Source organism: Monodelphis domestica, chromosome 5, assembly GCF_027887165.1.
Source record: "Monodelphis domestica isolate mMonDom1 chromosome 5, mMonDom1.pri, whole genome shotgun sequence".
In the NCBI taxonomy this organism is placed as follows: Eukaryota; Metazoa; Chordata; class Mammalia; order Didelphimorphia; family Didelphidae; genus Monodelphis; species Monodelphis domestica.
The window spans coordinates 31,660,453-31,802,288 of NC_077231.1; the positions used below are offsets into that span (position 1 = coordinate 31,660,453).

Below are 141,836 nucleotides of genomic sequence, written 5' to 3' on the forward strand. Positions count from 1 at the left end.
AGGACCTCCTGTCTCCAGGCCAGGCTCTATCCACTGAACCACTTAGCTGCCCTTTACTGGTTAGTTTTGATGAATTGGTTTTTTTTCTTTCTCTTTTAAATTCTTTATCAGGGATGACTTTAGGTAGGGGAAGGGAGGAATGTATTTGGAAATAAAGGTGATATGAAAACAAAAGACATCAACAAATGTAAAGGAATAAAATTTCCCAGTGGGAATTCTCTCATATCAATTCATTGTATTTCATAGAATGTGCTTGTGACAGTTAATGATGCCTAATACATAAACTACAGGCTTTTTATAGTTTCTACTCATTTGGATGTGGTACAGGCTTATTGGATGTGTCCTACCTATTCAAATGCTAATTGTTGGTACCTGTTATCTCTGGTTGGGTGTCTCAGTATGTTGCTTTGTAGTAACATTACTCATTAATTGTACTGATATAATTTTTTATTTATTCACTTATTCAGTCACAAGCATATATTAACCATCTACTATATGCCAGGTACTGAGCCAAACACTGAAGATACAAAGGAAGGTAAAAGTTAGTCCCAGCTCCAGCTCTCAAGGAGCTCTCAGTTAAATGGGAGTGACAATATGCAAACAATTATGTATAAACAAGATAGAGGCCTCCCCTCCCCTGCAGCTAGGTGGCTCTGTGGATTGAGAGCCACGCCTAAAAAATGGAACATCTTGGATTCAAATCTAACCTCAGACACTTCTTAGCTATGTGACCCTGGGCACATCTCTTAAACTCCACTGCCTAACACTTACTGCTCTTCTGCCTTGGAACCAAAACACAGTATTATTTCTAACAGAAGGTAAGGGTTTTGAAAAATAAATAAAAAAGATCCTGACAGGATAAAAAGAAGCCAACAGAGGGGACTAGCATTCTTACAGAAGGTGGGATTTTAGCTGAGACTTGAAGGAAGCCAGGGAACTTGGAAGGTAGAGAAGAGGAAGGAAAGAATTTTAAAGATGGGAGTGGAAATGGGGGAAGGGGACCACAAGTTTAAAAAGCATGGATCCAAAAATGCTGTATCTAATGTGAAGAAAAGCAAGGAAGCCAGTATCAATGGAGCATGCTTTGTGGCAATCTTTAAGGAATAAGGCTAGAAAGACAGAAAGGGGCAAGGATATAGAAGGCTTTGAAAGTCAAACAGGATTTTGTATTTAATCCTGGAGGTAATAGGGAGCCAGTAGACAGTAGACACTCAGTGGATAGAGTGCCAGGCCTAAAGTCAGAAAAACATGAGTTCAAATAGAGTCTTAAATGCTTATTAGCTGTGTCTAGGTATGTCACTTAATCTGTTTGCCTTAATTCTTCAGCTGTAAAATGGGGTTAAAAATAGCACCAACATAACTGGGTTGTTGTGAGGATCAAAAAAGATAATATTTGTTAAAAAGCACTTAGCTCAGAGAGTAATTGGGTAGCTCAGTGGATTGGGAGCCAGATTTAGAGATGGGAGGTGCTAGGTTCAAATCTGGTCTCAGATACTTCCTAGCTGTGTGACTGGACAAGTCACTTAACACTTAATCCTCACTGACCATCTCTTAACACTCTTCTGCCTTGGAACCAATACACAGTATTGCTTCTAAGATGGAAGGTGAGGGGTTAAAAAAAAAAAAAGGACTTAGCTTCCCAAGGAGATCAGGAAAAAAGAAAAAGAACACATATGTTACAAAATATTCATACCAGCTCTCTTTTGTGGCAAAGAACTGGAAATTGAGGGGGTGAGAGGTCCATCAATTGAAGAATGGCTAAAGGAATTGTAGTATATGATTGTGATGGAATTCTACTGTGCCATAAGAAACTAGGAACAAATAATTTTTTTAACTTGATATAATGGCATGAGATGAGTAGAACCTAGAGAATATTATATACAACTACAGATTTATTATCTGAAGAATAACTTGTGAATGATTGCATCTAAGAATGAACTGAGAAGTGGAAGCATGAAAGGCACAATCTATACACACACACACATACACACACACACATATTTGCTAGATGATGCTCTCTATGGTATGAGAAGGGGAGGGAGAAGCTTAGATTCATGGAAATAAATTCTATTAATTAAAAAAAGAAGGAAAAAAACCCACTAAGCAAGCACAGTGTTTGACACATAGTAGTTACGATATAAGTGCTTCTTTCCTTTTCCCATTCCTTTGGAGTTTATTGATGTAAATCTTGAAATTTCTCAGACTTGTGAATGTTAAAAATTTCCACACTGAGGAATCTTCCATTGGAACAAATTCCCTACTGGGAACATTCCCCATTTTGATGTGAGAACTCGCCATGATCAGAAATGGGAGGACCTCTACTCCACCGTATTTAAGACTGCTTTAGGGGAGAAAAATCCTTGCTATGGGAGGACCTCTACTCCACCTGTACTTAAGACTGCTTTAGGGGAGAAAACTCCTTGCTAAACAAAGAAAGTACTTGGATCCATGCTTATGGTGGGGCAAGGAGTTCTTTGAGCCAGGCCTATTTTTAGAATTGATACAATGGGATGCTAGGTACCTAAAAGGGTTGGGCAAGTTTTCTCTTGATGAGATTAGTTGACTCAGCTGTGTTTTCACTGGTTCAGAATTACTGAGGAGATTAGTCGACTTAGCAGGAATTCAGATGGACAGTCCTTTGGAAAACATCTACAGTGATTGGTAGATGTAAGGACTTGGGGGGAGGTGACATGGGAGAAAAACCCCTATATAAGAAAAAGCAGAATCTCTTGAGGAAAAAATCCTTTTGGAGGATCGCTTGGGAAGAATCTCTTGAGAGAAGCTCTGGAGAAGGGAAGCTCTTGGAGGACAATCTCTAAGGAGGTCTCGCTGGAGCTCCACTGAGGGGACTCTGTCCCTCTGGAGGCTCTGGAGAGAGGCCCTTTGGAACAGTCTCTGGCTGGAAGGCTCTTTAAGGAGGACTCTGCTGGAACTCTCTCTGGTGAAGTCAGCTGAGATGGAGCTGGCCTGGTGTCACTAGAATCCTTGCTTAGACAGACCTTGTGGTGAGTGTTAAAAGACTGACTGACTGATCTCTCTTAAGACTCAGGTCTAGGCCATGTTGGCTTAAGGCCCTATATACTTATTTCCTTTTTCTCTCTTTCTCTCTTTTCTTTAATTCCACATTTGTATTAATTAAAATCTCTATAAAACCCAGTTGACTTGGGTATTTGAATAATTGGGAATATTTCCCTGATGACCACCTTATATTTGATTTAAAAACCAAGACACTGTAGTGAAACATTTTCTGTGGTCAAATTTACTCACCCTCTCTTATATCTATCACAATTTATATCTTCCACCATTTTAACTCACTACAGTTTACAACATGACTCTTTTAACTGTTACAGTGTAAGGCCTTCAACCATTTTAATCTAACATTGAGTAGGAAGACAGGGCAGTAAGATGCCAAACTTGTGTCAGGGAGATCAATTTAGTTGAGGGTAAAGGCTTAAAGCAGAAAAGACCAACCCATGGTTCACTGCAGTTGTTCAGGTTTGTTTGAGGTGCTGAATGCCTAGACCAGGATGGTAGCAGTGTCAAAAGAAAGAAAGGGAGTGTATGTGAGAGATGCTGTCAAAGGCAGAAATGACAGAACTTGGCAATTTATTAGATATAGGGGGTCTGAGAGAGGGGGTACTAACTGGGAGGATAATGATGTCCTCTATGTAAATAGTGAGGTTAGAAAGAAGGAAGGTTTTTTGGGAAAAGATAAGGAGTTCAGTTTTAGACATGTTGAGTTTCAGATGTCTGTGAGGCATCCATTTAGAAATGTTTAATAGGCAGTGAAGATGAGAGACCTGGAGTCAGCAGAGAGCTTAGAGCTGGATAAGGAGATGTAAGAATCATCAGCACAGAAATGAGAATAAAACCATATGAGCTGATGAGATCACCAAGAGAAATAATGTAGACGGAGAAGACCAACATAGTAAATACTGGTTTCTAAAAAGATGAGGACAGAATGGTAAAGTTAGATTTTACTGGCCCCAAAATAATAGATGTCAATTCACCAAGTCATCAGACTTTTGGAGCTTGACTGTCTCTGGAAGAAGATAGTAAGACCATAAACAAAGATGTGGGTAGGCAAGTCGGAGTCAGAAAGCTAAATATTTCTTAGGGTATGGCTTCCCTGCAAGAATTCACTCTGCCAAGGTAGGGACTCTGGAAGCAAACAATTTCCAACTGCCATGAGGAACTGACTATTCAAGACCTTTGTATGCCTCTCACTCTTCCTAAACTGGGGTTTCAGTCTACCTTCTGGCTGAAGAAAGATCTGGGCTAAGTGTTAGCTAGAAATGCCACCTTGAGAAGCAGGGAGTCCTCTGTGCCTAGAATAATATCTTAAAATTTTATAGTCTCAAGTTTTGCAAAGGACTTATTTTATCTCTTTAATCCTCAGGACAACACTGTGAGAAACAATTCATTGGAACTTCTGGCCAACCTGGACACCTAAACTGTATTCTTGTGTCTAGCTTCTACATACCTACACCAGCAGAACCTTGAAGTTCACAGCAGAACTGAATAATGATCAAGAAATCCAATGAGAAATTATAATAAGTGACATCATCAATCCCAAAACTTCACAAAAAGTAAGTCAGCAGACAATAGGAAAGGACTTACCATCCACACTAACAAAGCCAAAACAGCACCCAAGAAAATCAGAGAAGGAAAGAAGTAGCCTGCAAGGGGTGGGCTTCCCTAGGAAAACCCCCAAGATAGTTGGAATTGCACAGTGAGAGGAATTCAGAAGCTCCAAGGAGTAGCAGCTGACAGGCCATAGGGATGCCAGTCATCATGGTGCTCCAGTGCTCAGACCAGGACAGCCCAGGTCCAGGAACTCTTGGGTCTCTAATACTCTATGCTGAGATCTAAGAAAGGGTCCTAAAGATCCAAGTTCTGAATCTCAAAGAACCACAATAGGGTCATACCTCAGGATGCGGAGGTTCACAGAACTCAGGGGAACCACAATATGATCAAGTAAGGTGAACCAACCCACTAAAAATTTCTCTCTTTACAAAAAAGGCCCAGAAGTGCCATACCAATGAAACTACCAAAAGATTATTGTGCTAAAAACAAATAACAAAATTCACGTGGAAGCACTCACTGTTTGCCAAAAAAAACTATTGGGAAAACTGGAAAGCAGACTGGGTAAGTATAGAGGAACATTTCACACAGTATACTAAGAAGCACCAAATGGTTACATGACAGCATAAAGGATGACACTGTAAACAAATTAGAAGCAGAGGAAAGCAATTATCTATCAGATCTATGGATAAGGGAAAGAGTCTATGACCAAAGAAGGGCTAGAAAACATCATAGAAGGTAAAATGGACAATTTGGAAAACATAAAATTAAAAAGGTTTTGCATAAACAAAACCAATAAAACTGAAAGTAGAAGAGAAACAATTAAATGAGATAAAAAAATCTTTGCAGCAAGTTTCTCTGCTGATGGTCTCAGTTCTAAGATATATATGGATATATATATATATATATATATATATATATATTCTCTATCTGATACCAAGAGAGAAGGTAAAGGAAAGAAAGGAAGAAAGGAAGAAAGAGTATCCCAAAGAGATAATAAGGAAAAAGGCATTTACAAGAATATTCATAGCTGTGCTCTTTGTGGTGGACAAAAATTGGAAAATGAGGGGATGCCCTTCAATTGGGAAATGGCTGAACAAATTGTGGTATATGTTGGTGGTGGAATACTATTGTGCTAAAAGGAATAATAAAGTGGAGGAATTCCATGGAGACTGGAAGGACCTCCAGGAATTGATGTAGAGCAGAACCAAGAGAACATTGTACACAGAGACTGATACACTGTGGTACAATCGAACGTAATAGACTTCTTCATTAGTGTCAATGCAATGTCCCTGAACAATCTGCAGGGATCTAAAGAACACTATCCACAAGCAGAGGACAAACTGTGGGAGTAAAAACACCGATGAAAAGCAACTGCTTGACTACAGGGATTGAGGGGATATGACTGAGGAGAGACTCTAAATGAACACTCTAATGCAAATACCAACAACATGGAAATGGGTTCGAATCAAGGACACATGTAATACCCAGTGGAATCCCACGTCGGCTATAGGAGAGGTGGGGGAGGGGAGGGAAAAGAAAATGATCTTTGTTTCCAATGAATAATGTTTGGAAATGACCAAACAAAATAATGTTAAAAAAAAAAGAGGAAGGAAGGAAGGAAGGAAGGAAGGAAGGAAGGAAGGAAGGAAGGAAGGAAGGAAGGAAAAAAAAAGAATTGGAAATTGAAGAGTTCTCCATCAGTTGGGGAGTGGCTGAACAAGTTGTGGTTTAAGGTTGTAATGGGAGTGCTATTGCACCATAAAAACAGGATGAGTTTAGAAAACCTGGAAAGACTTATATGAAGTGATGTAAAGTGAAGTAAGCAGAACCACGGCAACACTGTATAAAGGATCAGAAATACCATGCAATGATCAACTGTGAAGGACTAAGCTATTATCAGCAATGCAAAGTTCCAAGATGACCCCAGGGGACCAATTGTGAAAAATGCTATCCACAGCTAAAGAAGAGACTGTTGGAATCCGAGGGCAGATCAAAGCATTTCATTTTTCTCTTCACTTGCTTCATGAGTTTTTTCTTGTATGTTTGATATGTATCTTCTTTCATGGCATGAAGAATATGAAAGTATGTATTTCATGACAGCACTGGTATAACCCATATCAGACTATCACCTCAGGGAAGAAGAGAGTGACCCTGATTCACAAAATGCCAGACTAAAATTGTTAAAAATTGTTTCTACATGTAATTGAAAAAAATTTCAAGTTAAAAAAAAAGAAAGAAAAATGATAAGTCAGATCTCAAAAAAACCTGGAAAGATCTATATGAATTGATACAAAGTGAAGTGAGCAGAACAAGGAGAACATTGTACACAGTAACAGCAATATTATATGATGATCAATTGTGAATGAGTTAGCTATCAAATTCCAAGGGACTTCTGATTTTTTTAAAATGCTATCTACCTTTAGAGAAAGAACTGATAGATTCTGAATGCAGATTGAAATATACGGTATTTTCATTTTATTTATGTGTATGTATTTTTGTTTTATGAGTCTTCTTTCATAACATAACCAATATGGAAATATGTTTTCCACTGATCACACACATATAACTTAGATCAAATTGCTTATTATATGGAGGGGAGAGGGAGAGAGAGGATTTGGAACTCAAAACTTTGGAAAACTAATGTTAAAAATTATTACATGTAATTGGGAAAAATGTATATTTTAAAAAATAAGGTTTAATTTTTAAAAAGTTACCAGGGAAATTATCAAAGCATAAACACAATGCATCAAAATGAATTGGCCAGATTTCTCAAAAAGTCAGGGGAATTTAGTGATAAATCCTCAGTTAAATAGACATCAAGAAAAAGATTCTGTTTTCCTGTTGTAGATTGATTGCCAGAGCTGGATAAAAACTCAAATGATGACACTTCCATTGATAATTTATAACTACCAGAGTTAGTGAACTCAAGCAAAGTGTCTTAAGTCACAGGGGAACCTCAGTGCAGATAACAGGGACAGCTGAAGTGGGAGGCAGCTCCTATCTATCTGGTAGCTGTAGAGGCTCTTAGGGAACAGAGAGTACCCATACAAGACTGGGATCCAGCTTAAATCATATACATGTTTTGGAATAGGCATGCAGATTAGCAGGTCTCTGAAAGTTAACAGTCATTCAAAAGTATAAGAGTTCATGGTAGATATGTAGGGGAAAAAATGTAGGAATAAGCATAGGCAAAGAAGAAACAAATGATTGCTTTTTTTTTCCTTCAGATAATATGATGGTTTAGAGTATCATGAAGATTCAGCTAAAATTAATTAAAACAATAATTTCAGAAAATTATGAAAGAAATCCAAATAAAGTATCAGCCTCTTTCTATATCACTTATTGTAATGGATGGGTGGATTGATTAAAATGACTAAGGAATCAAAGTTTCAAGGTTCTAAGCATATTGATTTATTAGCAATGTATGCCAATTGCCTAATAAATTAGGTCAATGCCCCTGAGCTCAAAATAATTACAGAATATATAAAAATCTGGAAGACTTTCTGTCAAGGAAAACTGGGAAAAACTATGGAAGAAACTATTTATAGATCAACACTTCATGCCATATACTAAGATAAAGCTTAAAAAGATACATGATCTAGAAATAAAAGGTGATACCATAAAGACTACCTACCAAGACACATATAGGAATTACGTAACTAAAATGACAAAATATTCTTAATAGAAATATAGACAAATAATTGGAGAGATATTATTTATGGGCAGACTGTCCATATGATAAAAAAAAGCTACTCAAATTAAGTTATAAATCTAATGATATACCAATCAAGTTATTAAAAGAATACTTTACAGAACTAGAAAAATTTTAACATAATTTATCTGGAGGAACTAAAGGTCAAGAATCTCATAGGATATAATGAAAAAATGTGTGAATGAAGGAGACCTAGCAGTATCATATCTCAAATTATATTATAAAATAATAACACTTAAAATTATCTGGTACTGGTTAAAAATAGAAAAATTGATCATTTGTACAAACTAGGTACCTCACATGCAAAAGTGAACACTGTGGCATAGTGTTTGTCCCAAAGACCTTGGTTTGTGGAATAGGGACTCACTATTAGATAACTGGTAGAAAAACTGGAAAGCAATCTGGGAGAAATTCGGTTTAAACCAACATCTCACACTATATACAATAAGTTCCAAATGGATACATAACCTATATATAAAATATAATATTACTAAGTTAGAGAAGAGAATGAAATACTTTTAATGAAGAGAAGGAAGAGTCCTTGATCAAAAAAAAAAGATGTAGAAAAGATTATAGCAGATGTATTTGGATTATATAGGTAAATAACTATTACGCTTTAAAGCCACAAATGATTAATAAGAGAAATGTACACTGAAACATCTTTAAGGTTCCATCTCATACCCCTCAGATTATCAAAGATAAAAGAGAAGGGAAAAAAGGGGGAAAATGAAAAATAGTATTGGGGGGTGGGGAGAATATGTACAGGAAGACTACTGCTCTTCTGGTGTATCTTTGAAATGATCCAATAATTCCAGAAAGCGATTTGGAACAATATCCCCAAAGTTACTAAACTGCATACCCTTTGATCCAATGTTATCACTACAAGGCATATACCTTAAAGAAATCAGAAAAGAAAAAAAAAGACACATCTTCACAAAACCATTTTAAGAAGCTTTTTTTTGTTATATTTAAGAACTGGAAACAAAATTGCTGAGAAGTCAAGGAATGATTAAACAGATGATACATGAATATAATGACATATTTTTCCTAGTCCCTACTAATTCTCAAAAATCCCCTTAAAAGAAGGATTATTTGCCACATCTAGAGAAATTGCAACTGCATCCACAGAACAAAAAAGAGAATCCCCAAAGATAACAGATATCCCTTTAATTTCCACTGGAAAATATTCACCTCCTAAATTCTCTTCTCAGTTTGCACACTCCTTACAGGGATGTATAATCCAACACAAACCAACCCACAGGCTTAATCCTGTATCTACACTGGATTCTAGTCCTGTTGCAAAGATCTTGCTGGCACACTTTCCCTGATTTCCTTTTCCCTCCACTCCTCTCCAAGTGACAGATATGCTGTCTGTCCAGCCACACATGGAGAAGAGGAAAGTATACTACCTTCTGCCTCAGGTAGTTCCCATTTAGGGATTCCAGAAGTTGCAGACTCAGTCTTTAACACAATGTTGCTAAAGTAATTGTCCTTAAGTGCTGATCTGACCATATTGCTCCCCTACTCAATTAAATCCAATGGCTTCCTATTGCCACTTGGATAAAATACAAATTCCTCTGTTTAGCTTTAAAGTCTTATACAAGTACCAAACTCTTCTTAAGAAATCAATCCATCCCTGATGCCTAATCCAGGGAAGGATAAAGAAAATACAGAGAACCTTAGCAGAATATGATTATTGAATATCAACTCAAAAAAAGTTTAAATAAAATTCTGACAAAAAGATTTTCCACGAAACATTACACTCTATTATTAAGTTGGATTTATACTAGCGATGCAAGGATAGTGCAATCGTATTAAAACAAAAGAATTACTCATATCAAAACAAAAACATTGAACATCACATGATTATAATAAATGTGGAGAGAGTCATTGACAAAGTACAATATTAATTTATGCTCCTCTAAAACTCCACAAAGTACGAGCTTAGAAGAGAACTTTAACTTTTTTTGTGTCATGAACTACTTTGACAGTATGATGGATCCTACGTACTCTTCAGAATAGTGTACCAAATGCATAGAATACAGAGGATTACAAAGGAAACCAATTATATGGAAATCATTACCAAAATATATTTTCCATTCATAGACCCCAAGTTAACTTCTGACATAGACAGATCTTTCAAAAGAAACTCCATTTAAAATCACTCTAGACAATATGAAATATTTGGGAATCTATGTGCCAAGTCAAACACAAGAATTATATGAACAAAACTACAAAACAGTTTTCATGCAAATAAAACTAGATCTAAACAATAGGGAAAGCATTAATTGCTCATGGGTAAGATGAGCTAATATAATAAAAATGACAATCCTACCTAAACTAATTTACTTATTCATAATAGTTAAGCACATAACGTAATATTCATAACTATCAAACTATCAAAAAACTATTTTATAGAATTAGAAAAAATAATAACAAAATTAATCTGGAAGGACAGAAAATCAAGAATATCCAGGGAACTAATGAAAAAAAAAAGTGAAGGACAGTGGCCTAGCAGTACCAGATCTTAAAGCAGTGGTCATCAAAATAACATGGTACTTGCTGATTATAAAAATTACTAAAATGGAACATAACATAAAAACAAATTCTACTCTGAAGATAAAAAACAAAAACAATATGGTACTAGCTAAGAGATAAGTGGATCAAAGGGGGAAATGACCTCAGCAATCTAGTGTTCAAGAAACCCAAAGATCCCAGCTTTTGAAATAAGAACTCACTATTTGATAAAAACTGCTGGGAAAATTGGAAAACAGTATGGGAAAAATTAAGTTAGGTTAATATCTCATACCCTATATCCAAATAAGTTCAAAATGGGTATATGACTTAAACATAAAGAGTGAAATTATAAATAAATTAGGTGAACATAGATCAGTATGCCTGTCAGATCTATAGGAAAGGAAGGAATTTAAGACTGACTTATATCAAGACCAAAGAATAACAGGGAACTTTTTTTGTATCATAATTTTTTATTATAAAATATTTTTCATGGCTTCATGATTCATATTGTCTCCCTTGCCTCTTCCTTCCCCACTCCTGGAGCTAGCAAGCAATTCCACTGAATTATACATGTGTTATCACTTGATATTTATTTCCACCATTATCCATTTTTATAATATAATAGGGGTGTATACATACACTTTATATATATATACATATATATATATATATACATTTTATAATATAGTAGGGGTGTATGGGGTGCTCAGGGAGGGATAATATCTCTGGTATGGAGGGCTTGTCGTGCCCTCCTAGGGCAGCTCTCTAGCCACTGACCCTCACCTGACACCCAGCTCTCACTTGTGGCTCCCAGTAGCTGCTAGCAGGCGGCAGCGGCCACACCCCGGGCAACGGCTTCAACAGGCTGGCTAAACCTTATGAGGGTAGCCATCGGGTCGTCAATCCCTGGTGAACCAGGGCTTTGCTCACCCAGCATGTGAAGACTGCTTCGGCGGAACAGACAGAAGAAACCAACAAGAAGGTTCAACGACTGAGAGGGCGATGCAGCAAAGCACTGTGGAGTGCTTGGGGTGTGTTGGAGCACAAAGGACAACACGGCCATCCAATGCAGCTGAGGAAGTCTCCAGGGGTAATGACTTTTCGTGCCACTGGACCCAGGCTTCCAACACCTAGAGAGTGAGACTATCTCTGTGCATCGACTTTTCCACTTAAATCTTCATGCACAGGTGTCTTTGTGCACAAAAATGCACAAAGACAATCGTTATCCTCGGTTCGAGAGACAACCAACAACAATCTTTAAAAAAAAAAACCCATATTATGTATCCATATAAAGAAGTGATGAATCCTAAATGCTTTTCTTATGCGTTTCTACTCCTACAGTTCTTTCCCTCAATGTGGATAGCATTCTTTAGGAGGCAGAGAACATTACAAAATATAAAATGAATAATTTTGATTATATTAAAATAAAAAAATCAATGCAACCAAAATTAGAAGGGAAACAATAAACTGGGAAAACAATTTATAACAAAATTTTCTGATAAAGGTTTAATTTCTCAAATATACAAAGAATAAAGTAAAAAAAAATTTTTTTAATCCTTACCTTTCATCTTAGAATCAACATGATGTATTGGTTCTAAGGCAGAAGAATACTAAGGGCTAGGCAATGGGGGTTAAGTGACTTGCCCAAGGTCACACATTGTAAACCTTAAAATTTCTTAGACTTGTGAATGTTGGAAATTTCACCATTGGAAGGTTTCATGCTTGTAGGGAATTTCATACTGATAGTGGGAACTCTATTGGAATGTGAACCCCATTGGCAAGGGAGGTTCCTCCTCCTCCCTTCTTAAGATTACTTTAGGACAGAAACCTTTTGCTGAACAATGGAAAGGGCTGCAGCATAGATCAAAATTTAATTATTCCAATCTCCACCCTACTCAGGGTAACAGGATTTAGGAAGGGCTGCAGCATAGATCAAAATTTAATTATTCCAATCTCCACCCTACTCAGGGTAACAGGATTTAGGAAGGGCTGTAGCAAAGGATCAAGATTTAATTATTTGAGAATATGACCTTCAACAGACATGTGCAAAGCCACAGACCTCTGGGCGGTCCTGGGTTAAGCTAGAGCCACCATTGGCACAGGGAAGACATGGACAGTGATTGGTAGATGTGAGAACTGAGGGGAGGGAACTTGGATGTTTTCCTTAAAGATAGCAGGGTCTGAGGACTGGGGGGTGGTTGGAGAGGTTTTGTTCTGAGAGGTTGTGCTCTGAGAAGCTTGCTCTGAAGGAAGCTGGAGGTGGAGGCCCCTGAGACTGTTTCTCCATTTGGTCACATGAGTGATAGGGACTGATCTCTTTTCTTTGCCTCAGCTATCTAAGGACTTGGGCCTTTTGGCCCAGCCTAAACAGAAGGGGTATTTAAGCCCTATTCCCTTCTCTCCCCTTTCTCTCTCTCTCTCTCTCTCTAATACCTTTCTTCCTCCTGTTTGTAATTAAAAACTCCATAAAAGGTTGACTGCTGACTTGAGTTTCATTTAGGAATTACATAGCTGAATTCCTTGGCAACCTTAAATTAATATATATCAGTCTTTTAAGTGATTTCCTTGTCACAACAGGTAGGAAGTGTCTGAGGCCAGATTTGAACCTACGACCTCCCATCTCTAGATCTGACTCTCAATCCACTGAGCCACCCAGCTGCCCCCACTAAGTCAATTTTGTAAGAAATTAAATCACTCCCTAGTTGACAAATGGTCAAGGGATATGAATAGGCAGTTTTCTGATGAAGAAATCAAAACTATCAATAATAATATGTAAAAATGTTCTAAATCTCTCCTGATTAGAGAAATGCAAATTGAAACAACTCTGGGGTACCACCTTATACCTAGCAATGACAGTAAAGGAAAATTATAAATTTTGAAGGGGATGTGGCAAAGTTGGGACACTAATTCGTTGCTGGTGGAGTTGTGAATTGATCTAATTACTAGAAAGCAATTAGGAATTATGCCCAAAGGACTTTAAAAGAATACATGTCCTTTGATCCAGCCATACCACTACTGGGTTTGTACCCCAAAGAGATTTTTTTAAAATGGGAAAGGATCTGTTTGTACAAAAATATTTATAGCTGCGCTTTTTGTGGTAGCAAAAAATTGGAAATTCGGGGGGGGGGCTGTCCCTCAATTGGGGAATGGTTGAACAAATTGTGGTATATGATTGAGATAGGATACTATTGTGTGATAAGGAATCATGAATTGATGGATTTCTATAAGAAATGGAAAGACCTCCATGAAGAGATGAACAGTGAAATAAGCAGAACCAGAAGAACATTGTACACAAAAACTGAAACACTGTGGGACAATCAAATATGATAGACTTTGCTACTAATAGCAATGCAGTGATCCAGAACAATCACAAGGGACTTAGGAGAAAGATGCTATCCACATCTAAAGAAAGAACTATGGGAGTAGAAACACAGAAGAAAACATATGATTTATCACTTGTATATATGGGTATATGATTTGGGGTTTTGCTTTTAAAAATGAATAATATGGAAATGAGTTTTGAGTGCTAAAACATGTATAACCCAGGGGAATTGTTTGTCAACTCCAGGATGGGGGAGGGAAGAGGAGAGGGAGAGAACATGAATCATGTAACCATGGGAAAAATGATAAAATAAAATTTAAAAAATATGACTAAAATCTAAAAGAAAGTTAATCTTACATATAATAGGGATTTCTAGAAGTTTTCCCATTAAAGGCAGGAATAAATAAAGGATGGCCCCTTTCTCTGCTATTAAACACAGTTCGATAAATGCTAGCATTTGCAATAAGAAAGAAATTTAGGCACAAAGCAAAAGGGAGCACACCAATGATTTATTTAGAAAATCTAAAGGTAGATGGAACAGTGGACCAAGTGCTGGCCTCCAAATCCAGCTTCATATACTTACTAGCTGTGTGACTGACTCAGTTTCCTCAACTGCAAAATGAGGATCCTAGAACTTACCTCAGAGGATTATTATGAGATGAGGTTTTTGTCTTTCCCCTCCTACCTAAGGAATCAGCAAGGAAACTAATTGAGATAATAATTTCAGTAAAGGTGTAACCTTAAAATGAGATCCACAAAAATCAATTGTATATTTAAATAATTCTATCAAAATCAAGGATGCAATAAAAGAAAGGGAAGTGCCATCCAAAATAACTATTAAATGTGCAAAACATTTGTGTAAAATGCCAAAGCACATTGAATACCTGTATAGACATTTTTTAAAAACCCTTACCTTCCCTCTTAGAATCAACTGGTTCTAAAGCAGAAGAATGGTAAAGGCTAAACAATATATGTTAAGTGACTTGCCTAAAGTCACACAGCTAGGCAGTGTTTGAGGCCAGACCATAGATACATTTTCAAAAGATTATTGAAAGAGAGCATAATTCAAATAATTGGAGGTATACTCAGGGCTCATGCATATGATATGTTGATGTAAGAAAAATGGCAATACTACCAAACTTAATTTCTACATTTAGTGTTATTTAACTCAGACTGCCAAAGGAATACTTTACAGAACTACATCAAATAATAACAAAATTAATTTGGAGGAACAAATGATCTAGAACATCAAGAATAATGATAAATTAGGAAAGAATAAAAGGAATATAATACTTCAATACCTCAAGATAAATTATAAAATAGCTATCATCAAAAGCATTGGTTATAAAATAAAAAAAAATAGATGAATGCAGCAAATTAGAAAAGGAAAAATCAGAAATAATTTAACTAAATAACTCAATGTTTGATAAATTTTAAAAAATTACTTTCAGATCTAACTCCCTATTGAACAAGAATGATTAGAAAACATTCTACAGGAAATAAGGTTAGAACAAGATCTTACACTATATCCCACAATAAATTCTACTTGACATGAAAAATAATGATCATATAACAAAATTACAAGAGAACTAGATGAGGTATCTTTCACAGAAATGAACAAACAAGAATTAGAGACAGTTACAAAAAATAAAAAACATAAATTTGATTACATGAAATTTAAAAGCTTTTATACAAACAAAATTAATGCAAGTAGGATGAGAAGGGAAACAGGTACAAAAATATGTTTTGAATATCTCTAAGATGAATGTATGTAGGTATACATATATATATATATATGTGTGCTTATATATATATATATATATACATATATATATATATATATGTATCTGATATATAGAGACATGAGGTAGACAAAGTGATTTGCAGTGGAAAGAGGATTTGGATCCCAGATTTAGACCGGGAAAGGATGTGTAAGAGGTCATCGAATCCAAACCCTTCATTTTAAAGTCTTGAGAGGTTAATCAACTTGCCCAGTGTCAGTTACTAAATATCTAAAGCAGAATCAATCACTGACTCACACAAGGGAGCTCCAACAAGACATAAGAGAGAAGTTACAGAAGGGTATACTTAGGTTAGATATAAAGAAAATTTTCCCAACAGCTAAAGCTATCTGCTAAGTCTGGTTAGAAGATTCTTAAAGAAACAAGATAGAGGTGGTCACAAAAGATAAAAGATCATTTTCAGTACTTAAACTTTTTACACTTTTGTGAATCTTAAAATTGCTCAGACTATAACTTAGAAGATTTGGTTAAGTTATTCCCCTATTGTAACAATGGAGGTACTTGGTCAGGAATGTATTGAGAACTTTTAAAATTACTCCACCTTACTCAGACATCGCCTTAAGGGAAGATAAAGTTGCAAACTCCTGACTGAACAATGAAAAGTCCCCAACTTATAGTGAATCAAAAACCTTAAGCTAGGTGGTCTATTTTTAGATCTAATACAAAAGGGTGCTAAGTACCTATAAAGGTTAAATTAATCACTAAAAAGTCAAGCAAGTTACAAAAGGCAAGCTTAGCAAAAGAGATGTGAAATACTCAGAAGATATAATATACCCAGAGAAGGTGAGAACTAAAGAGTGATGAGAACTAAGAATGGGCAGTCCTGGGAAAAAGAGTCTACTATGATTGGTAGATGTGAAAATTTATGGGAGGTGACATAAGAGAAAATTCTCTTTAAAAGGAGCTCTCTGAACTCAGTTCAGGAGTCAGGAGTTCAGAGGAGGGTCTCTAAACTTAGTTCAGGAATTGAGGATTTCAGTGAAGGACTGGAACTTGCTTGGGACGATCTTGTGGTGAGTGATAAAAACTGACTCACTCTCCCTTAGGCTTTCTACTATTTTCTCTTTCTCTCTCTCCTTCCCTTAATTCCTTCATTTATATTAATTAAAATCTCCATAAAACCCAGCTGACTTGGGTATTTTCATATTTGGGAATTTTCCCATGGAGACCAGTTAATTTTAGATTTTTAAGTCAAGACACTAAAAATTATCTTTACAGTTTGGCCAAAACCTTTACAGAGTTTGGCATTACAGTTTTTAACATTCACAGTCTTGGCAAACCACATTTTCTCAGTTACACTTTGACCAAACAAATCAAAGTAAATAGGAAGATAAGGGAAACTGTTGATTGGGAGAAATAAAATCTTTGTGTAAAATATTTTAGAGAAGAGTATGATATGAAGAACTAACTCAAATATGTAAGATTAAGAGTCACCTTTTCAGTCTAAAGGGGTTAAAAGATAGGACCAAACAGTTCTCAAAGGATCATAGATCTGTATCTGGAAGAGCCCATAAAATTCAATCCCCTCATTTCACGTCTGAGGAAACTGCTTGACCACAAAGCTTAAATGACTTGTATAGCATCACACATTGTCATTGTTAGAGCTAAATTTGAACCTAAGTCTTCCTAACTCCAAGTCCAACACATCTGTGTTGCCTCCCTATCATACTGAACCAGAAGAACTGCAAACCATTAACAAGCACATGGAAGTCTGTTCCAAATCACTAATAAAAAAAAAAGGAAGTGTAAATGAAATATATTCCAAGATTTTACCTCAACTATTTGGCAAAGAGAATGAAGGATGGAAGTAGCAAACATTAGATGTGTGGTGGAAAGACAGGTACATAATAGAATATGCTCTTGGTGGAGCTAGGAATTGATTCAACCATTCTGGAAAGCAATTTGAAATGATGATTTTAAAAGATATTTCTAAAGTGTTTATATTCTTTGACTTAAAATCAACAATTATGTCCCAAAGTAGAATAGACTTCTTCCAGCGTCATTTTTTTTCTCCTTTGGTGGGATTGTTCAAACAGAATCTGGATAACCATTTGTTGGAGATATGGATTCTAGTTCAGGTATGGGTCTGGGCTAAATGGCCTCCAAGATTCATTCTAACTCAGAAATGATATAACTGACTTGAAAGAGCACAGAGTGTACAGTTATAATGATCATTATTGAAATTTATAAGGTAGAAACTTAGCATATATTAGAAAGAGTTTACATATTCTGTGGGCCTGACCTGTGTCAATTTCCAAAGAAATAGAATAAGAAGAATAATCTTAGTTTTTCTAACCTCCTGGAATAGCTGTGAAGACCAAATGAGATTATAGGATTTAGTGCTGAAAAGGGGCTTAAACATCATCTAGTCCTAGCCCATCATTTGATAGGTAAAGAAAATGAGGCCCAGAATGGTTAGGTGATTTTCCCCAGAGTCACACAGATAAAAAATTGGAAATTTGTAACTTGATAGCCTTAAAATTCAATGGTTTTTAAAGTTTTGGAAATACTATAAAGTTCCATAGTTATATGAAATACTCGTAACATAAAAATGACATAGATCTGATCTCAAGTATAACAAGTTTAGATTACATTACATTTCTCTTGATCTCTTCAGCCTATTCTAGTCGGATGAAGCACATATGTGAGGTGAAGAGAAAAACCAGGTCATAAGGAAAAAAGTATCAGAAGCTGAAAAGACTCAGAAAAAGAAATGTGTTCATTGGCCTATGATCAACCCTCTGTACTCCCTGGGCTGGGTGGAAATTAAAAAAAAACAAAAACACCTGGGCTTGGTTATTTAAATAAAGATGAATTTTAATAACAAGTTTGGATTGGGAAGGTGTCAGGGAAGAGGGAATCAGGATTTTCTTTTTGACTGAAATCAGGATGGGGAACAATGTATATTATTGTATTATATGTAAAGAATCTATATAAATAATGTATATACTATAATTAGGTTAATAACATAGTGATCAAGTCTATAACTATTTAGCATAGTATGTATATGTGTTGTACATAAAATTAGGTTATAGATTAGAGTAGGGATTTAGAGAATAGTTATAATAAGTAGGGAATAGATTAGGATTAAGTAAAGCATAGCATACATAGACAGTTAATTATACTTATGAATAGACTTAAGCTGCATTTGCAGATAATTAGTAAACTTTTAATTGTTTATTGTAAAGGTGATGCTGAAGTTGCATTTAATGGAAATTATATAGATATAATAGTTTGCAAATAATTATTGATATATAAACTAGGAGAATGTTTGCATTAGTTTAATTTCGCAAGAGTAAGTAGTATTAGCATTAAGATTCAAATTTCTTTGTAATGGTTTTGTTAAAACATTTATTGTACTGAATTTATTGTAAAACTCCAAAACTACCCTTACCCAAAACGTTCCTGCAAAGAATTCCTTAGAGTAGATAAAGTTGGCATAGAATAGTGATAGAGTAATTGAGGGAAGTTTATTATTTTGGGGGGAGTAGTTAGAAATTAGATTTAGTAGACTGGTAAGTATAATAAATCTAAGTGACCTTGAGAAGGTCACAACAAAAAAAAGGGAAACGATTGTGGAAAGGAAAACTGAAGCAAGTTCTGGACTTTCTGCCACTGAGTTGCAGCAAACAGCAGTTGGAAGGTTAGAGTGAAATTGATGGACATCAATGACAGTTTGTGGGGGGAAGAGCAACTTAGAGTGACAGTTGGTCTTGGGATGGACTCTCTCTTTCTGGCCCTAGGACTGGAAGGAGCCTCTCTCCCTGTCTCTGGATAGAAGTTTCTCTATTCCTGGACTTTTCTCAATTGTGTGCTCTACCTGGATTCCTGTGATCAAGTCATTGAAGAAAAGGATTTAAGGAGAGCAATCTGAATTGTAAGGCTGGTTTTGAGGGGCGTCAGCACGAAGAGACAGGCCCAACCAGTTCTGAAGGTCAGAACCTTTATTCCTCTTGCTGTCTACTGCTAAGGCTTTTAACTTAAGAAAGCTAGCATAGATATAGCATAGACAGGAATAAAAGAAATCCTCCACCAGCCTGAGAGGCCTGGCCTTAGCTCAAAAGCTGAGAGAGTCTCAAATACAATCTAGGGAAATCCTGATTCTCTCTTCCCTGATACCTCCCCAATCCAAACTTGTTATTAAAATTCATCTTTAGAGATAATAAGGAAAAAGTCATGTACAAAAATATTCATAGCTGCTCTCTTTGTGGTGGCAAAAATTTGGAAAATGAGGGGATGCCCTTCAATTGGGGAATGGCTGAACAAATTGTGGTATATGTTGGTGATGGAATACTATTGTGCTCAAAGGAATAATAAAGTGGAGGAATTCCATGGGAACTGGAACAACCTCCAGTAAGGGATGCAGAGTGAGAGGAGCAGAACCAGGAAAACATTGTACACAGAGACTGATGATAACACTGTGGTACAATCAAATGTAATGGACTTCTCCATTAATGACAATGCAATGACCCTGAACAACTCAGAGGAATCTATGAGAAAAACCACTATTCACATCCAGAGGAAACACTGTGGGAGTAAAAACACCGAATAAAAACAACTGCTTGAATACATGGATCAAAGGGATATGGTTGGGGATGTAGACTCTAAATGAACATCCTAGTGCAAACAACAACATGGAAATAGGTTCTGATCAAGGACACAAGTAATACCCAATGAAATTGTGTGTTGGCTGCGGGAAGGGTGGGAGGGATAGGAGGGAGGAAAATAATGTGCTTATTGTAACCAAGCAATAATGTTCTAAATTGACTAAATAAACTAATTCAAATGGAAAAAAATTCATCTTTGTTTAGATATCCGCAGTCAGATAAGAGAACTATCACTTCAGGGGACATAGAGGGAGCTGAACCTAAGGACAGCCATCCAACCATAAACAGTACTTATTGAACCCCTGCTGGGTGACCATGGTTCCAGGGAGGCTTGTTCCTCAGAGGGGTCCCTGCTTACCTGCTCAGGGGTATCTTCAACATCAATCAATAGAGAAGACATTTCCTTAGGCTACCATAGGTGGCCCATTTCTCAGGAACCCCAATTTTTAAAGATAGCCTCTCAAAAGGGGTACCTCTTCCCTTTTACCTCACAGGCAGCCATATTCCCTCTCTCCCTTCAACCCCTCCATTTCCTTGTTTCAAAATCTTCCTTATACCCTGTCCTCTCTTCATTTCTCAACAAACCCTATAAATATTACAGCTTGAAAATATACTTGTAGATAAGTAGTAAAGTATATGAATCTTTTTTTGGAGGAGGAGACCCAAATGATCAACAACCATATGGAAAATGACTCTAAATCACTAATAATAAATTGGATGAAAATTAAAGTAATTATGAAGTATCATCTCATATCTGGCAAATTGACAAAAATAATTTTTAAAAATTGAGTTAAAGAACATGATAAATGTATTAATATGTTATTGGTAGAATCATGAATTGGTTCAATCTTTATTTTTGAGAAAAGTTACTAAACTGTTCATACTCAACAACCCAGAAATCCAATTTCTGGGTATATATCCCCAGGAGATCAATTAATCCAAGAACAATATAATATTAATTATACCACTCATTGTGGTAGCAAAAAAACAGAAATAAAATGGGAATGCATCAATTGTGCCATAGCTTATCAAATTATGGAATATGAATTGAATGGGATATTATGACATCATAAGAAATGAGAAACATGAGAAATTTAGAGAATGATAAACAATGACTAAGAATTTACTATATGTATTTTTGGTTTTATTTGGGGGTTTTGGTTATGTATGACTTTGCTCTTACAACAATGATCAATATGGAAGTATGTTTTGCATGACAAAAATAAAACTATTTTTTACTCAAAAACAAATTTAAAAAAAGTTTACTATAGAGGGGCAGATGGAGGCTCAGTGGATGGAGAGCTAACCCTAGAGGGGGCAGGTCTTGCATTCAAATATGGTCTCAGATACTCTCTATCTGTGTGACCCTGGGAAAGTCACTTAACCCCCATTGCCCAGCCCTCTCTTCTGTCCTATAACTGATACTTAGTATCAATTCTAAGACAGAAAGTTAGGGTTTTTTAAAAAATTAAAGAGTTTACTATGTGCCATTTATTGTATTAAATGCAAGGAATACAAATACAAAAATCAATACAACCTCTGCTCTCAAAGAGCTTACATTCTAAAAGGAAAAGACAATATACATAGGGGAGCATTGGTCAAAAAAACAGTGATTTGGTCAGGATAACCACAAGGATAGGGATTGGAATTATAGGGCAATTGGTTGACAGATCCTTTCTAAGAATTGTTTTGTTAATTTTATTATTATTCCTAGGGCTAGAAATTGGGGTTGGGAGGAAGAGGGGACATGCATTGTATATGTCAGGAAGATGTCCTAGGAAAAGTCAGATTTCTCTATCCAGGAACTAGTTGTGTTGAACACTCATTAATCAGGTCAGAAGCTGAGTCCGAGGGACAGGATCTGGGTTGTAGATCAAACATGCAAGGCTGAATGAAGATTGATGGGGGGCAGGCTTATATGAAATGATACAGACTTCTAAAGTCTGAAAACCAAAAAAATAATAATACACAGTGAAAAATAATGTAACAAAATCAGCACTAAAAGGCAAATGATTTCAGATTAATTCAGTAAATAATCTGGTTCTAGGGAACAAAGGAAGTGGAAAAAAAAAACACTTCATCTCTGTAGAGAGGCGGAGGGCTACAGGTGCAGAAAGTCACCCATGCTGTCAGCTATAATTACTTTTGTTATTTGATTTTCTTTGACTCTAAATTTGTTCATAAAAGAGTTCAGGACATTAATGCATTGCTGGTAAAGCTGTGAACTGATACAACTATTTGGGAGGGCAATTTGGAATTATGACTATAGGGCATATACCCTCTGATCCAGTAATATCACCATTAAGTTTGTATCTCAAAGAGAGCAAAAAAAAAAAAGGAGAGGATTTTCTTGTACAAAAATATTTATAGCTGCTCTTTTTGTGGTGGCAAAGAATTGGAAAATGGAAGGGATGTCCCTCAATTGGGGAATGGCTGAACAAATTGTGGTACAGGATGGTGGTGGGATACTCCTATTGTGCTGTAAAGAATAAAGAACAGAGCTATTTCAGAAAATGCTGGAAAGACATTCATGAACTGATACAGAGTGAAATAAGCAGAACCAGAACATTATACACAGAATTAGAAATATTGTAGAATGATCAAATGTGTTAGATTTTGCTACTCTCAGCAATACAATGATCCAGAACAATTCTTAGGACTAAGAATGCTACCTTTAGAGAAAGAACTATTGGAATTAGAATTCAGATGAAAGCATATGATTCTTCATTTGTTTATTTGGTCTTATGTTTTGGGGTTTTGGTTTTCTAAGACTATAAACTTACAAAAACGAACAAGATGGAATGTTTTGCATGATAATATATGTATATAACCCAGATCGAATTATCTGCCAGCACCAGGAGGGGGAAAGGGAAGGAAGGGAAGGCGATAAGTTCAATCATATAACAAGAAAGCTTGTGTGGAAATTTGTTATTACATGTAATTGATAAAAACAAAAATGTAATAAAGAGTTCAATATGTGAGGAAGGAAGAAATGGAGGGGCCCTAAGTTAACAAAGGAGTGAGATCTGAAATAGATTTTTTTTTAAACCCTTACCTTCTGTCTTGGAATCAATTGATTCCAAGGTGGAAGAGTGGTAAGGGTTATGTAATGGGGGTTAAGTGACTTGCCCAGGACAATGAATAGTTTCTGGAGGTCCCAATTTACTTTTTCTACAGTCTTCTTTCTGGGACAGATGATGTTTCTGCCAGGATGGCTGAAAGTCCCAAGTCAGATGATTGTCTTCAAGCTATATTTTCTAGACAAACGTAAGCATTTCCAGCCAATGTGTTGATCTGGTTTATTTAGCCATCTTTATTACAAGGGAGTAAATAGTACTTTGAGTAGTGAGAGAAATGTTTAAAAAAAAAAGGAAAGAGTACCAGTAAAACTAACAGAAAAATAAAGCAGCACTCACTCATAAAAGAAAATTAAAAGAAGGATGTAAACATTCCAGTAGACTACAAGCTCCTTAAGGGCATGAACTGTTCTGTTTTGCTCTTTTTACATCACCAAGCGTCTAGGATATTTTTCAATAGATGTCCTGATGGTATCTCAAACTCACTTTATCAACTTTCTGAGCTTCTGAATGTCCAAGTTACTGTTGAGAGCAGAACTATCTTTGTAGGAACTCAGATTCACATCCCATGAGTCATGAACTCTTCACTTTCCCTCAATCCACATGTCTGATCAGTTGCCAAATCTTGTCATTTCTATCTTCACATCTCTTGGGTACCTTTCTCCTTCTCTCCACTCACAGAGGCACAATCCTGGTCTAGTTCCTCATTACTTCTCACCTGGATAATTGAAATAGATCTCTAATTGGCCTCTCTGCTCACACAAGACAGAGAGAAGATAACCTTGGGGAAGAAGGCATTATCAGCTAGGGACACCAGGAAATATTTTAAGCAGAAGGTAGCACTTGAGCTGTCTTTTTATGGTGGTTGTTTGTTTTTTTAAACCCTTACCTTAGAATTGATCCTTAGTATTGGTTCCAAGACAGAAGAGAGATAGGCTAGAAAATTGATCAATAGTTAAGTGACTTGTCCAGGGTCACATAGCTAGGAAGTATGGGAGGTCACATTTGAAGCCAGGTCCTTCAGTCTCCAGGCCTGGTTCTCTATCTACTGAACCATCTAACTGCCTCTTAAGCTAAGTCTTTAAGGGGAAAAAAAAATCTTCATCTCTTAATCTCTTTGTCTCTTGTCATCTGTTTTCATGGGATATTTTATCTATATCTATGTATATGTATATATTGTCTCTTCTGTTGGGATGTGAATTCAAAGGCAGGAACTCCTTTTCACCTATATTTATACTATCATTGCCTATTGTATTGTTCTAAGGCAGAAGGGTGGTAAGGGCTAGGCAATGGGAGTTAAGTGACTTGCCCAGGGTCACAAGAAGAGGAAGTGTCTGAAGCCATATTTGAACCCAGGACCTCCCTTCTCTAGGTGTGGCTCTCAATACACTGAGCTACCCAGCTGCCCCCAGAATCTACTCTTGGAAGAAAACTGAGAGGTCATCTAGTCTGATCTGTTCACTTTATAGATGAGGAAATAGGCCCAGATTGGTTATGTGACTTGCCCAAGATGATACAGATTATGAACAGAATTTGAATTCTGTGATTCCAAAGTCAGACTCTTTCTGTACCTTCTAGTAGAAACAATATTTGATGAAGTAAGGAAATAAGTACAAGTAAGTGTATTTAACATCCTTATTTGAAATGTTTCTCAAGAAGCTTAGAGAGACCAATCAAAACCTATAAGGTGCAACTGAGCATCAACTGAACCCCCTGGGAAGTTAGTAAAACACTCCTTCCCATCTCAGACTCTCAAAATTCTGATAAATTAAATTAGATAGCACTATGTAGACAATTTGCTCTGGTAAATAACACACTCAAGGGTCAGCTAGGTGGCTCAGTGGATAGAAAGTCAGGCCCAGAAATGGGAGGTCCTAGGTTAAAATCTGGCCTCAGACATTTCTACCTATATGACCCTGGACAGGTCATTTAACCCCCATTGCCTAGCCCTTACCAATCTTCTGCCTTGGAACCAATACACAGTATGGACTCCAAGATGGAAGGTCAGGGTTTTAAAAAAAGAAAAAGAAATGTATTACAATATCAATTCCAGAGATGTCATTAATTAAAATGAATGTAGAACTTAGGCTCAATTCTATTAGGGTAATCCTCCTAAATCAATATAATAGGTTTGAAGAGTCAGGGGCCTTCCAGCCTCTCATTGGAGAAAAAAAAGAAAAGGTGCCCACTCTGGTATAGTACACTCTGACTTAGCCACAGGGAGAATCACTGGTTTTTTGGCCATCTCTGCAGCTTGTGGGGTCGGGGGCAATAGTTCCCTCTGGCTCTAAGGGGAGGGGACCATTCCCCTCTAGCCCCACCCTCTGGAAGTCCTACATTCCTTTGGCACCAGCTGATGCTATCTCCATTCACAGGCCAGGACTTGTAGGACTGGAAGCCTGGAATGCCAAGGATCTTCTTGTCTAGGCAGTAGCCTGGTACCTAGAGAAGGTCTAGACTTCCTTTTCCAGGACATTTAGCTCTCTTCTCCACCCCTCAGACTTGAGAGCACATTGCCTGCCTGGAGACTCTCCAGATTCTTCCCCTCCTAGGTTAGGAGGTTGGCTTTAAGCCCCACCCCAGGCTTTGGTGGGAGAGTGTTGGGAGTAGATAAGATCACAGGTGGGGCAGGGAGTGCCTCCAAAGGGACTAGAAAAGCTGGCATTCCCACTACTGCCTTCCTGGTGGCTCACCCAGGATGGGTGGGGAAGAGTCAGGTACAGACAAGAGGACACCAGAGTCCCCAGTCTCTCAGCCTCCATTCAGTGTTCTTTCATTCTGATCTCAAGTCATGGGGATGAAGCAAGAAAACAAGTTGCTAGGGAACTGGGGCAACTCCTTAAAGGAGGTAACAAAGGGTCAAACAACCAATCATTAAACCTTTATTAATCACTTGCTGATGTGCCAGACTCTGTGCTAGGCACAGTGGATGCTAAACCAAGCAAAAGACAGTCCCTGCCCTCAAGGAGCTTATAAACTAATGAAGGAGACTACATGTAAACAAATATACAAAGCAAGCTATATACAGGATAAATAGAAAATAATTAAAAGAAGGAAAGCACTAGAATTAACAGGGTTTGTAGAAAGCTTCTTATAGAAGATGAATTTTAGCTGGAACTTTAAGGAAGCCCAGGAGGTCAGTGGTCAAAATGAAGGAGAGGTGCTTCCTGGATGTGGGAGAGGATGGTTTCACCTCAGAGGGCAGTTTGTGACAGTATCCTCTGGGTAAAACAGTTGCCCCAACTTCCTCTCCATTCTATCTCTTTCAAAGCCTCTATAATCCACCTTCACTCAACTGAAATTATTCTTTAGTTATTAAAGATCTTAGTTGACAAATCTAAATGGCCTCTTCTCAAATCTTATTTCTTGATTTGTGTAGCCTTTAAGAGGGACTATCTTCTTCTCCAGTATATTCCTTGTGTTTCTTTTCTAGTTTATAGTTCCCACTGCTACCTTACCATCCACTGTCCATTTTTATCACATTTGCCAATCTACCCAGTGAGATCAAACTTTAGTGATTTGAATTTGCATTCGTCATTTTTCACTTGAACTATTGTATGACTCCTGATTAGACTCTCTCTGCCTCAAATCTTCAACTCCAATCCATTCTCCATACAAATGAAAAATTGATTTCCCTAAATTGAAGGCCTGTCACACCTTTCCCTTACTCAATAAACTGCAATGGGTCCCTGTTACCTCTAGGATAAAATAGAAACTGTGTGACAGTGGGAGGATCACTTTACAACTGGATTCCTTCCTACCTTTTCAGTCTCCTTACACATTATTCTCCTTTACAAGGACTACAGTTTGATCATACTTGCCTACCCAGGACACTCTTAACTTTTAATTCTGTGTCATTCTTTGTGCCAAGCTATCCCCCATCCCTGAAATGCTCTCTCCCTCTTCTCCTTTGACTCTTGGAATTCCTCATTTCCTTCAAGTCAGCTCTAATACCACCTTCTACAGGCAGCCTTTCCTGATCCCCCTCCCCAGTGACCTCCCTTCCAAAACTACCTTGTATTCAATTTGTATGTGCTTTATAAATAGAAATTGTCTTCCCAGGAAGAATGGAAGCCCTTTCTTGCACTTTTATCTTTTCAGCTCTCATATATAAGACAATGTCTGGCACATAGTGGGTATTTAACAAATACTTTACTGATTGACTTTCCAGATTGTTGAGAACAACCCAACAGAGTTCAAGTCCCTGAGAAACATCACCTAGTCAGTGGTCTGGCATCCTGGGAATTTATCTAGACTGTCTTGTTTCTCTAACTTTGGTGACAGGGCATGGGATTGACTTGACAGTTAAGGAAGTGATTAAATTCAAGCCGATTGGAGACTTCAATGATTTGTTCCTTTCTGATCATTAAGCAGTTTTTCTTCTCCCCTTCAGGACCTTAGTTGACTTCTACCTCTCCCCTCGATGTAGTCTAACCATAGCCAGGCATCTTACTAGAAAATCCGTACTTACCAATCACTTTTAGGGTTGGAGCAACTAGAGGGGAGAGTAAGAAAAATCAAATCAACATTAAGCTCAAAGAGTTTATTTTAAAACAGGTTTTTTGCCTTGATGAAAAGTAACACAGGGGCCCTTTTCAGCCACCTCTTTTCAAGTCCATTTCATCCCTCTCTTCTCCCCTACCCAGAGCATATGGCAGGAAAGGTAGTTCCAAGACAACCAGTGTGGCTGAAAAGATGGCAATCCAGGGGGAAAAGGGAGATATGTACACCCCCTGGGGGTGGGATTCAAGAGTTCACGCTGTCCCTAGGTCTAGTTCAGAGTTCTGGGGTACAGGGCTCCCCAGCAGGTGGTGGCACCCTCAATTCAGCATCATGTCTCACAACAGTGAAGAGCCCCACCACAGCAAGTAGGGCCATGACCATGACAGCTGAGCAGATACTAAACATGTTCCGAGTACCTGTTTTTCGATCACTATCATGGAGAACAAGGAGTCCCAAACAGGCTAGTAGGTGCAAGGGGACTCGGAACCAGTTAAGCACTCCAGCCTGTTCCATCTCAGGGATTACTTTTCTTCGTAGGAAGCTCATACTGGGAAAGTACAAACCACAGGCCAGCTCTATGAGCAGGAAGGCAACAAATGACTCCACTGGGCTCTCTTGGCCTGGACTAGTGGAGAAAGTCAACATGAAGAGGGAGAAGACAACGATGAGAACAGCAAGAGATAACAAGTGCATGGGTTGGAGGTGATACCTCTTGGAGGTTGCTATTCGATACAGGGAAGAGCCCAACAGGCTGGCTGCCATAAAACTGGAGAAGACGATACCTAGTGGTGCTCCATGGGGATCTAGGACAGGTGTCCAGAGGAAGATAAAGATGAATACAACACTTTCAAACAGAGCTTGAATGGTACCAAGCAGCAGCACCCGTCGGTCTGATAGAAGGCAGCGAAGACCCCCTCCGCAGGTCCTCAAGAATGCTCGCTGCCGGTCATAGTTCTCTCCCCAGTTACACAGGGCCAAGATGCCAGCCAGAGCTAGGAGGGGGATAGCAGCCACAAAAGGAGCCACAGGTCCAAGGCCTAGCCAGCTGGCTACAACCTCAGCTGCTACACCAGCTGCTACGGCCAGTACATGGTTCCAAAAAGCAGCTCGGGCAAAGGTGGCAGGGATCCACTCGGGTGGGAAATCATGACGTGCAACATGTTCATGGATATACCACGATTCAAAAGCTGAAAAGAGCAGGGCTGTGGACAGTCCACCTAGAGCCCGACCCACAAGGAGTATGAAGTAGTCCTGGGAGAGCTTGGTCATGCAGCAAAGGGAATAAGTGAGGGAAAAGAGGACGCAGGACTTCTTTCTGCCCAGCCAGTCCACCAGGGAGGAGGCCACGAGGCCAAAGAGAACAGTGGAGGCCAAGCCACAGACATAAAGGATGGCAATCTGGCCCTCTAAGAAGTGATAATGCTGGTAGAGCTTATAGAGGTATGGAGCCTGCAGCCAGTCCGCTGCCAGGGCCAGGAAGTAGACCTGGTAGAAGTCTAGTTGGAATCTAAGGAAAGAAGGGTTGCAGCAGGCCCTGCTCATAGGTTTGGCCCGGCATCCCGACAGCTCCAGCCCTAGGCAGGCAGCCAGGAGCAGGGCGAAGGCGAGGTAGGCCGGCACCAGCATGGCGGGCCCCGGGCTGACCTAGGGAAGACAGAGAAGAGGGGCTGGGGTCACACCCAGGGCCCGGCTGGCAATGCCAAGGGCCTGGGTGGGTAGGCAGGCAGGAAGCGGCTCCACGCCCTCTCTTGACAAGCCTCCCCGTAGGTCCCCGAGCCCCAACCGGAGGGACCAGTCAGGTAGGCGTCCTGTCTCCAGTGACTCCTGGGGAAGGGGTTCGGGGGCTTCTGGAGACCCAGAGTGCCCCTCAAGGACGCCCCCACTGCAGCCCCTCTCCTGGGGCAGCTCCGTCTCCCCCGGCATCTCCCCCACCCCAATCCCGGATGCAGACCCTATACTGGGTCAGCTCCCGGAATCCCCATCCCCGGCTCCCCTCCCCCACGCCCCCCACTTGCCCCGCGCGCGCATCTCCCATACCGGACCCGCTCTTCCAGCGCCTCCCCGGCCCCTTCTGCTCGCTGCCCGGCTCTCACCTGCTGCCCCGGTTTGCGGGGACGCTCCGGTCGCGTCCGGCTCCCGCCCGCCCCACTCCGGTTCCAGCTGAAGCCCCCGCCCCTTGCTCCGCTTCCGGGAGCCCGGCTGGCCTGAGGCCGCCGTGGGCCCCGCCATGACAGCACTATCACGTGATGAGGCCCCAGCTCCTCGCCTGGGGCGGAGCCTATGGCCCGAGAAAGAGGCAGGGCTTCACGTTGCTCCTCCTTCCTCCCCCTCCCTTCTGAGCTACTGGACCCCACCCCTGGCACGCACTCGGTAGCGGGGGAGTGGGAAGGCAAAGAGCGACCCAAGCTCACCTCTGCCTGGCGGGGAAACTCACTCTGCTTCCCGAGAGCACCATGGTGACATGGTCCAAACGCTGCATCCTCGAGTACGGAGATCTGGGTTAGAGGGAGCCCCGGCTTTGCCACCATCTCCTCCTCCCTTCTCCTCCAGCCCTTCTCTCTCCCGCTTTCCCTTCTGCCTCCTCTTTCCCCTTCTCCTCCCCCTTTCCCCCTTCTCTCCTCGAGGTCTCCCTGCCCCTCCCTTTCCCCCCACTCCCCCACCATCGCTCCCTCCCCTTCCCCATCATCCCCTCTTTTCCCTCCTTCTCTTCCCCCTTAGCTTCTTCACGCTCTCTCCCTCCTTTTTTCCGTTTTCTCCCTTCTCTCCTTCCTCCTCTCCTTCCTCTTTCTCTTCTTTCTCCCCTTCTCCTCCCACTAATCAGCCTGCAGATAACTTTAAGGTTTACCAAGCGTTTTTTCCTGGGGCTCCTGGACGTGATGCTGGAGCCAGGCTGCTGCTGCTGCTGGGCTTGAAGACAGAAATACCTGTGTGATCCTGGGCAAATCCCGTTATCACTCTCAGCCTCGATGTTCTCGTCAATGAAATGGAAATAATAATTGCAACTGCCTCATAGTTTAGAGGATCAGGCCCAATAATAATAGTTAATATTAATAGTTGCAAGCTCTGATATATGGCTAGCTGGAAGTCCCGTTACAAACATTGTTATTTAATCTTTACCACAACTCCCCACATCTATCACAGTATCAGATAGCTGGCACTTATATTTTGCCTTAAGGTTTGCAAATCAATTTGCAAATATCATCTCATTTTATCTTTACCACAAGCCTGGGAGATCCATTACTGTCTGAGGCTGGATTTGAACAGGAGTCTTCCTGACTCCAGCCATTCTGTCCACTCCAACACCTAGCTGTTTTGCCAGGATGGCCTTGGGTGAATGACTACACTTAACCCCAATTGCCTAGCCCTTGTTGCTCTTCTATCTTAAAATTGATGCTAAGACTGGAAGTAAAGGTTTAAAAAAATAATAGACTCCAGAGTCTGAGGACGTAGGTTCAAATCTCATTTCACCTTAGGCAGGTCAGTTAAAATCCCTAGGTTTCAGTTACTTCCTCTCTAAAATGAAAGGGATTGGGCTGGATTGTCCCTAAGGAGATAATCTTATGATTCTATGTGAATTATGCCAGGTCACCTTGGAATTCGAATTAAGGTAAACCCATCAAATCCTCAGTGCCTGCCCCCCACATGAACCACATTATATGGCAGCTTGTCAAAGAATTGGAAATTGAGAAGATACAAGTTGTGGAATATGACTATGATGAAATATTACTATACTTTAAGAAGTTATAAGCAGTGTACCCCAAAGAGATAATGGACAAAAAGACTTGTACAAAAATATTCATAGCTGCGCTCTTTGTGGTGGCCAAAAATTGGAAAATGAGGGGATGCCCTTCAATTGGGGAATGGCTGAACAAATTGTGGTATATGTTGGTGATGGAATACTATTGTGCTAAAAGGAATAATAAAGTGGAGGAGTTCCATGGGGACTGGAACAACCTCCAGGAAGTAATGCAGAGCGAGAGGAGCAGAACCAGGAAAACACTGTACACAGAGACTGATACATTGTGGTACAATCGAAGGTGATGGACTTCTCCATTAGTATCAATGCAATCCCTGAACAATATGCAGGGATCTAAAAAAAAAATACTACCCACAAGCAGAGGATAAACTGTGGGAGTAAAAACACCGCTGAAAAGCAACTGCTTGACTACAGGGTTGGAGGAGATAAGACTGAGGAGAGACTCTAAATGAACACTATAATGCAAACTCCAACAACAGGGAAATGGGTTCGAGACAAGAACACATGTGACAACCAGTGGAATCATGCGTCGGCTATGGGAGAGGGAAAGGCGGGGGGGGGGGGGGGGGGGGGGGGGGGGGGGGGGAGGAAAAGAAAACAATCTTTGTTTCCAGTGAATAATGTATGAAAACGACCAAATAAAATAATATTAAAAAAAAAAAACAAACCAACATGTCACAAAAAAAAAAAGAAGTTATAAGCAGGATAATGTCAGAAAAACCTGGCAAATCTTACATGAACTGATGCAAAGTGAAATGAACAGAACCAGAAGAAAGAACATTGTACACAGTAACCGCAATATTGTAGCAATGATCAACCATGAAAGGCTTATCTATTCTCAGTAACAAAAATCTAAGACAATTCTGAAAGACATGATGAAAAATGCTATCCACCTCTGAAGAAAGAACTGAGGGAATCTCAATGCAGACTGAAGTATACTGGCTTTTTAATCTTATTTTTCATGTGTGTGTGTGTGTCTGGATCTGTGCTTTCTTTCATAACATGACTAAGAAGGAAATATGTTTTGCATGATTGCACATGTGGAACCTTTATGAAATTACTTGCCTTCTCCATGAGAGGGGAAAGGAGAGAGGGAGGGGGAAATTTTGGGACTCAAGATTGCAAAACATAGAAGTTAAAATTTGCTTTTACATGTAACTTGAAAAAATTAAATATTAAAATGAAAAAAAACAAAAACATTCTGTAGTAGCTGGAGAAAGCATGAATGGGCCAGGCTGTTGAGATGTTTGTTAAACTGAACTAATCCAACTTCCTGCCATAATCTACTCATGGGCACCAGGACTCCTTTTGAACAGCCCTCCAGCCAGGGCTGAGGCTGCAGATGGAAGGCAAGTGTGCAAAGAACACTAGATCTGGAGCCCCACAAAACATCAGTTCTAGAGACTCACCTGTGCCTCTTCCTTACTTGCCAAAACTGTCTGAACCTTGATTTTGTCATCTATACAATAGGAACAACATAATAATACCTCATAGGCCAATTGAAATAGTGCCTGTGAAACACTTTACAAACTTGAAAGTGTTATCTTAAATGTCTTGTCGCAGGATTTCCTTACTACAATTGTAAAAAGGAGAATTTCTATCTCTAGCATCCTATTACTCCTTCCATTCTCTGGAAAATAGGGAGTGATATCTTTCGTCATTTTTCAGTTGGAAAGCCAGGCCCAAAGGAATGCAGCAATATCCCCATGCTCACACTACCTGGATATCCTGCCTCCTAACCTTGTACTCCATCCCCTTGATTCAGTGATTCAACTCCGTTCTTTTGAGCTATTTTCTTCTATGTGAAGGGATCATGCTACATACAAATAAGATGGGAAGAACAACAAAAAAGGAGAATGTTTTATTCTTCATGTTAAATAGTATCACACTCAAAGCATTGGTTAGATGGGTGAAGAATACAAAAGCAAAATTACCTCTGTAATTATTATCTATATTATTTTTATTATTGGCTTATTCAGAATGTAACCATTCCAATAGGATCTTCTTGCCTTCTTAGAGCTTTGACTGAACTGTAGTTAAGAAGAAGCAGCATGATTTTACAAACTAACTAGCCTCAGGGCAGTGAGGTGGCACAATGAATACCAAGCCAGGCTTGGAGACAGGAAGTCCTAGGTTCAAATCTAGTTTGACACTTCCTAGCTGTGTTACCCTGGACAAGTCACTTAACCCTAATTGTCTAGCCCTTACTGCTCTTCTACCTTGAAACTGATACTTAGTATAAGGATTTAAAAAATAACAACAAATTAACCATCTTAACCAAAAGGATTTGGAGGGGATAAAGTTTGAGAGCCCTACAACTCCAAGCTCTTGTTTGCCACTACTACTGTTCATTTCTTTGCTATATATCGGTCAGGAAAAAAAAAACAACAACATTGTATTCTACTTTGGGGAGAACAAGAAATTGGAATAAGACTCAAATGTCTTGGCTTCTTGGATGAGGGAGGAATTCTGTTAACTGTTTTGACCATCCTTCCTCACTCCCTCCAATTGAAGATTTCAGGAATGAAAGTGGGACAAACATAGATGACCTTAGGGTCCTGACAGAATAGAAGACAATTGTGGTTTTCAAGTGAGAAGCAGGATCCAAGGAGAAAGAGAGAAGGGTAAAGACAGGAAGAAAAGAGAGATAAAAGAGAAAAAGATGGAAGAGGGTGACAGAGACAAAGAGAATGGCAGAAGGAAAAATAAAAAGAGGAATGAAAGGAAACCCAAATTGACATGAAAATGGGTGGAAAGGTGGGAGTTGGGGAGCAAAAAAAAAAAACAGAAAAGAATACCCAGGCAAAAGGCAAGGGATCCTGAAGAAAATTAATGGGATAGGGATAATGAGATAAAGATGGGTGATTGGTGGGGGGAGGGAAAAAACAAAATATAGAAACAGAAGGAGAGAAGATAGGGACAAAGAAAGTGAAATAGAGTTAGCTTGGCAAAGAGAGAGTTTGAAAAGGATAAACTGTCATGTAGATAGAGGGAGAGGCAGAGAGACAGCAGGAAAATATACCAAGGGAAAGATTGAGAGAGGAAGAGTCCCAATGCCAGGAACAAAGGGGAGACAGATTCAGAATGGCCCAGAAACAGTTTGGGAGAGAAACAGAGAATAAGGACAGAGAACTCTTTATCTAGTGCCTTTCCAGAGGTTAGATCTTCTAATCTCTTTGTGGCAGTGTCTGCCTTCCCCTGGGGCCTGGGCTAAGGTTAGGGAGACAATGACTGAAAGCGAGCAGATTCTACCTAGAAAGGAGTATTGGAAGTCTAAGCCATATGGTTCTCTCTTCTCCCAGATTTGCATTCCCCACTTAGAGCAGCTGGGCAAGAATGTCACTTATGAGATTATGCAGGGTGGGTGGGAAGAGAGCAAGGGATTGAGGTCATGGGACTTTGGAGATCCCCAGAGCTATCTAAATACAGAAATATCTAGACAATCAGAAAGACTCAAAGAAAAAGAACATTATAGACAGGTGAACCATAAGAAGGGAGAGAGATCTGAAGGGAGGGGGCTGAAGATCATTGTTTAAGCCTGTTTTCCTAGTCCTAGGAAGTTGACTGGCCTGGACACCAGAGGATTCCAGCTTCTTCTCATGGGTTCTCAGGGATTTGGGTGGGTGGGTGGGCAAAGTACAGACAAAAGAACCTCCAAAATAGAGAAGTTTCTCTTACCTGTATTGACTGAAGAGATGAATCTTGTTCCAAGAGAATTACAAAGGAGATTCTCAACCTGAGACTAGTACAGTTGTACAGCTGAGAAAGCTCCTTCACCTAGGGGAGAGACGGCCTCTAGAAGTGGTAGATGACGAAGTTCTTTTCTCATGCCAATGAGAATGGCCATGGAGACCACTCTTCTACCAAGACTAATTTCAGAAGGGACAAATCTCTCACTCCCAGGAGCCCACAGTCCTTGGGCTTCCAGGTGATTCTCAGTTGGCCCACCAGAGGAAGAAAATCTCTCTGTGTGTCCCTCCAGGTGGGAGCTGCCGCCTAGACAGCCCCAGGTTGAGGGGACTCCAGGAAGAGGACTTCGGAGAGGGAGCCGCAGCAGTAGCAGTGGGCATCCTTTTGGAAGGATGACAAACTCCACAAAAGGACGAAAGCCAACCTAGGCCATTGAACAACGACCTCCAGAGGGCTGGAGACCCTTACAACAACAGCCGCAGCAGCTGGCAGGGGGGCTGGAACCCTGAGCAGGGTAACAGCTGTAGCTGTTGCCATAGCAACAATGAGAGCAAGGGCAGGTTCCCTGGCCCTTGGAAGAGGGACAGGTGGGGCCAAGGGAGGGATGGGAAGAGGTAGGAGGGTGACTGGAGCAGGGCAGACGGGGACAGGCAGGGCAAAGACTGCAGAAGTCAGGGCAGGTGGAAGGCGAACAAATGGGGCAAGGGGTGTGGGAACAGCCTATGGGTAGATAGGCACAGGATGGACAGGGAAGGTGGGGGCAGGCAGGACAGAAACAGGCAGAAGGACAGGAAGGGCAGGGACAAACAAAGAGCGGGTAGGGAGAACAAGGACAGGCAGGAGGTAGACACACGGGACAGGGGCAGGAAGAAGGGAGACAGTGAGCAGGAGGAGTGGGGGACTGTCTGGGGAGAGCCTTCTTGCCCTGAGGCCCCAGGCGCAAGCCCAGGGAGAAGTCCATCCAGCCGCAGAAGCAGCAGAATGGGGCTGATGATTGGGGGGGAGGGGAGGGAGAGAGCTGGTAAGGGTGGTGGGACCGGATTAGTCCGGAGCCTGGCTGAGCTGAGCTGATCCCGAGTAGAACAGCTCCGCCCATGTCTTCACCCCCCTGCTAGTCCTTCCCCCTCACCCCTAATCTAACTCTAGGCTTAATCTTGCCTCTCTCTCCCATTTCATCCGTGGCTCGAGGAAGATGGGCAGTTTAAGGCTGGGCCCCCAAATCCTCCCCTCCTGGGTCTCCTGGAAGAACACCCTCCCCAGGTTCTCTTCCTCCCTTCTACAGAGGCTGGGACAGACAGGGTTGTGGCCATGGTGCCCTCTTGGTGGCTTTAAGAAGGTTCTGAGCCTGGAGAAGAAAACCAAGAATTGGAAGGTGGATACTGGTAGATCTTGTCCCAGTTGGAGATGGAGGAAGATCTCACAGAACCCCCCAAAAGGTTCAGAGGGTAGGAGGAAGGGGAAAGGGGAGCCAGATGCCTGAGTTCTGGGAGTTTCCAGAGTGGGGAAGTCCCAGGGTGTGAGGGTGAAGGTGCTACAGTGGCCTCGCCCACCGATCTGGCCTTGGGGGATGTAGGGCATAGGGAAGAAAATGGGTCAAAGCAATGTTGGGAGTTAACCTCATGCTTCCCTTGACTTTCTCTAGGTCTACCTCTGTGGAGTCAAGAGAAAGCCTGCCTTTGGAGGCTTAGTGTAATGGAAAAATCAGGGAACCTGAAATTAGAAGACATAAATTCAAGCCCCATCTCAGCTATTTAATTGTCGAGACCTTGGACAATCTATTGTTGTGTGACCTTGGGCAAGCTCTTGCTTTGATTCAGGAGTAAGGGGAGAGCCAGCTCTAGGGTCTCTTTCAGCTCCAACATTTCCCCACATTTGGGGATTCCCCTCAAAAACCCTTCAGCCAAGAAGAAGCTGGTGGGAGCTGAGTGCAGATCAAAGCAGGCCATCTTTCCTTGATTTCCTTCATGCGTGTTTTATTGCATGTGTGATATGTGACTTTTGTCATGTTATAGGGAATATGGAAATATGTATTGCCCCCAAACCCTGCGATAACTTGGATCAGACTATTGACTGTCTAGGGGGAAGGCAGAAAATCAGAATCGAAAAATGTCAGGTGCCAAAAATTGTACGGTTATTGGGGATGGGAAAAGAGCATTTATTTTAAAATAAATCATTAATTAGTTAATCATTAATTAAAAAAAGAAAAGAAAACCCCTTTAACTAAACCTCTACTTTCTCCAGAGACTCTAGTGTTCTGAAACTGAAGTGGCTGCTCCTTGGTGGACAGAGGAGGGCTAGACACCCCCTCCCCATCTGCCACCCTTTCCTGGCTTCCAAGATTCCTAGTCTCCTTAGTTGTGGAGGGGAGGGAAGGGGGCAGTGGTTATATGGTGCCTACTTTGTTCCAGGCACTTTGCTAGGTGCTTTTTTACAATTATCCCATCTGATCCTTGGAGGCAGGTACAAGGGTGGAACAATAGACATCTACCCCTGTAATCCAGGGGAAGAAATGAGGGGCTTCAGAGGATTATGGGGAACACTAACTCTGCCCTCTCTACTGAAGGGGGCTCATATGTATTCAACAGAGGAAGATACACACACTGACTTTCAGACAAAGAGCCCCAAACAGTTAAGGCACGGCTATAAACCCTCGCTGAAGGTTCAGAGTGAAGCAGACAGGTTGGGACTCGTCTGACTTTGGGTGAGGCAGGCTAGAAGAGAACACAAGACTTTTCTGCTTGATCGGGGCTCCAGCTGGACAGAAGGAGACGACCTGAGAGAGAGGGAGCTTGCAGCCTGGGAGTTGATAATCCTATTGTTTGGTTCCATCTCAGGGGACTCCTGGGTTTTCCCTTCTCGACCCTTGTTTTCCTTCCCTGTGGCTTGGGAGCTCGAGTGGGAGGCAGATTCATCCAGGACCAGGTCGAGGACAGTACCCTGGCATCCAGGTCTCCCTTCCTTTTGCACTGGCCACCAGAGGGGGCTCACTATCCCCTTTGGAACTGAAGACTGACCTCGGACACCCCTCTGTCAGATAGGAAGGATCCCCTCCTGAGCTCAGAGCCAGCTGTCCCTACAGTAACCAGAGAAAGATGCTCTAAGGGGAACATGGGCTAGGACCTGGGGTGCGGGGACTGGGCCAATGAACAGTTATCAGGCACCTACTAGGTGTGGGGCGTCAGCAGGCTAAGTGCCAAGGATACCAAGGAAGATGGAAGTTAGCTCCTGCTCTCAAGGAGCTCACAGTCTAATCAGCTGGAAAGGGAGGAAGAGTAAGTGATGTTATCACAAGACATCCCTGACTGTTGCCCCACCACAGACATGTACTTCCTGGTTGTGGGGGGTTCCGAGCAGAGCACAAGGCTGGCAGAAGGAAGACCAGCCAGCTGGCCAAGAGTGGGGGGGCACAAGGCTCGGTGCTGAGAGCAGACCAGGGAGGCCGGGCTATGTTGTACAAAACATGTTTTCCTCTAACACTTCCCTGGTGCTCTTTCCCCTATGGGCACTCCTGTGCCCTAATGATTCCCTCAGAGGCCTTGGCACAGTTCCAGTCTTATGTGTATCTCCCCATTCCCCCAAGCTGTCAACTGCCTTCACCTCTCCCAGGGGAACATCGAGAAGGTCCTGAATGGAGGGTGTTTCCATAATGCCAGTCAAATGGCACAGGCTGAGGAGCTGAGGTGCTCTTGGGGGAGTCCAGGCCCACCGGGTCTCAAACACATTGCTTCCCCGGCTTTCCCCTTTCTCTTCTATCCCCAGCCTGGTGGGCCCACCCCTTCCTCCTCCTCCTCCTCCTCCCTCCCTGTCCAAAGTCTAGGGCCCAAAGTCTCTATGGGTCTAGACGTCCAGACAGTCTCCCCAGCATCTCAGAATGGGTTAATTCTGGGGACCAGAAACGGGAGGCTGAAGTGGGAGAGCCAGGGGGTCCCATATGACGTCATTATACAGATTACATCGCAGGTCAGTGAGTTTGCCTCCACAAGTAGAGGGGCTGACTTGAAAGGAGGGTTGGGGGGCGGAGGGGGAGGGGAGACAGAACCTCGTCATTCAAGGCCCCTCTTGTCTTTAACTCTTGCTAGTGAACCAGGACTCCTAGTTCCCAGCCTCCTGGGACCAATAGGGGGCAAAGCAGCTCTCGGTTTTGTGGCCCGGTCCTCTCCTCCCCCCTGCTCCTTTTCCTCAGCCCCCGCCTGGCTCTGTGTTTGCTTTGAGCTGAGGCCAGCGCTACACAGACCCCCGTTGTTGGGCACTCCCAGGCAGGGTGGGAGTGGTGCCTGTGTGTTCATCCCTAGAGAACGAGCCCAGCCAGAGCAGGGTTTTCAAAGCGAGGAGCCACCCGACCTGGCATGGGACAGAGGGACCCTCAGGAAGTGATTAACTTCGAGGCGGGCAGACGGTGTCCTTGGGTCTCTGCCCCGCCCCGCCCCCACCCCGAGCGTTTGTCCCTTCCTCATCTTCCCGTTCCTAACCCCCTCTTCTTGGAACAAGGCTTGTTGTGTCCCAAGAAGGGAGGGCTTGTGGCTCTGTGGTGGCGAGCCGGTCTGAAGGTGATGCCTGGGGAGGGGAACCTGGGGGTGGGGCCTGGGTTTGTGTGGGGATGCCCGGGAAAAGGAGGGGAGAGGTAACGGTGTCCCCGCCCGGCTCAGAACAGGAGACTCATTCACTGCAAACCAAGTACAGATGTGCCAGGGAAGCGGATCTGGACCTCTTTTCCAAACCGCAGCTGGGTTCCGCCCCCCCCTCCCCAAACTGCTGCTGGGCAGAAAGAGTTAATTGTGTAGAGAAGCCCCCTCCCCCAGCACACACGGGGGCTCCGCCATCTCTCTCCCAAGCCAAGACGCCTGGGTCCAACTTCTCTGACAGCCCCTCCCCGCTCCAGCGTGGCTCCCAGAGTAACCGAGTAAAGTCAACAGCCGCCGTGGCCGCCGCTCGGGGGCCTGGGCCCCAGGAGTACTAAATCCTGGCTCCTCCCCGCCCCACAGACGGAGACAAGACCTAGTCATCCCAGCCTCCAGCGTCCCGATCTCCGGGGACGAGAAAAGAATCCCTTCTCCGTCACGTTACTTCAACAATCACTAGAGCAGCCCCAGGACCAAGAACCTCGGAGTGGTTCGAAATGGAAAATGTGATGGTACCCCGGAGTCCCAGTCCCCGGCTCTCCACGGTCTCCTGCAGAGCATATATAGGACCCTAGAGAGTAATTAGTGGAAAAAGGAATAAATTCCTTTGGGCAGCGTCCCTCAGACCAGCTTCCACAACCATCCAGTGGAGCCTGCCCCTTTCCAGCCCGCCTCCTGTTTTCTTAGTGCTCCCCTTTCTAGAGGTGGCCCATTGGAGAGAAGGGACCTAGGGCGGGACCTAGACTCCCAGGTCCCACCCTGCTTCAGGCTCCTCCCCCTCCCCCCAAATCCAACCCGGCTCGTAGGTCGGGGTACCCGCCAACCTCCCCGGCCACACTGCTGGAATTGTAATGGATTTAGACACAGAGAAGACACACTCACAAATGCCATCAGACGGTGACAGACACACCCACTCCCAGTCAATAACATTTGCGGAACACAGTTGTGAGCCGAGCACATACACACCGATACTCTCGAGCTCTGGCCGGTGCTTCTCACACCTGGCACTCCTCCCACATCCCACCCACATGCCAGTGCCCCTCTGCCTCCCTCGCTGCCCCCTCCCTGCCTCTTTCCCCCTTTTCAGACCCGGCACTGGAGGAGGAGAACATAATGGGCGAACCCTGGGGCTCTGCCTCCCCCAGGGGAAAGGGAAAAAGGTTTTCGTTCTAAGGCTCCAGCGTCCCCCTTCCACATCCCCACAAGCCAAACCAGTTAGCCCTTTAAATCACAGCGTCTGCCTGGGATATTTGTTTGGAGGTTGTCTCCTCCATTGGATTGTAAGCTCCATGAGGGCAGACCTGTCTTTCGTCGCTTTGTGGCTCCCCTGCACGTAGCAGAGCGCCTGGCTCACCGAAGGAGCTGAAGCCACGTTTAGTGAAGTGATTTGAAGAAGGGAAGGGTAGGGAAGGAGCTCCTCGGAAGAGACAAGAAAAGGTAGAGGTGTGTGTTTGTATGCTTAAGACGCTGGCATGCCCGTCAGTGCCACTCCCCCGGTGTTTGGGGGTGAGTAGTAGCCACCCCCCTACACACACATTGGTGACACAGTGAGCAAAAGCAGTTGGCATGATGGATAACCGGTCAGTCCTCAGCCAAGCCAAACTCTTCCTGCCCCACCCCGCCCCCAACAATAGAGGAGGGGGAAAAAGCAAAAATCGGAAAAGGGGCTGGCATACTGGCACCCTAGACACTGACCTTCCCTACCCCTAAGCCATGCCTCTTCTCCCCCGGGATAGAGCCACAGAGGCTAAGCAAAGGGAGGGGCAGAGACACTGGCGTCCCCGGCTGCCCCGCCCCCCCTTCTCCTCACCCCCCCCCCTCTCCCCAGCCCCAGGGCACCAGGGAGGGAGCCGGGCCCCGGCAGCCGTCCGGGGAGGGAGGAGCGAGGGCGGGAGGGGGAGGAGGGAGCTGGGTAAGGAAGGGAGGGAGGGAGGGAGAAAAAGAAAGAAAATATTTTCCGTGTCCCCGCCTGCGGAGTCAGTGTGCGGTTTGGGAGAAAATGTGTCGGATATTTTGGGGCGGTCACGTGGGCGGGCAGGCTCTAAGAGGCCCCGGGACAGTCCTAGCCTAGAACCGGTGGGTCCCCCCATCCCCCCGTGACCACGAACCCCCATTGTAGCGCCGGCCCATCACCAAGACCGTCCAATTCTGGGACCTCCGGGCTTCGAAGCTTCCCCTGCCCCCTCCCCCTCCAGGTGAGTCAGAAGCAAAAGGGGGCCGGGATGCCTGGGTCGCACAAGCGGGAGAAGGGGCCAGCGGTGGTCTGGGAAACTGCCTCTTGGGCACTTAAGCGGGAAAGGGCCCTCCGACTTTGGGGGCTCCGGTCGATCCAAGGAGGGGCGCTCTGAGAGGGTGGGAGGCTGTGGGGCTGGGGACTCTTCCTGCTGTCTTTCATGGCTTTCTCTTATTCCCTCCAAGACCTGGCGAATTTCGGGCAGGTTAAGATGTTCCCCCTAATCCCCTTGGGGGTACCAGAAGCAGGGAGCTCTGAAGAGGGATTGTATGGAGAATGGGGATTGGCTTTGTTCTCTCACCCTAAAAGCCGGGCAGGGGGTGCCGAACTCCAGCCCGGGAGCAGCTGGGGAACGGGCATTTGGGGCAGGGAGGTTCTCCTCCCCTTTGACACTGGCTGGAGGGCCGTGAGGAGCCGAGATTGAAAGGACAGTGACAGAGCCGGGGCTAGAAGAACGCGGGGGAGCGGCGGGGTGTTAGGGGCCCGGAGACTCCTGGGTTGGGGGTTTCATTCTCCCAACACCTAGCTCGGAGGGGCTGAGTGTGCGCCCTCCTCCTGGCTGGGCTGAGGCTTTCCTTTGCATCCCGCTGGCTGAGCGCCCGGCTGGGACAGAGGAAGGCTGAAAGACGGAGCTTCAGGACCCTAGAGTCCCATTCCTCCAGCCCTCTTTACTGACTTCTGCTTCTTTCTTCCTGGCAGTCACAGCTAATCCCCTCAGCCTTGCCCAGTATGTAGGAGGGAGTGTTACAGGCAGCCAGAGGGTGAGTGTGTGCTGTCTATTTGAATGGGGAGGGAGGGATCTGGGGACGCGGAATGGAGGTGAGGGGGGCAGGTCCCAACCTCGGGATACCTGGATCCAGTGCCTAGATGTGATGTCCTACCGGTGGTCTCTGCCATGGGTTAACTTCTGGGGAAGGCCATGGGCCTGCCTTGGGCGTTGAAGAGACCTCCTCCCTGTCCACATTTTAGAGGGGGACTGGGCAGCATTAAGGAAGTGGGTGATTCGTGTAGCTTTCCAGGGGAAGGGTTTGGGGATCACCTCCCAAACTGCACCCCTTCCCCCATTCAGACACCATAGCTCAGGGCCCTAGTAGGGAGTGAAGGGCACGCCCCCTTCTGCCCCCACCCTGGCACAACCCCCCCTGGCTCAGAAAGCCACCTAACTGGCACCTCCAGTTTCCCCCCTGCCCCACCCTGCCCGTGCCCTCTGATGCCCACACACATTCCACTGGCATTGCCTGCCTTCTCCCCTGGGCACTGCCCTTTCCTGGGGCCAGTTTAGTGTGGGGAAGACACCTGGGGATGGGAGTGGATGGGGAGGCAGGGGTCTGGGCTCTTTTGAGGTTGGCACAGGGCCAAAGGAAACACCCCCATACCCTCTGCAGCAGCCAGGGGGCCTAGGCAGGAGGCCTAAGGATGCCTGAGTCCTTCCACTGGGACTGTGGATGGGGTCATGGAAAAAGGTGGTCGTGTTTATTCAGGGGGGGTGGTGAAGAAGGGGCGGGGGGTAGAGCAGCCACAAGAGCCTCTTTGTTCCACAAGCTTAGCTGGACTGGGCAGAGAGACATGCCCCCCTTTCCATCCGCCCTCCATCCCTACCCACGCCCACCCCCTTCAGTTATAAGAGAAGCTGCTTTGTAAAGCATCCCACCCCTCAACTGGGCCCACCATTCTCTGGTGGGATCTTGGGGCGTTAGAGGGGGGGAGAAACACTTCTTTCCAGACAGCTCCCCAGGGAAACCCAGGTTTCTCTTTATTTCTATTTATTGACCTCTCTCCTCAAACCCCAAAGCCCACCTTGGGCCTGAACTTCCCATCAGAGGAAAACTAAGGTTCAGAGAGGAGACACTGGCCCTTCCCAGCTCTGTCCCCCATTCCTCTTTCAAACTCTCTGGAGATGAGAGGTAGGCAGCTCCTAGTCCTTCATCTACAAACCCTACAATTCCCTTGGGAGATGGGAGGATTGGAGCCCCAGGGGCTGGCTTCTACCTCCCTGCCTATCACTCTAGGGTCTCTCTTCTTTAGACCTTAGTTTAGAATCTCTATTTTTGGGGGAGGAATGAAACCAGGACAGAAGCCCCTGGGCATCCTGGCTTTGAGACCAAGCTTTAGCCAGGGAGGGTAAAGTGTGTGTGTGTATGGTAGTGGGGGGGGGGGGCTCTTGCTTCTCACCCTTGGCATCAAAAGGGTTAATGCAGTTGGAATGTGGCCCAGCCTGTTGGGCTGTGGCCCAGGGGCCTCTGGGAGCCAGGACTCCTGGCTCCACCTGGGATAAGGACTCTAAGGAGAAGGAGAAAGGAAGAGAGATGGGGCCCCTGAGGTTGGAAGGTCAGACTTCTAGGTATAAGGGTGTGGTACAAGGTGAATGTGGTAGGGGGTGGTTCATAACCATGTCATTGGACACAGTCCCTGAAACCTAGATGAGATAGACACACAGAGTTAGAGACCCAAGAAGACAGACAGACTGAGTTGTAAGAATACAGGACAAACAGATGCCCAGAGATGAGAGATGGTGAGAGCCATTGAGAGAGCATGACCTGGGGAAGAGATGCTGAAACTCTGTTTCTCTCATTCTCTTTTGCCCCCCTTTTGTGTCAGCCTCTGTCATCCCCTCCCATTTTACAGGCCTAGGAGGGAGCCCTGGGCTGGATGCTTAGGCCTCCAATTCACTGTGGTCTGGGTGAAATCTGAGGGAGCAGGGGATGCAGGGAAGGGAAGGAGAGCCTAGGAATGAGAAGGAGCTGCAAAGGAAGAAGGAAGGAGGGAAATGAAAAAGAGGCTTTTAAGAGGAAAGGGAGGGAGAGATTGGGGAGAAGCTAGAAAGCTGGGGAGGGACAAAGTGGAGGAAATGGGGAGGGAGAGAAGGAAAGAGAAGAGAGGGGGGAAGAAAATTGGGGAGAAAGGGAATAAGAATGTCAGAAAATGGGAATTGGGTAAGTGTGCCAGAAGGGTAGTTGAGGGTAGCTTCTTTCTTTCCTTCTTTCTTTCTTTCTTTCTTTCTTTCTTTCTTTCTTTCTTTCTTTCTTTCTTTCTTTCTTTCTTTCTTTCTTTCTTTCTTTCTTTCTTTCTTTCTTTCTTTCTTTCTTTCTTTCTTTCTTTCTTTCTTTCTTTCTTTCCTTCCTTCCTTCCTTCCTTCCCTCCCTCCCTCCCTCCTTCCTTCCCTCCTTCCTTCCCTCCTTCCTTCCTTCCTTCCTTCCTTCCTTCCTTCCTTCCTTCCTTCCTTCCTTCCTTCCTTCCTTCCTTCCTTCCTTCCTTCCTTCCTTCCTTCCTTCTTTCTCAAGGAGGCTTAAGTGGGAAATGTGCACAGACTAAAAAAAAGAAATAAAAAGACCAAAGGGTCGGAGAAAGAGAAAGGATCAAATTCAGCTTGGAAATCCAGAGAGGTGTATTCTCCTCGCTTGTTGTCCCAAACTCACATGTCCTGAGGCCTGACCCCTCACCTCCCTCCTCCCCCAGCCTCACCTCTTTCACCTACTTAGGACAGACAATAGCCCCAGGGCTCAAGTCTGTTCTTCCCGGGAGTGGATCTAGAGGGTGTCTCTAAGCCCCAGCTCTAGGCTGGTCTGTGTTTCCCCTAAATTTCCCAGGGCCCTTTGCTAGCAGCTGCAGATCAGGAAGGCTCCAGAGGGGTATTTACAATCAAAGGGTGAGCCCCCCCTTCAGCTGACCTTTTTCTTCTTTCCCACTCCAGGACCCTTGGAGCCCTGGTGGTTGGGCTGGACAGGGTGGGCACGGAGCCTCCCGGGCCCAGGCGTCGGGCATGGGCGGGGGGTGTGGCTGAGGGTCCCCCCCGCCCATTGCAGACCCTAGAGGGCTCAGCCACCCATGCCACCGCCATGGCTGCCAATAAGGATCGTCTGTTTGTCCCCAGTGCCCTGGGACCTGGGGCTGGTTTCCCTGGGACGACAAGCTTCCCCTTCGCCTTCTCTGGGGGACTTCGGGGATCCCCCCCTTTTGAGATGCTGAGTCCTGGCTTCCGGGGCCTGGGCCAGCCTGACCTTCCCAAGGAGATGGCCTCTCTGTGTGAGTTTTTGGGGCTGTGAGGGGAACAGGGAGGGCGGTGGGTTATCAGATATGGGCTATGGGGTGTCGGGTGGAGGACGGCTGCTCTACGGAGTGGCTCATGGGCCCCAGGGGGACAGGCTGTGCACACTTCTGATGGGGTCCTGGGAGGGTGCAGGGTGTGTGATGTGGAGAGAGTTAGAATAAGGGGGCTCTTGTCCTGGAGCCTGAGAAAGTCAAGGGCAGTTATTTGTTGCTGAATAATACTCGGCACATTTAGATGGCAAATGAAGGTTTGCAAAGTGTTGATCCTCACAAGCAGCTCTGTGTGGCAGGTACTATTATTACTACCATTTTACAGATGAGGAAATTGAGGCTTGTAGATTTGCCCCAGAGTCATCCCACTAGTAAGTGTCTGAGTCAAGACTGGGACTCGCATTTTCCTGATTCTGCTCTTTTCCCCAAAAAGAGTCTGGGAAGGAGAGGCTAGACGGCCTAGAGATGGGAGGTCCTGGGTTCAAATTTGACCTCAGATGCTTCCTAACCTGGGCAAGTCCCTTCATCCCCCTTGCCCTGCTCTTCTGCCCTGGAATCGATATTTAGTATTGAGGCTGAGACGGAAGGGAAGGGTTTAAAAATTAAAAAACAAAAATGGAAAAAAAGGGAGGAGGCCAGGAAGCCAGTGATCGTTCTCTGGGGCAGTGGGCTCAGCCTGTGCTTCAGAGGGGTCGCACCCCTGAACCCTAACATAGAAGAGACCTGGGCTCAAGGTGTGTCCTCGTCCCGGGTCTGGGATGGGGCTGGGGCAGCTCCCCATGAGAACTTTATATCTTGAACAGGGGAGGAGGGGCCCAGATGGGGGGTGTCCTAAGATGAGCTCCCCTCCCTTCTTTGTGGGTCCTGGGCTCCTCCCCTCCTCTGGGGCTTGGCGCCGTGCCTGTGTGCGGTGCAGATCCCAACATGCCCCCTACCCTACCCACTTGGCATGAAATCCTTGGGTGCTGACAGTCACCCAGTCCTCCTGTCCTGGGGGGCAGCCTGAGCAAAGCAGGCAAACGAGGGATGTGTGGGGCTGGGGGGCAGACAGAAAAGGAGGCCGCCTTTTATACCTTTTCCAAGAGGGGGCCCGAGTTGGAGGAGGGGCCTGTGAGAGGGGTGTGTATTTGGGGGGGAAAGGGGAAACGAGGCTGGGCTGGCAACTCTACTGGAAAGAGTGAGCTCATCTAGAGAAAGCAGAACTTGTGTGTGTGTGCCCGGGGAGTGCCTTGGGTCCCCCGGCCCGTGCATGGGCCGCTGGCTCGGGCGTTTGCTGTGGCCAGCCTTTGGGCAGGGCGCTTGGCAGGTGGGTGGGAGACGCAACGTATCCTCGCCTCCCAGGCCTCTCAGTAGCAAGGTTTTAGGGCTCTGCCTCGGGGGTCAGCAGGACTCGGGGCCCTCTCTGTGCCGAGGGGGCCTGGGGGTTACGGAGCCCGGCCTCTGGCAGGCTGCTGACACCCCGGCCTTGTTTTAAGAAGGAAAAGACCACTCAGGCCGAGAATGTTTGTTTTTAAAAAGCACAAGCAAGTTCACCAGCCCAGGTCAGAACTCTTCTCCAGGGAGGCGGTTCAGACACCTGGAGGCCAGGAATCTGGGGTCACAACCCCGTGCCCACTCGGCGACTCCCGCCCTGTTACTGCTAGGAGCCTGGCTTGGGGTTCTAAGTGGGGGGAAGGTGCGAAAAGGGCTCCAGGACCAGCCTGGGCCCCCTCTCCAAAGGCAGCCCCAAAGCAGGCTCCCAGGGAGGAGCAGGAATGGGGCCTGGAAGCCAGGGAGGGCTGGGAGGGTGCGGCTGCTGGGGACAGGCCTGGGCAGAGCCGGTGGGGGGGCGGGAAAGCCTGGGCCTCAGACGGCTCGGGTGGGGGAGATGCTTGGGAAAGCTGGCGGAGGGAAGGTCAGATCTGCCCCCCGTCCCCCTGCTCTCGGGCTCCTCTGGTCTGTCTCCTGCCCAGACTAAAGGGTCCCGGAAGGCCATTAGCTCAGACCTGCCCAAGGCGCTGGGAGTCGCCCTGTTGAGGGGTGCCCGGGCCCCTTCAGACCCCCCCAGTGGAGGGGCCGATGCTGCGCTTGCTAGGGCTCCCCTGGGGTTTAAATGGGTGAGCCACCGTGGGGGGAGGCTGCGGAAGCACGTGCTAGGCTGGGGCATGTAGCGGCCTGCGCAGATGGGCTTCGTGCTGTGTGGCTGCCTGTAGGCACTGGGAGAAGTCTGGGGGTCTTCCTTCTGTGTCTGCGGGTGAGTGAGCCATCTCCCTAGCCCAGGGCCTGGGGGGCTGGGGAAGCCTGGGAGGGGTCTTGTCTCCCTCGTTGGGGCCGCTGCAGGGGATCCCGGGGCCGAGGGGAAGCCCTGGGCAGAGGCCCCAGGAAGGCCCAGAGAGGAGAGGCCGAGACAAAGGCAGACAGAGCCCCAGATCCTGAGGCAGGGAGTGCAAACAGGCGGGTGAGGGCACTGGGCAGGCGGCCTCAAGGAAAAAACCCCAGACTCCCGCCTCCTTCCCTTCCCTCCCCTCCCCTGCTCTCTCTCCTCCTTCGGCTCCTGCTCCAGGCCGACACAAACGGGGCTTTGATTGCAACAGGAAACCTCTCCGGCGGGGGGAGCTGGGCAAGCCGCCGCCGCCTTTGGGGCCCAGTCTGCACCCCCCTCTCTCCAGGCCTTACTGTGGAGGGCCCCTGGCCCAGTCCAAGGCTCCCCACCCCTTAGTCCCACCCCCAGCTCCAGAGACCCCTCCCCTCGCCCTGGGCCGTCCCCCCCTTGGGGGCTGCCCCCAAACCCAGGTCTGCTTCCCCAGGCTGTGCCCGCTCTGCCCCCTAACGCCCCTCCAGGGACACTGGGCCGGAGGACCTGTTGGAGGATCCGTAGTGAGGGTTGGGGGGCAAGGACTAAAGAAAGTCATCCCCCCCTTTTCTCCTGCCTGCATGTCAGCTTAGACGCATCTGTGCCAGGGGCAGTGTGGGGGGAAGGGAAGCCACGAGGGTACAGCCATTCTGGCCCCCAGCGCTTCGGGCCTGGACAGCCACCTTCCCTATTAATGGGGCGCAGGGTGGAGGAGATGCCCGGTTCTCCCCCTCCCAGGGTGCCTGTGTGCCATTGGGAGGCGCCGGGGAGGAGGGGGCACAAGGAGAGGGGGTGAGTCAGGCAGTGTGCCCCCTCCCCCCCAGGCTGGTGGAGAACATCTGGTTTTCATGAAATGCTAAAAGAGAAATGGGCCTAATTGCTGCAATAAGGCAGGGGGAACATTGGGGGTAAGGGGGGAGCTGCTACCCCCCTCTGTCACACCTTTCCCCAAGGCTGATGGGAATGGCCAAGCAGGGGGCTGTCTGGCCCTACCCTGGGGGACCCCCTCTCTCAGGGAGGCAGGGAAGGGACTCTGAGAGGGTGATGTGGAATGGGGAGCATCTGGTGCCGGGAAGAGGGGGGCTGGTGAGGGTTTGGGGCTTTCTGGAACCCTCCGCCCCCACTCCTCTTGTGCCCTCCTCCCAGGCTCCCTCCCTGTGGCCTGGCCACTTCTGGTTCTAATTACCAACCAGGCGGGCCTGACTTAATTGGGACCTTTCGGGAGAGGAAGGGTGGAGGGGGAAGGGTGGGGGGCTGACAGCCTGCCTCCAAGACTCCCATTTATCCCTTTCACCTGGGTTTTGGGGGGCTAGGGCACCCCGCTTTGGTCCCCACAGTTAAATGTCTGTTCCAAAAGTATTCAGGGAACTCTGCCTCCATTCCAGACCCCACCACTGGCTCCGGTCCAAGTTCACGAATCCATCACCTACTTGTTGGGGTGCCCCCCTTCAGGAATGGGGACCACCGCTGTAGGCTGCGAGAGTTAGAAGCAAGAGGGGGGCGCTTCCTCGGGACTGGGCAGCATGCCCTGCCCCAAGGCGGCCCGACCTCCTGCTTCAATCAGCCTCTCGATCCCTGGGTCTCACCATCCCGGTGCCCTCAACCCCTCCATCTCTGCCCCTTCCCGGGCTCCAAGTCTCCAGGGCTCCCCCTCCCCCACAGGGTCCTGCGGCACCTCGTTCTCTGCTCTGTCCCCAGCATTTGTCCCCTCGGGTCCCTTGTACCCCTTAGCTATCCCCCCCCAACTGCCTCAGAGATTCTTAGAAAAGCGGCGCGGCGCCCCGCCCTGCTGCTGCTGCCGTCGCTGCCGCCGCCGCTGCCAGAGCTGGGGGGAGGGCCGGCAGCGAATGTGTGTGTGTGTGTGCCCGCGCGCGCGTATAAGTGTGTATGTATGTGTGTGTTGCGGGGGGGTTGGGGGGGACACGGGCCAGGCCGGGCGGCGCTCCCACTCCCTCCGCGGCTCCCTGTGTGTGAGCCAGGCTGACCGAGCCGGCTGGGCAGGCCGGGCTGCTGGGCAGCCGGGCGGGGCACTGGGAATGGATGGGGTGGGGGAGGGTCAAGGGGGGGCGGTTTCCGGGAGTAGAAGTCGCTGGCGCTGTCCCGGGGCCAGGCCCCCCGACTCCGCCCGGGCAGACTCTTGACGTGGACTAGCCTCTCTCTGCCCACTCTGCCCCAGCCCCCCTGCCCCACGTCCCAGGAGCTCCTGGTCCCTCCGCCCCACTCTTGGGTGCCCGAGCTGTTCCAGGGCTTCCTTCAGCCCCGGGTCTCCCCTTAGCCTTAGCCCAGGAGGGTGACTGATGCTGGATGGAGCGGGAAGGAAGCAGTGAGGGCCACTGCGAAGGGGAGGCTGCCTGTGGACGTGGGCAGGAGGACACTGGAGCCTCCAGGGGGCATCCAAGAGCCTGGGGGGGATTCAAGGGGTAGTCTTCAGGCAGGCAGTGGCTCTAAGGGGGTTCATGGTCCTGGGACAGCTGATGATGGCGGCAGGGAGTATTTGATAATCTTGGTGAACAGTTGTGATCCTGAGGGGGTTCCTGGGGGGCACCTGGTCACTCTAGGGGGGGGAGTTAGTGAACCAGAAAGGGGGGGGGTAGCTGGTCACCTTAGAGGAGTGTTTAATGATGGGGGAAAGCTGGTCATCCTAGGGGAGGCAGAATCTAGGGAGTGAACCAGGAGGGCAGCTGGTCATCTTAAGGGGACACTTGGTGATAGAGAGGGGCAAGTGGTCCCCTAGATGGGCCCTGGGGGAAGCTGTTGATTACGGAGGGCAGAAGGCGAATCTGGGTCGGACACTTGGAATCCCCGAGGGGCACTTAGTGTAGCAGGAGTAATTATGGAGCTCTCAGGGGTGCAGACAGGGACCCTAAAAGCGGGGGTCTGGGAGCGTGGAGGCCAGTGGGAATCGCCGAGGGGACAGGAGCCGTAGGGAACTCAGGCGGACAGACAGGAGACCCTGGACCTTGGGAGAGCCCCCAGGGCTGCGTTCCTCGCAGGGGGGGAGGGGGGCTGGAGAAGGACGCTCGCCGGCAGGGCCGACGGCCAGCTGGGCGGGACCGGGCGGGGCCGGGTCAGGGGGAGGTGAGCGCGCCCCGCCGCCAGCCCTGAGGGGGGTTCCCGGAGAGTTCACGTCGGGCGCGCGCTTCGGCCCCGGGACAAGGAGTTGGGGGGAGAGGAAGGCCAAGAGAAGGGGCGGGGCGTAGGGGAGAAGGCTGAGCCCGAGCCGCAGGAATGTGCCTGGAGCGAGCGCGGAGCGGGAGCGCGCGCTAAGAGGGAGGAGCCTCAAGAACCATCTCGGGGAGGGGAGGGGGAGGGGAATGGGAAGCGAATGCGGCGGGGCCCGGGGTTGCGAGTGCTGGGGTCAAGGGGACCCCTCCGTCTTCCCTTTCCTCGCCTTGGCTCTCCCTCTTTAGTTGGATTGCAAGGAGAAAGTGTCCATGCCCCCTCTTTCTTCTTGCGCCCACCTCCACCCTAGGCACGCGTGTGGGTGCAAATTATAGGCTTGCGTACAGTGGCTAGGGGTTCGCGGGGTGTCCTTGCACTCGTGTTTGTTTGCACATGCGTGCGAACATGTGCATGCATCGCTGAATATGTGCATAGGCGTGCGTGCCAAGCTGTGTGCATGCATGGATATGTGCTTTCGTGCTCGCGCGCTCGTGTGTGTCTGTGTGTGTGTTTGTGCGCGCGCTTGACTCTCCGTTCGGCTCCAGCTTGGTGCCCGGCCCCCTCCGCTCTCCAAGCCCCACCCCCCTCCACCCCTCCGGGCTTCGCTTTTACAAAAGGTCTCCCCAGCTAGAGCTGCCTCGGCGCCCGCCGGAGTAAGCGGGACCGCAGCTGCCGCGGCTTCCAGCCCCGCCCGGCCACCTCCCCCTTACTGGGGATCCCCCCCCTCAGCTCTCCACGCCTCCCCCGCTCCATGCAGCCAGGCGACCGGCACTAGCCATCCCCCGCCTCCCTCCAGTAGCGGGGCGCTGCCGGGGGAGGAGGGGGATTGCCCGCGGGTTCCCGGCGCCCAGCCTCCCCCTCCACCCCCTCCACCCTCTCCACCCCGGGCCGCGATGTACGATTGCATGGAAACGTTTGCCGGGAGCCCCAGACGGCTGTACGGGGCGGTGGGGCCCGGGGCCGGCTTGCTGCGCAAAGCCACCGGCAGCCCCTGCTTCGCCGGACTTGAGTCCTTTGCTTGGTCGCAGTCCGCCAGTCTACAATGTAGGTACCGCTCGGGGCAGAGGTGTGGGGTGCCGGAGAGGTGGATACTGGCCCTTTAAATGTTTTATTTGGGGAGGTGGAGTGGTGGACACGGAATAGATGTCCTGGAGAGGGCCCTTTAAATCCTTGGGTCTGGGGGGATACTGGCCCTTTAAGTGTGGGGGGGCCCCAGAGATTTCTTTGGGTGTGTGCAGTTGGTGTATAGTAGGTGATTTCCATAGTGGGTGGATAGCTGGAGTGTGTGGTTAATGTTACTTAGAGGTTTCTTTTTGGGGGTGGGGAGTCCCTGGTATTTACTCGTGTAATTTACAAAGCTGCCGAGCCCTCCCTGGTAGAGCGCTCGGCTCCGCTCGGGAGCGGGTCCAAAGTTTGAAGGGCCCGAGGTGGTCCTCGGAGAGCCTGCAGATTCTTTTGGGTGGCCGGCCGGGCACTAGGGGTTGGAAATGTGGGTGACAGTTATTTTCAGCATGTGTTTGTGACCTTGAGAGTGTGCGGGGCTGCTCTGGCTCCGTGTTAGTTTATCCCTGTGTGGGGAAGTGTGGCTCTCTGCACATTGCCTCCCAGCTCGCCCAATCGGCGTGTGTGTGTGTGTGTGTGTGTGTGTGTGTGTGTGTGTGTGTGTGTGTGTGTGTGCGTGCGTGCGTGCGCCTGTGTGGCCCCGGGTGTGTGTAGTGCATACAGTTTCTCCGGGATGTTTGGGGCCCGAGTGGCGGCGGCGTGTGGCACCCGCACTGGATGCGGGGGTGGGTGCTTTTGGAAAGTGATCCGAGTGAGAGTGCATCCCGGCCCCCTCCCCTGGGTGTGGACTGCTGGGAGCGCGGCGCGAGCTTCCGAGGATGGGCACCGGGAGGGCACACGTTCCCAATCCCCGAGCTTTTCCGTGTCCAAGTTTGAAGGAAGCCCCGAGTGTGTGTGTGTGCGTGCGTGCGTGTGTGTATTGGGGGTGGGAAGAAAAGCCAGGCACGGACATTTCTTCCTCCGCGGGGCCCCCAACTATCTATCCTGCCCTCCTCTGGCGAGGGGTGGGATAGATGGAGAACTCCCAGCCCGGGGAGGGAATTCTGGGGCCCCGGAGTCCCCTTCTCCAGAGCTGTAATAAAAAGCCGGGCCTGGGAGGCAGTAAAAATGAAGTCCAGATGAGAGGCAGCTTTGAAGAGTGGGCTGCACAGCCCGGAGAAGGGGGTGGGCCAGCTGGAGGGGGGCGCTCGGAGGGAGCCGGAGGCAGTGATCCCCCCCCCCCCCGCTAGTAACAGTTTCCACAGGGCAAGGGTCCCCTCTGGGAGCCGAGGCGAGGGTGGTTGGGAATAGGGAATGGTGAGGATGGGGGCGGGAAGAGAGAAGGGAAAAGGGCAGGGCGGACTGGGGGCGCTGTGGGAGTGCGCGAGCCCGGTCACCGAGCCCAGAGCCCCCGCCAACGCTCCTCACTCCTTGGCACTCAGCAGGGCTGTTTACAAGTTGAGCCGTTCTCGGTTCCAGAGCCGAGCTGCTCAGATCTAATGACTTGCCTGAGAGGGGCTGGGGCTGGGGCTGGGGCTGGGGGGAAATGAAGGGAATTCGCTCGGGGGGCGGGCTGGGGGGAGGCTGGAACTTGGCATTTCTGGGCTGACTGAGGGGAGGAGGAGGGGGAGGGAAGTCCCAAAGCTGCCTGCTGGGGGAAGGGGACCCCGAGGGGTGGGGAGGAGAGGGGGCAGGCACCGGGGCTGACGGACCACCACTGCCCTGTGGGGGAAAGGGGGGTCCTGGGGGGGTGCCCCGAGCCAGGGAGAGGATGGGGGAGAATGTGTCCCAAGGCTCTCGGGAGCTTTGGGGGTCCCGCCGGCCGTCCTGGGGTTGGGGTGGGGGGGTTGGAGCCTCCCTTTCGGCTTTTCTTGGGGCTTCGGGAGTTTGTATTTGTGCCTGGGAGGAGGTGGGGGTCTGCTCCAGAGCCTGGGGCTCCACAGTGCCCCGGGCCTCGCAGCTGGGAGCATTTACAGCGGGTTATAAAGAGGTTTTTTGAAGCTCTCCACTGGCTGGCCAGGAATTTCCTCAATTTCAGCAATTTGGACTTTAAAAGGAGAAAACCCCAGAGCCCACCACCACCTCCTCTTCCCCCAGAGAGGCCCCCCTGATCCTGCCCCAGCCGAGCCTGTTGTGCCCAGGGGGCCCTTGCTGGGGCCGGCTGGGCCGGGGTCTCCGGAGGCCCAGTTTCCCTGGGCACAGATGGGCTCCAGCCTGGACGTTGGGGTCTGGAGAGCGGGCTGGGGGGCATCGAGGGAGGGCTGTTCCCCAGGCATCCCCCAAAGTAGCAAAACTGCCCCCCAGGCCTGTCTCCTCGAACCCCCCTGCTTTGTGGATTGGCTGGCACTGTCCCTTGCCGGCTTGGCCCCACCCGGGGCCCTTTCGCAAGAGAGGAAATGAGGCAGCTCTCTGAGGGCAAGGACGGCGTCAGTGCCCGAGGTGAGCACCCAACCCCATTCGTGAGGGGGGACACAGGGTGGCCAGAGCCAAGCCTGGGCGGAAAACAGGTGGAGGGGGGAAGGGGTGGGCTGTCTGTCCATCCCTCTCCCGGATTCTTGTCCCCAGCCTCCTCCCCTCCCCGGGAATGGAATTCAGGCATCCTTCTTCCCCTTCCCCATCCCCTTCAGATTCTTATGTAAATGGGGGGCCTAGGGACTCCCTTCCCCCATCTCACCCCCAGGGTGGGAGGAGCCAGGCTGGAACCCAGGAATCTGGCTCTTCCATGCTTCTCCTCCCTCGCAGGATTGGGGACCCATCCCAGGTGAGCCCCGGGGCACCCGGGAGGATGTGGGGGACCCTGGTGCATCTGGGGTTCTGTCAGGGCTTGGGGAATCTCTGCTTCAGCTCTGGGCCCCCCCAGATCAGCCCTGATAGAGAAAGCAGACTGAATGACTCCCAGGCGAGTAGCGTCTTCTCCCCGCTTTGGGGGCTGCCTTTGGGGGTGTGAATGAAGCAGCTCTGTTAAGCCTTCAGGCCTGGGTCCCGCATCACCCTTGCTTGGCCCTTGCTGCATGCCCGCCCTTTAGCTCCCCCTCACTGCCCCCCCCAGGGTCCCATCTTTTCTGGCTCCTGGAATGGGCTCCAGATGAGTCATTGCCCCCAGGAGGAACGCCGCGGGGCCCAGAGGAGCCCCGAATTCGAGTCTCAGATCTGCTGCTGACTCGCCTTTTGACTTTTCTGGGCCTTAGTTTCCTCCTCTGTAAAACAGTGCAACTGGACTCTATGGTTTTCTTAGCTGAGCTCTGCAGTGCTGTGCTTATGATGTGCCTGGGGGGGGGGGGGACGGGCTATAGGACTGGGGCGCAAGACTTGGGCCTTTAGGTTGCATTTATCTCTGACCCTCTTTCAAAACCAAAACAAACCCTTCTGCCTTAAAATCAATACTCGTGATTGGCTCCAAGGCAGAAGGTGGGAAGGGCTAGGCAGTGGGGGTTCAGGGACTTGCCCAGGGTCACACAGCTGCCAAGTGTCTTATTTGAACCCGGGACCTCCCTTCTCCGGGCCTGGCTCTCTGGCCCTCTTAACCCCAGATCATTAGGGCCAGGACAGGAGGAATTAGGGAATAGGGGCCTGTTATTAAAGCATTTCCTGAGGGGAAAAGGGTAACTTCCTACCCTATTATGTTTTGGAAAAAAGGAGGCCCCGCATTCCAGGCTCTCCATAAGATTCCAGCTCCCCACTCTCCACCCTTCTTCTGGGAAGGGGGCCGTTGAAATATGGGGGTGCACAAATCCTGGGGAGGGAAAAAGGCGAAAGAATCTTGGGGTACAAAGGTTTGGCACCAGAACCTTGCTCTTTTGGTTGGATTATAGAATGCTGAAGTGGTAGATCACCCAGTCCACATGGGACATTTTACAGATGAGGAAACTGAGGAACTAACCAGCCAGGCGGGTGTGGAGGCTCTTTGGATGGGGGGGTTAAAGTGGAGGCTGGCCCGGTTGAGGGGATTCACGGTACGCATGTGGGGAGATGGGGAGGGGGCCTGCTTCCTGGTAGAGTGGCGCGTGCGTGTGTCTCACGGAGGGCTGTGGGCATGGCCGGGTCGGGGTGCTCACTGCCCCTTGCTCCTTCCCCTCCCAGCGGTGGAGACCCAGAGCACCAGCTCGGAGGAAATGGTGCCCAGCTCGCCCTCGCCCCCTCCGCCGCCCCGAGTCTACAAGCCGTGCTTCGTGTGCAATGACAAGTCGTCGGGCTATCACTACGGGGTCAGCTCCTGCGAGGGCTGTAAGGTGTGTGGGCTGGGGGCGAGGGGGGCCGGGAGGGGGGGGCAGTTCTGGGGGCGAGGGGGGCCGGAGGGGGCAGTTCTGGGGGCGAGGGGGGCCGGGGGGGCAGTTCCGGGGGCCCTCGTGACCCCCTTCCTTCTCCAGGGCTTCTTTCGCAGAAGCATCCAAAAGAACATGGTGTACACGTGTCACCGGGACAAGAACTGCATCATCAACAAGGTGACCCGAAACAGGTGCCAGTACTGCCGGCTGCAGAAGTGTTTTGAAGTCGGGATGTCCAAGGAAGGTAGGTGATGTTTGGACACTCGGGGGACCCCCCTCTCAGCCCTCCTCCCCCTTTCCCAGGGGAAAGCCAGGCACTCCTCGCACGGATTTGGGGTGCCGGCTCCCTCTGTGCGGCCCATCCCCCCATTGTGCTGCCAGGGCTATAAGTGGATATCCTGCCGGCCCTGTATCCTGCCCCCCCCCCCCCCCCCGCTCCTCGGGAGCTCCCGCGGGGTGACAGGAAGGGCAGGATGGAGTCCTGCTGCCTGGGGAGGGGAGGCTCGGCTCGGTGGGGGGCCCAGCGCTCTCTCTCTCTCTCCCGGGGCTCTCCTGCCCCAAGCTGTCCGCAATGACCGGAACAAGAAGAAGAAGGAGGTGAAGGAGGAGGGTCCTCCGGACAGCTACGAGCTGAGCCCCCAGCTGGAGGAGCTGATCGCCAAGGTCAGCAAAGCCCACCAGGAGACCTTCCCCTCTCTGTGCCAGCTGGGCAAGTATACGACGGTGAGTGGTCGCCGGGCTCCGGGGGGCTGGGGGCGGCTGCCCCCGGCCCTGCTGACCCTGGCCCTCTCCCCTCCCGGCCCAGAACTCGAGCGCTGACCACCGCGTGCAGCTGGACCTGGGGCTGTGGGACAAATTCAGCGAGCTGGCCACCAAGTGCATCATCAAGATCGTGGAGTTTGCCAAGCGGCTGCCGGGCTTCACGGGGCTCAGCATCGCCGACCAGATCACCCTCCTCAAGGCGGCCTGCCTGGACATCCTGGTGAGACCCCAGCCCCAAAGCATCTCCGGGGGGAGCCCGGCTGGCCGCGGGAGTCAAGTGACTGGCCTAGGGTCCGAGGCCCTGGCCTATCCCCCTGCCCTCTGATCGGCCCCGGGCATCGGGCCCCCTTCTCCTTCCTTTCTCCCAGACCCGCCCTCCCCGAGCCCCTGCTCCCCAACAAGTTTGGGGGGCCCGTCCCCCTCGGTCTCCCCTCACGCCCCCGCCGTTGCCCTCCAGATGCTCCGGATCTGCACCCGGTACACCCCGGAGCAGGACACAATGACCTTCTCCGACGGACTGACCCTGAACCGGACGCAGATGCACAACGCCGGGTTCGGGCCTCTCACGGACCTGGTCTTTGCCTTCGCCGGGCAGCTGCTGCCTCTCGAGATGGACGACACAGAGACCGGACTGCTCAGTGCCATCTGCCTCATCTGCGGAGGTAGCCGAGCCCGGGGCCCCTCCTGCTGGCCCCCTTCCCTCCACACCTCTCCTCGGGCCTTCCCCTGCCCGCCCGCTCCCCACTGACCGCTGCCCCCCCTCCCCAGACCGGATGGACCTCGAGGAGCCCGAGAAGGTGGACAAGCTGCAGGAGCCGCTGCTGGAGGCCCTGAGGCTGTACGCGCGGCGGCGGCGGCCCAGCCAGCCCTACATGTTCCCCAGAATGCTCATGAAGATCACGGACCTCCGGGGCATCAGCACCAAGGGTCAGCGCGGGGCTGGGGAGGCCCTGGCCCCGGCCGCTCGCCTCCTGGGGTGATCCCGGTCCTTCGTCCCCACCCCGGCTGTGGCCCGCTAGTTAGCATCTTGTGCTCCTTCTAGACAGTGTCCTGAACGATTACTGTCACCAGGAAGGGGCCCTCATAACTCACTTCCCTCTTAGTCCCCTTCGTGTCTATTGGTTCAGGGAGGGCGAGGACATGCTTGAACCCAGATCTCAGGCCGGAGCAGATGCTCTTGACCATAAGGGTCCCCCCCAGCCCCCCTAAACTTTCCGGGTCATCCCCAGGGCGGGCGGAGCCAAATTAGTATTAAGCACCCAAGTCCCGGCCGGGGACCCCGAGGTGAAGGGACGTGCCCAGGATCACCCTCCGCGAGGGTCAGAGGCTGGGTTGCACCTTTGGTCCCCCCAACTCCCGGGGCCATCCAGGAAGAAGGGGGCATCCCAGAGTCGGGGGACCGGGTGGGAGTTGGGGTGGCGTCTCACCGGATCTCCCTTCCACAGGAGCGGAGCGGGCGATCACTCTGAAGATGGAGATCCCCGGCCCCATGCCCCCCCTGATCCGGGAGATGCTGGAGAACCCCGAGATGTTCGAGGACGACTCCTCGCAGCCCGGCCCCCGCGCGGAGCCCCCCAGCGAGGACGAGGGCCTGGGGGGCGGCGGGGACGGGGACCTCAGCCCCCAGCCCGACCCGGATCCCTGATGGGCGGCCACAGACTGACCCCCGTGACTGGGAGAGGACCATCGCTGCCCTCTCCGCTCCCACCCCACCAGCACCAGTTTATGCTCCTTGTTTTTGCCAAAGTTTCCTGGGCTCTGTGTCCATCCTTCCCTCCCCAGGTCCCACCTGGGCTTCCTCCTCCTGCCCCTGCCTGGCTCCCTCCCCCCAGCCAGAGCGGACTCGGGGTCCCCTGGGAGGGAGGAGGGGGACCCTCTGTTGGTGCTGAGTCGGCGAAGACCTTGTCTCCCATCCCAGCCCTCCCCTGCCAGGTGCTTCAACCTCCAGAATAATTAGGAACACTAGAGACCAAAGGGGGGCCCGGGGAGCTGGGACCGCCGTGCAATGTCCCCTGCCTGACACATACTGCCCTCTGCCCCCCCTCGTGTGCCAGGCTCAGGGTGAGGGGCAGCGAAGGGGGCCGCAGATGCAGGCCCGTTCTGTACCTCTTTGCTGACGGCCCCAGTGTGGGCTCCCCCTTTCCCCAGGCTTCCCCCCAAAAAGGGGAAGTGGCCTCCGTTAAGAATCCCCCACCCTACCATGTGCCTTGGGTGTCCTCCGCCCCCCATCTCAGCCGTCGGGGCGGAACCCTTCTACACTACAGAGGGGCCTGGGGAGCCCCTCCCTGTCCACCCCTAGTGCCTTCCCCCCACAGTACCCCAGAGCAGCTCAGCCCAGGGAGGGGAGGGCTGCTTAGCTGATCCCTACCCAACCCAGAGGAAGCCTCTTATTTATTTATTAGCTTTTGTTTACACCCTGGAATTACCCCCCATTCCCCTGGGGGTTCTGGGGGTGGAGCCCAGGGCCCCTTCTGATCCCCAACTCCTGGTTTGTATTTAGCTGCCAAATAAAATTCCCACTGGCCCCCCTTTTTCTCTGGGGGGGCTGGGTGCTGTCCCCTCCCCCCCTTTGTTTACAACCCCCTTCCCTCCCGCTGTATCGCATATTGCTGAGTTTTCTATTTTTGCAAAATAAAGTGATGGAAACTCATGGGATCTGGTGTCGTCCTGGTGGGGAGACGGAGATGAGGGAGCCCCTTTGGGCCCCGCATCCAGCAGGTGTTCTTTCTCTCCCTCCTTCCCCCTTTACTCACAGGACATGGTGTCTGGGAATCCTGGCCCGGAAAGGGGGGGGGACGAGTGTGGACTCCCAAGGTTCTGGGGCTAGTGTGTTCCATGGCCACCAGTGGGGAGCTCCCTGTTCTCTCCCTCAACTTGGATCCTTGGGTTAGGCCTAGAAGAGACTTGAGATCTGGGCTAACCTGTAGCAGGGAAAATGGATTTTGGAAGGGAAATGACTCGCCCAAGGTCATTGTGCATCTGGCAAGTTGCAGAGCTCGGGGTCTCCTGACACTCCTGTTAACCCCTTCCTCTCTCTTTCCAACCATATTCTGCGCCTGGGAGACTTCACCCTGGCCCTGCCCTTGGCAGGGTCCTGCCCCCTCCTATACATCCTTGCCAGGGTCCATACTGGATTTCCTGAACTGAGGGATGGGACAGGGGGGAGATGTTGGATATTCTCTAGGCTGGTTGCCTTTTCAGAAGGTCAGTTCTGGGAGCGGGGAAAGAGGAGGCCGCAGGTAGGAGCCTGGGAACCAAAGAACCAAGAACCAAGAGAAAGTGAAAAGTAGAAAGGAAACCACCAAAGAGGGTGAGACTTGGGGTGGGCCAAGTGGGGCACTGCTTGCCTAATCCTTGGGAGGAGAGATAACGAGGGCCGCTGGGTGTCCTTACATTCTAGGTCCCCAGGCGGCTTCCTCTGAGCAGAGGAGACCCTTCTCTTCCTTCCTGGCCTCCTTGGCTGCTCCTTGTTTATGTGGTACCCACATGATGGAGGAAAGGAAGGAGAGTCATGCCAGCAAGTACCCATCCCCAATATCTGACCCCCTAGCTCCCAGATTTTGCTCTCCACCAAAACAGAGAGGTCTCTCTTGGCTCCAGATCGTGGGTGACCCTCAGGACCAGACTTGACATCCTCATCTTGTGCCCATTCTGCTTCTCCATCATCGGCTTTTCTGGTCTCGGGTCTCTCCACCCCTCTCCAGTTCCCATCTCCCATTCTACCTTTTCCCATTTTATTCTAGCTTCCTCCATCTTCATCCCTCTACTTTCATCTCCCATCCCCACTCTCTCGAATGACTCCCCACCAACCTCATCTCCCATTTTTTCCCTTGGCCTCCCAATTCTTTTTTTTTGCTGCCACCCCTCCATGGGTCCTTCCTCTGTCTGCCATTTTCTAACCACCTTCCCTTCCCCCCCTCTCCACTCCCCCCAGAAGTTCCCCCTCCAACCCTGGGTGTGTCACTTCCTCCCCAGTTCACCCCAGGCAGATGCAAATAGCACAAAGACAGATGCTTCAAGAGAAAGAGCCTTGCACCTGTGAGTACCATACCAGAGAACCCAAGCCCTCTGGAACTCGGTCCAAGTCAGGCCCTGCTCTCCAGACCTCCCAGGGAAAGGGGATGTTTCTGAGCTGGTGAGGCTGGACCCCGAGGTTCTGCAGACTCCAGCAGGAGGAATTCTGAGTGCCATGGCTGGGAAGGAGGGAGGAAAGGCAGCTCTGGACTCCTGAGTCCTGCCTAGGTTTCAGGATGGCCGTGAGTCCCTTCCTGCTCTTGGGGATACCCAGAAGCCCTGGTCCCACAACTCCTAGCACACTTACCTCCAAACAGGGGTCTGGGGTTGGGGTGGGGAGAAAAGAGACAAAGGGGCTAAAATTGGGCAAGGGACAGTTTTCTTCTTTCACATCCCAGTGTCGCCTCAGAATTCTTCCTTTTCCTTGGGTCCCAACCTAGCATCTCTTGTTCCTGATCGCCCTCCTCCTCCTCCTCCTCCTCTCACGGGGGTCAATGTTTTCTAGGGAAAAGAGGCCAAACAGACCTGGGGGACCAATGCCTTTGCCCTATTCTCTCCTAGTGTTCCTCACCCTGGCCAAATATAAACTGAAGCTTCAGTTCTTCAGCTTGGGACAAGGGCATCTCTGTTCGAGGCTTTGTTTTCTCACCAGTGTGGGAAAGGAGGAAATAACAATAACCCAGTCGTAGAGTACTTCAGGAGAAGATGATTTAAAGTCCCGGACTTGGGACCAGAGGAAGTCCAAGAAATGGGAAAAGACTAGAGGGGAAAGAAAGGAAGACTGAGTGGCACCATGGCACGGGAAGAGAGCAAAGAAGAGAGGAAATGCTAATGAAAAAACTCGATGGGGTCAATTGGGATTATGGGGGAAAGATGTAAATTGGACTTGGATAATCAGGGTTAGGATTATGGGGAAGGACCAAGAGCAGTGAGAAGGGGGGAAGGAAATGGGAGGTGGGGACCTGGGAGTGTTACAGAAAAAGACAGAAGGGGAAGAAGGAGGAGGAAGAAGGAGAGATTGGATGGAAGAGAAACTGAGGGAGGGAGCTAAGTGGGCAGGATCAAGGATCTCCCAAGAGGGGAGAAGAGTAAGGTTCTGGGTGAGGATTTCAGGCTGTTTTTGGCTTTGTCCCATGAGGGTAGGGGATCTAGAAGGGTGGAGGCCCTGAGCTTGGTAGGAAATGAGTCAGAGCCAGGCAAGGTGCTATCATTTCTCCCCCCTACTTACACATACATCAACCACACAGAACTGAGGTTAGCCTGAAGCGGAGGATGAGGCCCCCTGCAAGCCATGGTAAAGGGGGTGGTTAGGCAGAGTCAGGGCATGGTCTGAATCTAGAGATTCTGGGAGGGGGAGAAGCCAGGAGAAAAGGGGGGGGGAACAATCCTATCCCCCTGCCTCTCCCTCACCCCTTCCCCATACACTTTGGCTTCTTTAGCTCCCAGATAACCTGTTTGCATTTATAGTGCAAGAGGAGGCTGTGTGGGCCAGCAGAGGTCATCTTGGCTACAATCTTACCTTTGGGTCAGATAACCCCTAAGACCTCTCTCAGGGCAGCAGAGAGTATTTTGGTAGTGCTCTCGCCCTTTCCCACCTCCATCTGAGAGCTTCAGAAAGTCTGACCTTGATTCTCATGCTCCCCCTTTGTCTCTCCCATCAGCCACTCTTCTCTGGCTCTGGTCACCCTCCCTTCTAGCCTTCTTTGATCTGTCCCAAATACTTCTTTGACTCCCCTGGATTCACAGAATGTCAGAGCTAGAAAGGGATCTTTGAGATCATCTTTTCCTAAGCAGCTTGGTTTGGAAATGGGTGATTTCTAGCTCTTTGGGTGTCTGCATCAAGTAGGGAACAATGGATTTGAAGTGAGGCAGGTGAGGTCAATTATTCACGCTGCAGCTAGGATTTGAACTCAGGTCTTTGGGCTCTGGGTCTTGGGGCAGCTAGGTTTTTCAGTGGCTAGAGCACCGGAGCCTAAAGTTGGCCTTAAACACTTTCCTGGTCTCTTGATTGCAGATTTGGTTTTCAATTCTTTCACCTTTCTGGAAAAACCAACCTGTTTTCTAGCTGCATTTAATAGTTTGGGCTCAGGTCCCAGGAAACTGAGGCTGGCTAGTCCTGGTGCAGCTCTGCCCTTCCCCCTCCAAATCTTGGACAGCTACTGCTTCTGAGGAGGGAAGTGAAACTCTGGGCTGTGGAGATAAGGAGATGGGGTGGGGTTTGGACCCATCATTGGCTAAGCCTGAATGCTGAGGGCCCTAGTGGACCCAGACCCAGAGCCTTCAGTCTTCTCTCCTGCTTTCCGTTCTAGGCTATGAGAGCTAGGACTTTGGCAATATCCTTAGGGCTCCTGCTGGCCTTGGGCAGCGGCCAGAGGGAGCCCTATGCTGAGGTCCTGGACCCAGAGGAGGCGCCCGAGAGAGAGGATCTGTTACCCTCTGGGGCCTGTCGACGGGTCACCTCCTGCAAGGAATGCATCCTTTCCCATCCCCGATGTGCCTGGTGCAAGCAGCTGGTGAGGGACAGACAGTGTGCGCTGTGCCTGGCTGGTGTCGGGCGGCAAAGTGGGATCCAGCACCATCGTCCCTTTTCCGGGTCCCTTTGAAGGAGAAGCCTGGCGGGGCGGGAGGGGCTCCCAGGAAGGGGAAGGGAGCTTAGGACTCGCACTGAGGAGCCGGGGAGGAAGCCGCCAAATCGGGCCAGGGAGAGCGCAGAGGGTGGCTCCGATGCCGGGTGGGGAGCCCGTGGCCCCCTGACCTGCTTTCCCGCCTGCTCACAGAACTTCACGGCCCTTAACGAGGCGGAGGACCGGCGCTGCGCCCAACGCCAGGAGCTGCTGGCCCGGGGCTGCCCCCCCGAGGAGCTGGAGGAGCCCCGAGGACGGCAGGAGGTGCTGCAGGATGAGCCCCTCGGCCACCAGGGTGCTACGCAGCTGGCCCCGCAGAATGTTCGACTCCAGATGCGGCTGGGTGAGCCTGGGGGCGAGGGAAGGATGCTCGAGGCGTGAGGGTGGCGGGAGATGCTAAGCAGACGGATGCTGACTCCACCCCCAACCCCTCCCATCCCACAGGCGAGACCCAGCGGCTCCGAGTCCGCTTCCGCCGAGTCGAGGGCTACCCGGTGGACCTGTACTACCTCATGGACCTGAGCTACTCCATGAAGGACGACCTGGAGCGAGTGCGCCAGCTGGGCCATTCGCTGCTGAACCAGCTGCGGCGCGTCACCAGCTCGGTGCGCATCGGTGAGTGCGGGCCCCGCCCCGGGCCCCAGGCACACACCTGATCAGGTGTGCCCTCCTCCCCCAGCCTGGGCTGGATTTCCTAAGCCTCTCCCCTGTCTACACCCGGGGCTCAGTTCCCCACTCTGTAGGGAGCACTAACTGATGCTCCACTTTCAGATCCCCCCCGACCGCTTCACCTCGCGTCACCTAGACCTACTGCCCGGGGCGGCGTGCTTCTTCCTCACTCGGCTTGACTCACTGGCCTCTGCAGCCTCTTCAGTACTTGTCACCCCCTTGGGGACCTCCAGGCCCCCATTGTCTCCTCCCCAGCCCATGCTGTCCTCCACACCTCTCCTAATGGCAGATGAGTCCTATTCCATTTTCTTAATGTCCTACCGTCTCTCTACATTTAAATATGTGCAGTAAACGTGGCAGAGGAAGAGACTTGATCTGGATGGACACTAGAGAGGCCGTTTTATGCCCGATCGAAGGAATATGTATTTGTTAATTATTTATTATAACTGCCCAAGACTCGGGAAAGAATTAGCGGCTCCCTTTCCCTAGGAGTTAGACAAAAGCTTCTCCGGCTATTTCTATTCAGTCTAAGCCTTTTCAGATCTGAGATTCTGTGGTCCTGAGTGGATGGACTAAAATTTGCCTCCTCCACCCCAGTTCTGAGTCCCGGCTCCCACAAGGCACCAGCATTCCCTTGGTTTCCTGGATGTTCTTTTCCTCTCACCATTCCAGGCTTTGGTTCCTTTGTGGACAAGACGGTGCTGCCTTTTGTGAGCACAGTGCCCTCCAAGCTTCAACACCCGTGCCCCAAGAAAGGGGAATGCCAGCCACCCTTTAGTTTCAGACATGTGCTGCCCCTCACAGATAATGCCTCAGCCTTTAAGCATAAGGTTGAGCAACAGAATATATCGGGTAATCTAGACTCCCCCGAAGGGGGTTTTGATGCCATCTTGCAGGCTGCTCTCTGCCAGGTGTGTATTGGGCTTTGTGTACCTGTGTTGGGGGAGATAGAAGAAGGGTGGGTTGGGGATGGAAGGGGCATGCTGGAAACACGGGAGGAGAGGGTCTGAAAGTCAAAGAAGCCGGGCTGGGGGGGGGAGGGGGGGCAAAGGAACAGGAATAGCAGAGTACTTCGTGGATAAAGGTTGAGAGGCTTTGGAGGGAAGAAGAGAAGCCCGAAGGCAGAGCTATGGACAAACTGAGTTTTGGAAGAATCTGGAATGTTGTCACTACCTGCCATGGTGGCGGGATGTATTTCCTGCTATCCGTCCACCTCACCTCTTTCTCACACTCTTGTACCCCAGGAGCAGATCGGCTGGAGAAATGTGTCCCGGCTGCTGGTGTTTACATCAGATGACACATTCCACACAGCAGGAGATGGGAAGTTGGGTGGCATCTTCATGCCCAGTGATGGACGCTGCCATTTAGATGCTGATGGCTTCTATAGTCGCAGCGGAGACTTTGTGAGAGCCATTCTCCTTTCTTGCCTTAAGCTCTATCTATACCCTTCACCAGCTCCCATTCTTACAGCTAGGTCCTCTCTGCCTAGCCCTCAGATATCCCTTATAGAAGAAGGTCTTCACCTGGCCTCCTTGAATTAAAAAAAAATTTTATATATATATATATATATATATATATATATATATACATATATGTAATTAAATCACTGTATTTCAATAGAATTAGTTTCCTTAAAATCTTTTGTATTTTATTTTATTATTATTTATTAAATCCTTACCTTCTGCCTTAGAATCAATTCTGTCTATTGGTTCCAGGGCAGAAGAGTGGTAAGGGCTAGGCAATGGGGGTTAAGTGACTTGTCTAGGGTCACACAAATAAGGAAGTATCTGAGTCCAGATTTAAACCTAGGACCTCTTGCCTCTAAGCCTGGCCTCCTTATATTTTATTTTATACACTTAAAAATATTTTTAGGCTTCATCTGACACTGCCAAAGGGGTCCAGAATGACTAAAAAGGTCAAGGGGACAGCTAGGTGGCTCAGTGGATTGAGAGTCAGGCCTGGAGACAGGAGATACTAAGTTCAAATGTGGCCTCAGATACTTCTTATCTGTGTGACCCTGGGCAAGTCACTTAACCCCCATTGCCTAGCCCTTTCTGCTCTTCTCCCTTGGACCCAATACTTGATTTACTTTGGTAAGGGTCAAAAAAAAGTTAAGAACTTCAACCCTGGAGCCAGCCTTTGTCATCCCAAGCTCATATCCCTGGAGGACACCTCAGAACAGGCTTGACTGTGGTTCTACTTCTAGGGTTTGTGGAAATGACCTGGTGCCTTTCTGTTTCTCAGGACTACCCTTCTGTGGGTCAAGTAGCCCATGCTCTATCTACTGCCAACATTCAGCCGATCTTTGCTGTCACCAGTCCTACACTGCCAATCTACCAGGTGAAGTGAAGCTTTTCTGCATCCGGACCCTTAAGATTCCCCAGCCACCCCGACTTCCCCTACATCTCCATCCTTCTACCAGCTCAATTCTCTTTTCCTCCCTTTTGGAACCTGTCTAATGATCCCTGTGATTACGTAGGAGCTGAGTAAGCTGATCCCCAAGTCTGCTGTAGGGGAACTGAAGGAAGATTCTAGTAATGTGGTGCAGCTCATCATGGAAGCATACAATGTAAGGACGGAACTATGTGGGGAAGGAGGAGAAGAGTAGAAGTGGATGGGCAAAGGAGACAAAAGAGGGATGCAAGTAGAGAAGGGTGTGAAGGAAGGATAGACCTGCCTGATGGATTGTACTCAACAAAGAGGAAGAAATCTTCTCTGAAATTCAACTGGATACCTTAGCAATGGGCTCTAATTTGACACACATTCTCTTTAATCACTCACTTCATAGTTATGGTCCTTAATCACAAACAATTTATAGTCCAACAGGGCAGTGCTAATTGAATTTGCTTCTATCTTTTAGTAGTTCTGTGGCTCTTGTCTCCCTCAACTAGCCTCAGAACTGATCTTTGAGATCATCTTTTAGTGGAGGGGCCAGCAAATAACTGTCTGAGGGCCAACCCACAACCCATTGGTGTCCCATGAACTAAGAATGGTCTTGTTTAAATATATTTATATATATACATATATATATTCATAAACTATTTAAAAGTTTAAAAATTATTCTTAGCTTTTGGGTGGCACAAAAATAAGCAGTGGTTGGTCTGTGGGTTGTAAAAAGCCCCGATTTTGGTTCATTCTCCTCTTTTGGCAGATGGGGAACTGAGGTATAGGGGTAGTGAGCTGGGATTAGAATCCAGGTCACCCGACTCCCAAACCACCAATTATTAGCCTACTTCTCAATGCCTTGGCAGTAGAACATAGTCCTGAAGTTCTCTAGTTCTGGAGAACTAAGAGGGCCCAGCCCAGGAGCTTTGTAAATTCTTATTGTCTTGTGTTGAATTAAAAGGTGTCCATAGGATGGGTAGGAGGCTGGCAGTTGGACTAGTGGGAGTTGAAGGTGGATCAAGGAAGAGGTTCATCCCCACATGGTGATTCTCAATCTTCCCTCTCAGAGCCTGTCCTCCTCTGTGACGCTGGAGCACTCACAAGCTCCTCCTGGGATCCATATTTCCTACGAGTCTCAGTGTAAGGATACTGAGATCAGGAAAGACACAGGGACCCAGGGCCAGTGTAATCAAGTCCTGATTAACCAAACGGTGAGATGGGAAACATAAAACAATGTGGGAAGGGATAAGGGTGTGTTACCAGGAATCAGGGAGGGATCCTAGACCATGAGTTGCTATTTCCCTGGAATGAGATTATGGGATTTTGGAGGCTAAGTATCTATCTGTGTGTGTATCCACCCTGAGTCTCATAATCTCCCCTCCCACTGAGTTTTCTGAGTGGTGTGTTTCAAACCTGCCTTCTCTCCCCAGGTGAATTTCTGGGTAAACATCCGAGCTACCGAATGTCTCTCTGGTCCCCATCTCCTGAAGCTCAAGGCTCTTGGATTTTCTGAGGAGCTGAGCCTGGAGCTGAATACCTTGTGTGACTGTAACTGCAGCGATGTACAGTTACAAGCCCCTTATTGCAATGGTGTCCATGGTGACCTAGAGTGTGGAGTCTGCAGGTAAGGGATTCCCCTTCTCCCCAGCTCTCCTTTACAGCAAGTCATCCCTGGGTTGTTAGAACTGTCTTTATCCATACTTTTCTCCCACCCTCTTTCAGGAGTTCCTTCTCCAGATAGCCTGTTGGTCACTCTAAATTCTATTTCTTGATACTCTCGGTATTCCAGGAATCTTCTCCTGGGCTTTACCTATCCCTCAGGTTCCTTCCCATGCATGCTTCTGTTTCTTTCACATATTCTGAGAACTACCAGGGTCTTAGTTTCCCTGTATTCCTTTTGTTAGAGGCTGGGAAAGAGAAGAGAGAAGGCCAGAGGAGAAGAGTAGAAACTCAAGAAACAAGGGATGGGGAAGGCTGGGGTTGAAGCTAGAAAGGGACACTGATGAGAAAGAATCTCAGAATTGGAAGAAAACTCATCAGTTGCTAAGTTCAAAAATCCATACCCAAATGGGAATCCATTCCATAGCCTCTTTGACAAGTATTTAGCCAATCATGAAGAACTTGCTACTCCCCAAGACCGCCTGTACTATTTTGGGAGTAGCTCTTGAATTGGTATCAAGCACTTGATTTGAGCCAAAATCTTCCTCTGTGATGTCTATCTACCATATTGCCCCTAATGTTGGTATCTTCTTTCTTTTTTAAAACCCTTACCTTCTGACTTAGAATCCATATTAAGTATTGGTCCCAAGGCAGAAGAACCATAAGGGCTAGGCAGTGGGGGTTATGTGTCTTGCCCAGGGTCACACAGCTAGGACGTGTCTGAAGCTAACTATCTGCCCCTCTAAATCCTCTCTTCTTCAGGCTTAATCCTATCTGATTCCTTTAACCAGTTCTTCTGTGGACTCCCAGGCCTCCCAAATTATTTCCCAATTTGGTGCTTCCCTTCTAATTTTGGTTGCATTGGTTTTGTCTGTACAAAACCTTTTTAATTTAATGTAATCAAAATTATTTATTTTACATTTTGTGATTTTTTCTAACTCTTGCTTTGTCTTAAAATCTTTCCTTTCCCAAAGATCTGACATTTATACTATTCTGTATTCACCTAATTTATTTATAGTTTCCTTCTTTGTATTCAGGTCATTCACCCATTCTGAGTTTATCTTGGTGTAGGGTGTGAGATATTGATCTAACCCCAATATCTTCCATACTGCCTTCCAATTTTCCCAGCATTTTTTATAATAGTGGATTTTTGTCCCCAAAGCTGGGGTCTTTGGGTTTATCATAGACTGTCTTGATGAGGTCACTTACCCCAAGTCTACTCCACTGATCCTCCTTTCTCTTAGCCAGTACCAAATTGTTTTGATGACCACTGCTTTATAGTGTAGTTTGAGATCTGGTACTGCAAGATCCCCTTCCTTTGCATTTTTAAAAACTATTTCCCTGGATGTCCTTGATCTTTTGTTCTTCCAAATGAACTTTGTTATGGTTTTTTCTAATTCAGTAAAAAAGTTTTTTTGGTAGTTCGACGGGCATGGCACTAAATAAGTAAATAAGTTTGAGTAGGATGGTCATTTTTATTATGTTAGTTCATCCTACCCATGAGCAGTTGATGTTTTTCTAATTGTTTAGATCTAGTTTTAATTGTGTGGAAAGTGTTTTGTAGTTGTGTTCATATAGTTCTTGTGTTTGTCTTGGCAAATAGATTCCTAAGTATTTTATATTGTCTAGGGTGATTTTAAATGGAATTTCTCTTTCCAATTCTTGCTGCTGAGATGTGTTGGAGATATATAGAAACACTGATAACTTACGTGGGTTTGTTTTGTATCCTGCAACTTTTGATTCTCTAGGATTCTTTAAGTAGACTATCATATCATCCACAAAGAGTGATAGTTTGGTCTCCTCGTTGCCAATTTTAATACCTTCAATTTCTTTTTCTTCTCTAATTGCTATTGCTAGTGTTTCTAGTACAATGTTAAATAATAGAGGTGATAATGGGCATCCTTGTTTCATTCCTGATCTTATTGGGAAAGCATCTAGTTTATCCCCATTGCAGATGATGTTTTCTGATGGTTTTAGATATATACTGTTTATTATTTGTTCTGTGCTTTTTTGATGTAGCCTAGAATTATATTAGTTTTATTGGTATCCATGTCACGCTTTTGATGCGTTTTGAGCTTGTGATCTACCAAAATCTCCAGATCTTTTTCACATTTTGCATATTGTCTAGCTCTGTCTCACTTATCCTTTTGTGCAATTGTGCAATTGATTTTTTGAACCCTAATAGAGGACTTTACATGAATACCTATCATATTTGTTAAAAATTATTTGTGGTTGAACTCTGAAATATATTAATTAGATGGTAGCCAGGGATTTAATTTCTAAATCCACAAATGAATTACTAAAGTAAATGGAATTTTGGGTAGTTTATTTATAATATTTACAATAGAAGGGAGATATTAAGGAAAGAGAGAGAGAGAGAGAGAGAGAGAGAGAGAGAGAGAGAGAGAGAGAGAGAGAGAGAGAGAGAGAGAGAGAGAGAGAGAGAGAGAGAGAGAGAGAGAGAGAGAGAGAGAGAGACTCTGGCTTCTTCTGATATCTGTTAGAATTTCTAAGTCCCAGCCAGGGAAAGAGAGTCTCAAGAAATTGGGCCTTTCCTAGAGGCTTCACACCTACAGAAAGGTGGGGTCACTAAGTCAGTTTTTCACTCACCAATGGTAACAGTTTAAAAGAAGTCTGGGTGTCTGTATTCTGGTTGCTTCTCCCAGTCAGTGCCTAAATGTCTGAACGAATCTCTGAATGTTCGTCTTTCCTTCAGCTCTGAGTGACCGATCCTTCACTCTAAGCCCGGGTGACCAATTGTCTCACTTCAGTCTTTTTTTCCTCTATTTAAAGACCTTTTTCTCTTGAGTTACCTCCTCTAAATTTTCATGTCTACCAATCACAGCAGATGCTTTTTTCCAGGACTGCCTATTCTTTAGTTCTCACATTCTTTGGTTAGATTTTCTCCAGGACTGTCCATTCTTTAGTTCTCACCTTTTTTGGTTAGATTATATCTTTTTGGGTTCCTTACCTCTTTTGTTATGTTCACCTTTTGTAGTTACTTAACACCTTTTTGCTAGTTAAAATCTAAAAATAGATTGTAACTTACAATTCACTATAAAGGAAGAGCTAAGTATCTTCATTGTTACAATCAGGAGATAGATAAATCCAATCTTCACATATTCCATCTTATTAGAGTTAGCATGTACTAGCCTGTCAAGATCTTTTTGGGACCCTTATCTTCTAACCTGTTAGCTATTCATTCCAGCTTCCTGTAAATAGTTTTTAATGGTTATATTGAAAGGGCAGCAAGATGGCTCAGTAAATAGAGGGCCGGGCCCAGAGATGGAAGGTCCTAGGTTCAAATGTGGCCTCAGACACTTCCTAGCTGTGTGACCCTGGGCAAGTCACTTAACCCCCATTGCCTAGCCCTTACCACTGTTCTGCCTTGGAATCAAGACTTCAAAAAAAATTGCCCAGTCAGGAAGACCTGAGTTCAAATGTAGCTTCACACACTTTCTAGCTGTGTGACTCTGACCAAGTAATTTAACCCTGATTGCCTATCTCCTGATAAAACTAATCTATAAGATAGAGGGTAGGGTTTTAGAAGAAAAAAAAAGTTCTATTGCAACAGCTAGGTAGTTCACTAAGCTTGGAGTCAGGAAGAGCTGAGTTCAAATAGGATCTCAGACACTTACTAGCTGGATGACCTTGGACAAATTACTTCACTTCTGCTTGCCTCAGTTTCCCTAACTATAAAATGGAGGTAATACCTCCCAAGGTTTTTGTGAGAACCAAGTAAGATAATATTCCTAGAGTGTTTAGCATACATAGCGCCTGGTGTGTAGAAGATAGTATATAAATGCTTATTTCCCCTTCCCACCATAGAATCCTCCCAATTTTTCTCCCAAAGAAAAATTTGTGTGTTTATTTTTCCCAAAGAAAAATTGACCTAAAAACCCCACTTCATTTAGCTAGAAAGCATTCTACCCTCATAGACTCTGACCACTCTACTGAGAGAGGAAATTGTATTTCTTGACCCATCCCCAGGACCAGGATGACTCATTCTTTAGTGTTTTCATTGATGTTATTGCTGTTTTGTATCTAGTGTCTTCTTGTTTCTCCTCTCTTTGTTCTGCCTTGTTGCAGGAATTCATAGGATCCTTCCCACGTTTCTCTGGATTTCTAATAGCCATCATTTCTTGGGGCATAGTAATAGTATAGCCATTCACCACAGTTTCTTCAGCCATTGTCCAACCAATGGACAGCCATCTTGTTTTTATTTTTATTTTAAAAATTAATTAGCTAATTAATTTTTAATTGATTGATTAATTTAGAATATTTTTCTATTATTACATGATTCAAGCCATCTTGTTTTTAAACTATTTGCTGTGTAAAAATTAATCTCAAATAGTAAAAATATTATAATTTAAGAGCTTTATTAATGATCATTAGAAGTAAAGGAATAAGAAGGGAACAAATAAAAAATCATGTGCCCATGGCTAATCATGCTGTTCAAAACCCCTGCGCTTGGGACAGGAAGCCAAGAGCCAGAGCAGGAACACCCACTGAATTTATCCCCTGTCTACAGGAAGTATGTAGCGATAGAAGTCAGTGGGCTCCCGGGAAATGTAGTTTTTAGGGTAACGGATTTTCAATTAAACATTTCCCCACTGATGATCTTTTGGGAGACTAGTCTCCCCAGTTGATCATTTAACGTAATCAAATTTTAAATTACAATAATTTGGGGATAAAAGGGAAAAAGAACAAACCAATGTTTGACAAAAAGCCAATTAGGGAGCAGTCCCCTTTGGTATAAGAGTATACATACAAAAACAAATGCATTCAACCTCACACAGTTCAAATCACCTCATCCCAAAGCTCACTCTGGATCTTCTGGTGCAGTCTGTGATCTATGCAGGTATCTTCATGGCATCTTTTCCAAACAGTTCATTTTCTGGATTTGGAGAGGTATCATGTTTCTTATCCTGAAATTTCTCTCAAAAGAATTTAAACTTTGCATTTTAGAATAATACACCCCTCCCCCCCAGGAGGATGTTGAAAAACAAAGGGATCACTTAGGGATGCATGGCTGAGTTATGAGGTATATAAATCAATTAGCAAGAAAAAATTAAAAAACATTAAAAATGCAAAAAAAGAGAAAAATAACTTGTGGATGAAATATAAAATATCAAAGTCTTGTGTGTAAAAATTCTAAATAAAGGAAAATAAACCTCTAGTAGGTCCTTTAATCAGGGCCCAGTTAAAGTGATTTAAGCAATTATGCACTTACCCAGTCAGTAGCCAGGACTATAGAAAGTTTGCTACACTATGAAAGACAGAAAAGGGACTAGATTTTAGCAGCAAATGGGAAACAGCATTACTTGGTTTGTTTTTATGTTTTCTCTCAGGGATACTGGAGCCAGAACAAATGATCAGGGGGGAATGTGTAATTGAAAATCTGTTGCCCTAAAAATGACATTTCCCAGGAGTCCACTGACTTCCTGTCGTTATGTACTTATGTACTTCCTGTAGACAGGGGATAAATTCAGTGGGCATTCCTGCTCTGGCTCTTTGGCTTCCTGTCCCAACCAAGCACAGGGATTTTGAACAGACTGATTAGCCATGGGCACATGGTTTTTTATTTTGTATCCCTTCTATTCCTTTATTATAAATTATAGTTTAATAAATCTCCTAAAATATAACATTCTACATTATTGTAGGTTAAATTTAAATTTTTTTACAACTGCCTCAAAAGGTGCCCCCATGAATTTGGTGATTCATTAAGACTTCCCAAGTCTCTGAGCTCCTTTGCTTGGTGCTTAGACAGTGGCCTGGCTTTTCCTCACTTAATTCTCTATTTTTTTCCTGAAAGGTCTGAACAATTCATAGGCTTCACCACAATGCCATTATGCCTGAGTTCCTAAAGCCCATCAAGGTTAGCCGTTTACAATTATTCACCATCTCTGCCAATTTTCTCTTTAATTCTTATTTCCTCTATCACTAGTGATTTGAATCATCATTTTCCCATATGGTTCTATTTGTTTGTAGTTCTTCTTGAGAAAGTTGTTTCTAATTTTTTACTTTACTTAAGAAATCAGGAGATTTCTTAATATGTTTGTGTAAATTCCTACATACCTCAGATATCAGGTGCGAAGATTTTTTCCTCAATTGAAAATGTCTTTTCTTAATCTAGCACATTGATTTTGTTCATACAAAAGCCTTTTCCTTTTATGTAATTGAAATTGTCTATTTAGTTTTTAAGTAGCTGACCTCTGCAATAAAGATTAATAAAAACCAAACCAATAAACCCAACAAAGCCACCAAGTTTAACAACATATGCTGTACTCCAGTGCCATAGGGTCTCACCTCTACAAAGAAAGAAGGGAGCTTTTCCTTTTTTTTCTTTAAAGGGTGAATTTCTGGTAAGTCCTGAATGTGTCTGGGTAAGTTCACTCCCTAACATTTTTATGCATTTTGTAGTTGTTTTGAATAGAATTTCTTTTCCTTCTTCTTTCCTTGATCTTTTATCCAGAACATCTTTCTATCTGACCAGCCAGTGTCTTCTTATTCCTCAAAGGTTTTGCTGGTGATATACAAAAAAGGTGATGATTTCTAAGGAAATTATTTTGCATCTTGTTACTTTACTGAACCAATTAACCTCCCTCCCTCCTTCCCTTCTTTCCTTCCTTTCCTCCCTCCCTCACTTCCTTTCTTCCTTCTTTTCTCCCTTCCATCTATCTAATATCACCACATTTCCTCCCCTTTCACCCATTTTGTCTATAGGGATCTTGAAGACTTTCTTCTCTTTCTCACATTATCTTGGCCCTTGGGCCCTGCCTTCCCTACCTCATAAGGGCTCTTGTGTCCTTTTCAACAGATGGAATACTGTAAAGAACAACTAGGTGACACAGTGGATAGAGTGCTGGACCTGGAGTTAGGAAGACTTGAGTTCAAATCAGACCTCAGACTCTGGGCAAGTCACTTTTGTTTACCTCAGTTCCCTCATCTGTAAAATAGGGATAATAATAGCACCCATCTTTCAGGGTTGTTGTGAAGATCAAATGAGATAACTTCAAAGTGCTTATCCCAGTGTTAGGCCCACAGTAAGTGCTATATAAATGTTAGCTATTATTATTATTATTATTTATTAGCCCTTAGATCTAGCCTTTCCCACCCTGCAAGAGTCCCCATGATTTTTTTCTATCGATGGAATAGGGAAAAGAACAACCAGGTGATGCAGTAGACAGAGGACTGGATTTAGAGTCAGGAAAACTCCAGTTTAAATCCAACCTCAGACACTTATTAGTTGGGTGACCCTGGGCCAGTCACTTAGCCATTGATTGCCTCACTTTCTCCAAGTCACCAAATTCCTTTGGGTGTCCATTCATGAAGAGACTGGATTAGATGATCTCCAAGGTCTCAAGCTCCACATCTGTGATTCTGTCAGAGGTTGTGTCAAATAATTTGATGAAATCTCCTTAATCAGGTCTATGGTATTCCTCTGATCTATAGACTTGATAACTCTGGCCAAATATGGATGGCAAATATGATTCATTTGACATACCCTCCTCTAAGGCCAGATTTGAACTCAGGTTCTCCCATATCCAGGTTCTTTATCTACTGAGTCACCTCACTGGCCAAATTATGTTTTAAAATAAGTTTTTACTAATATCTTCTCTTTCTTACATCATCATAGTTATCCCCAGTATCCCTTTCCACTTGCCTTACCAGGAAACCATCCCATATAATAAATAATATTTTAAAGAGGAAAAAGAATTAGCACAATTGACTGATACATTGAGAAAGCCCAAAGATATATAGAATGTGTAACACTTCTGGACCTCCCACCTCTACCAAGGGACAGGTTGGGAATATCCTCTTATATCTATTTACCTGAGCCCTACTTGGTCTTTATAATTTTGTTACATTCACTTTTTAATTATTTGGTGTGTGGTTGTTCTTTCCATGTACATTATTGTGGTTACTCTATGTATTGTTTTCTTTCTTTTATCTTGAACCAGTTCTCCAAGATCTTCCCAAGTTTCTCTCTATTTATCATGTACCTCATTTATTGTATAACAGTACATTCATGTGCCACAATTTGTTTAGCCATTCTGCAGGCAGTGGGTATCTATTTTGTTTATAATTCTTTGCTGTCACAAAAAGTGCTACCATAAATATTTTGATATCTATGAGAACATTCTTCTTGTCAATGATTCCCTTGTATAAGTCTAGAAGTACATACTGATACCAATTCAAGGTATGGGTAGAAGTCCAGAAGTACATATATTATTGATCAGTCAGCAAGCATCTGTCAATCACCTATTATGTGCCAGGCACTATGCTAATCATAGCTAAGGATGCAAAGAAGACAAAAATAATACTTACCGTCAAGGAGCTTATGTTCTCACAGGTCTACAAATGGAAATATTCAGAGAAAATTGTGATATTGAAATCACTTTAAAAGACTGATACATATTAATTTAAGGTTGCCAAGGAATTCAGCTATGTAATTCCTAAATGAAACTCAAGTCAGCTGCCAACTTTTTTTTATGGTGTTTTAATTACAAACAGGAGGAAGAAAGTATTAGAAGGAGAGAGAGAGAAGGAAAGTGGAGAGGAGGAAAGAGGGTTTAAATACCCACTCTGCTCAGGCTGAGCCAAATCGGGCTTAAGGCCCTGGATAGCCAAGGCAAGGAAAGAGATCAATCCTTATCACTCATGTGACCAAACTGGAGAAAAACAGTCCGCGGGCTCCTCCAACTCCAAGCACCAACCTCCAACTGTCTCTAGCCCTCCTCAGGAAGTCCCGAGAACTCCAGAGGCTGTTCTCTACCTCACTTCCTGCATCTCACATGTGCCAATGGTAGCTCTAGCTTGACCTAGAACCGCCCAGAGGTCTATCCTTTTTTGCACATGTCTGTTGAAGGTCATATTCTCAAATAATTAAATCTTGAGTTTTGCTGCAGCCCTTCCTAATCTTGTTACTCTGAGTAGGGTAGAGATTGTAGTTTCCAAGACCTGATTCTGCAAGTATCTCTATTGGTATTGATCAGGAAATAGCTAAATCCCATCTTCTAAAGAATGGTCTGAATAGGGTGGAGTAGTTTTGAAATTCACAAAATGGAAGGTAATCTTAGAGGGGCTGGGACAACTCTGACAGAAAATTTGCTTTTTACCTGAGTCTTGAAAGAAGCCATCAATTATATATGAGGCAGTAGTGGAGGGAGAAGATTCTAGGCATTGGGGAGAGCTGAGGCAAAGGCAAGCAGGATTAAGTGACTTGCTCAGGGTAACACATCTAGAAAGTATCTGAGGCCATATTTGCCAATTATATTTTATTTTAGTTTTTTTCATATGGGCCTTTTAAATTTGCTTGCTTTCTAGTTTTTTTAAATTTGCATGCCCAATTCATTGATCTTTGCCCTCTCTAATTTGCTACAGGGGGCTTGTTGGCCTCCCAGCCCTCTTCCACTTCAGTTTATTCTTCAGTCAGTAGACAAGATCATCCCTCTATCTGAGACTCAAGAAACTCAAGTGGTTCCCTCTAGCCTCCAAGATCAAACAGAATTTGCTGTTTGGCTTCTGAAGCCCTTTCCTCCTCCTCTTGGCTTCTTTCTTGTTATTCTTTTCTAAGTATTTACTGATCCAGTGACCCAGCCCTTCTTTTGTCAATTAACTCCTCTCCTGTAGCTGTCCTTCAGACCTGGCATGCTCTCTTTCCTCACCTCTACCTCTTGGCTTCTTTGGCTTTCTTCAGCACTTAGCTCAGTTCTCAGCTTCTGCAAGAGATCTTTCTCAGTCCCCCTTCCCATGGCTAGTACCACACCTTGGAGACTACTGTTCACTGAGATGGCACATACACACGTAGAAGTGTCTCTCTCTATACACATACATATATGTGTCTATATACACCAGTACATAGAGTAAATGTATATATACTAAACTCTCACTTTCTGTCTTAGTAACAATTCTTTTTTTTCTATTAAATTATTTATTTTACATTTTTTCCATGATTCCACAATTCATGTTTTCTCCCTCCCCTTCTCCCCCCTCATTCTAGAGCTGACAAGCAATTCAATTGGGTTATACATATATGTATATATATATATATGTTTTTTAAATAATATTTTATTTGATCATTTCCAAGCATTATTCATTAAAGACAAAGATCATTTTCTTTTCCTCCCCCCCACCCCCCATAGCCAACGCGTGATTCCACTGGGTGTCACATGTGTTCTTGATTCGAACCCATTTCCATGTTGTCAATATTTGCATTAGAGTTTCGTTTAGAATCTCTCCTCTGTCATGTCCCCTCAACCGCTGTATTCAGGCAGTTGCTTTTCCTCGGTGTTTCCACTCCCATAGTTTATCCTTTGCTTATGAATAGTGTTTTTTCTCCTAGATCCCTGCAGATTGTTCAGGGACATTACACCACTACTAATGGAGAAGTCCATTACATTCGATTATACCACAGTGTATCAGTCTCTGTGTACAATGTTCTCCTGGTTCTGCTCCTCTCGCTCTGCATCACTTCCTGGAGGTCATTCCAGTCTCCATGGAATTCTTCCACTTTATTATTCCTTTTTGCACAATAGTACTCCATCACCAACATATACCACAATTTGCTCAGCCATTCCCCAATTGATGGGCATCCCCTCATTTTCCAGTTTTTGGCCACCACAAAGAGCCCAGCTATGAATATTTTTGTACAAGTCTTTTTGTCCATTATCTCTTTGGGGTACAGACCCAGCAGTGCTATGGCTGGATCAAAGGGTAGACATTCTTTTGTCGCCCTTTGGGCATAGTTCCAAATTGCCCTCCAGAATGGTTGGATCAATTCACAACTCCACCTGCAATGCATTAATGTCCCTACTTTGCCACATCCCCTCCAGCATTCATTGCTTTCCTTTGCTATCATGTTAGCCAATCTGCTAGGTGTGAAGGGATACCTCAGAGTTGTTTTGATTTGCATCTCTCTGATTATAAGAGATTTAGAACACTTCTTCATGTGCTTATTAATAGTTTTGATTTCTTTATCTGAGAATTGCCTATCCATGTCCCTTGCCCATTTATCAATTGGAGAATGGCTTGATTTTTTGTACAATTGATTTATCTCTTTATAAATCTGAGTAATTAAACCTTTGTCAGAAGTTTCTATGAAGATTTTTTCCCAATTTGTTGTTTCCCTTCTGATTTTAGTTACATTGGTTTTGTTTGTACAAAAGCTTTTTAATTTGATGTAGTCAAAATTATTTATTTTACATTTTGTGATTCTTTCTATGTCTTGCTTGGTTTTAAAGCCTTTCCCCTCCCAAAGGTCTGACATGTATACTATTCTGTGTTTACCCAATTTACTTATGGTTTCCTTCTTTATGTTTAAGTCATTCACCCATTTTGAATTTATCTTGGTGTAGGGTGTGAGGTATTGATCTATTCCTAATCTCTCCCATACTGTCTTCCAATTTTCCCAGCAGTTTTTATCGAATAGTGGATCTTTGTCCCAAAAGCTGGGATCTTTGGGTTTATCGTATACTGTCTTGCTGAGGTCGCTTTCCCCCAGGCTATTCCAATAATCTTCCTTTCTGTCTCTTAGCCAGTACCAAATTGTTTTGATGACTGCTGCTTTGTAATATAGTTTAAGGTCTGGGACTGCAAGGCCCCCATCATATGTTTTTTTTTTTTCATTATTTCCCTGGATATCCTTGATCTTTTGTTATTCCAAATGAATTTTGTTATGGTTTTTTCTAAATCAGTAAAGAAATATTTTGGGAGTTCAATGGGTATGGCACTAAATAGATAAATAAGTTTGGGTAGGATGGTCATTTTTATTATATTGGCTCGTCCTATCCATGAGCAGTTAATGTTTTTCCAATTGTTCAAGTCTAGTTTTGTCTCGGGAGATAAATTCCTAGGTATTTTATTTTGTTTAAGGTGATTTTGAATGGGATTTCTCTTTCTAGTTTTTGCTGCTGAGCCGTGTTGGAGATATATAGAAAAGCTGATGATTTATGTGAGTTTATTTTGTATCCTGCAACTTTGCTAAAGTTGTTGATTATTTCAATTAGCTTTTTGGTTGAATCTCTAGGATTCTTTAAGTAGACCATCATGTCATCTGCAAAGAGTGATAAATTGGTCTCCTCCTTGCGTATTTTGATGCCTTCAATTTCTTTTTCTTCTCTAATTGCTACTGCTAGTGTTTCTAGTACAATGTCAAATAGTAGAGGTGATAATGGGCATCCTTGTTTCACTCCTGATCTTATTGGGAATGCATCTAGTTTATCCCCATTGCAGATGATATTAGCTGATGGTTTTAGATATATACTGTTTATTATTTTTAGGAACGACCCTTCTATTCCTATGCTTTCTAGTGTTTTTAATAGGAATGGGTGTTGTATTTTATCAAATGCTTTTTCTGCGTCTATTGAGATAATCATGTGGTTCTTGCTGGTTTGCTTGTTGATGTGGTCAATTATGTGGATGGTTTTCCTAATATTGAACCAGCCCTGCATCCCTGGTATAAATCCTACTTGATCATAGTGGATGACCCTTCTGATCACTTGCTGGAGTCATTTTGCTAGTATCCTATTTAAGATTTTTGCATCTATATTCATTAGGGATATTGGTCTATAGTTTTCTTTCTCTGTTTTTGACCTGCCTGGTTTTGGAATCAGTACCATGTTGTCATAAAAGTGTCATAAAAGGAGTTTGGTAGAACTCCCTCTTTGCTTATAGTTTGTATAGTATTGGGATTAACTGTTCTCTGAATGTTTGATAGAATTCACTGGTGAATCCATCAGGCCCTGGGGATTTTTTCTTAGGAAGTTCTTTAATGGCTTGTTGGATTTCATTTTCTCATATGGGATTATTTAAGAATTCTATTTCCTCTTCTGTTAGTCTAGGCAGTTTGTATTTTTGTATATATTCATCCATATCACCTAAATTGGTGTATTTATTGCCATATAATTGGGCAAAGTAATTTCTAATGATTGCCTTAATTTCTTCTTCATTGGAGGTGCTGTCCCCCTTTTCATCTTTAATGCTGTGAATTTGCTTTTCTTCCTTCCTTTTTTAAATGAGATTGACCAGTACTTTGTCTATTTTGTTTGTTTTTTCAAAGTACCAGCTTCTTGTCTTATTTATTAAATCAATAGTTCTATCACTTTTGATTTTATTAATTTCTCCCTTAATTTTTAGGATTTCTAGTTTGGTTTTCTGCTGGGGGTTTTTAATTTGATCACTTTTGAGTTTTTTTATTTGCATTTCCAATTGATTGATCTCTGCTCTCCCTAGTTTGTTGATATATGCACTCAGGGATATGAATTTACCTCTGATTACCTCTTTGGCTGCATCCCAAAAGGTTTGAAAGGATGTCTCGCCATTGTCATTTTCCTTGATAAAATTATTAATTGTTTCTATGATTTCTTCTCTAACAAAACGATTTTGGAGTATCATATTGTTTAATTTCCAATTAGTTTTTGGTTTTCCATGTACCTTTACTGATCATTATTTTTATTGCCTTGTGATCTGAGAAGGCTGCATTTATTATTTCTGCTTTTCTGCATTTGTGTGCTATGTTTCTGTGACCTAATGCATGGTCAATTTTTGTGAATGTGCCATGTGGTGCTGAGAAGAAGGTGTATTCCTTTTTATCCCTATTTATTTTTCTCCATATGTCTATTAATTCTAATTTTTCTAAGATTTCATTCACTTCTTTCACCTCTTTCTTATTTATTTTTTGGTTTGATTTATCTAAATTTGATAATGGTTGGTTTAAGTCTCCCACTAATATGGTTTTACTGTCTATTTCTTCCTTCAATTCTCCTAGTTTCTCCATTAGAAATTTGGGTGCTATATTATTTGGTGCATACATGTTGATTAGTGATATTTCCTCATTATCTAAAGTCCCTTTTAACAAAATATAATTACCTTCCCTATCCCTTTTGATCAGGTCTATTTTTGCTTTGGCTTTATTAGATATCATGATTACCACTCCTGCCTTCTTTCTGTCAGTTGAGGCCCAGAAGGTCTTACTCCATCCTTTAATTCTGACCTTGTGGGTCAGAGGGCTTGAGGGCTCCTAATGAGATTAGCTTTCCCTGGGTTGAATTTAGGATGCCTTGAGGCAGGGACTTTTTTCTTGAGATTCCGATGGAAGGATCCAGCCAGGGGGTTACAAGCTCCCCCCTCTCTCTCTGTTTCCCTGCTGTCTGGGTGCCCCCTCGACTGGGTTAGGTTGTTTTCAGGATGTGGCCTTCAGAATAGCTGGCTCCTGAGGCCCTTTTGCCAGTCCTGAGGGTTGCTGTTGTTTCAGAAGACCCTGCTCTCTGAGGGGGAGGGGCCTCGGCTTCCTGGAGCTCTGAGGGCTCCTCCCAGGGGGTTACAAGCTCCCCCTTCCCTCTCTGTTTCCCTGCTGTCTGGGTGCCCCCTCAACTGGGTTAGGCTGTTTTCAGGATGTGGCCTTCAGAGTAGCAGGCCGTGGGGCTCTAAGGTTGCCAAGCAGGACTTGGCGCTCTGGGTTGGGGGGGATGGGTCCTAGGACCTTCCTTCTGCCTACCCCTTAGGTCCGAGTGGTCTCGGGTTCTGGCTTTTGGGGGGCTGTACCTTTTGATCCAGGTCCAGGTCCAGGAGGAGGACTCCCGGGGTCTATGTTGTTGATCGTTTTGAATTTCGGTGCCCTAGGAGCATTCGGTTTGAGATCTGTAAGGAAGGGTTTCAGGAGATCTGGACTTTAGCTTTCTCTAAGCCGCCATCTTGACCGGAAGTCCACCTCTTCCATTCTCTTGTTTCATATATGTATATATATTATCACTCAAACCTATTTCCATATTATTAATTTTTGTAAAAGAATAACCCTTTAAAACCCAAACCCCAAATCCTTAGTTCTAAGACAGAAGGACAAAGGCTAGGCAAGCAGGATTAAGTGGCTTGCTCAGGGTCACACATCTAGAAAGTATCTGAGGCCATATTTGCCAATTACATTTTATTTTAGTTTTTTTTATATGGACCTTTTAAATTTGTTCACTTTCTAGTTTTTTTTAATTTGCATCCTCAATTCATTGATCTTTGCCCTCTCTAATTTGTTAATATATGCACTTAAAGATATGAATTTCCCTGAGTACTGCTTTGGCTGCATCCCATAGATTTTGATAGGATGTCTCACCATTGTCATTCTCTTCAATGAAATTATTAATTGTTTCTATGATTTGTTATTTAACTAATTTTGGAGCATCATATTATATAATTTCTAATTTATTTTTTATTTGCCTCTCCATGTACCCTTACTAATTATTATTTTTATTGCATTGTGATCTGAAAAGTTTGCATTTATTATTTCTGCTCTTTTCCACTTGTTTCCCATGTTTCTATGCCCTAGTACATGGTTAGTCTTTGTGAATGTGCCATGTGCTGCTGAAAAGATGGTGTATTCCTTTTTGTCCCTATTTATTTTTCTCCACATATCTATTAACTCTAATTTTTCTAAAACTTCATTCGCCTCTCTTGCCTCTTTCTTATTTATTTTTTGGTTTGATTTACCTAGATCTGATAAAGGAAGGTTCAGGTCTCCCACTAGTATAGTTTTACTATCTGTTTTGTCCTTGAGCTCCACTAGTTTCTCCTTTTGAAATTTGGATGCTATATCATTTGGCATATACATGTTGAATACTGATATTTCCTCATTGTCTATCCTGCCTTTTTATTTTTTAAACCATTACCTTCCATCTTGGAATCAATACTGTGTGTTGGTTCCAAGGCAAAAGAGTGGTAAGGGCTAGGCAATGGTGGTCAAGTGATTTGCCCAGGGTCACACAGCTTGGACGTGTCTGAGGCCAGATTTGAACCTAGGACTTCCCATCTCTAGGCCTGGCTCTCAATCCACTGAGCTACCCAGCTTCCCCCTTTATAATGCTTTTTATCAGAATGTAATTACCTTCCCCATGTCTTTTAATCAGATCTATTTTTACTTTGGCTTTGTCAGATATCATGATTGCAACTCCTGCCTTCTTTTTCTCAGTGGAAGCCAGATAGATTTTGCTCCATCCTTTTACCATTACCCTGTGTGTATGTACCTGTCTCATGTGTGTTTCTTGTAGACAGCATATGGTAGGGTTTTGGTTTCTAATCCACTTTTCTATTTGCTTCCCTTTTATGGGTGAGTTCATCCCATTCACATTCAGAGTTATGATCACCAACAGTGTATTCCTCAACATTTTTATTTTCTCTCCTAGTTCTTCCCTTTCTTCTTTCCTTTTATACCAGTGGTTTGCTTTTAATCAGTCCCCCTAATCCCCACCCTTATTTTGCTTCCCTTTCTTCCCCCTCCATTTTTGTTTTCCTCCTATTATTTTTTAGGGTCTGTTAAATTCCCTCCCCCTTCTCTTTACCTCCCTTGGTTTTTCTCTTCTCGCTTTCCCTGTAGGGTAATATAGAATTGGATACCCCAGTGGATCTAGATGCTCTTCCCTCTCAAAATTGATTCCACTGAGAGTAAGGTTTAAGTATTACCTATTAACCTTCTCTTCCTCTCCTTCTTAGAATAGTATTCTTCCCCTCCCCTTCCTATACACCTCTTTGTGTGGTATAGATTATCTTATTTTTCTTATTCCTTCAAGTTTCTCTTGGTGCCATCTTTTATTCCCCCCCCCTTTTTTTGCATATCATCTTAGACCACTTAGTACCCCAACCTCTTCCTGTGAATAATTCTTCTAATTACTATAATAGTGAACAATTTTTGAGAATTACAAATAACATTTTTCCATATAGGAATATAAACAATTTGACCTTATTGAAGCCCTTAAGGAAGAAAATTAAAATTTTTTTTCTTTTCCCCTCTCTTTCTTTCATATTTCTCTTGATTTTTGTGTTTGGATGTCAAACTTTCCACTTAGTTCTGGTCTTTTCTTTATAAATACTTGGAAATCTTCTATTTTGTTGAATGCCCATACATTCCCCTGGAAGTATAATGTCAATTTTGATGGGTAGTGTGGAGGAGAGTAAATAGGAAAAGTCTGCAGCAGAGCTGGAGAAGCTGGGACTGCTGAGCTGTCATTCAAGGAGAACATTCTAATTGGAATGGTGACCAGGAAAAACTGTTGAGAAGGATCTGACAAACTGAAAAACTGGGTCTCTTTGACTTGAGACAGAAAGGAAGAAGGACAAAAGTCTTGCTCTCTGATTTCTCTCTGCTGTACTACAGTGGCTGAATTCTCAAGACCTGTTAACAAATTTTCCCAAATCTGAACTATATTTCACCATCCTCCAAACTAGGAATTATTCTAGTATTAGGGAAACCCCAAACCCTCTCTCCCTCCATCTTCTTATCTTTCCCTTTCTTCCAAATAAACCCCTTACTTAAACTTAGAGAACAGAAAGAGTGATTTATTTGATACACCATAATATTCACTCTGAGTTTATTTAGAGATACTCACAGAAGAATCAACTGAGAGGGGAGGGAGGAAGGGAGGAAGGACAAGGAGGGAGGTAACCAGGGAGGGTGAAGGAAGGAAGGAGGAAGGAAGGGAGATTAGCAGATCTGATCTTGAATTATTATTTCTACTTAAATTATCTCCTATTACAGTAGGTTATCTTTGGTTATAGACCCAATTCTTTTGCCTTTCTGAATATCATATTCCAAGCCTTGTGGTCCTTTAGTGTAGATGCTTCTAGATCTTGTGTAATCCTGATATTTGAATTGTCTCTTTCTGGCTTCTTGCAATATTTTCTCCTTAGTTTGGAAGCTCTTGAATTTGGCAATTACATTCCTGGGGGTTGTCTTTTGAGGATTTAGTGTAGCGATGATCTATGGACTCTTTCAATGTCTATTTTTCCCTCTTGTTGAAGAACATCAGGGCAGTTTTCTTGGATAATTTCTTGTAGTATGATGTCTAGGTTTCTGTTTATTTCTGGGTTTTCAGGTAGACCAATGGTTCTCAAATTGCCTCTTCTAGAGCAGTTTTCATGGTCAGTTATTTTGTCAGTGAGATATTTCATGGTTCCTTCTATTTTGTCATTCTTTTGACTTTGCTTTATTAATTCTTGCTGTCTTATGAGATCATTAGCTTCTACTTGCCCAATTCCAGTCTTAAAATACTAGTTTTCCATTATGATCTTTTGATTTTCTTTTTTGGTTTGGTCTGTCCTGCTTTTCATGACTTCCAGCAAGTCATTTCTGGTCTTCAATTTGATTATTATTTCATTTGATTTCTGGACATTTTTTTCCAAGGTTGAGGGGCTTCCGAGTTAAGATGGCTCCAGAGTAGAAATAGGCCTCTACCTCTCCTCTCCACCAATTGAGACACGGTGTCTCAAAAGATCAAAACCAAAGTCAAACGAGTGAAGGAGTTCCACAGTAGGGCACAGCACACAAGGTAGGCAAAGTTAGGGCATTTCCATGCTAAAAGGGGGCAAAATTACTCCCACCAAGGGGCAAGCTCATCATCCCGCTCTCACTTCACCTACCTTGCCGGAGTCAGAGCAAGCACGGGACAAACTTCTAAGTCCTAGTAGGGAGGCTGGCTGAGGTCAACACAGACTTACTCCTAAGAGAAACAAGACATGGAACACCAGGAGGTTGAGAAAATGCAGAGATAGGGTTTGAAGCTTGGGCAGAGAGGGGCGGCTCATAGCAAAATGCCACAGAGACCTGAAAAAGTAACCTCTGGATTAAAACCTCTCCAGTGCTCAATACAGAGACTTGCCTACACTCCACACCCATACCTCTGTGAGGCAATCTTTAAATTCTTAGGGGCTGGACCTTCCCCTAAGAGCAGCTAGACAAGGCTGAAGTCTGGGAAAAATAGCCTCTGGGCAAAAACATCTCCAATGCTCATTACAGAGACTTGTCTACACTCCACATGCAGACCTCTGCAAGGTAATCTTTAAGTTCTGTGCATAAGGTAAGAAAATTACATACTGACTTGCCCTAAATCCTACATTACACAACACAAACAACATATGACATCACATAGTAACAAAATTGTAAATAGATATGTAAAAAGGGTATATAATATGATTGTAAATTAATTGTATTATAGTGTATGTTTATATGTAAACTATGTGTAAATATGAATTGTACATAAGTATATGTGCACATATATAGCATATATGTATATTTTGTATTATGTACTAGATGTACATGTGTAAATTATGTACATAGCTCATTAATATCTTTTGTTACATGTATTTGCATAAGTGGTTTAATGTTTGGTTTGCTTTTCATTGTAAAACTTATGCAATGTTGTGTTTATTGTGATTTAAAAATTTTTTTCTCTAAGTTAAATGTTAATGTACTGCAATAGTAGTACAGTTTTCTGTTTTAGTTGATAAGAGTATTTTAAGTTTGATATTTTCATGGAAGTTATGTTCATCTTTTGTTTGATGTTATTTGCTGTTTTGATTTTGATTTTGCTTCTGTTTGACTTTTGTACTTGTTCATTGTTTATTTTGTTTTCCTTTTCCTTTTTCCTTGTTACAATTCCTTAGAATAGGTTAGTGTAAGTTAGAGTAAGATAGCTGAGAATAGGTTGTTTGTTATTTTGGGTAGATTTCTTAGTTTAGGTAACTGGTAAATATTTTAGATTGTGCACAAATTCAAAAATTGTGTTTCCAACACGATTTTTTATTTGTGCAATAGGGGGGAATTGTGATAAAGGATGGAAATGTTTGCAATTTGCAAAACTGTGCAAAAACTGAAAAATGCAAATCTAGGTATAATTGACAGTTGCATGTGACCAAGGGTCACATGGGAGCTGAGCTGCAGGATCTGGGAAGATTCCATCTTGGCCCAGTGGACTTTCTCCTGGTCTCCAGAGGAGATTGAGTGGAAGACTTGGAGAGGTTTTCCCTCTGTTGAAACTGAGGAAGGGTTCCTGTACCTAGCTTCTGGCAGCATTTAGTCTTACTTGGACATCAGGACTTGCTTTCAGATCCTGGCTCTAACTGTTTTTGGACTCCTGCTGTGTGAGATTTGGGTATATGGTTAAGTTTTTTTAGTTTAGTAACCTAGTTAGTATAGTTTAGTTAGTTTTAAATAAGAATAAGAATAAGCAAAACCCCTAAGCCCTTATTCCTTTCCCTTCCTAAACAATAACATAGATTTTTATATGTTTTTTCCTCTTGTGTTTCCCTTACCCAAAATCCTATCCTAACAGTTCTTAGGGGTTGGACCTGCACCTAAGAGCAGCTAGACACTGATGAGGACTGGGAAAAATATCCTCAGGGCAAAATCCTCTCTGGAGCCCAATACAAAGATTACCCACATTGCTCACTTAGACTTCTGTCCAGGAAGAAGCAAGGCAATGACCACCAACTCCCAGGACCTACAACCCACAACCACCAAAAAAAAATCAAGAAGAAAACCTTAACTCTTGATAATTTTTATGCAGAAAAATACAGACTAAAGAGGAGACAACAGAAGATGACAAACAAGTACACACATCCGAACCTTCCAAAAAAAATGGAAAATTGGTCACAAGTTCTTGAAGACTTCAAATCTGAGATTATGAGAAAGATGGAACAGGTTTGTCATGAAAAGTGGGAAATAGTTCAAAAAGAAAATAACAGTTTAAAAGACAGGATCTCCCACTTGGAAACTGAAGACCAGAAATCAAATGAAATAATAAGCAAATTGAAGACTAGAAATGACCTGCTGGAAGTCATGAAAAGAGGAATAGATCAAACTGAAAAGGAAAATCAAAAGATCTTTGTTGCAAATCAGTCATTTTTAAAAACTAGAGTTGGACAAGTAGAAGCCAATTATCTCACAAGACAGCAAGAATTAATAAAGCAAAGTCAAAAGAATGACAGATTAGAAGGCAACACAAAATATCTCATTGAGAGGATGGTTAACCTTGAAAACAGATCTTGGAGAGATAAGTTGAGAATCATAGGCCAACCTGAAAACCTGGAAACAAACAGAAACCTTGTCATCATACTACAAGGAATAATCCAAGAAAACTGCCCTGATGTTCTTCAACAAGAGGGAAAAATAGACATTGAAAGAGTCCATAGATCATCACTACACTAAATCCTCAAATGACAACCCCCAGGAATGTAATTGCCAAATTCAAGAGCTTCCAAGCTAAGGAGAATATATTGCAAGAAACCAGAAAGAGACAATTCAGATATCAAGGAACACCAATTAGGATTACACAGGATCTGGCAGCCTCCACACCAAGTTTGAGATTCTGTCCTTTAAACTGTTATTTTCTTTTTGAACAATTTCCCACTTTTCTTGCTGTCTTTCCTATCTTTTTAACTTGGTTCTTAAATTCCAGCCTGAATTCTTGGAGAACTCGTGACCAATTTCCATTAAAAAAAAAAGTTTGGATGTATTTGCTTGTTTGTCTTCCTCTGCAGTCTCTTCTGTAATCTGGATTTTTTTTTTCTCCATAAAAATTATCCAGGGTCAATGCCTTTCTCTTGTTCTTTTTGTGGATTAATGATTGTATTTCTTGGGTAATGCTGGCCATTGCTGGGCTGGTTTTTCCTTCCCTTCCCAGCCAGAAGTCTGAGCGAGGAGGACAGGCTGTCTGTATATAGAACTATGGAGTGTGGTTTTTGCCCAAGGCTACTTTTTGATTCTTGTAGCTTCTATTGTGTGTCGCCCCTCTCTGCTCTTTTCTCAGGGCCCAAGGTTTGCACACTTCAGCCTTCTGGGGTCCCAAATCTAGTTGCTCTCAGGGGTAAGTCCTTGGTGGTCTTATTCATCTCCCAAGGAGCTAGAGTTGCCCCTCACAGTTGCATTTTGGTGGATGCTATTTCAACCCTCAGAGTATGGAAATGCCCAAATCCCAGGTACCTTCGATGTTGCGCCCTATTGTGGGGTCCCTTTGTGCATCTGAACTTTCTTTTTTTTGTCCTTTTGAGATAGTCTATATTGGTCTTTAGTGAGGAGAGGAAGAGTCCTACTTCTACATTGCAGCCATCTAATTTCTGTATTGTTCATTTTCATAAGTGAAAAATCTTATAAAACCAAACACCCCTCCAAAATAAACCCAAATAAACAACTAGAAAATCACATCCTTTGAGGTACATTCCAACTCCAGCAATTCTTTCTCTGGAGATAGCATTTTTTGTCTTGAGTCCCTCAGAATTGTTGAGGCTAGATCTGAACTCAGGTCTTCTTTATGCCAGACCTAGTGCTCTATCCACTGAGCAACTTAGCTCTTTCCTTACCACCTCATTTCTTTTTATAGAAGGGCTAGGGTGTTAGAGTTCCACTATGAGGACAGCTAACTATAGAGAAGAGCCAGGAAATTGATTCCATTTTGCATCTTCCTATTTTACTTATAAATGCTCATGGCCAATTGGGATAGGGTTGAATCTCGTGCCAAGTTTTCTGAAAGTTTACCCTTTCCTTGCTTTTATTTTTGTTTTCTTTCGTGAGTCAATAGACCACTCAGAATCTTCTTCTTCTGGAATGTTTTGCAAATGTCCACTCCAACAGTGTTGCCTTTGGCCACCAGCTTCAGCTGACAAGGAGCTACAGTGTTTGCTGAATAAATTGGTTTTGGGCCCTTTGGGCTGCTATTGTGGTGCCTATGACTCTTAAACTTCTCTGATAATTGTTTTTGTTTTTTTACATAGATAAGGTTGAAGTTGCTATAATCATGTGAAACAATTTATCATCTTAATTCTTTCCTCTGATTTAGTTCTGTTTTTGCTATTCATTTTCATCAAATAGCTGATTTTTTTTAAATCCTTACCTTCCATCTTAGAATCAATACTCAAGGCAGAAGAGTGATAAGGGCTAGGCCATGGGGGTTAAGTGACTTGTCCAGGGTCACACAACTAGAAGTGCCTGAGGTCAGATTTGAACCTAAGACCTCCCATCTCTAGGCCTGACTCTCTATCCATTGAACCACCCAGCTACCCTTCCAAAGAGCAAATTTTGAAATAACTTCATTTTGATAACTCATTATGTCCAGCATCTCCCCACTTACTTCTTGAAGAAAGTGTTTATGATACATAGGTGTGAAGTTTCTGAGCCATCGACAAGCCTTTGGTCTCTTTCATGATTGAATCCCAAGCCACAGTTTCTTTTTGTCATTCTCTTCTGTTTCCCTGAAGTCACCAAATACCAACTTTGTTCGAATTGTTGGGTCTGTAGTGAGGAAGACTTCATACTTGCTTAATTTTGGATTCTAGGCAAGTCACTTACTTCAGTGTCCTCAAATGTAAAAATGAGGGAATACAAAACTTCCTCTCTCAATTAAAAGAACCCCAAGATTTAGATAACAGATCAAAAAGAGACAGAGAAAGAGAGACAGAGACAGAAAGAGATAGAGAGAGACAGAGAGGGAGAGGGACAGAGAGAGAAGGAGAGAAAAAGAGAGAGAGAGAGAGAGAGAGAGAGAGAGAGAGAGAGAGAGAGAGAGAGAGAGAGACAGAGACAGAGAGAGACGGGGGAGAGAGAGAGAGAGAGAGAGAGAGAGGGAGGGAGAGAGACGGAGAGAGATGGAGAGAGAGAGAAGGAGAGAGAGAGAGAGATGGAGAGAGATGGAGAGAGACAGAGAGAGATGGAGAGAGAGAGGAGAGAGAGAGAGAGAGAGAGAGAGAGAGAGAGAGAGAGAGAGAGAGAGAGAGAGAGAGAGAGAGAGAGAGAGAGAGAGAGAGAGAGAGAGAGAGAGAGAGAGAGAGAGAGAGAGAGAGAGAGAGAGAGAGAGAGAGAGAGAGAGAGGAGATCGGGCAGATTCTGGATAGTCAGAAGGTTCCCATCACTGTTTTCTCCTGCCTTTGTGCCAGGCTTGTGACTTGTTTCCCAAACTCAGTATCTGTTGGTCTAGTTTACTCACACAAAGAGTAGTGTATTTCTGTATCCTTCCATCTATCCTCACTCAGCCCCTCTAGTTCATGGGTTGACTCTCGAGTATATCTTGTAAATATTGTCCTGCTGCTTTGAATAGATCGTTTTATTGGAGTAAAATCTACTCCTCTAGAGCCATACCCTAATGCTGAGGTGCATATCACCCAAGCTCTGTAACGCCTATAAAACGGAGTTTTCCTTATCTTGTTCATATCTAGTTCACTTTGAATATTATCCATGCTTTATGTGGAAATTGGACTGGAGTTTTTATTACTGGATCTTTTCTTAGATATTATTTCCTGTGAAATAGTGCTACTAATTTTCTTGTATTGGGATTAGCAGATGAAGGTGTTCAGTCTCTTCCCTCTCCGGCTTTTGTCCTTTGTCTGCCGTGATTAGAGAGGAGCAGATGTAGCCAGAGGGAAGAATAGGAGAGACTGGAGGGTGTGGAGGCATAGGAAGATGGGTTAAGGTGCACAGAGGAGCGTGGGTGACCCCTTCACCAAATAGTTTTCTCTATTTCTCTTCGCTTGCCCTTCCACTCCACTCAACAGTTGTGCTACAGGTCGTGTTGGACCACGCTGTGAATGTTCGGAGGCAGAGTTGTCATTACCAAATTCTGGATGCCGGCCGTCTAATGGGACAGGTCCTTTGTGCAGCGGGAAGGGTCAGTGCCATTGTGGACGGTGCAGTTGCAGTGGGCAGAGCTCGGGAGATTTCTGCGAGTGCGATAATGCTGGCTGTGAGCGGCACGAAGGCATCCTCTGTGCAGGTACCTGGGAGGGCTTTAGGGCGGCGAATACCCCAGAAAGCACCAGATAAGCAGGACGGCTCAGATGAACGCCCAGGGGAGTCAGATGATCTCCGGAGCAGGGTGCTTGCCTATTAGGGGAAAGAATTCTCCATTTCTGCCCCTTGACTTTCCTCCTGTCCCACTACAGGCTTTGGCCAGTGTGTCTGTGGAGTCTGCCACTGTGATGCCAACCACACCGGCCCAGCCTGTGAATGCAGCAAGGACACGAGCAAGTGTATGAGCCAGAATGGGGTCTGCAATGGCCATGGCTCTTGTCACTGTAACCAGTGCCGGTGCCTGGAGGGTTACTATGGGATCCAGTGTGATCAGTGCCCAGGCTGCAAGACCCCATGCGAGAAGCACAGGTGAAGAGTGTGGGTGCAAGGGTTTGGGGGGACCCAAGCAATTAAAGGGAAAGCTCCAGGTCCCTTCTATGTGTATTAAATGGAATTGGGTGGGTGCTGGGAGAGGGGTTATTGGAGAGCATCGGTGAGTGACTCTTGGCATTGGTGGGACAGGGACTGTGCTGAATGTGAGGCGTTCGAGACAGGACCACTGGCCAGTAACTGCAGCCTGGCCTGTGCCCATGTCAATGTAACAATGAGCCCGACGCCTCTGCTGGACGATGGGTGGTGTAAGGAGAGGACTGTGGATAACCAGCTGCTCTTCTTTCTGGTGGAGAATGAGGCTGACGGCAGGGTGGTACTGAGGGTGAGACCTCGAGAAAGTAAGTATGGCTGGGACCCCTGTGCAATACAGTGGGGGGATGTGGAGACATGATTGGGGCCCAGAACTCACAAGGCGGTGGTGGTGGGGCCGAGAACATTTCGTTTTGGGGTGGTAAATCCTGGGCATGTCATGCAACCACAAGGTTTGGTGCTGTGGGCAGAGCTATGATTCTGGTTCTGGGTAGAGGTGGTATCCATGGGTACAGATTAGATCTTTTTTATCTACTTGTTGACAGAATTAGGCAGGCAGAGTCCTCTTAGGGAGGCTTCTAGGCCTCCCCAAGTGCTCGTCCTTCCTCTTTTCAGAAGGAGCAGATCACACCCAGGCCATTGTGCTGGGTTGCATAGGGGGTATTGTGGCAGTTGGGTTGGGGTTCATCCTGGCCTATCGACTCATGGTGGAAATCTATGATCGGAGGGAATTCCATCGCTTTGAAAAGGAAAGGAGACAACTCAACTGGAACCAGGTGAAGAGCCAGTGCACTCCCTCACCCCATTCTTATTTCCTGCACCCTCCCTCCTTCCCTTCGGTCACTCTTTTGTAGTTTATTGGCTTCTACAGCAGTGAGGATCCCTTGGCAGCCAGCCTTGTGACCTCACTGCTTCATGTCTTCCAAAGTCTTGCTGCCTACCTCAAGAACCCTTTTTGCTGGCTCCATGATCCTTAGGAAATCAGGAACTATCCCCTAGTTCCTGAATCTTGTACCTTCTCTCTTGCTCTCGTGTCCTGTCTCTCTGCACTCCCAAGTTGTCTTCTGTTGGCACCCAAGGGGAAGCTTCAGATTCAAGGATCCCTTAAGACCAAGGAAAAGACGCTGGTGAAGGCAGCTAAGCTCCCTTATCAGTTTCTGACACCATCTCATTTCCCTTTAGGATGACAATCCTCTCTACAAGAGTGCCGTCACAACCACCATCAATCCTCAGTATCAATCCCAGAATGAGGGGAGCTCTGGCTAAGCAGCTGACCACAGGGAAAAGACCCCACCCTCTTACAGCAGCAAGTCCTCCATGGATCCCAGACTTCTCAAGGCTTACTTTGAATCCTCATTTCCCTTTGAACAGTAGTTAAGAGGGGAATCCTGGTCAGAGCTCTCTACTCCAATCTGTTCAGAGGGCAATTTCCTATCCAACAATTGGATTATTGCTTCCCCCTCCTGCCAAAATGATTTAAGCGCTACAGGGAAACTCTCCCTTGCCCCACAAGTGCCAGAACTCTTCCTGACTTGATAATAAAGAGCCTTACCCAGAGCTAGATCTACTGTATTGAGTAACACCACCAGAGGGGTAGCCCAACTCGACACCATGCTTTCCTTTAACTGGTTTTGGAAAGTGAAGACTCCCCACATCTAGCCGATTGCTTACAGGAGCCATGGCAGAACCTTTGTCGAGTGCTTCCTTGGAGATCTTGGGTCTACTGTCTCTACCCTGTCCTTCCTTTCCCCCATTGTTCCTTTATTGCGAAGTGCAAGTTCATGACAATATTGCCTTTAAACTCCCAGTGGAAGAGGAATGATAGTGGGGAAAAAATGGTACAAGTGGGGACTCCAAATTCTCTTCCTTCCCCAACTTGTGGTGATAAAAGCAACCCCAAACAGACCCTCCCCAGGAAAAGCAGACACTGTAGAAAACCCCCATTTTATTTAAATATTCTAAATATGTCACAAAGGAACGTACACTGCACTTTGAATGGTAAAAAGATACAAGTTTATAACATCTTATAAAAACTACCATTTAAAATTTCTTGTCCATCTGTTACTCCCCTCCCACCCCCCCCATAGCAAAATAAGTGTATTAAAAAAAAAGGGGGGGGCGAGAGGGTGAAGGGGATGACGAAAATAAAAGCTCCAAGGCCTGTGTAGGATGTTGGGAAGAGGGAGCCGGGAAGAGGGGGTCAGGGAAACTTTAGTCCTCTGACTCCCAGGCCGAGGGGCATTATCAGTAGCTAAACAGCCGCTGCGGGCTGGTGAAGGGGTCTCTTTGACCCTGACGCCAGGGTGGACAAAAAAAGGAAGGGCAAGGGATGGAGGAGATATAGGAATTTGGGTAAATGCTACATTGATGTAGCAACTCCCCTATAAACTGGCTCATCTCCTCTTCCTCCCAGCTGTAGTTATGCAGCGCAGAGGTGGTGAGGATTCAATCCAGGAGTCCTTGCAGTCTTCTGTGGTTTCTTCCATTAGGTGAGGCTCCTAGGCCTGGGTGGTCAGGGGTGCAGCAGCGCTCCTTCTATCCACCCAGCCCTTCCTCTAAAGTCTTAGCACCCACTGTAGCACAGAGGGCCACAGCCACAGCCCCCCCTCCAGCCCCACCAGGGCCAGTGTTGGCTGTGAGCTGGCCCGGCCTGGTCCCCTATTACTCCATCATTGGCTCCCTCTCATTCCTCGACTGTTCTGGCAAAAGCTGAAGAAGCGGTCTGACTTAAAACTCACCGGCACATAACCTGTTCACATGATTTCCCACTCATTCCCCAATCCCATAAAAACCCCCAACCTCCAACAAATAAGCCTTGTGAAGCAAGGGGGTGGGGTGAGAAGCAGCCTTCCCAGTTTTTAAGAGCTGTTTGTAGCTTTTCTTTCTAAATCTATCCTTGCTTTTCCTAAGACTCCCCCATTGTTGACATTTAAGGAAATCCTAGTCTCCAGCAACCCAGCCAGGCTTACCTCCCTGACACTCAGGAGGCCTGATGAAGTTCATTAAGACTCCTCCCCCCAAGGGATCATTCACTGCATGGGGAAGGGGGAACACCTAGAATTCAGACCAGGGAAGATGGGTGTGAAATGAAAACCAGGACTTAAAGTCCCAGATCCTGCTGGTGCAAAATCTGAAAGCCCAGGGTTCCCTTTGGAACCAAGTGGCCACACTTCTGACAAGCAGGATTCCCTTGCTTTCTCTGGCCCCCATGCCCTTAGTCAAGGAGTGGCTGCAAGTCTGCTGCCAGACCCTCTCACCAAGGTTAATGACTAAATGGAACACAAACTTTCCCAGGCCTGGTCTTAAGTCTAGTCCCACCTCCTACTATCCTACCTATTCACAAGACACAAGGAATTGATCCAACTGCCCCAGACTAAGATGGGAGATGGGGCTACCGGCGTTGCTGCACCCTCCCAACAGGATCCCTTGCACCTTTTGCCCTAAGGGAAGGAATGATTTCATTAAAATTTGCCACTGTTCAAGAACCCCTAGCTCTCAGCTTAGGCCAGAAATACCAGAACCCTTGGTTTGTTAAATAACAAAATCTTCAATATATAAATCCCCTGAAATCACTGGGATGCTATTCAGTTTCCCAAGAATCCTTTAGGTTTGGGAGAGAGGAGGTACTTGGCTCAATTGGCCGTTACTGTATATGCTGCAACATCTGCAAAGGTGTTGCACACACATCTAATCACTTGTAATCCATCAAACTTTGGGCCATGGAGCAAGTGGCTATGGGGATTAGAGTATTGATTAAAATAGAGTCTACACCAGCTCCATCAGTCATAAAACCAATCAGGGTTGTGGAGGGTTATTAAAGAGGGAATCAGGCCCTCTCCTTTCATTATGAGGAAGTAACCCTGTTTATCTCAATCCAGTGATAGGACTTGGGTGGGTAAGTACAGGGGAGAGATAGCCCCCTCTCAGGATCGAGATGAGGGCCGGACTCCAGTTTCGTTACTTCTTCAGCAGGTTGTGACCCAACTCAAGTCTCATCTTGACCCAGAGCAGCTAGCTGAACTCTGAAGTGGGCTCAGTGCTGATCTACTTTTTGGCACCCAGCACCTCCAACCCATCCACTTTTTTTGGACTTCAGTGGCAATGGGGGAAGGCAATCAGAGAATCGGGCTACACAGAAGCCATCCTCGAGATTTAGGATCCCCAAAGAGAGGAGGATGATTCACAGGCCTCCTTCCATAGCTTCCTCCAAAAGGCACTTGAGCCAGCCCCAAAATCAAGTATTTGTCACACACTCTGCTTTAACACACACGGGGCACAACTCTTGTTACTCCACTGGGGGAAAGGAGATACCTATCTGCTCTTGCTTGTGGCCAACTGCCCCTGCCTCCAGGAACCTCTTTCCATAGCCCAGGGTAAGCTCAGCTGCCAGCTCTGCTCCCCACCTGCCTCAGAGAAGGTGAGGTCCAGGGCATGTAAAGGTCGAGGCAAAATGCAAACTGAATGCCATCTGTGTGGGATGACCAGGACAATGACAGTCCCTGCTTTGCCCTGGGGTAGCGTGCCTTCAGGTTCTCTACATCCACAGTTCATGGGGTGAAATCCCTCTTGGATTAAATCTATGTGCATATATCTACACACATATGCATATATATGTATATACACACATATACATACATATATACGTATATGTATATACATACATACAGTCACACACCCCTCCCCACTTTCTACTCGCATGTGGAGTTCATGGCTGTGTGATCCGCTGTTCTGTCTTGGTCCTGTATCTTGAGTCCCTTTCCATGGCTTAATCAAGGGTTCAGAGATTGGTCGACCCTCCCAGGAACTGCTGGAGGAAGCCCTCCAGCCACCCCGGATCTCAGGTTATTTACAGGGCCGTGGCTCCGATGCCCTGTCCCCTGATGTCGGTTAGGTCTCTGACTCTCCTGGTCCCCTCCTCCATGAAGAGAAGAAAGAAGAGGCATGTGGAGGTGTGGGAGGTGGTGGCACCCTCAGAACCAGAGGGGGTAGCATCTTCAGTGAGCTCTTCTGATCCTTCCCACCACCCTGGGCCCCATGCCTAAAGGGAAAACTGCCCATCCAGGGTTTTGGAGTGACACCCTTGGCACATCCGTTTGTGTCTGAGCAAACGATCTGTCCGGGAAAAGCTCTGAGAAGAGAAAAGGGAGAGGGTAAACTCCCAAGAACCAGCTGGCCAGCTCCAACCATTCTATACACCCAGCCACCTTCCTTTATTCCAGCCTGCCTGGATCCCCACCCTGACTTCTGAGCTTCAATGCCCTCGAGAGCTCTGCGCCCAGGGACCAAGTAGCTAGACTGACTTCTGCCCAGAAACAGCTCCTGGGAGACCAAGAAGGATGGTGGGGACCACACTGCTTTCGTACTGGAGCTGGTCAGGAGTGGCCAGTGCTGATGTCCTCTTGCTTGAGAGGAGACTCTACAAAGGCTGACTTTAGGTCACCCTCCTGTGCTACTCCCATCAAAGGGATAGGGGACATGGTGGGGAGCTTAGCTCCTGGGACGGCCTGCTCCCTGAGGGAGGGTCGAGGGAGCTGTGCTCTGGAGTTGGGCCAGTACCTGCTGACACCGTTCACACTGGTAGGGCTTCTCTCCACTGTGCACACGCTTGTGGCGCTCCAGGTGGTACTTCTGAATGAACCGCATGTCACACACGTCGCATTCAAAGGGCTTCTCCCCTGGCATGGCAGAAACAAGGCAGGTGAGGAAGAGTGGCCTAGACTTGCTTCACTGGGCCGAAGGGGGCGTCCTGAGGGGCTGGGCTGACGGACGCTCCCTCCAGAGATCATTCAGCTCAGGCGGGAGCCACAGCACGTCCCTGGACCCCTAGCACCCTGACACACACTCACAGATACATGTACCCCCAACACACACACAGTGACACACTGAAACAGACAGACACACACAGGCGATTATTTTTTTCTCTCCTGATAAAGGAAGGAGGCCTACCTGTATGAATGAGGATGTGCCTCTTGAGGTGATAACTACTTCTAAAGGCTCCAAAACACTGCTCACAAATAAAGTTTTTTTGGCTCTTTACTTGAAAAGAGCCATTCTGCTCCACCACCACCATCTGGGGGATGACAATCAGGCATGTTACCTCAGGGGAGCCCCAGTGTCTGCCTTGTCCTAGCAAGCCCTATTGTTCTCTAGCACTCTAGGAGCTGCCTGGCCTTCATTTCTTTCTGCCTACACTACAGAGGGTCTTCTTTCCTCATCTCTGGGGCCAGCTCAGTTCAAGTCTGGAGATCCTGGCAAATCTAAGAAGAGTCTAGACTGAAAAAAGCCCCACATACGACCACCTCGTCCTTCCCGTCTTCATTAGCTTAGGTCAGAAGCTAAGTAACGGGCATTAACAATAGCAACCCATACAATTTAGGGAACAATTTGGACAAAGCTTTTTATGTTTATTATCTGAGTGTACTATCCTAGTGAGCCTTAATAATATTTACACAATGCCTTATTGGTTCACAAAACATTATCTTCCACAGTATTTTGGGGGGATGAGAATGGGGGTAAATGACGTTGGCAGAGGAAACTCTGTGGGTTACAATCACCTTCTTCCTGGCAGCCTGGCAACTCTTCTGGGATTAATAGCGTAAGCACAGTCTCCTTTCAGTGATTAGTTCAATACCTGGCCCCCTCACTCATACAACTAAAGAGTCAGGACTCTGGCCTCAGGTTTTCTACTTTCACTCCACCACATTCCCTGGCCTCAACTACCTCCATTTTACCTAAGAGGAGATTAGAGTTGAGAGGGGTGAAGTGATTAGGGGCAGGTAGTCCCCCAAAACCTTGTAGTATGGGGCTTTGGAACCAGGCCTCACAAGTATTGTCCACTGGTCTGAGGTGATCTAGGCCAAGCAAAGACAGAGGGGAGAAGGGGATCCCTGCACACCAAGGGTGCCTGCCCCATTACCTGCCTTTTTAACTTTTTTTGGTGGTGGAGCTTCAGTTGTGGCGCTGTCATCTTTTCGATTTCTTGATTTTTCTCCATCTTTTCGGTGACCCTATTAAACACAAGATCATATTTAAAGCTTTGGCCTACTCCCTAGAGAAAAGTGGGCAAAGAGACAGGATAAGAAAAGAGGTTCTCACTATTTTCAGATAAATTATTAACTCAAAACTGAGTCATAGGAGATGGGCTCTTCCCTCCCCCCAATTCCAAAATATCAGAGAGTGGGGCCTCAGTGGGAACCTCTGTTCTTATCTTCTCACAGCTTGTCAGGCTGTGGCATCCAAAGGCTGGAGGAAGGGAAGAGACCCTCCCTCAGATGAAAAAAAAATACCCATTTATCCAACCCCAGCACAATCAATGGGAGCTGGTGGCACCGAGAAAAGGAAGGGACATCTCCCTATCTGGCTGAACAAAAAGCTCAGAGTTTTCTACAGAAAACCCAGGTCACTCAACTCGCAGGGCTGTACCTGGCCTGAGCACCTCAGCACCTCTGGGTTGCCCGTTCGCTCCCCGTTCTCTGCCTGTTTGCTGGCAATCTGGCTCAGCATCATCTTCTTGCTGGCTGCCGTGGGGACCAAACTCACACCTGCAAGGCCCTCACAGGCTAGGAGACTCGCCTAGATTGGGAGAAGAGAGGTCAGATGACTTGACAGGTTCAGCTAATCTTAGTGATACTCCCTTTCCCACACAGCTGGTCCCCTGCTCTGTACAAGCCAACTTCTATACCTGATCTGCTTCTCTCTTTCCCAACATCACCAAATGCTTTCCCTGAAGCATAGCTATAAAGCTTACCATTCCTCCTGCCTCAGATGGCTTCTGTTTTTCTTCAAGACATAATTCCTCAGCTTCTTCTAACCCTGACATGCCATTCCTTTTCTTCCTGCCTATCCTGGTTCTAATACTCATTGATTGATCTCAACTGATCCTACCAGGCACCAGTCATTCCATTACTTTGATGCACTGGTTTCATGTTTGCTTTGAAAATTAGTGTTTCGTTTTGCTTAAAATCAAAGAAGCAGCTAGGTGGCAAAGTGGATAGAGGTCTGAATCTGGAGTCAGAAAGATTTGTGTTCAAATCTGGTCTCATACCCTTATTGACTGAATTGTCCCTGGGGAAGTCATTTAAACTCTACTGGCCTCAATTTCCTCATTTGTAAAATGGGGATGACAATAAGGATCAAAGGAGATAACTATAAAATGTTTGCCTGGTGCCTGGCACATATGAAGAGCTATGTAAATGTTAGTAATTATTATTATTCCATAGGAAGAAACTAAGTCGAGTAACAGAGGTTGGGCATATAGAATCCTGCCCAATACTCTGTTTTCTAGAGATTGGTTTGGTTCCATTTCAGTCATGGGCTTGCCCTGAAGCAGAGTTTTAACTCTCTATTCAGAGTAGCCTTGAGAGATCTTGCTTGGTCCCTGAGTCATCTCCATCTCAAAAAGATGTGCTGAATAGGGTCAAAGTTCAGATTTCAGTTGCAATAGAAGGGTAAAGGATTATGGGGAAGAGAAAAATGGGAGATGAGAATTCTACCCTGGGAAGTCTCTGCTGTCACCCTCAAAGGAGACCTGAATCCTTGAGAAGCTTTGGGTCAGGAGTAACTTAGAGTTGCTTTATTCCAGAATGTTTTAAGGGTTAGCTTCAGCACTGTCTTCACAACTGTGTAAGCGAAGACAGTGCAGGCGTTGTTGCCCCCCTCTGTCAAATGAAGACAGTGAGGCTCTGGGAAGTTAAATTAACTTTCCTATGGTCACTCAGCTTTTGAGTTTGGGTCTCCTCACTCCGAGTTCTGTGCTGTCTCTGTTCTTTCACTCTAATCCCAGGAAGAGGACAGACTTGGCCAAATTCCTTCTGTCTACCTAAGCCTGTCTCTTCAATGATGGAGTTAGAAGAGACAATCTCTTAAGGCCTCTTCTGTGCTAATGAGTTGTGATTATATGACAGGGGCACATTCAACAAGTATTTATTATTGACTATGATATTATTAGGAAGGAAGGAATAAGCATTTGTATAGCACCCTTTATGTGCTATGTACTGGGCTAAGCTCCTTAGCTGATCCTTGAAACAATCCTGGGAGGCGGAGGCTGTTATTATCCCCCTTTTACAATTAAGAAAACTGAGGCAAAGAGGTGACATGACTTGCCCAGGGTCACCCAACTATTAAGTGTCTGATGCCAGATTTGAATTCAGGCCTTTCTGACTCTAAGCCCAGCACTCTATCCACTGTGCTACTTATGCTGCTATGTTTGTCCTGTCTCTAAGAGGGAATCATCATCTTTTGCTACTTTCATATCATCTCATAGCATCCAAAACACTTCACTGCTCTGCCTAGTCTATATTCTGAACTTCTTCACTAAAAGAAACCCTTTGCTAAGCAGTAATTCATTCCAACTTATCTTACTCCCTTTTCTTCAGGTCCTATATATATATATATATAAAGGAACTGGGTAATCTCAGTGGGAGGAGCACTCCCTCTTCTGCTGTCTCTCAAAGCCCAAGTTAGACACTCTTTGGAGTTGCTATGGTCAAAAAAATTCATTCCTGCAGCCAAACTGATGATGAGCTGCTCTAATCTGAGATAATACCCACAGAATCTCTAATTCATCACCAGACCTCTACTTGAAACAGTTGGCAGAACCTACTAGAGCTTGTACCTAGCTCAGCCTTCAGCAATGGAGGGGGACATCATGTCCAAACCAAAATGAGCTTTTGGAGGGAAACTTTCTTGGGACCACACGCTCTCTGAGTATCTCCATATGTGCATGCTCTTTCTGGACAACCATTTTATGTGATCCTTTAAACTGAGAGCTCCTCAAGGCTAGGATGATCACGGAGTGGGGATTTGCAGGTTAGCTAGATGATAGCTGTACTGTGCCTGACCTAATGTCATCTACAAGGGAAGATATCATTTCCCACAACATGTTACCTTTATCACACCTCAGTTTAAGGGGGTAAAAGTGACATGGTTTCTCAGCTACATTCAAAGTGGTGGTGAATTGAGTTCCTATAATAGCTAATATTTAAGGTTTGCAAAATGCTTTAGAAGTCTGATCTCATTTTATCTTTACAACAGCTCTGGGAGGTGGGTACTATTATCATCACCTCCATTTTGCAGGAAAAGAAGGTAAGCAGTAAAAACCAAGGTAAATGACTTGCTCTGGATCATAGTAAATGTCTGAGATTGGATTTGAACTCAGGTCTTCCTGACTCCAGGCCAGTGCTCTATCCACAGTGCCACTTGGCTAAAATAAATGGCTTATTGGGTCACCATAAGTATGGAAAGAACAAGTTCCCCTTTTGAGGTCTGAATGCTGTGAACCCTCAGGCATCCCAGGAGGAAAACTCAATGAAGGGGTAGGTGGTGGAAGTAAAAACAGAAGTGGAACTAAGGGGGAGGCCTAAGGGAGCACAGGAATAGGAAGGCACCTGGGAAAGGGGCCCAGCCTGTTATAGTTGCTGAGTCTGGGGCAAAGAGCCTTCCCCAAAGAGGAAGACAAGCACTTTGGGAGCTTTCTCACCTCTGGGCTTGGATGTGTGTGCCCTTTTCCTCTTGTAAGGAGACCCAAGTCACAACAGAAAGGCAGCAACAAAAACTAACCCAACACCAACAAGACCAAAGAAAAATTCAAGCTCCCTGGAGCTACAGACTTCTGATTCATGAGAAGGGCAGCAAGAATCTCCACTGGGCCTCCCCTACATTCAACCACGAGCCCACTATGTGGTCATGATGGGAAGAAAACAGCCCCAGGAGCTTATAGTCTACTGGAGCACAATGGCTACTTATGGGTGTGTATGTGTGTACACACAAATACTCAGTACACACCTAAGTCACATATACAGACATGACACAGAGATGGTCTTTGGGCAGATACATATGTGTGATTAATGGACACGGCAGTTTAAGGAGGAAGGAGAAGTTGGAGAACCAAGGGAAGCTTTAGGGATTCTTCTTGAATGGGGCAAAGTGCATCCCAGATACAGAAGGATGCTCATTTAGAAGGGATGGAGATGAGGTGCTATGTGTGAAGGACAGAAGGTCAGTTTGCCTGGAACACTGAGTGCAGGAAAAAGAGCAATGTACAATGGACCCAGAAAGGTCAACACCAACCCAGGGTTCCAAAGTCAAGTGGAAAGAGGCAGGTGACAGGTGCTGGAGGCAGGGAGGTACAAGCCAGGGCTTGAAGGGAGCAGAGACAAGGAAGGAGAGCATTCCAGGCACGGAGGTGGGACACAGGGCACTGTGCTCAAACAACATCAAGGAGAGTAGAAAGGGCTAAAGGCCATCAGCCGCCAGTCAACAACCATTCAATAAGTACAAACCACTCTGCTAACCACTGGGAACACCTCGGAACAAAAGCAATCCTTCCCTTAAAGCTGGGCAAAGCACATTGTTAAAAGCAAGCAGAGTGATCTGTGTGTTCTAGCAGGTAAGTGGGACTCACTGGGGTTTACTAAGAAGGGACAGATGAGGCCAAAAGGCCACTTTGGCAGCTGAGTGGAGGATGGGCTGAATTGAGAACGAGCTTGAGGCAGGTGGACTTACAAGAAGGCTTTACCGGAGTCTGTGTTGGGCTTCACTCATGAGGCCTGCACCACGTGGGGGCTATTGGTCAGGAGATAAGGAAACATCCCTGGGAGATGCTGTGGGGGCAGAACAGACAAGACTTGGCAATAAATTGGCAAGATGTTGTGGGGGATGAGTACAAGCCAGTGTAGATGCTGATACCAAGACTGGTCGATTCACAAGATGGTGGTATATTCAATAGTGATCGATAAATATTTATTACTGTAACAGAGAAGTAAGAATAAAAGGGAAGAAAGGTAATGAATTCTGTCCTGGCTGGGTTAGTGTGAAAAGTCTAAGGGACATCCAATTTAAGATGTCCAATAGGCAGTTGTTGATCTGTGACTGGAGATCAGGAAAGAGGTTAGGGCTGGATAAACAGATCCAGAATCATCTGCACAGAGATGACAACTGAGCCTGTGGGGGCTGATGATATCAACAAGCAAGAGAGCACAGAGAAATGCTTCTCAAATTATGCAACAAAGAATCCTGAAAAATACCAATAAAAAAAATGAAACTTAAATGTCTTGTTAATAAGGATTTTACTACAGATTTTTGCCAAAGTTGCTTTACTACTGTCAGAAAGTTTGAAAACCACGTATAGAAGAAAAAGAGGAAAGGACCTCGGAGAATATCCATTGTTAGGAACACGAGTCTGAGGTTCCAGAATGGCGAAACAGCCGCCAGCTAGGCTGGGGAAGAAGGAAAGAGCATCCACAAGAGTTGCAGGGAAGATTAAGGACAAGGATATAGAAGCAGCCATTGAGTTTAGTCATAAGAGATCACTAGTAGCTTGGGAGAGAAGAGTTCAATGGAATGATGAGGTCAAAAGCCAGAGGGTTTACAAGAAAGTAAGAGTAGACAGGTTTTTGTTTTTAAAGGAAATTTGGCTAAGAAAGGAAGGAGAGATATAGGCTGATGGCTAGCCGAGATGGGTTCAAGGGAAGGTTTAAAAAACATTTTTTTAAGGAACCATTATCGTCTTAGAATCAATTTTGAACCAATACTGTGTATTGGTTCTAAGGCAGAAGAGCTGTAAGGGCCAGGTAATGAGGGTTAAGTGATTTGCTCAGGGTCACATAGCTAAGGAGTGCCTGAGGCCACATTTGAACCTAGCACTTCCCAGCCAGATGCTTTATTCACTGACCCACCTAGCTGCCCCAAAGGCATTTTTTTTTTCCCCAAAAGAAGGGGGGGCTATAGATGCAGTTAGCAGACAGGGAGAGACTGAATAGTGAGAGTAGGGATGCTAGAGGGGTCAATCTGTTGGAGAGGATGGGATGGAATGGTATCCCTCTTGCATACAGAAGCCTGCCTGCCTTTGCCCTGGGCAAGGCAAAGGAGAATTACTTTAGGGTAAAGAAGAAGACAGTAGGGGAAGGTATCTGAGTGATATGAGATGAGGATGGGAGAGAAAGTTCTTCTGAAAGAATGACATTTTAAAGACACAAGGAAAGAATCAGTGACATAGGGCACTTTGGAAGGCATGTTGTCCATTTAATCTCAACCCCTAGCCTCCATGAAGCTGAAAAATGAAGCTGCATAGAAGTGCCCCTCTGGGGCTCAACTGTGCAAGGTTGTAGCAGCCATCATGTCTTGTCAGCAAAGCCAGTGTATGATTAAGTGCCCACTTTGTGGATTCAGAGACTAGAGTGAGCTAGTTAGGCAAAGAGGCAACAGCATTTGTTTTCTTCACAGTGTATGCCTCATTAGACTGCACACTCCTTGAGGACAGGTTTTGCCTTTGGTTGTAGCTCCCTCTGAACAAAGTCTTGCTGACTGATTTGGTTCCAGGGAGCAGTAACTGTGGTTCCCTTATGAACTGGAGGTTAAATGGAAATTGGGGCCTTCTATCAGTCCCTTAGAAGAGCTTTCCTGATGAAAGGACTTGTCCTTTCTATGTGCTGGGAACCTGATGTGGATTTGGAAAAGTTCGATAAATTCATCATGTTGGAACATTAATATGTATCTATTTTTCTAATGGATTTAGCAGCCTCTTCCAGGCAAATTTACTGCCCTGGTTCCTTTTTTACTCATTTACTGCTGCTCCCACTGGCAAAAAAAAAAAAAGATTTACTTCTTTTGGGTATTTTGATCACAAGAGGCAATATAGTACAGTGAACAGAGTCCAGCTTGGAAACAGGATGAAACCAAATACAAGTCCCACCTCTGATATATACCGGCTGTGTGACTCTGGCCAAGTTGCTTAACTCTCACAGAGGCGACTCTCTAGGATGGTAAATTTCAGGGAAGGTGCTGGCTTATATTGGTAGAGGGAATTTCCTTATCTGGGAGTTCCTTGTATCAACAAATTCTCTCCTATTTCAATCACATAATTTAAAAATTATTGATATCTTTTGTTTTGCTATTGTCTTTACCCTCACCTTCCATCTTAGAATCAATACCATGTAGTGGTTCCAAGGCAGAAGAGTAGAAAGGGCTAGGTAATGGGGGTTAAGTGATTTGTCCAGGGCCACACAGCTAGGAAGTGTCTGAGGTCAAATTTGAACCCAAGACCTCCTGTCTCTAGGATTGACTTGGTTACTGCCTTTATTACCAAAAGCATCCCTAACATTCTGCGTTAAAAAAAAAAAAAAGCACCAGCGGGTGCATTTAATCTGACTGTGCACACAGGGTTTTCTACCCATTTAGTCCCCCACATCTGCAAAGAAGGAAAGGAGGTGCCCTGGCTCACTTATACTGTTCAATGTTAAATCTGCAGGTAAGTGTGTTTCCACATCCAGGCATATGTGTGCATGAGTCTACTGTAAAAGCCTGTGTATGCTGAGATATCATTAGCTATTAATTTGGTTCAGTAGAGTATCATCTCTCTTTTTTTTAAGCTGGGAAGGGATGAATTTAAGGAGTTGGAAATTATTTTAGCCTCTTCTAACTCTTTCTTAAAACAAACAAACAAACAAACAAACAAAAACCTGTCTTTCTATCCTGACTTGCCCAGGGTCACACAGCTAGGAAATATCTAAGGTCAGCTTTGAATTAAGGACTCCCCAACCCTGGGCCTGGTACTTTAGTCAGATACTGTGCTACCTAACTGCCCCTCTGTCTCTTTATAGGAGTAAAATTACAGGGGAGGTAGGTGAGGTGGGGTGGAGTGGAGAGTTTAGAAACTCTAGAGCAAGACTGATTATATCTTGGAACTAGGAATGGTTTCCCTGGCTTTGGCTAGCAGCAAACTGATTTTTAGATTAGAAAACTTGAATTTATAATTTCTGGCCAGAAAAAATGTTTTTTTTCACTAAGCCAACTATAGTGAGAGGTAGGACCTGTTTTTGCAATGATGGGTTTTGTCTGTAGGAAGGATTTCTCTTTACATAGAAAACCCTAGGTATCTGAACTATGGGAGTATGTTTTGGCCAATGCCATGACGTACGCCACCTTTAATTTTTACATTTTAATTTGATTAAATGAAATTCTATATAGACTCAATTTTGTGAAATATGAGCTTGGGATAATCTTAAAGCATAATTGGATAGAAAATTTGGTACTTTTAAGATTTTAATTCAACTCTTTCATTATTTAGGACATTTGGTTTTATAGTTTTAGAATGAAAATATGGAGGAGGAAGTAGAAAAAGTGCTAGATTGTCAGGTGAGATCTGAGTTCATTCAAATCCTGCCTGACACAGTATCAGCTTCATCTTTACTACCTGGCTGAGAGTGTTATCAGCAAATGCTCCACAAATCTGAACCCTGTTAGGTAAATTGGAGATATTATTCTCATCGTCGATGGCATGCTGCACTTGTTGCTTCTATGGAAGGTGTCTGGTAGGGAAATGAGGTCTACCTCATAGTGGTGCTGAAAAATGAATGGAATGCTCTGCTCTACTGTGAGAACAAGAATGCTGTATTGCATTTGTGTGAATGATGTACACTTATAGATGCAATTATGCTTAAGGGCAATCAATTGATCAACAAGTATTTATTAAGCAGTTCCTACTGTAAGTTTAATCATATTATAAGAGCTGAAAATTATTGGGCTGTGGCTGTGGTGGATGAGAATGAGTTCTGACAGTACTCAGAGTACATCTGATAGGTTTATCTAGAATTCTTTAACTTTTTTTTGTGTGGCATGAATCCCTTGGGTAGTCTGTTAAAAATCCACAGGTCTCTTCTCAGAATATTTTAAATACATAAAATATATAGGATCACAAAGGAAAAAATGCTACTGAAAGTTATCTAAATAAAAAACCACTACAAACCACACAAATTCTCAGATCCCTTGATTTAGAGAATTCTCAATAGGCTGGGAAAGACTTTGCAAGCTGTTTCATTTTGAAGAACAAATCAACTTCTAAATAAGAGTAAAGAACTATCAGTTAGCTCTTTTTTATCTTCTTCATTTCCCATCTTTTGCTACTCAGTCATGTATCTGATTTCTGCACCTGGTGTTTGCAACTGCTGAAACTGTTTATGCCCAATGCCCAGTCTGACGGGAGATTTGGTTTGCCACGGGCACAGAAATGAGAGTTGTTAGATAGGTAACACACATGGAAAGCAGGAGAATAAGAAAACAAACTAGTAACATCTCCATTTCTGCCTATGTGTTACCTTGTTCTAATTATTACTCTGTGTATTTATTTTTCTGCCATTTTTAACATACTTATTACTAAGAAACTATTGCTCTATCTTGCTAACACTTGACTAAGCCTCTCTTGGTCTACTGGTCTTCATTTATTAATGAGAAAAATGGACATTTTCAGATAGAACTTTAAATGTTTGCAAAGTTCTTGGCATAGATTTACTTGCTGGATTCTTAAAATGACCCCAAGTGGTATTATTACCACCTCCCTTTTACAGCTGAGCATTCTGAGGTTTAGAAGTGTTATAACTTACATCTGGCCACCCTCTTTATGGCAGAAGTGTTTTGAATGAACCCAGGCATTCCTGACTCCATGTTCAGCCCTAAATCAAGGCAGCCGAGACCAAAATGGGTAGAGGGAAACCTAATGTCTAAGAATGACTTCACTCAAAATTGGACAACACACAGGAACACAAAATATTGCCAGGGAACACAATGAATTTTGGGGGACAGAGAAGACCATTATATATTGGACCCTCACTTGGATTTAGAAACTAGTTTAAGAGCAAGAGAATTAGAAGAGGGGTCACTAGAAGCAAAGATAAGATTGCTTTGAGACCTGTCCCTAATATCCAACAATGGTTACATTAAAGTTTGAAGCAGAGAGATTAAGAGAATGGCCTTGAGAATGCTTGGTTGGGTCCAGGCCAAAAAGGAAAGGAATCATTAAACTCAGCTGTGGTCTCCCCAAAACAGTGTGCAGCATATTAAGGCCCTGAATCCAAGTATTGGGCCCTGTTGAGTATTGAGCTGCTGTTTTTCCTAGAGACTTTGTAAGCAATAATAGTAGTGAAGCAAGTATTAAAGATTCAGCACTGTGAACAATTTTCTTCTCCTTCAATGGGCCCTTTTAGTAACTACATCAGTACATCATCACATCCCAGAGACCATACACCTTGCCTTTAAGGGCAAACTGTGGGAACAGAGATGCAAATGCCCAAGAGAGTTAGAGACATTTCAGAAAAGATCCTGGTGGTCATTGGTTAAACAATTAATCAGAAATATTTTCCCAGGTTGGCAGGAGTAGGTACTGGTGACTATGTAAGGGACATAACTCATAGAGGCCTCTGAAGACCCTTAGTCTTTTGATAGTTTTAAGAAGGTGTAAGGGTATAAAGAGGGTTCGAGGGTCCAATTGCTTCAAAGAAGGAGTCCTGAAGAAATGCTGCCTGGGCTAATGAGATTCTGTAACTGCCACGGTCCTCTTGTAGTAAATGGAAATTCATTATGCTTAATTAAAGCCAATTCTTACCTAGGAAGGGCAGGGATAGGGCAGGTGGCTTAAGCAAGCTGCTCTCTGAGGGCTGAAGTGTACTCCCCTGCACACAGCCTAGCCAGCAGAGTAGCTTGAATGGAAGAGTCAGAGTTAGTTGAGAGTGTATTCTTTCTCAAGGTCTTCATTACCTTCAAAATCCTATTTAAACTGCACTCCCTTCCTGATGGCATTACCTTATTGATGTTATGACTGACACTATCAATAAAGAGAGCTGACAACTATAGCCTTGTCCTTCTGACAACTATAGCCTTGTCCTTCATGTGTTCATCTCACTTCATTTTTATAACAATCCCATAACAGAGATACTAGAGGTATTAGTTATGGTTAGCCCCATGTGACAGATGAGGAAAACTGAGGCTTACAGAGCTTGCCAAAGGCTACAGAGTGAGTCAGAATCTGAGGAAGTATCTAAAATTCCCCTTCATCTAAGTCTGACGTCCTTCGCACTCATCCCCCATACTTCCCTGGTCTGGCTTTTACTCCTCTAGCAGATGAGTGCTCACTTTACACTTTATCTGCACTCATGGTGGGTGTTGCTTTCTAAGTATTACACCTGTGCCTAGGGTATATGTCTTATTTCCTTCATATGACTGGGAGCTTAGTGAAGGTAAAGACTACAGATTGCCTCTCTTCCTTTCTCTAGGCCAGCATTTCCCAACTTCTAGCCATAAGTCCATGGCAGATTTTTGCTGGAATAGCAGAAAAAGGTCCTTTGTATTTAAATTTTTAAAAAAAACTTTTAAAATGGACCCCTTCTCCTTACCCCCCCCCCCCTTCTTTAAGTCACCTACAACCTCAGGGTTGAGGCTGCAGAGAGCTGGACAGTCCTCAGCAGAAAATTTGGATATTTAACCAGTCCAAAGCAGAATTTGGACGGAGATATTTCTCTAGCTTTTCCCTTTTCCCCAGCACAGCATGTGGCTGTCATCAACAAAGAGTGACTGAGACATAGCACATGAGGTCAGAAGCCTGTAGTCTTGTGTGGCCTAGATTCAAGAGGGCTCTAGACTGCCTTACCTGAGCCATGTCGCCCACTTCACTTAAGGGGATCCAACAGTTCAAGAGTTTCTTACTCCTTTGGTTAGTGTGTATATGGAGGGAGCTATCAACATTTCACTGGGGCCTCCTCATTCCATGTCTTCTATATGCCCTTACTGCCATACTGAGAGGTCTTCGGCAGCAGCTGGAACTCAGTGCTCTCCAAAGAGAAGATGGTATCCCAACAACTGGGCTCAGTTGTTGTTTTCTGATGAGTTCTCACTGTTCTCACAGAAGAATGAAAACCTGCTGTCTTTGGTGTCCAGCTCAAGTCTCTGGAGATGGCTTTGAATCTGTCTCAGACACCTGAAACTAGAAAGTGAGACGGGGGTTACTGAGATCAGCTGCTGAGAAATAGACAATGTATTATGGATGAGCATTATTTTATGGGTGTTCTATGAAGCTCACACAGAGGAGTCATATTAAGTTGGGTCTACATAGATCATCAGAACTGAAAGGGATGTTAGACATCATCTAATGCAACTTATTTGTTTTATAGATGAGGAAACAGAGGTCCAGGGAGATTACTTGTCCAAGAAACAATCAAACATCCTAAGTAGAAACCAAAATATTTAACTTCTAGCCAATCAGTTAACATTTATTAGGCCCCTAACTTGCACCTGGGTGGTAGGGATACCAAAATAAAAAAGTTTCTGCCCTTAAGGAACAGAGATGATATGTAGAAATAACATATATATACCCAAGTAAGTAGAAAGTAATTTTTTAGGGGAGGGAGTCAGTCATGGCTCATGGAGGTATTCATGAAAAGCTTCTATGAATGCAGCACTTGAGCTAAGTATTGGAAGGATGATAGAAATCATATGAAGTGGGAGCAGAGGAGGGAGAGCATTCCAGGCCTAGAGGACAGTCTATGCAAGGGAATGGGGCCAGGAAATGGATGTTATGTGAGGAACAGCAAAAAGGTCACGTTGGCCTATCTGGAGATTACATAGAGAAGGGTAATGCATACACAAGTTTGGAAAGGTAGTCTGGAGCTAGACTGGGAATGTCTTTAAGTGCCAGACAGGGGAGTCTAACAATTTATCCTAGAAGCAACAGGGAGCCATTTGAGTAGGCTTTCTTGACCCCAGATCCCAGAAAGGGGATCTGTGAACTTGGATGGAAAATTTACATCTTTATTTCAATATAGTTGGGTTTCCTTTGTAATACTCTTTTTTATTTTATGCAGTCATCATTATCCTCAGAAGTTGATGTTCTTCATATCAAAGGGGTCCAGAACACCAAAAACTCCTATACTAGAACTTTTAGAGTAAGAATGTGTTTGGGTCACTGTGCTTAGGGCTTTCACTGTGATAGCAGTTTGAAGGATGGATTGGAGATGGCAGGAGCCAGAACTGGGGAGTCCAATCAGGAGGCTGTTGCTCTAGTTTAAGGTAACCAGGGCCTGAACTAGGGTGGTGGCCATTATCAAGGGAGAGACAGGATCCTATCTAAGAGATGCTGTACAGGTAGAATCCACAAAACTTGACAATTGATTGGAGAGGAAGTTCAACTTCAGAGGCAGAAATGGGGCAGTGAAGGTTTTATTGTCAGGGAGAAGGGACAATAGGTGAGCCCCATTTGGAACACAAAATCATAGATCCAGAGAAAGAAACAAAGTCTGGAGAGAAGTGATTCCTCCAATTTCCATGGAGTTTTAAAAGTCCCCAAGCTTTACAATTAGAAGGGTTGGAATTTGGTGACCCAGAGCAAGTCATTTAACCCCACTGCCTTGCCCTTAATGCTTTTCTACCCTGGCACAGTATATCCGGAGATAGAAGGGGCTTTAAAAAAAAAAGGCAGGGTGTAAATCTGGGGGTTATCTGCATTGAGACAGTGCAACTCCCAGAGGCTTCTGAGATCAGTAAGAACAGAGAAAAAAAGAGAGAAAAGCAAAGGGATGGGGACGCTGCCTGGAGTGTGCAGGACGACACGGGTCACTAGTTGACAATCGACAATCGCCGACAACAGGTCAAGCAGGAAGTGCTGGGAAACGTCAAAGGACTTGGCAGAGTTATGGTAGTGACTTGTGCCTTTGGGGGGAAGGAGGGAAGAGGCCAAGAAGCTCTCCGGCGAGGTGGAGATGGAAGGACAGTCCCTTTCCCCTACAAGTTTTGGAGACGAAAAGGAATATGAGGGAGGTTTGTTTCTGAAAGCCTGCAGAAGCCCGAGCTCTTTCCTCTCAGCCCTGTACAGGTGCTCAGAGGCCCTGTGGGACAATGGGGAACGCACCCCCGAGCCTTCTCCCCGGGCATGGAGAGGGGGGAACAAAGCTCCAGCGGCTGGGAAGGTGGGTCCCCCCCCGGGAAGCTATGCCCGTGCCCGGCGTAGGGCGCACAAAGTAACGGGGAGGTGGTAGGCTGGGAGGGGACAAGCTCCTGGGAAGGCCGGGCCGGGAGGCGGAAGTGAGGGGCGGCCCACGGGCCAGGCCCCACGTGGGGCAGGCTCCGGGCCGGGCCGCGAGGGAGGGGAGCGGAGACGCGGCGGGCAGTGCGGGCTCCCCCGGGCGCCGGGTTGCGTGCTCGCGCCCGAGACTTCCCCCTCGACCCCCGCCCCCCCCGGCCCGGAGCCGAGGCCGGGCGCGCGCGCTCGGGCAGGATTGGCCGGGCCCGGGCCTGGGGTGTAGGGTGTCGGGAGGGGGTGGGTGGGGAGAAAGAGGAGTGCGCGCGCGCGCTGCCGCCCGCCGCCGCCGCTGCTCCTCCTCCTCCCCCGCCTGCCTCGCACGCGCCCGCGCTTCTCCCCCGCGGCCTGCCGAGGGGCCTGAGGCGCAGTCGTCTGCCTGGGCCGCGTTTTGCTTCCCGGGACGGGCTCTTACCTGCCGGGCGCAGCCTCCAGCAGTGTTCCCGTACGGGAGGACCCCGCCCCCAGTGCTCACTCTCCGGTGCCAGCCCCGCCGCTGCCGTTGCCCCCGCAGGGACCGAGGCAAGTTTACAAACACCAGCCCGGGGCCCGTTTCCCCGGAAGCACTTTCCCCCTCCCCCTCGTCTTCTCCGCCGAGCGGCGGCATCCACTTCCGGGCCCAGCCGATTCGGGTAGAAGAGAGAAAGCGGGAGGAAAAGAAAGCTGTAGGGCCGGAGGTGCAACTTGGGAGGCGGGACCAATGGAGGCGGGGCGGGAGCGCACATGCGCAGAGGAAGAGGGAGCCTATCCCGGCAGCCATCTTGGTAGAGGGCAGCAGATGGGTCACGTGTACAGCGGTGGGAGAGGGGTGGGGCCAAAGGAGTTGGCAACAAAAGTGGGTAAGCGGGAGGGGATGTTAAGGTTGTTGGGAGGCGTTCTAGAATGACCTGTCATTCTCCTGGCCTTCCAAGATTCTGTTCTCTAGTTCTTCCTGATAATTCCTCTCCCAGAATCCTTTAGTGCTCCAAATAATAGCGAGCATTTAAACCTGGAAGGTAAAGGAAGCTACCTTTCCTTCCGCCTCCTTTTCCTCCTTTTTTTCCCCATAAACCCTTAACTTCCATATTAGAAACAATACTATGTGTTAATTTTAAGGCAGAAGTGCCACAAAGGGTAGGCAATGGTGGTTAAGTGACTTGTCCAGGGTCACCCAGCTAGGAAGGCTTGAGATCATATTTGAACCCAGGACAGCCTGTCTCCAAGCCTCACTCTCAGCCCTAGCAGCCTCTCTTCTTCATCTTCCTTTCCTTCCCCTCTCCCAAGTCTCAAGTAGAGGTTGGATGACCATTTGTCAAAAATGTAGAGGGAATTTCTGGTTGTATAGTGATTCTCCTGGGTAATCTACAATGGTTCTTTTGCCTCTAAGATCCTATGACGAGTTCTTGTTTCACCTGTTCTCTTGAAACTCAAATCCTAGGGTTCCTTAACTTGGGGGCTATGAACTTTTTTTATTAGTTTTTGTTAACTATTTCAATAGAATTGTTTCCCTTTATTTTGGGTCTTTGAAAAAGTTTTTTTTTTCCTTCTGAGAAGGGATCTATAGGGTCTTTGTCAGACTGCCAAAGGGTAGTATTCCTTCTTTAAGTCCATTATTCCCTGGTACTAACCTTATTCTTCTACACATGGTACACTCTATTTTCCTATCAGGTTTTCCTCTATGCCAGGATTGTTCTCCCTCTTCTTAGAATCTCCAGTTTTCTTCAGGTTTTAGCTCAAGTATGGGCTTCTTGAGATTTCATGAGATTTCTTGGTCACTCTTCTTCCCACTCCCTCACACCAAGCTGTGAGTATTTTTCTCTCTATTTTTTTTTCTTTAAATCTGCCAGAAACAATTTTGTTGAATTTAACATTAATCTTTATGTAAGCTAAGTTGGAGAATGGCAATCTTCTTTGTCTTCTGACATAATTGCCTCAAGCTGACCTGAAATAACATTTATACATTATTCCTTATGGAATCTAGAAAAAGGAAAAGATTACACTGTTAAAATATATTTTCGGGCTAACATTCTGGAACCACTCAGTTCTTTTCTCATACTAGTGTCCTTAAGGGCATTGAAATTCAAAAAGGAAGAAACTGTCTCTAGGTAGGTCTTGACACCAAGCATTCCTAGTGGGAAAGAAGATGATGACCCATCTAGATGAGCGTCAAGTTTGCTTATGGCTCTCACTCCTTTTCAGACGAAGGCACTAGACTTTGTTCTTTCAACTTTCAAAGCTATGACTCTATACCAAATGGTCTATTAGGGTTGAGCCATGCCTTGAATTGAGTATAGAAAACATTGCAGTGAAAGAAGAGAAGACTAGTGTTCAGCAGTAATTGTGATATTGTGGAACCATCAAATGTAATAGACTTTGCTACTAACAGCAATACAATGATCCGGGTCAATTCTGAGGGACTTATGAGAAAGAATGCTGTCCACTTCCTGAGAAAGAAATGTTTAAGTAGAAATGCAGATGAAAACATAAGATTTATCACTTGTTTATTGGACATATGATCTGGGGTTTCAGTTCTATAAGATTATTCTCTTATAAAAATGAATAACGTGGAAATATATTTTGCATGATAATACATTTATAACCCAGCTTGAATTGCTTGCCAGTTCTGGGAGGGGAAAGGGAAGAAGGGAGGGAGACAACATGGATCATATGACTTTGGAAAAGTTATGTGGAAATTTGTTACTAAAATAAAAAAAAAATTTAAAAGACTAGTGTTCAGACTCTTAAATCTGGCTCTTTACTTTCTGATAGTGCCAGAAAGCTTTGCAGATTAACAAAAATTGCCTAAGGTCAAGGGAGTCCAGTTTAAAGGCCTTTAGAACTTTATTCTGCTAATCAGTTGGCCAGGAAATCTTCCCATCCTTTTATCCACTGCTATTTAATTTCAGAATATTCTCCCATATCTGCAAGACAGATTTTTAAATGTCATTTTAGAAATAATTTATTTTAAAGAAAAACATGAATATAATATGAAAATAAAATGATATCCATCATTCTCATCTTGAGAGCATGCTTGCTATTATCTAGTACTACAAATGCATCCTATTTTATCTCTGTTTTGTGCACCCTTCAACTGGGGGGTTTTTAAGGTCAGAAAATCCACTCAATTCCCTATTCCTTACTAAGTATCTAGAGATATTCCTAGAGCACTTATTGCTGGGAACACTCATTGGGTGGGGATGGAGAAGCCTTCCCAGTGTCCATGAGTCAATGCCCCCAGACTCCCTTTGTTGTGCCTTAGGCAGAAGAAGCAGTATGGTTCTCCTCCAAGTTTATTTTGATTCTGCTTTGCATTTTGTCTGCTATATCTGTACATGTGCTGCTTGTCTCACTATTGAAATGTAAGCTTTTGGAGGGCAAGGAGTTTGGCTTTTATATTTGTATTCATGACCCAGTGCCTGGTAGCCAGAAGTTACTTAATAAAAGCTCATTTGTAGAAACAACCCAGTTCTCTCCTGCATACTTTTCTGTAGATATGTGGCTCACAGGCCTCTGTGCCCCATCTCTCTGGAGAGCTCCTTTTTTTTTTATATAGCTCTTGAAAGTTTACAAAGTACTTTACATATGTTATATGATTTCATCTTCATAATAACATCAAGAGGTAGTTGCTTTTATTATCTCCAGCTAACCGTTGAGGAAACAGATCTAGAGAGGTTAAATGACTTGCCGCAGGTCACTGAACATCCCAAGCTGGTTTAGATAGCAGGGCTTATCTGCAAATCTAAAAACTTTAGCCACTGGACCATCTAGCATTTGGCATTGTTTTTTATATATACATGTATATGTATATATATATGTATTTTCTCATCTTCTACTTTTGCCAATTCATCCTTTCCGCCTCCCAAAAGCCAGTTCCTATTATAAGACTAAAAAAAAGAGGGGGAAAAATACAATTCAGGAGAATTAACCAGTAGCATTGAAAAAGTCTGATGGTCTAATGGTCCATAGCCTTTCCTCTCTAAAAAAAAAGGAAGGAGGATGCCTTCTATATTATTCTTTGGGTCATGCTTGGTCATTGTAATTTCATAGTATTCAGTTTAAATTGTTTTATTATTCTTTCCATTTACATTTTGTAGTCATTGAGTATATTGTTTTCTTGGTTCTAATTACTTTTTCCATTCCACCCTTCTTATTTATTATATCCACTTTTTCTTTAAAATACATTTTTACTAATCTTTTATTTTTACATTGATCAAATTGCTCTCAACATCCCTGTCTTTCCACCCAGAGAGTCATTCCATATCACAAATAATTTTTTAAGGAAAAAAAGAGAGAAAAAATATTCCATATGTGGGGGTCATGCTTTTTCTTTGTCATTTTGTATCATTCATTTTTTATTATTTTGTGGTGGTTGTTCCTTCTACTTATATTGTTTTGTAGTTATTGTGTATATTTTTTGTCCCTACTTAATTTTCTACATCAGTTTATGTGTCTTTCCATGCTCCTTGGGAGTCATCATATTTAGAATTTCTTACAGAACAGCAATGTTCCATTATTCATGGAGACAAACTTATTTAGCTATTTGAGCTCTCCTTTGTTTTCAGTTCTTTGCTCCTAATATGGGGTCTTTATCTTCTGGGGTTACCTGCCTAGCAGTGGTGACTTTTGGTCACTTTTTTGACATCATTCCCAATTGCTTTCTGAGATGAGTGGATCAATCATAGCCTTATCATGGCTCTACAGGCATGAGTGTGCCTGTTTTCCCTACAATATCTCAAATGTTGATTTGTTCCCTTATTTGGGGATTTTTTTTGTCAATTTGCTGGGTGTAAGGTGAACCTTTGAGCTGTTTTGATTTGCTCTCTCCTAGTGATTTGGAATAATCTTTTATATGTTTCTTAATATTTTGCATTTCTCTTAAGAGCTATTTGTTCAGGGACAGCAAGGTAGTTCAGTGGATAGAAAGCCAGGCCTGGAGATAGGAGATTGTAGGTTCAAATGTGGCTGTAGACACTTCCTAGCTGTGTGACTCTGGGCAAGTCATTTAACCCCAATTGTCTCCCCTTTACCACTCCTCTGCTTTGGCACCAATACATAGTATTGATTCTCAGATGGAAGGTAAAGGTTTTTAAAAGGGGGAAAAAAAAAGAACCATTCAAATCCTTTGACCACTTACAGTAGCAATTGGGGAACAGCTTTTGGTCAGAGACATCCTTTCAAAAGATACTCTGTGGCTAATTAAAGAATTTTAGGGACCTCAGCCAGAAAGAAAACCAAGACTTTTTACTCTATTCTTTGTCTTGGAAGATTTCTATAACACTTGGAATTCCTAACAGAGGGAAGATAAGACTTTGTTATGTGGAAGGGTAAAGGATTGGTTTTTGTTACTCATTGGGCTTCTTCATGGAGTCTGGAAGAAAATTCAAACATATTTCTACCAAAGCTACTTGATGTTCTAATCTGTTCTAATCCAGTATCAGCTCTCCTTGTCCCCAGTGCAGCAAAATTGCAAAACAAGCAGATGGACGCTCATCTCCTTTGTTGGTTCTTTGTCTGGCATTGAGTAATTGGGAATGGACCAAAGGACGGAGAAGCCAAGATGGAAGTACAAATTAAGGGAATAATTTGGGTGTTAAATCAACAAATATTTGTCAGATGCTAACAAAACCTGTGCCCATGTATAAAATTCCTTGGACTTCCTCCCACTTACTGCACTGCTGTTCTGTTGTACAAAACCAAATGCCTCTGCCCTCTGGGAGTGGAAACAAAAATAGAGAAGAATCAGAAAAAGAATGTTTCAACAATATCTCTCCAGTTCATTTGTTTCTTTTTTGCAACTGTTCTACTCCAAGGCCTCATTACACCACACCTGGCTGATAGCAATATCTTCTTCCAGCTTCTGTCTTTCCTCCTCCATCCTCTGTGTTGATTCCAGATAAACCTTTTCTGTGGGTAGATCAAGCCATGGTTTGAGTGTACAGCTTTTGTGTACTCAGAACCCTTCACGGGATCCCATTTTCTTCCAAGACATTTGAGGTCTTCTGTAGGCTGGCTTTAAGCTCTTTCCTTGTTCTATCAGTTGGTAACATTTATTAGTCAACCTGCTGTTTTGCCAGGTCTTATTCTAGGTCGTAGGAGTACCGATAGAAAGAATGAAATCTACCCGTAAGGAGCTTCTGGGAGACAAGTCCATTTATAAGGATATACAGAATAAAAATAAATAAGCACATTAGTAGATCAGCAAAGACATTCCATGGAAAGTGATGCTTGAGTTTCTTCTTGAAGGAAAGAAGAGAGAATTCTGTGAAGCACAGGAAAGAGAATGTTCTAGCCACGGGGACGGTCCGTGCAAAGTCATAATGAGTGATGGCGTGTGCGTGTGTGCAACAGAAAAGACAAGTTTCGCAGGGCCACAGAGTACAGAAGGCAGAGTAATGTCCCATTAGATTAGAGAGATAGCTTAAGGCCAGATTGTTCAGAGCTAAACAGAGGAAACAGGTTCCTGCATTGACCATAGGCAAAAATGTCCATCCTCTTCTGTACCTTAGTCTGTGGTATGGTCTTCTGGAATTACAGCTAGCCTTGCATTCATCGCTGCTCCGGTCTTTCAAAGTTATTTTCTTTATCTTTTTGTTATTGTAGAAATTGTTGCCTGGCTTCTGCTTTCTTCACTTTGTATCAGTTTATGGAGGTCTTTTAGTTTTTGCAGTTCCCCCCATCTGGTCCTTTAGCCACAGTTTCCCCTTTCCTGGGTTTTGATTTCTGTGGTTTCTGCTGGGAAGGAGACCGGACAGACCGAGGCCTGGAGGGCGGTCCAGAGGACTGGGTGGCGCAAAGGCCCCTCTCTCACACCCTGACAGTGGTGTCTGCTTGTCAGTTCTTCTACTTTCATTTGGGGGATTGATTTGTAGTTGTGTGCCTGCGTGCGTGCGTGCGCGCATGCGTGTGTGTGTGTGTGTGTGTGTGTGCACGTGTGCGCGCGCGTGTGTGCAGGAACAGGAAGAGAGAGCCCCAAACTTTTCAGTAAAGTCAACATAGGTGTCAAAAGTGAGAGCAAGAACTGCCTGACAGCACCATCACTCATCTCACGATTTGCATTGAGCATCTCCCGAGGCTGCTTCACAGAATCCCCTCTTCCTTCAAGAAGCAGCTCAGGCATCCCTTGCCACAGAGTGGCTTTGCTGATCCCTCCAATCGCCTCCGGGTGTTATCCTGTAGCAGGGCTTGAGAGGCTCCCCCGAGGATGAGGGGGGACTACTGTACAGTATTGAATAATAATGTGAAATATTGTTACGGTATGTAATGGGGGTAATGTCTTGTGTGTAAATAATGTACTAATTAAACTTTCTTATACATCATACATACAAAAAAATCATGTTATCTGTGGGGTACGCGGGTGTTCGTTTATTTTTGCAGCTTCAGCCATCCTCACGAGGGTTTGGAACATATCCCTCTCATCTACTACTGTATCCATTTTGTCATTTCTTTTGGCATAATAATATTATGTTATATCTTTGGGCAGCTAGATGGCGCAATGGATAGAACACTGGGCCTGGAGTCAGAAAGATCTGAGCTTAAATGTGGCCTCAGATACGGTCTACATGACCCCTGGCAGATCACTCCATCTATAGCTCTCGGTTTCCTCATCTGCACAATGGGTATAAAAATAGTACCCACTTCCCAGGGTTGTTCAGAGGCTAAAGTGAGATAATATTTGTAAAGCTTTTTATGAACATCAAAGCATTTTACATATATTCTAATTTATTATTATATATTATTTGTTCACCTATTCCCCAATAGATGGACACCCCCTTAGTATCTAGGTTTTTTCCCCCTGCTATAAAAAAGGTTGTTAAAATGTTTTTGTGCTTATGGCTCTTTGGGGGGATTTGAAGTGGTATTGCTGGGTCAAAGGGCATATGCAATTTAATTACTTTAGGAACATAGTTTTAAGTTTCTGGACCAGTTCACAGTTCAATCCACAGTGAATTGTTTCCCTGGAGACACTACAGTTGTCATTTTCTTTTTTTATCTTAACTAGTCTGATGGGTATTAAGGAGAACTTGAGAATTGTTTTAATTTGAATTTTTCTCATTAGGGATTTGAAACATTTTGAAAATAGAGCTATTGATAACTTCTTTGAGTTCTTCTTTTGAAAACTACCTGTCTGTATCCTTTGACCTGTGGTTTGTTCCTGTTGAGGAATGGCTCTTGTAGAAATGCCAACCTTACAAAGGAATAATGCTACAGTAGAAATAGTAAGGATTGGATAGCTTGGATTCAGGTCTAGTTTCCATCCTACTATTTGGCCCCCCAATAAGATATTTCTCCTTTTTAACTCGTTCTCTTCTTAAAGCGAAGATACTAACTTTTGGTTTAGTCTAATTTACCAAGTGAGAGAATCAAATGAAACATTGTATAAATGGATCATAAATGTATAAAATAGTTCCTGCCTGAATGACCTTCACTGCTTTTTACTTTATACAAGCTCAACATAAATGCAGAGCATTATGACTCAGACTGATGATTGATTCATGCCACAAACCCTGTGATGGAATGCATACAGGCTATTCTGTGAAGGGTTTGGCTTCTTCTGTGAGACACAAAGAGGAATGACAGTTTCTGCCCTCAAGGAGCTTATGGTCAGTGTTCTTATGGAATTATGTTGTTTTGCTCTGGTTTATCTCTCATTATCAATTTGTATGGTAAACAGCGGAGTCTAATGATGGGACCTTTGTTGAGGAGGGTAAAACCTCAATTTCTTGAAGTTATACTTAAATCTCAGCAGACTCTCAGCAGAAGAGCTCCTTGTAGGTAGTCTCTATTGATTCCTTAAGCTTGTCCTCACCTACATCACCTCAGTAGAAGTCTTTGATGTCCTTTATCACCTCTAGCAGGAAAATATTGGTTCTTTAAACCTCTCAACTTCCCCGTCTTGTATTTCTCAGGCTTCTTGATAGGAAAAGTTATTTTATGGATCTAGCCCAAGTTGCTCCAATTCGTCAATCAGCAAGCAGTTACATGGGGTGTGTGGGGTGTTCAGGAAGTAATACCACCTTTGTTCATCCACCTTTGGTGACTCCTTCTCACCCAGCTCTCACCTGTGGCTCCAAGCATGCTGGGCAGCCACATCCCAGGAAAACCATCTCATCAGGCCTCATACTCATCATTGAGTGAGGCGAGATGTCTATTCCAAGCACAGGAAGACTTTCCTCTGGCAGAATAGGAGGATGAGAAGTTTGTTCCAGTGGCCACGAAGTCTACTGAAGCGGGCGTTGTGGAGTGCTTAGACCTTGGTCAGACATGAAGATGCCAGAGTCATTCACTACATCCAGGGACATCACCAGTCATCCTGACTCTGGAAGAGAGTGAGGCCAGTGACTGCTGTACGTAAATCCAACTCCCAGGACTCTTGTGATGATTGGACCTTCAGAAACAAAGGACATACTGTGTACCAGGCATCGTGCTCATTCTTGGGGATATAAGATAAAGAGGGAAACCATCTGTGTGCTACAGAAGGACTTTACTTTCCGTGGGGGAGACAGCAAGTATGTATGTGAGTATATACAGTGTGAACACAGAGGGAATAAAAACTTCAAAAGAAGGCTTCATCTTAGAGGAGAAGTGGCACTCTGGGGCATAGGTGAGGAGGGAATTCATTCTAGGCCTCCGAGACGGCCAGCCCAAAGGCAGGGAGGCTGCAGAGAGCCACTTTGGCTAGATCTTAGCTGAAGGGGAGAAGGGGAAAACTGTACAACGAGACTGGAGAGATAGGTTGGGGTAAGGTCAGGAAGGGATTTAAAAGCTAGCAGAAGTGTCGAGCTGTTTGCTTTTTATGTTGTTCATAATAGAAATGAAAAGTACCTGGTTTATTTTCCCCTCTATTCAATTCTCCTTCACTTAAGTTCAGTAAACATTAATTGTGCTTAGAGACACAATGATGAAAAATTGAAAGACTTTTTGTTTGTTCCCTCTTAAATCTCTTTTATCCTTCTCATATCTCTTATCCTCTATGGGATTAGCCCTCGAATTTTCTTCTTTCTATTGAAGGAAAGGGAAGGATACAAGGCAGTCAGGTGCAGTTCCTGGAATCTGGGAAGCCTTATCTTTCCCCAATTCAAATCTGGCCATAGACAGCAGAGGTCATCTAATTGAAACTGCTCCACTTACAGATTAGGAAGTTGAGGAAACATAATTATGCAAGCTCACTCCCTCTCATGTCACATCCATTGCTGCTGCAGGTACATGTGGCATGTATGTGGGCATGTTGAAGCCCCTTTACTAGATTGTTAAGCTTCCTGACAGCAGGAGCTCTGTTGTGTTTCCCCATGGGATGGAGAAATGGAAAAAAGTACTATGGGGATCCAGTTCCATAAACATTTATTAAACAAGATACTTTGCTAGGCCCTTGGGATCTAATAGAGTTTAGAGAACGTCTAGTTCCCTTATGTGTCTCAGTGTATAAAGAATCAGAGGGCAGAGCAGCTAGGTGGCTCAGTGGTTTCAGAGCCAGACCTCCAGATGGAGGAATGGGATCCTGGCTTTAAATCTGGCCTCGTCACTTCCTAGCTATTCAACTCCCGGGTAAATCAGTTAAGCCCCATTGCCTAACAGTTACCACTCTCCTGTCTTAGAGTTGTTACTAAGACAGAGAAAGTAAGATTAAAAAAAAAAAAAGAATCAGGGATTCAGGAAGACCTGAATTTAAATTGTACTTTAAACATTTACTAGCTATGTGATCCTGGGCCTCAGATTCCTCATCTGTAAAAGGTAAAAATCAAATGGTATATACAGAGTAAGATACTAAGTATAAAGTTCAAAAGTTCAAATTATTCTATTAAAATGGACCACCTTCATTTCCTTTTTCATAACTGAATCATTGCTTCAACTTTTACTTTTCCTCATAGATTTTTCCTACCTTTGTTCTGTAAGAATTAAATTTTAATGGTTTGACTAAAATATATGAAGATTATACATAATAGTGGTGGTCCTTGATTCAAAGTATTATTGCTCAAAGTCAAAATAACTTTAGTAGCTTTTATTTACAAAGAGGTGGAAAGAGTGAAAGCAGAGAAATACAAAAGGATAGAGTAGAGAAGAGAGCCTATCTAAATATTGCTCTGGTGCTCCACTCAGCTAGGACTTTTTAACCTTCAACTGGAATTAAACTCTCTCCAGAAGACAGGAAGGGGAAGCCAGCTATCCATTCACCCAAGATCCCTTCTAGAGGCAGGTCAAGACAATGACTTGGGCTCACATAGTAGGTGAGATATTTTTTGACATCTCTATCCTGTGGAGAAGACAACATAGGTCCTGTTTCTATGGAGCTTACAAGCTAGTAATGGGGCTCTAACATGTGTACCTCCTGATCAGAGCAGTAACAGCATTGAATCTGACATCCAAGGATGTGGATTTGAGTCCCACCTCTGTTACTTCTTATGTGGCTTTGAGCAAGTCACTTCCTCTCTCCAAACCCTCAGTTTCCTCATTTATGTACTGAGCAGCTTGGACTAAATGATCTCTAGGATTTCTTCTATATTTAAATCCAAAGTCTAAGCCTAGGATTAGCCCTGCTCCCATTCCTGTTTCTGTTCACTGCTCCATTTTCTCCCAAGTGGTTGGGTAATAGAAATCCTTATATCTGTAAGCAGCTAAGCTTTTTGGTCAGGAGTCACTGGAATGAACTAGAGACATCTCCTGACTCTAATTTAATTTAACCACTTTATTTTTTTAGTAAAGAAAACATTGCAACATACTCTGGAGAAGAGAGGGAAAGCTTATTCAGTTTTCTGTGTAGTGGGTTGATGTTTGTGAAGGGGGAAAAATAGATAACAGTTTTCTGACCCTTTGAAAGACTAGCTTTTAAAAAATTCAGTCATGGGGATGAGTCAACCTATAGCTGAAATTTGTCAAAACTCTTTGGCATTTTATCAAGACTAAAGATGAAGCAATTCTATTTAGGATGATAAGCACTTAGTGAGAGAGGGAATTGTACCTGATGAATGGTATATTGAAAAAACTAAGGCTTTAAGGGATTTAACTATTCATTCCTGAATCCTTATCCTAGATTATATATGACTTGTGTGATTGCAAATCTTTTGGAGATCTCACCAGAGATCAAGTTGCCTCTGGCCAGGTGATCTAGGTTGAAATTTCCTTGGGAAGCCCAGACTTTTCTTCCCTTCTTTCTAGACCCAGTTTTATAGTCAGTGCTTCCAGGATAGTTATAGAAATTAGAGAGCTCTCTGTTCAGGTTGGCACCTTCTCTTCAATTTTTAATTGTTTAAAGCAGTGGTCTCCAAACTTTTTTGATCATATATCCAAGTGGGCAGCTAGGTGCTTCAGTGGATTGAGAACCAGGCCTAGAGACAGAAGATCCTAGGTTCAAATCTGGCCTCAGACACTTCCTGGGTAGGTCACTTAACCTCCATAACCCTTACTTACCACTCTTGCCTTAGAACCAATACACAGTAATGATTCTAAGATGGAAGGTGAGGGTTTAAACAAAAGTATATATGTTCTACTATATTAATAGTTAGGTACATTATAAAACACAAAAGTATAAACAAAAATTGGATGAGATAAAAATGAAATAATATTTGATCCCACAGTCTATAGGAAGCCATAGAATTTATTGTGTAAGGGAGTAAATAAGTAAATAATATGATCAGACTTATGTGTGCATTTTAAGAAAATCATGTTTGCAGCTGTCTATGTGGAGAATAGATTATCTATGTGAGGAGAGACTGAGGTAGGAAGAGCAGTTGAAGGAAGTGATAAGGGCTTGAGTGAGGGTGGTTCCTTCCGAGAAAAAAGACTGATAAGAGAGTTATTGGGGATATTTTGGCAATCCTGGGTTAAGGACAAGGGAGGAGTTAGAATAATACCCAGGATGGAAACATGGATGACTGTAAGCAGCCTTCCATAGAAATAGGAAAATTCAGAAGAGGGAGGACTAGGTTTGAAAGGAAAGATAACATAATATCTGTGATGCATATTGCGAACTACCCATGCCTGCCCCTGCTGGACTCTCTCTGTGCCACCCAAAATGAAAAAGGAAGAGGCAGGGCTCTTACTCATGGATCACTATAGACTACATTTCTGAGAGGAGCAAAAGATGGGATCTGGTGAGGCATAATATGCATATCTTTTCCTGGCTTTCCTTTTTTTCCTGTAGTGCTCAGAAAGAGCATATGTTAGAGACCCCCCCAAAGATCTATTTAATTCATCTCCTGCTTTTAATTGAGTGTAATCCATAGCTCAGAACCCCAAGATGACTCAGACTTGGTTACACAGACCAGGTTACATCTGTCCAGGCTGGTCTGGGATATCAATGGAAGGGAATACTCTAGCAACCTAGAGTACTTCCCTGTTGGGGAAGAGGAAGTTCTTTTTTTTTTCTTTTGATTTAAATTCTTAAATTTAAATTTTATTTTAGTAAGTTTTTTTCACCTTTTAAAAAATATTTGTTTGTTGTGTTTCTTTGAGACAAAGCCCTGCGAGCACCAAGACAGACTGTGCTGAGGGTGAATCTAAGTGGGAGGTCTCACTTGGGAGGTTTGGAACTTCATAAAGGATTATGATATTCATTTTCCAGATCCCCAACCATTCATTGCCTTGGAGTCTTTGCCCAGACTGTCTGTCCCCTGTGCTTGGTGTCCTCCCTCTTATACTTAGTAATTTTATAGAGATTTAAGAAGCAATCTAGGTGTCACCATCTTCAGGTTAGCCTTTCCTGATTCCCCTAGGTTATAGAGATGGCATCTCTCCCTAGACCAAGCTAGGCTATGCTAGTCCTATAAAAGCCATCATAGAGACTTAGTTGATCCTAGGGATGAAACCTTAAGGAATCGATGTAGCTTCTTTGGTGGCTTAAGCATCAAAGGCAGTTTTGAAGGAAGGGGAAAGTAAAGGAGTATTAAGTGCCCACTATGTTCCAGTGCTAAGTGCTTTCCAAATATAATCTTATCCTCCTCAGGCCTGACACATGCTGCTTATAACCCTGGCAAAGGCAGAAGTGGGGCAGCAACCCTCAACTCAGTCAGGGCTATATCCTTTCCATGTTATTAACTGTCAGATGGTTTGTAAGAGTTTTATGTCATTTGAATCCTGATTCTGAGGCAATTTTCAGATAAGGAAATTAAAACTATAGCCATGTAAAAAAAATGTCCCCAAATCACTATTGATTAGAGAAATGCAAATTAAAACAACTCTGAGATACCACCTCACACCTATCAGCTTTACTATATTACCAAAAAGAATGATAAAATTTGGAGGGGATGTGAGAAAATTGGGACACTAATACCATTCTGGAGAGCAATCTGGAACCACACTGAAAGAACCATAAAACTATGCATGCCTTTTGACTCGGCAATACTGGGACTGTATTCCAAAGAGATCAACTATAAGGGAAAAGGACCTATCTTTATAAAAATATTTTTAGTAGCTCTTTTTGTAGTGTCAGAGAATTGGAAATTGAGGGAGTGTCCCTCAGTTGGGAAATTATTGGATAAACAAGTTGTGGTATATGGTTGTAATGAAATACTATTGTGCCATAAGAAATAATGGAACAGGATGAGTTCAGTGAAACCTGGAAAGACTTATATGAACTGGTGCAAAGTGAAGTGAGCAGAACCAGGAGAACAATGTGCACAGTAACAAATATTGTACAAGGATCAACTGCAAAGGACTAAGCTGTTACCACTAATGCAAGGTTCCAAGATATCCACAAGGAACTCATGATGCAAATGCTATCCACAGCCAAAGAAGGAACTGTTGGAATCTGATTGCAGATCAAAGTATGCCATCTTCTGCTTTGTATTTGTCATGAGTTCTTTGTGAGCAATATGGAAATACGTATTGTGCAAAAGCATTGGTATAACCTCTATCAGACAATTTACTGCCTTGGGGAGGTGGTGGAAAGAGGGAGGGAAAGAATCTGAATGGTAAAGTAAGAGAAAACAGTTATGAAAAGTTGTTTCAATGTGTGATTGAAAAAAAATTTTTAATAAGTAAAAATAAAATTTAAAAATCCTGACTCTGAATGTAGCCTGAACACTGCACTGACTTGAGTCAGTCCTAGTTCGCTGCATCCTAGTTGGAATTGCCTTCTCTCTCATCAAATTACTTCATATTTACTTACAACCTTGCTCCTGTTTCTTATGTTCAACATAATTAATTAACCTGTTTGAGTACATAGGTAAGTAAATGCCTACATTGTGATGTTCAGTCAGCCTGTTGGCCCATATATACAGTCACACTAGTAAAAATCCCTGTAAGAGTTGGAATGAGCTCCAAGGCAAGATCTGTCTTAGTATAGACTAGACTTGTAGCTGATCTCTTCTCCAGGCTGTTACTGAGATCTGTCACATCTGCACATAGGAGGGCTAGACACCCTCATAGTGGATGACAGCCTGAAGAAACCTTGGGTAGCTTCTCCTGCCTTTTTGACTTGGGCTCCTGAGGCAGGTCCTCTAGGCTCTGCATTTCCAATATGGCCTAGGAATTTAATTGTCAATCATATTATATAAAATCTTTCTATGTATTTTTATGGGCTTTACCCTCTAGGGGGTAATTTACTTTCTTTAGCTTCTCCCCTTGGCACCTAGAGTATGTGGGATCACATAGTTTTAATAACATGGAATTAGAATGAGAAAGACAAAAGAGTCTCTTATATTTGCTCCCTCTCAGGTTTTGTGTATCTGGGAATAAACTAAGGAGGAAGGAGAGAAGGATTTATTCTCCCCATCATGAGATTCTCCCCATTCAAAGAGAATGGAGATGAAATCCAGACTCCTCTGCCCCCAAGCCCATCAGTCACCAGACCAATAACCAATTAATCAACATTTATTAAGCACCTACATTCTGCCAGATACTGTGTGAAGCCCTGGGGGTCTAAAAAGAGTTAAAAGACAGTCTTTTCCCTTGAGGATTTTATAGTCTTTTTTTTAAAATAATATTTTATTTGATCATTTCCATGCATTATTAATTAAAGACAAAGATCATTTTCTTTTCTTCTCCCCCACCCCCCATAGCCGACGCGTGATTCCACTGGGTATCACATGTGTTCTTGATTCGAACCCATTGCCATGTTGTTAGTATTTGCATTAGAGTGTTCGTTTAGAGTCTCTCCTCTGTCATGTCCTCTCAACCGCTGTAGTCAGGCCATTGCTTTTCCTCGGTGTTTCTACTCCCACAGTTTGTCCTCTGCTTATGAATAGTGTTTTTTCTCCTAGATCCCTGCAGATTGTTCAGGGACATTACACTGCCACTAATGGAGAAGTCCATTACGTTCGATTATACCACAGTGTATTAGTCTCTGTGTACAATGTTTTCCTGGTTCTGTTCCTTTCGCTCTGCATCACTTCCTGGAGGTCGTTCCAGTCTCCATGGAATTCCTCCACTTTATTATTCCTTTTAGCACAATAGTATTCCATCACCAACATATACCACACTTTGTTCAGCCATTCCCCAATTGATGGGCATCCCCTCGTTTTCCAGTTTTTGGCCAACACAAAGAGCGCAGCTATGAATATTTTTGTACAAGTCTTTTTGTCCATTATCTCTTTGGGGTACAAACCCAGCAGTGCTATAGCTGGATCAAAGGGTAGACATTCTTTTATCGCCCTTTGGGCATAGTTCCAAATTGCCCTCCAGAATGGCTGGATCAGTTCACAACTCCACCAGCAATGCATTAATGTCCCAACTTTGCCACATCCCCTCCAGCATTCATTACTTTCCTTTGCTATCATGTTAGCCAATCTGCTAGGTGTGAGGTGATAACCTCAGAGTTGTTTTGATTTGCATCTCTCTGATTATAAGAGATGTGGAGCACTTTTTCATGTACTTATTAATAGTTTTGATTTCTTTATCTGAAAACTGCCTATCCATGTCCCTTGCCCATTTATCAATTGGAGAATGGCTTGGATTTTTGTACAATAGATTTAGCTCTTTATAAATTTGAGTAATTAAACCTTTGTCAGAGGTTTCTATGAAGGTTTTCCCCCAATTTTGTTGCTTCCCTTCTAATTTTGGTTACATTGGTTTTGTTTGTACAAAAGCTTTTTAATTTGATGTAGTCGAAATTATTTATTTTACATTTTGTGACTCTTTCTATGTCTTGCTTGGTTTTAAAGTCTTTCCCCTCCGAAAGGTCTGACATGTATAGTATTCTGTGTTTACCCAATTTACTTATGGTTTCCTTCTTTATGTTTAAGTCATTCACCTATTTTGAATTTATCTTGGTGTAGGGTGTGAGGTGTTGATCAATTCCTAATCTCTCCCACACTGCCTTCCAATTGAGGATTTTATAGTCTTAAGGATGGTGCTAATATGCAAAAAATACATACAAAGCAAGATAAATAGGAAATAATTAAATAAGGGAAGGCACTGGAATTAATACAGGTTGGGAAAGGCTTCCAGTAGAAGTGGGGGTTTTGATAAGGATTTAAAAGAAGCCAAAGAGGCCAGTAATTGGAGTGGAGGAAGAAGAGCATTCCAGGCATGAGAGAATAACCAGAGAAAATGCTTGGACCAGAGAGATGGAATTTCTTGTTTGTGGAACTTCCAGGAGGCTAATGTTAAATGGGCTCAGTAGGTAGAGAGCCAGGCCTAATGGCCTCAGACACTTCCTAGTTGTGTGACCCTGGGCAAGTTCTTTAATACCCATTGCCTAACCCCTACCACCATTCTGCCTTGGAACCAATATACACTATTGATTCTAAGATAGTATGGATTACCCACCCCACCCTACCCCCCTCAAAAAAAGTACATGACAAGGAGTAAAGTGTAAAAAGATTGCAACGGTAGGAGGAAACTAGGTTTTAACAGCCATTAAGTGCCAAACAGCATTTTGTATCTTGGAGACAATAGGGAGCCAGGGGATGATTTATTGAGCAAGAGGATGATATCAAAATTGTGATTTAAGAAAATCACTGTGATGGCTGAATGGAGAATGGACTAGGGTGGGGAGAGACTTGAAGCAGGCAGATCCACTAGAAAGGCAATTGCAATAACCAAGTTGGGGGGTGATGAGGGCCTATAATGGAATGGCAGTAATGTCAAGAGAGTAGGGCATGTTGAAGATAAGGGATGTGTTGAAAAGGGAAAAGGCGACGTCAATAGGCCTTAACCAAGCTTGGATGTGAAGGGTGAGAAATAATAAAAGTCCAGGATCATTCTTAGGTTGCAGGTAGTGGTAGTGTGGAGGATGAGGGAAAAGAGAATGAGTTCAATTTTGGATATATTGAGCTTAAGATGTCTGCTGGACATCCAGTCTGAGTTGTCTGAAAGACAATTGGAGATGCAAGATTAGAGGTTCACAGAGAGTATGGGGCGGGATAGGTAGATCTGAGAATTATCATCATAGAGATAGTAATTAAATCCATGGGAACTGATGAGATCACCAAGTGAATTCATATAGAGGGAGAAAAGAAAAGGGTCCAGAAAATCAAACAACTTTGAGGTACCACACCTCACACTTATTAGATTGGTTAATATGACAGAAAAGGAAAATGATAAATGTTGGAAGGGATGAGACAGAGAGAGAGAGAGAGAGAGAGAGAGAGAGAGAGGGGAGGGAGGGAGAGAGGGGGAGAGAGAGAGAGAGAGAATGCTATGTTTACGAAAATATTTATTGTGGCACTTTTTGTGGTAACAAAGAATTGGAAATTGAGGAATTGTCCATCATTTGGGGAATGGCTAAACAAATTGTGGTATAGAATAATTATTGAATACAATTGTGCTATGAGAAATGGCAAATAGGATGATTTCAGAAAAATCTGGAAGGACTCATAGTTAACTGATGCAAAAGCAGAAACAGAAGACCATTGTACACGGTGACAACATTTCTTGATGAACAACTGAGAATGATTCAAAGCAATCCCAGAGACTCATGATGAAAAATGCCATCTTCCCTTCAAGAAAGAACTGGAGTCTGAATGCAGACTGAAATATGCTATATTTCATTTTCTTTCTTTTTTTTTCATTTGTGATTTCTCCCACAAAACAACTAATATAGAAAAAATTTTTTTTTACAATCACATATGTAAAAATCTATATCATATTGCTTACACTCTCAGGGAGGAGAAGAGTGCAGTAAGGGGGAGAGAATTTGGAACTCAAAACTTAAAAAAAATTGTCTTTACATGTAAGAGGGAAAAATTATTTAAAGAGAGAGAGAGATTTTTTTATTATTAAATTATTAAAGGCGAGAGAAGAGGGCCCAGCACGGAACCCTGAGGAACACCTCTAGATGTGAATGATCTGGAAGAGGGTTCAGCAAAGGGACCTGATGATCGATCAGATAGGGAGAGGAGAACCAAGAGAGAATGGTGTCCCAAAACCTAAAAAGAAGAGAAATTATTATCAAGGAGAAAATGATCAGCAGTATCAAAATTCAGGGAGAATAAAGACTAAGAAAAGCCCATTGGATTCCATAGCTAAGAGATCATTAGTGACTTTGGAGAAAGCAATTTTGGTGCAATTATGAGAATGGGAGCTGGATTTTAAGGTGTTAAAAAGAGTGAGGAGAATTCAAGGATATTAGCTACAAGGGGAGGAAAGGATCAAGTGAAGGTTTTTTCAGGCTGGAAGAGACATGGGCATATTTGTAGGCAGGTAGTAGAGAATGAGTCAATTGATTGGAAATAAGGGAAAAATATGTAATTGATATATTACTTCCTCAATGAGTAGGACAGGGAAAGAATTCAGAACTCAATTTAAAAACATTGAAAAGAACTAAGTCAAATTTATTTGTTTAAAAAGAAATAAGTAAAAAGTAGGGAGGACAGAGGGAGTAATCTGTTGGAGGAGATGGACCGAAATGGATCTCTCCATCAAGCTAGATAATAATTGCAGCTCTTCACTTGATTTTGGACAACTAAGGTCTTAGGGTATCACTGACTCCTCAGTGACCTGGTCCCTGCCTGACTGCTGTAGCCTCTTGGGTTGTGCTTGTCTCTTGACAACAGGGATGGCCATCTTCTCTCTAGAAGTGTGACTAGAGAGATAGGTGAAGAAAGGGCTCAAAGTTCAGAAAGCAACCTTTTATCCTGTCATGGGAATTCTGCTTGTTATAAATAGACCACTTTGACTTTAGAAAGGTGAAGGGACTGTCCTTTTCCTGTGCCAGAATCTCAGATTTTGCTCTGTCAGCCTCCCTCTGTGAATCATTTCCCCAGGAACTAAGGATATTCATAGAGGCCAGAAGATGAGCCAGCTTCTCCCAGGAAGCATACTTATTTGGCTGTTCCTCTAGTTAGTAGGATGTAAGCTTCTTGTAGGTAGGGACTATCATGTTGTCTTTGTATCCCCAATGCCTAGTATAGTGGTTTTTGTACACAGGTATTTAATAAATGTAAGAGAAGAAGAAAGCAAGTAGTGTGCAAAGGAAAGCTATTTTCCAACTGATGGAATCATAGAAGATTTCACAGAGAAAGCCACCTTTGAACTGGAAATAGAGCACACATTTTTGAAACCTAGTGCAAGCTAAGTAAGGTGGGGATGTGAGATAAACTACAGTGTATGTAAATGAGCCAGTTTGGCTGGAGAATAAAATATGTGGTAGGGAGCAAGCATGAAAGAAGAAGGGGTTCCAAATTTGGGGCCCCTCAAATCATAGACTAAGGAATTTGGACTTTATTTGGTAAACAATAGGGAGCCATTGAATGATTTTAAGTAGAGGAGTGACATGATTGCAACTGTACATAAGGAAAATTAGTTTGTCATTGATGTGTGTAGGAAAGAATACATTGGGAAAAATCATGTCTTTGAGGATGGTAACTCACTGAAGTGTAGCTTCCCTTTGGAAAGGATGCTAATAGATTCACACCCAAATATTCATGATTTCTCTGAGGGATTTGCCCCTGTACTACAAATGCAGGAAGCCTTAAATAATGCTAGCAGCTTCAGCCCTCAAGGCACATGCTGGATGAGTCCTGGCTCCTCAGATATCAATTTTCAGTTCAATGTAATGCAGCATTTATCAAGCACTTACTATGTGCAAGGTATGGTAGTTTTCAACAATGGTCTACAGTGGTAGCCTCTGTTTTCTTAATTCCTAGCAATATAATTTCTGCCTGTCACTCTACAACTTGTTTACTATTTTTTTTGAAAACTCTTACCTTTTGTCTTAGAATCAATACTGTGTATTAGTTCCAAGACAGAAGAGCAAAGGTAGGCAATGAAGGTAAATTGACTTGCCCAGGGTCACCCAGCTGGGAAGTGTCTGAGGTCATATTTGAACCTAGGACCTCCCATCTCTAGGACTGGCTCTCAATTCGATGAGCCACCCAGCTGCCCTTTGTCTCCTTTATTCTTGAAGGTTTCCAGTAATGTCTTTGCTAAGAAAATGGCCTTTTCTTAGTTCTTATTCTTTGGCCTCTACAAACTTTTTGCACTATTGACCTTGAACTACTTTTCCCTTGACTATCATGACACTCTGTTTTACAAAATTCTCCGCCTACTTTCTGATCATCTCTTTTTCTATACTCCTGGCTACCTTCTGTCTCTTCCTGGCCCCAATGGCAGACTTTTACCAAAGCATTTTACCTCCTGCTCTTTCTCCCCTCCCTTTCTTCTTGGTGAACTGATCCTGTATCTGGCCTTGTAAACTCTCACATCCATATGTCCCAAGAAAGCCCTTGCCCCTACTAGACATCTCTGCCTGGATCACATTCCAAACTGACTTTCCCCTCTTCTCCAAACAAGCTTTTTCTTTTTTTTTTTATAAAAGTATTTCATTTACCAAATAACCAGCTTCTCCTTTTGACATCCTTATCTTCACTGATGCTGCCACCATTTTCCCAGACATTCAGGTTTAAAATTTGCCATTTGTATATGGTCAGGCCCAGGGTTTAGGTGCCATATTTACTATGTCCCTCTAAAGTCTTAGCATGCACTAAGATGCTTTCAGCGAGCCATTGTATATGACTTTATTGATCTTTTAATCCCTTTCCTTCTATCTTAGAATCAATACTGTGTATTGGTTCCAAAGCAAAACAGCAGTAAGGGCTTGGCAATGGGGGTTAAGTGACAGGCCCAGGGTCACCCAGAGGGGAAGTGTCGGAGGGCGGGAGACCGCCTATATCCAGACCCTCAAACCATGCATCCCCCCCAAAAGCTATTTTATAAAGGAAGGTTGAAATCTAGCCAGGGGAGGGGTGACGAGTGTAAAAGAAAGCAGCTGCCAAAGAATGTGGGGAAAGAGTGAAAGTAGGAGGCAAGAGAGGTAACTAGAGGGGTGCACTGGGGAGCAGTGCCTGGAGAAAGCTAGATTTGAAGAACCAAATGGAGCAACTGAGGTTTCCCCTCCCTCCATGTTGGGGAGAGCAAGGGGGCTAATTGGAAGTCAGACTAGACCTCCTCTTAGGGGAATGGACTATAAACCATTGGGGAATGGGTCCTTGGAGAATTAAATACTGATTGCATTATTGCTTGTTCTTCTCAATCATTGGTTTTGGCTTAGCAACAGTCTCAATGGTGGAATAGTTGACTTGGAGATTGGCTGACCTGGAAGGGCCCCCAAACAACTACATGTTCTTTGGTCCTTCCTTCATCTTTATGCTCCATATCTCCTCTGCAATCTAGTTTCATTGTTTCTTCCTTTAAAATGTCCCTCGAGGCGGCTTCACCCTCCTCGTGCCTTGTCTTGACATTCATGACCCCATTTCTCGAAGGCTCCTCATTGCTCAGCATTGACTTCGTTCTCCTCTCCGTTCAGCCCTTCTCTCCACTTTCTATTGGCAGGCCAGTTTTCCTCTTCCTCTGGCACCAAGTGTGTCACTTCTCCGGTCAAAGCCTTCAGTGGCTCTCAAAACTCATTCATTCTTTCAACAAGTATCAAGTGTCTGCAGGAAGCGTGTTTTTGTGTACTTTGTCCTCACAAAGGGACATTTACTGATACGCTATAGCAAGGAGAGCTGGGAGCTGTGAGGTGGGGGGATGGTTGGGAAAAAGCCTCCCCTTGTGCACACAAGCTCTCGGAGGAGAGTAGGCTCAAAGCAAGGCAAACTTGCAGCTCCCGAAGTCCTTTTTATGGAGCTTTCAGGAAGAAGCCCCCCTGAGTTGTATGTAACCTTCTTCTGCAATCCCAAGGGTCAGGACCCCTTTAGAGTAATAAAGCTGCCTCTCCTTGGTATGTCTGGTTTGTTCTAAGTTTGTCTTTCATCTCCCATTGAAGACATTGCCCAGCCACTGCCTTCATTGCCTTTCTGGGAGTGCTGTTACCAGATCCAGTGGGAAACACAAGTCTAACAACCTTTTGAAGATCATAAGTTTTTTTTCTGGTCAAATGTGGGGGAGGAGACAAAGATCCTCCGTTCTGTCTCTAAACTTTAGATGATACTGCTAGGCCTTCTTTCTTCACACTTAAAAACTATATTTCTCTTGCTATTCTTAACTTTTGTTCCTCCAAATGAGTTTTGTTATCAATATTTCTATAATTCTATAAAGAAACCCTTTGGTATATTGATTGGTATGGTACTGAATTAGTTAATTTAGGTAGTAATAAAATATCATTTTTATTATATTAACTTGGCCCAACTCTGCATAATGAATATCTCTCCAGTTATTGGTTTATCTTTAGTTCTGGGCACTTAACCTTCCAGGACTCTAGACAACTCTCTGAGACTATCAATTGTAGACTTGATGCCAGCCTGCTTCAGTAGGGGTTATTTCTCCCTGGTTGCTCCCTATGCCATGGAAATCATAGGTCCAGTCTATCCTAGGCCCTATGACTTACTGTAAAGAATGCTTCATAGTTATAGTCACAATTGTTTATGCTTATTACTCTTTTAGAAATTTTAAAGATTTCAGTGACCCTTTTTTTAGCATCACTATTGATAACCTTCCTTCATCTCTGATTCCTGCCCTTGTCCCTAATTAACCAAGAAGAACTAGGAGGTGGGGCAAGGAGAAGCCTTGCAGTAAACGAGCATTTGACTGTGCTTGACTGCAAAGTGAATCCATACTTTGGCCATGCCCAGAAATGTTTGCCTCTTTCCCCTGCGTCTCTCACTTCTCTCTCTGAAAGTGGGTAATGTGCTTCCTCCTAGGTTCTGGGGAGACATGATTAGTTATTGCCCGGTCAGAATTCTTAAGTTTTTCAAGATCACATTCCTTTACTGTGTTGTCATCAGGGTATAAATTGCTCTCTTGATTTTGCTCACTTCACTTTGTGTAGATTCATACTGCATAAGAATCTCTGAAATGGTCTCTTCTGGCATGTCTTTCAGCGCGATAATATTTCATTACTTTAATATATCACAATTTGTGCAGCCATTTCTGAGCTGTCTTAAGAGGCAATCTGAGGCGCAAATTTAGATTCTAGTGCTTTTCTTCTACGCCCCCCCTTCCCCCCAATCATCCCTTTAGAATCAGGAAGTTTGTTTTTGTTTGGGCCTCTCTCTTAGGCGTTCTCCTCCCTTAACCTTCCTATATCCCAATCATCCTTGTTTCTCTGTTGAGTTCAGCCTATTTCTATATCAAACTGGTGGTGTATGTATGTGCGTTCAACCTTCCAATGACCATTTCAAATTTCATCTGATCCTCACTCCCCTAATCCTTTCTTCTATGTTGGTATGTTATTCTTCTCATGCCCCCAAGTTGTAAGAAATAGCAAATTCTAAACCATTCTTACTCCTTTCTGTACTAGCATATTCTTCCTTTTCCTTTTTCTTCCCTTGTCAGATCTTTAGAACAGAAGCAGTCTACCCCCAAGACCTTTGGGTTTTTTTTTTTCTTATTTAACTACCTCAGTACCCTTTGAAGGCATTCAGATTCTTAAGGGACACTTGTTCCTTCTTTCCTTATTAGATGTTAGCACAATATCATCATCTAGCCTCTTCAAGTTGCTCAGATGGATTTACATTTCTTACATTTACATTTTTTGAACCCTCATATTAATATTTCAGAGTTCCTATTCAGCTCTGATCTTTTCTTCAGAAATGCTTGAAAATCTTCTGTTCTATTAATGATTCATTTCCCACCCTGTATGATCATGTTCTGCTTTGCAGAGTAAGTTTTTTTTTTTGGTTGTAAACCTATCTCTATTGCCTTTTGTAATACTTTATGTCAAGCTCTCTCTGTTTGTAGTTGCTGCCAGGTCTTGTGTGATCTTCACTGAGGTTCCTTGGTTGGCTTCTTTATGGACACATACATTATTTTTTCTTGGATATTGGAGCTCTGTATTTTCACTCTTGACATTCTTATGACTTCCCATTTGAGGTTCCTTTCAGGAGATAATTAGTATAGATTCTTTCTGTATTTACTTTGCTCTCTTGTTCTCCTAGAACTGGGACATTTTCATTTGCGATTCATTTAAGTGTAGTCTCTAGACTTTTTTTGCCCCGGGGTTTTTCTGAAGTCTAATGATTCCTAAATTATCTTTCCCTGACCAGTTTTCCAGATCAGTCACTTGCTTATTAATCATCTTAAAATTTCTTCTATTTTTCCAAACTTTTGCTTTCATTCTAATATTTCTGCTTTCTCATGAAGCCATTGATTTCTTTTTGGTACATTCTGGCTTCCAGAGTCTGTTACATAAGCTTTAATACTTTCTTTTAAAAACTATTCTCCAATTCTTTTCTCCAGAAATTTTATTTTCTTTTTCTTTCTTTCTTTTTTTAAAATTTTATTTAGTCAATTTAGAACATTATTCTTTGGTTACAGGAATCATATTCTTTCCCTCCCTCCCCTCCCTCCACCCCTTCCCTTCCCGCAGCTGACGCGAAATTTCACTGGGTTTTACACGTGTCCTTGATCAGAACCTATTTCCATGTTGTTGATGTTTGCACTTTTTGCTTTATTTCTTCTAGATCTTCATGTAGCCCTGGGCTTCCTAGGCCTGCTTCTTTATGTAACTCCATTCCACTGAGCAGCCAGACTTCTTGGGACTTTTCTCTGCGGAGTGTGGCCTCTCAAAGTGTAAATGGCTCCACACCGTGAACAGCCATAACTGAGGAGAATAGAGGAGGAAAGAGATTTTCCTTCTTCCTGCCATTCTCCTCCTTACTCCACCCCACGCACTCTGGAAGAACATAAGGAAAAAGACTAATTCTCTCTCAAGAAGAGGATTCTTCTTTCATGGTTGGTTCTCTTCTCTGCTGCCAGAGATCATTCTCTAATTTCTTTAACCTCTCAGAGTTACTTCAGAGCTCTCTGGCTTGATTTTTTTCAATCAGGGTTTCAGCTGATGATCCAACGGCTAGTTACCCTAAAATGATATCAGATCAATGGAAGAACTTTCTCCTTTATATCTCCTAAAGGAGCTGGTATCATAAACTTTTTAAATACTTCCTTTACAAGACACGAATGAGCCAATTCCAGTTTCTTACCATAGTCAGTGTATGAACTGCTCTTACCCTTTATATGTCTCCTTGTCATGGATGACATGGCTAGATATGATCCGAGGTCTGGGCCACTTTTACCAAGGAAAGCCAAGGAGAATTAAACAGGAGGGGAGCCTCCTGCATGTCTGCAGCTCCAGCATTCTAGCTGGGGGGAAGGGGCGGATGGGCTCTCTTTCCTCCCGTCTCTGAGAAGGCCAGCAGGCTAGAATTCTATCTACCTACTTAAAATACTGGTTTTCTAAGGAATGAAAAAGCTGCTTCCCTGGTGGTTGTTAAGTGGGGAAACTAGTCTCAAGCTTATATGGCAATTTGGTTTCTTCCTAACAAATACTGGTTAAACAAAAATGGAAAATGTGTGGGATAGTGAGCCAACCCAT

General features: G+C 44.8%; 4 protein-coding genes and 1 long non-coding RNA gene across 14 annotated transcripts; 3 read left to right on the top strand and 2 right to left on the bottom strand.

Moving 5' to 3' along the window:
- Positions 1–21,669: 21,669 nt before the first annotated feature.
- Positions 21,670–36,002, bottom strand: MFSD5 (major facilitator superfamily domain containing 5). Of its 5 annotated transcripts, none has more exons than XR_008912040.1 (4): positions 35,563–36,002; positions 30,973–31,034; positions 30,539–30,622; positions 21,670–24,342 (listed from the first exon to the last, which is right to left on the bottom strand). XR_008912040.1 is itself a non-coding variant. In XM_056798129.1 (4 exons), the coding sequence occupies exon 4, from the start codon at positions 29,751–29,753 to the stop codon at positions 28,401–28,403; it is 1,353 nt and encodes a 450-aa protein (XP_056654107.1). In that variant the 5' UTR covers positions 29,754–29,771; positions 30,539–30,622; positions 30,973–31,034; positions 35,563–36,002; the 3' UTR covers positions 28,153–28,400. The 5 variants fall into 5 exon arrangements, 4 of the variants coding, with proteins under 4 accessions (XP_056654107.1, XP_056654108.1, XP_056654109.1 ...); XM_056798129.1 differs by lacking the exon at positions 21,670–24,342 and adding an exon at positions 28,153–29,771; XM_056798130.1 differs by lacking the exon at positions 21,670–24,342 and adding an exon at positions 28,153–29,771 and having other exon boundaries at positions 30,973–31,061.
- Positions 36,003–36,098: 96 nt separating this feature from the next.
- Positions 36,099–37,785, top strand: LOC130454410 (uncharacterized). The gene is made up of 3 exons (XR_008912041.1): positions 36,099–36,161; positions 36,857–37,019; positions 37,217–37,785. It is a non-coding gene; the product is annotated as an uncharacterized LOC130454410 (long non-coding RNA).
- Positions 37,786–42,142: 4,357 nt separating this feature from the next.
- Positions 42,143–60,676, top strand: RARG (retinoic acid receptor gamma). Of its 4 annotated transcripts, XM_056798135.1 has the most exons (11): positions 42,143–42,388; positions 43,126–43,187; positions 46,118–46,449; positions 55,304–55,438; positions 57,080–57,228; positions 57,367–57,508; positions 57,827–57,987; positions 58,070–58,246; positions 58,484–58,688; positions 58,795–58,953; positions 59,472–60,676. In XM_056798135.1, the coding sequence occupies exons 3-11, from the start codon at positions 46,263–46,265 to the stop codon at positions 59,669–59,671; spliced, it is 1,515 nt and encodes a 504-aa protein (XP_056654113.1). In that variant the 5' UTR covers positions 42,143–42,388; positions 43,126–43,187; positions 46,118–46,262; the 3' UTR covers positions 59,672–60,676. The 4 variants fall into 4 exon arrangements, with proteins under 4 accessions (XP_056654113.1, XP_056654115.1, XP_056654114.1 ...); XM_056798137.1 differs by lacking the exon at positions 55,304–55,438 and having other exon boundaries at positions 42,144–42,388; XM_056798136.1 differs by lacking the exons at positions 42,143–42,388; positions 43,126–43,187; positions 46,118–46,449 and adding an exon at positions 52,561–53,002.
- Positions 60,677–61,986: 1,310 nt separating this feature from the next.
- On the top strand, positions 61,987–95,893 carry ITGB7 (integrin subunit beta 7). 3 transcript variants are annotated; one of them, XM_056798140.1, is made up of 15 exons: positions 61,987–62,064; positions 64,350–64,553; positions 64,818–65,007; positions 65,109–65,279; positions 66,006–66,244; positions 66,578–66,736; positions 67,578–67,673; positions 67,813–67,902; positions 68,786–68,929; positions 69,149–69,342; positions 93,681–93,898; positions 94,068–94,284; positions 94,438–94,646; positions 94,954–95,114; positions 95,521–95,893. In XM_056798140.1, exons 2-15 carry the CDS (start codon positions 64,353–64,355, stop codon positions 95,602–95,604), a joined length of 2,373 nt encoding a protein of 790 aa, XP_056654118.1. In that variant the 5' UTR covers positions 61,987–62,064; positions 64,350–64,352; the 3' UTR covers positions 95,605–95,893. The 3 variants fall into 3 exon arrangements, with proteins under 3 accessions (XP_056654118.1, XP_056654119.1, XP_056654117.1); XM_056798141.1 differs by having other exon boundaries at positions 62,052–62,161; XM_056798139.1 differs by lacking the exon at positions 61,987–62,064 and adding an exon at positions 62,071–62,282.
- Positions 95,894–96,263: 370 nt separating this feature from the next.
- ZNF740 (zinc finger protein 740) lies at positions 96,264–115,728 on the bottom strand. The gene is made up of 7 exons (XM_056798143.1): positions 115,590–115,728; positions 112,754–113,086; positions 101,761–101,910; positions 101,259–101,345; positions 100,285–100,408; positions 99,895–100,013; positions 96,264–99,466 (listed from the first exon to the last, which is right to left on the bottom strand). Exons 2-7 carry the CDS (start codon positions 112,760–112,762, stop codon positions 99,377–99,379), a joined length of 579 nt encoding a protein of 192 aa, XP_056654121.1. The 5' UTR covers positions 112,763–113,086; positions 115,590–115,728; the 3' UTR covers positions 96,264–99,376.
- Positions 115,729–141,836: the final 26,108 nt, after the last annotated feature.

Coding starts and splice junctions, on each gene's coding strand:
- ITGB7 (XM_056798139.1), top strand. Junction 65,280..66,005: donor CACCAGCTCGGTGCGCATCG/GTGAGTGCGGGC, acceptor TCACCATTCCAG/GCTTTGGTTCCTTTGTGGAC. Junction 95,115..95,520: donor GACAACTCAACTGGAACCAG/GTGAAGAGCCAG, acceptor ATTTCCCTTTAG/GATGACAATCCTCTCTACAA.
- RARG (XM_056798135.1), top strand. CDS start 46,263: ATGGCTGCCAATAAGGATCGTCTGTTTGTCCCCAGTGCCCTGGGACCT. Junction 46,450..55,303: donor CAAGGAGATGGCCTCTCTGT/GTGAGTTTTTGG, acceptor ACTGCCCCCCAG/GCCTGTCTCCTCGAACCCCC. Junction 57,229..57,366: donor GCTCCTGCGAGGGCTGTAAG/GTGTGTGGGCTG, acceptor TTCCTTCTCCAG/GGCTTCTTTCGCAGAAGCAT.
- ZNF740 (XM_056798143.1), bottom strand. Junction 100,409..101,258: donor CACCAAAAAAAGTTAAAAAG/GCAGGTAATGGG, acceptor GTCATCCCCCAG/ATGGTGGTGGTGGAGCAGAA. Junction 100,014..100,284: donor GCACATCCTCATTCATACAG/GTAGGCCTCCTT, acceptor CTGCCATGCCAG/GGGAGAAGCCCTTTGAATGC.
- MFSD5 (XM_056798128.1), bottom strand. CDS start 30,356: ATGGCGGGGCCCACGGCGGCCTCAGGCCAGCCGGGCTCCCGGAAGCGG. Junction 29,772..30,164: donor GCGCTGGAAGAGCGGGTCCG/GTATGGGAGATG, acceptor TGTCTTCCCTAG/GTCAGCCCGGGGCCCGCCAT.